At 44.1% G+C, this 144,179-nt stretch overlaps 5 protein-coding genes across 5 annotated transcripts; 4 read left to right on the forward strand and 1 right to left on the reverse strand.

Moving 5' to 3' along the window:
- The first annotated feature begins 15,588 nt into the window (after positions 1 to 15,588).
- ppip5k2 (diphosphoinositol pentakisphosphate kinase 2) lies at positions 15,589 to 50,216 on the forward strand. Its single transcript, XM_080529763.1, has 29 exons — positions 15,589 to 15,809; positions 16,551 to 16,746; positions 17,738 to 17,828; positions 19,774 to 19,859; positions 24,388 to 24,542; positions 24,715 to 24,816; positions 25,723 to 25,884; positions 26,394 to 26,515; positions 27,028 to 27,129; positions 28,447 to 28,533; positions 29,361 to 29,436; positions 29,598 to 29,707; positions 29,790 to 29,875; positions 31,078 to 31,203; positions 31,700 to 31,821; positions 32,287 to 32,469; positions 32,781 to 32,922; positions 34,164 to 34,387; positions 34,648 to 34,775; positions 35,045 to 35,159; positions 35,452 to 35,559; positions 35,741 to 35,857; positions 36,383 to 36,565; positions 39,560 to 39,739; positions 42,362 to 42,437; positions 44,663 to 44,782; positions 48,061 to 48,204; positions 48,293 to 48,388; positions 48,574 to 50,216. Exons 1-29 carry the CDS (start codon positions 15,624 to 15,626, stop codon positions 49,293 to 49,295), a joined length of 4,347 nt encoding a protein of 1,448 aa, XP_080385889.1. The 5' UTR covers positions 15,589 to 15,623; the 3' UTR covers positions 49,296 to 50,216.
- A 584-nt stretch (positions 50,217 to 50,800) lies between these two features.
- Positions 50,801 to 54,331, forward strand: macir (macrophage immunometabolism regulator). Its single transcript, XM_080528530.1, has 2 exons — positions 50,801 to 50,822; positions 53,459 to 54,331. Exon 2 carries the CDS (start codon positions 53,466 to 53,468, stop codon positions 54,180 to 54,182), a length of 717 nt encoding a protein of 238 aa, XP_080384656.1. The 5' UTR covers positions 50,801 to 50,822; positions 53,459 to 53,465; the 3' UTR covers positions 54,183 to 54,331.
- Positions 54,332 to 59,567: 5,236 nt separating this feature from the next.
- On the forward strand, positions 59,568 to 61,262 carry lyz (lysozyme). The gene is made up of 4 exons (XM_080528548.1): positions 59,568 to 59,813; positions 60,207 to 60,368; positions 60,743 to 60,821; positions 61,090 to 61,262. Exons 1-4 carry the CDS (start codon positions 59,687 to 59,689, stop codon positions 61,154 to 61,156), a joined length of 435 nt encoding a protein of 144 aa, XP_080384674.1. The 5' UTR covers positions 59,568 to 59,686; the 3' UTR covers positions 61,157 to 61,262.
- Positions 61,263 to 105,166: 43,904 nt separating this feature from the next.
- LOC308156245 (putative ATP-dependent RNA helicase DDX4) lies at positions 105,167 to 111,265 on the reverse strand (the record flags this gene model as incomplete). The annotated part of the gene is made up of 15 exons (XM_080529594.1): positions 105,167 to 105,244; positions 105,672 to 105,764; positions 106,170 to 106,440; positions 106,791 to 106,890; positions 107,173 to 107,318; positions 107,499 to 107,665; positions 108,330 to 108,459; positions 108,631 to 108,785; positions 109,040 to 109,192; positions 109,386 to 109,531; positions 109,692 to 109,734; positions 109,986 to 110,021; positions 110,177 to 110,218; positions 110,496 to 110,549; positions 111,254 to 111,265. The coding sequence occupies 15 exons, from the start codon at positions 111,263 to 111,265 to the stop codon at positions 105,167 to 105,169; spliced, it is 1,626 nt and encodes a 541-aa protein (XP_080385720.1).
- Positions 111,266 to 118,861: 7,596 nt separating this feature from the next.
- Positions 118,862 to 129,758, forward strand: LOC308156246 (interleukin-6 receptor subunit beta-like; the record flags this gene model as incomplete). Its single annotated transcript, XM_080529595.1, has 20 exons — positions 118,862 to 118,873; positions 120,968 to 121,057; positions 121,310 to 121,351; positions 121,507 to 121,542; positions 121,789 to 121,831; positions 121,991 to 122,127; positions 122,316 to 122,384; positions 122,648 to 122,802; positions 122,974 to 123,080; positions 124,915 to 125,074; positions 125,384 to 125,484; positions 125,800 to 125,954; positions 126,159 to 126,318; positions 126,888 to 126,970; positions 127,420 to 127,663; positions 127,787 to 127,987; positions 128,356 to 128,457; positions 128,685 to 128,825; positions 129,083 to 129,244; positions 129,658 to 129,758. 20 exons carry the CDS (start codon positions 118,862 to 118,864, stop codon positions 129,756 to 129,758), a joined length of 2,301 nt encoding a protein of 766 aa, XP_080385721.1.
- Positions 129,759 to 144,179: the final 14,421 nt, after the last annotated feature.

Below are 144,179 nucleotides of genomic sequence, written 5' to 3' on the forward strand. Positions count from 1 at the left end.
CGAGGGCCTGGTACCTCTCCTTCTCCAGGTTGGAGTTGTCGTGGAGGAGGCTCTTCTTCTCCTGCTCCATATCATGGAGCTTTTGGTGAAGGTCGCTCTCCTTCACCTGTACCTCCTTCACCTCCTCCCTGCAAAGCTCCAGAGCCTCCTCAGCTGCTGCCTTGGCCACCAGGGCCTCACTCTCCAGGACCCTGATCTTGTCCTCTGCCTCCCTGGTGGCGTTGGCGAGGGTCGCCCTGACCTCGGCCAGGCTCCCCTCCCTTTCTCCCTGTGTAGCGAGGGCCTGGCGCCTCTCCTTCTCCAGGTTGGAGTTGTCGTGGAGGAGGCTCTTCTTCTCCTGCTCCATATCATGGAGCTTTTGGTGAAGGTCGCTCTCCTTCACCTGTACCTCCTTCACCTCCTCCCTGCAAAGCTCCAGAGCCTCCTCAGCTGCTGCCTTGGCCACCAGGGCCTCACTCTCCAGGACCCTGATCGTGTCCTCTGCCTCCCTGGTGGTGTTGGCGAGGGTCGCCCTGACCTCAGCCAGGCTCCCCTCAGTCTCTTGGAGCCCGCTCTCCTCCTTCACCTCCTCCCTGCAACGCACCAGAGCCTCCTCAGCTGCTGCCTTGTCACTCTCCAGGACCCTGATCTTGTCCACTGCCTCCCTGGTGGTGTTGGCGAGGGTCGCCCTGACCTCGGCCAGGCTCTCCTCAGTCTTTTGCTGGGCAGTGAGGGCCTGGCGCCTATCCTTCTTGTGGTCACGGAGGAGGCCTGTGGACCTGTGGACCTGTGGCGCTGCTCTCTGGGCCTGGGGCGCTGCTCTCTGTGGTGCTGCTCTCTGGGGCACTGCTCCCTGGGCCTGGCAGGCTACTTTCTGAGCCCAGGCTGCTCTCCGAGCCAGGTCGGCTGCTTTCTGAACCAAGGCTGCTCTATGGTCCTGGGGTGCTGTCTGGGCCAGGCGGGCTGCTCTCTGGGCCCGGCGGGCTGCTGTCTGAGCCCAGGCTGCTCTCTGTTCCTGGAAGGCTTCTCTCTGGACCTTTTGCTGCTTCTCTTGCTTCTTTGCCTTCCTCCTGTTCGTTGCTACAATATGAAAAACAAGGAAGCGAATGTGAAAATGACGTATATTTATATATTATTATATAATTACTTGTCCCCTATGAGTTCACGGATGACTGTGAGGCTGTTTCAGGTGCAAAAGTATTGAGATTGCGGGACAGACTTTTACTAGTCAAGGAAAAATTCTAATGCGCAAATCTCTAACTCAAGACTCTCCGGTAATTTACGCACCAGTCGTCCAGTCCTGGTCGTTGCCCCCGGGTGCGGCTGCGATGGGGGCAGCCGTGATGGGGGCAGCCGTGGCCACAGAGGCTTTGGTGGCCCTGTCACCCGAACAGGCCTGCAGGAGCAGAACAGAGGAGGTGTGGCATCATTCATGGCTACATGGTTACACAACACTGGTATAACTGCAGGAATGTGTGTGCTAATAGTGATGGTTACACTTACAGTAGGGCTGTCCTCCTTCAGCCTAGCAGGATTTGCCTGCTTAAGTACATCATTCCACATGTGTTCATTCATAGTTTTGATGCCTTCAGTGAGAATCTACAATATAAATAGTCTGAAAATAAAGGAAACACATTGAATGAGAAGGTGTGTCCAAACTTTTGGCCTGTACTGTATATATATAAGAAATAGAACATATAGAACCTATAGAAAATAAAGTACATCGTTTGTAAAAAAAAAGAAAAAAAAAGCAATTATTAATCGAACTAAACAACGCCATCTAGTGGTAATAGAAAAATACAACAGACCTCTCACACTAGCAGTTCAACACGAGGTATTACATTTTTTTTATCTCACCTGCAGGAATGTGTTCAGTACAACAAATAACATTGGTAGCAGCTACTGATAGTCTATGAAACATAAGTAAATGTACTTATACATTTTTGGTTAGACTTACCACAGCATAATCTTGAACAACTGAACAATTTATAAATCACTTCATAGATGTTCTACTACCAGTAGATGTCGCTGTTTGAACACATTCCTGAGACTAACATTCACATTTTTAGCAGGAATTTCACCCTCACCAAACTAGTTCGCCTATTTATAACCTGTTACATAATCATTATCCAAAGATATCGTACTCACGTAACCTCTTCAGTGTCTCTGTACCAACTGCTAAAACCATCTGTTGTTCTACTCTCACCTTCTAGAATATCACCTGGCAACCCCATTATGACATCATCACTCTGTCAGGACCTTCCTGCACCCAATGCACCCTTGGAACCCTCCAATGATGTCACTCTGACATGTAGCCTAATGTTACCATGACAACCCAGCAAAATGTAAACACAATTTATAATTTTCTGGGTTGTCAAAATGACATGGTTATTATTGCTAAAAGATGGAGGAAGTGTCATAACTGCAACAAGTTCCTCAAATTCATTGTAATAATAATATCTATCTACTTCATATCTAAGCACTTAGAGGACCCTACCTCCTATGTCTGACTCCTATTTGTTGATTTCAGTTCTGCTTTTAACACGATACAGCCGCACCTTTTAATTGAGAAGTTAAATGGGCTTAATGTCCCCCCCCCTCATTATAAAATGGTATCACTCCTTTTTAACTAACCGCACACAGCGGGTCAGTGTTAATGGCACTCTTTCAGAACCCAGAACCATAAGCACTGGTGCTCCACAGGGTGTAGTCAGTTCCCCTGTGCTCTTTACTTTATACACAAACGAGTGCAGAAGCACCTACCCTAGCAATCGCATCATAAAATGTTCGGATGACACTGCCATCCTTGCTTTAATTAAAAAGGACAGTGACCTAATTGACTATTATTCTGAAATCCAGAGGTTTGTTAAATGGTGTGATGTTAACTGCCTGGTTTTAAATGTTAAGAAGACTGAGGAGATGGTGTTCGACCCCAGAGGTGTTGGGAACCACAGGCCTGTGGTCATCCACAAACAATCCATCTCTCAGGTCGCCTCTTACAAGTATCTTGGGGTTTTCATTGACAACTCACTCACCTGGAGCACTCATGTAGACAGCCTTTGTAGCAGATTACAACAACGACTACACTTCCTACGCCGCCTTAGAGTTCATGGTGTTGACCAAAAATGTATGCTACTCTTCTACCAGTCTGTCTTAGAGAGTCTCATCAGATACGGCATTACATCTTGGTTTGGTAACCTATCTGTACAACTAAGGTCCAAACTGGTCCGACTGATACAGACTGCATGGAAGATCATAGGGGTGAAAGACCACTCATCCCTGCAGTCTATTTTTGAACAGGCTACTCTCAGACAGGCTAATAGAATTCTCATGAATCCCTCCCATGTCCTACATGCAGAGTATGAACTGCTGCCCTCTGGGAGGAGGTTCAGAGTCCCCCACGCTAGATTAAATAGATTTTAAAAATCTTTTATTCCCGTTTCTGTTAAACTTTTAAACTGCACCAGATGAATGTGAACATATCTTGCTTATCGTTTTATTTCCACTCTTGTTTTAATCAGGACTGCCTTCTGTTTGTGTGTTAACATTCTGTATTGTCTGTTGCTCTTTGTTGGCTGCTGTGGGGTGCAAGCCCAATACAAATTTCCCAGTGATTGGGACAATAAAGTGACTTTTGACTTGACTTGACTTGATAATAATAATAATAATACATTAGACTTAAATAGCCCTTTTCTAGACACTCAAAGACGCTTATGTAGTACAACTACAGTAGGCTTTACATACATAAACATTTTCAGTGTTGAAAAAATACTATTAGAGGCCAACAAGAGTATTCAAGTAATCAACTCATGTGTAACCAAACAATTATACAAACTTCTCCTTATCCTACCTAGTCAGCCCAAAGTAAAACTAAATGTTGCGTATGGGCCATATCAGATAATAAATAACCTGAAAACATAGCTATCCATTTGAACCTTATCAGCCACCTAAGTTAAGGAAAGTCTCATGAGAAACTCATGTTTACCAATTATTTGGTCTTGGGAATGTTAATTTACACCGACAGAACAACTTGAATATTCTCTGTTTAGTGTCAAAATAGATAGAATTGTATTTTCCCCCAAAAAACATCCAATCAATGGCTTGGTCACAGATGTTATTATATATATATATATATATATATATATATATATATATATATATATATATATATATATATATATATATATATATAAGGAAGACAAGTTGATGCAGTACTTACCAAGGTGCCATCTTTCTGCAACTGCCTGTCTTCCAGAATGTTGGCACACCCAAGACTCTAACTCCACTATGATCACCCATTATGACATCACAGCCAGCCAGCATAATGTAGTGTTACTTTTTTGTTTGTTAATATTTGTAAACTCCCAAAAAGTTTTGACTGATCTACTGAACATCTACATGATTCATGTAGTAATAAATTAAACCAATAGAGTGAGACAGGATATGTTCATGCAAGGTGCCTTTCAGGAAGTAGTGGAGATCGTGCACCTAGCCTTATAGGAGATCGGAATAGCCGCTTACTGGGACAAGATGATTGAAGTCTGACTGGTCTAGAGTTTTAGTAGATTTAACCACTAGAGGGCACAATTGTATGACATTTTGAGGAAAACACATTTTTTTCATTGCACCACAAATCTGAATGGACCAATGGTCTAGGTGTCCAAATGTCACGTTGCTAACGTTTTTATAAACAAAAAATATATAAAATATAAAATATATATATATTTAATTAATTAATATATTTAATTAATGAAAAAATAGAATATATATATTATAATATTGAAAAAAGGAAAAATATCAATCGTTATTATTTTGTGGGTGTTGAAATATATAGAGATGATAGGCAATAGAGAAGTACGGTTGTTATTTACAAAAATAAAATGCATTTTAAAACATATATAGAACCAACATCTGCTGGACATAACTTAACATAACATAACATAACATAACATAACACCTCACAAACTTTTAATTGAATTTTGCTTGTACTATCCCTTTACAGAAGCATACTATATCAGGAAAGGGATGGACTGAAATATCATATTCAGCGCTACGGTGTGAATAAACGTTTACAATTTTGAGCCACCTGTTTGGCAAAACTATATGAACGTCCTGCGTGGATCAACTAGTGTGTTATGGAGTAGAATGCGATATTTCTTGGCCAATGCCAAATGATTACATTTAATTTTCTCTGTATAAATACGTAGGCGATGCTATCTATAATTGCTATATTTATAATTGCATGCCATTTGACTACAAGCCCACATTGTTTAAATTCTATTGAATGGAATGTTCCGAGTAAAAATGGGCTAAACAAAATATGTTTATATATTGCTTAATAATACGAGAGAGAGAGAGAGAGAGAGAGAGAGAGAGAGAGAGAGAGAGAGAGAGAGAGAGAGAGAGAGAGAGAGAGAGAGAGAGAGAGAGAGAGAGATTAACGAGACTAATGAAGGCATGAATGAATTGATGAATGAATTCATGGCTGGGTGGCTGGTTGGTTGGATGCACAACTCGGAGATGTCACTGGCGGGCCTGTACTGGTTGTGTATGTTGTGATAATTATTATAATTTTTAAAAATGTTTTTATTGCAGTGAACAAAATAATGATGTGAAATACAGGTTTTGCGTTACTAAATGTTGGCAGATGAATCTGTACTTGTCAGTCCATTCCTCATTAAAGCTGCGTTTTTCCACATCAATTTTACGCTTCAGGTTCTTTGAGAGTGACATTTTGCTTGATTGATAACTGAAAATGATTACAATGAAGTGAAGCCAAAATATCTTGATCGCCCCCTGGTGGCTGGCTGCAGTATAGGTGTCAGGAGTCTGTTAACACTGATAATAAATCAATAACATACATTTAGTAAGAAAGTGAAGATATTAAACAATAATATGCTAATTATGCCTAAATAGAATAAATAAAAACAAGTCCGGTCCCCACAGTGTAAGCTTCGAAAAATTCTGGCCCTTGGACAAATGTAGTTGGTGACCCCTGCTATATAAGATGATGACCACGGGTCTTTCTGCTGCTGACCAAGGGGCTGAGTCCTGTTGATGGGGCCAATTTTTCTTTCAGAGTCTGTAGGCTACTGTATTTGTTTATTAAGATTTCATAAATATGATATTTGTCTGAATTTTTTTCTTGTTTTATAAAATGTTATTATTTATTATTTTCATTTCTTGTGCTGGTTTATTATGAACAACATGTCAAATTGCAGGAAACTAGCACAAATAATTGGGTGGGAGAGAGGGGCCGCCGCTGCCAAAACGTGCACAGTTTTGGGTCGCTCCACCGCCAAAAAATCTCACTCCAAACTTTTGGTGAAACTTGGCAGCCCTGGACTAGTGAACGATGAATGTTTAGAAATGACTTGTTGAATGGTTGGGAGAGGAATGTTTACTTGCAAAATGAGCTCCCTGTGGAGGGGCATTGTTCTAGAAACACAAAGAGTGATATCAAATCATTGTTATGTTGTTACTGTTATGTATAGTTAGGTCCATATTTGGAATTTGTGTTATTTGAGCTCTTAACCAAAACATATTCAAGTCACAGTTATATAATGAATATGGGACTCTCAACTTTAATTTGAGGGTATGCACATCCAAATTGCAGGAAGGGTTTAGGAAAAGCTTTTTTCAAGGGACCAAAAGCTGTTTCATGCACCTGTGTGGGCTATTCCTTCATTATTTCTTTATCAATTAAGCAGGTAAAAGGCCATAGTTGATTCCAAGTTTTGCATTTGCATTTGGAAGCTGTTCCTGTATACGCACAACATGCAGTCAACGGAGCTCACAATGCAAGTGAAGCAGGCCATCCTTAGGCTGCAAAAACAACCCAAAATCTATCAGAGAGATAACGGGAACAGTTTGGTACATACTGAGAAAAAAGAACGCACTGTTGACAAAAGGTCTGGACGTCCATGGAAGACAACAGTGGTGGATGATCTCAGGATCCTTTACAAACATGGTAAAGAAAAACCCCTTCAACATCCAGCCTAGTGAAGACCAGTCTCCAGGAGCCAGGTAGGCATCATTATCGTAAAGAGAAGACTTAACGCAACAAATAGAGAGAATATAATATAAATAGAATAAGAATAGAACGGCCAGATTAGATTTTGCCAAAAAAACATCTAAAAAATCCAGCCCAGTTCTGGAAGAGCATTCTTTGGACAGATGCAACTCTCTCAGTCTCTCTACCTGTATCTGAATGATGACGGCTCAACATCCGAAACATACCACCTCATCTGTAAAACACCGCATGGCTGGGTCACTGTGTTGATGTGTGACAGAAGACAGAAGCAGACGGATGAATGCTGAAGTGTTTAGGGATTGAGCATTGTATGCATGATTATGTTAATTTGAGCCTCTGAAAATATGTGTATAGAAATGATTGCAATTCCTAATCGTTTCATACACTATTTTTGCTCAACAAGCAAAAATCAAGCTGACCTTCAACCTTCAAGCTGAAAGTCTGCACTTCACTTCCATTGTGGTGGCGTATAGAGCCAAACTTATGGAAATTGTGTCACTGTCCAAATATTCCCGGACCTAACTGTGTTAGTAATGTGGTTGATGTAGTATATTTTTACTTGAAACACACATGGTGTGGGCCTGTTCTACTGAAGATGGGGGTTTTATGACGGCCCTATGCTCAGGACACTGACTGTCCTTATATGGTCATGTGAATCTGCCCTAGCCTGGAATGACTTTAGGCCAGGTGACATCATATTGGGCTCTCCCCTTTTCACATCTTGACCATCTCTACAGTGAAGGTGATAGGCCATTGTCTGTGACTGTATTTGCATACTATTGTTTATAAATAAGGGTGTGGGGCCCAAGGGGAGCTCTCTCTGATTCCAGCACCCCGCTCAGCTTGACCAAGCAGCTCCTCTCTGTCTCTTTCTTTCTCTCTCTCTCTCTCTCTCTCTCTCTCTCTCTCTCTCTCTCTCTCTCTCTCTCTCTCTCTCTCTCTCTCTCTCTCTCTCTCTCTCTCTCTCTCTCTCTCTCTCTCTTTCCTTCCTGTGACCCCCCAGCTGACCAGATCCAGACCAGACGATCGTAATCCTGTGTATGCCTTGTTTGAATAAATGGTCTTAAACTGCTCAAGAACTATTCTTCATTTTAGTAGCCAACAGGTAGCTGAATAGACTACATTGATTCAACGTTGCTTTCGTTATTCACATTTCCTCCATAGAAACTAGTGGAACGAGGAGACGTTAAATAAGAATAAGAAGAATTGAGAGAAACCTGACTAGAACAGCATTTCTACAGACAGAACCGCAGTGTTTTTTCAATGTTAAATGTTAAATCTGTACTGGACATTTTCAAGATGATAACTACTGGAGTTGGAACAGTGACGGCCTCAGGCTGTTTGAAGGGCAGGGGCGAAAAGAAAAAAAGGGCACCTACTGCACAACATGGGACCCCATCAGTGCACATGGTCAAGTTTATACCATTGGAAGGGCAGCCAATAGGGCACACCCTCTAATTTTGCCACTCAAAAGGGCACTTTAGTGCGAGGTTTTTCAACTGTGGGGGCACATGGTCAAGTTTAGACCATTGGAGGGGCACCAATAGGGCACATCCTCTAATTTTCGCCACTCAAAAGGGCATTTTTGCCACTCAAAAGGGCACTTAAGCGAGACGTTTTTCAACCGTGGGGGCACCAGGAGTTGGACCATGTTTTGGTGGTCTGGGGAGGCTGTCACTCATCCCTAACCCCGCCCCTTAGTGACGTCACAGCGTTGTGAGGTTTCTGGCGGTGGACTCCTAGCGCCAGAGGATGGTTGATGTGAGACGAACGGACACACTCAGGTAGTGTATACCCTAAAGTCACAGGGTCGGCCCTATTTCTATAACAACTCTTATAGCTACGCAGGTGTCAATATTTCGATAGCATAGTCAGTAAAGGTGTAGGTCTATGTACTGTAGCTATGTGCAAGCCGTAGCCAGCTAGCCAGTTAGCAGCACCGCACTAGCGGCTAAGCTGTGTCTCCTCGCAGGCACTGACTCAGGTTCCAGGCGACACGAATGAATTCAGGGACTACACGTTGAACACACACCACACGGACTGGTTTCAAGGTAAGAGACATTTCATACCATACATTGTCCACGTTAAGCTATGTAAATATGAACTGTAATCATTGGGACACGTGTGGTATTGGCCAGTCAAAACTAGGCATTAATTAACAGGAAGTTGGAAGGTTTGTTGCCACTGAATTGAGTTGGAGGGGAGGTGAGACGTTTTGTTTTGTAATTTTGTGATACAAAATAAATTCACCTATCAAGTCCTCCTCCTCATTGCTATAGAATTGTGTTAGTCCTAACATAGCACACACACACACACACACACACACACACACACACACACACACACACACACACACACACACACACACACGCACTTAAAAGCCCATGCTCGTGATAGTGTTTTTGTTTTCCTTCCCTACCAGCCGAAGTCTGCAGGTTTCTGTCTGAAACATGAAACATACTACAGACGCATGGAGCAAGCTTCTACTTCTGCTGCTTCTCTACTAGCGAACCTTAGCTAACCACAGGTTTATCAGTCTCAGCTAACCACAGGTTTATCACGTGACATTCCCAGTACAGTGGATCTTTGGTTTATCTGATCAGTTTGAAAAGATAGCGTTTGTTTACATTTCACAGAGGCTTGACATGAGTGTACTCTAATCAGTATTCAACAGCTCCTCTCATCACATCAGTGAGACTGATGAGCACCAGGTTCAAACCATGATACACCAGGGGAGGCTAGTGGAGGTAGACATTGGAGGATGGGCTCATTGTAATGCATGGAATGGTGTTAAACATGTATGCTTGATACCATTCCTCATTCCATTCCATGCATTACAATGAGCCCATCCTCCAATTTCTGCCTCCAACAGCCTCCCCTGTGGTACACCAGAGTAAAATCAATTAAAGAGCAGCTATGATCTAATTTAAAGTCCCCCGAAAGTGACTTTGATTTCCATATCAAAGATTATTCTTTTTATAATTTTCATCTAGGCTGGGCTGTCTCCATGCTGAAAATGTGTGTGCACTGCTACTGCTGGCTAAAATGTGAGGGATGTAAACAAATGATCTAATTGGTTTATCTGATTGAGTTTTATTACTCAGAGCATGCATTCTATTAGAGCAGGGGTCGGGAACCTTTTTGACTGGGAGAGCCATAAAAGCCAAATATTTCTAAATGTATTTCATTGAGAGCCATATAGTATTTTTAACATATAATAAATTAAATATGTCTTACTTTTAATGCGATTTCTGGTGCTGCATGGTTTTGCTGATGTCCTTGTAGTCTGGTTCATACGTGGTGAGGTTGAGCTTCATGCAGGCGTTGAGGCTTCCATCAGTTAAACGTGAGCGTAGGTTGGTCTTAATGTTCCTCATATGCGAGAATGACTGCTCACATACATATGTAGAGCCAAACATGGTCAATACGGCAATACTAACACGCTGCATTGTGTGGTATGTCACAGGAAGCTCGTTCCAAGTTTTCAGAATCAGCTGGTCTTCAGGTTGAAGTTTTTTCATTTCTGTCCACTTGTGTTCCCTCGCCAGCTCTGCTCGCTGTCGCGCAAGACTTTCCAACTCTCCATTAAGTGTCTTGAACTTACTCATCCACATGTCTGATGCCTTCAGGTCAGCAACTTCCAGCTCAAAGTCTCCCATAGAGACCCCAGGGATGCATGTCAGGTCGATTTTGTCCACTGCACACATGTGGATGAGTGATGAACTTGAAAAGACCAGTGCGCGCACGAAATTCTCCAAAACGTGCTTTGAATGACTGCAGGAGATTGGACGTAAAGCCAGCTAGCTGCTGGAGATCCAGATGTTGAGTGGAGTCACTTGCTAAGCATGCATCTCTAAATTGTTGCAGTGTTACAAAGTGCAGAAGACGACCTGTTTCAATGTCCCTGAGAAAGACTTCCAGCTTGCTTTCAAATGCAAACACTGCTTGTTGAAGGGATGAGATTGTATTTCCAATACCTTGCATTTTCACATTGAGCTGGTTCAGATGGCCTGTTATGTCCACGAGATAGTGAAACTGCAGGAGCCAGTCAGTGTTGTCTAGCTCAGGATGCTTGACGCCTTTCATTTGAAGAAAAGTCCGGATTTCACTCAGGCAAGCTGCAAAACGGCTGAGCACCTTTCCCCTTGACAACCAACGCACGTTGCTGTGTAAAAGCAGACTGGGATAATGATTCCCAACTTCTTCTAACAGAGCTTTAAACAGGCGATCATTTAAAGCTCGGGCAACAATGAAGTTGACCACTCGAATGACCAGAGACATCACCTCACCTAGCTCCTGGCCACACGTCTGAGCGCAAAGCGCCTCCTGGTGCAGGATGCAATGAAAACTTAGGATGGCTCTCTTTTCATGTTCACGGAGAAGCGCTACAAATCCTTTGTTCTTCCCCAACATACAGGGTGCACCATCAGTACAGACAGAAATAAGTTTATCCATTGGCAGTTTTTTTTCTTTAGCAAACTCCATGAAAGACGTGAATAAATCCTCTCCTCTGGTTGTCCCTTTCATTGGCAAAACAGCCAAGCTTTCCTCACGCAGTGTGTTTTGATTGATTGATTGATTGAAAACTTTATTAGAAGATTTGCAGAAGTAGGTACATGAAAGTACATATTACATACAAGGTCAACTAAAAGGATAAAAACCCACCTGCAGCATACCTGGCAAATATACTGAACTGAGATAGATGGCTAACATCTGTTGACTCATCTAACGCAAGAGAAAAGTATGTCACCGTCACCGTGACACCCACGCAGTTGCTGTTGACTCGTCTGCACTCTCCGCTGTAGCTCCTCGCATGCCTTTTTCCTGCTGTCCCCAGCTGGATATTTCGATGCAAATGAAGCATGATGCGTATCGAAGTGCCGCTTTATATTTGACCGTTCCATCGATGCAATTTTATCATTGCATATTAGACATACCGCAGATCCTGCGATCTCCACAAATGCAAATTCCTCTGTCCACGCAGCCTGGAATGCACGGTAATCATCGTCTTTTTTTCTTTTTGCCATCTTTCTCGTTACAAGGGTTGAAGCGTATAAGCTAGTTCACTATCTGATCAAATTGTTTTTTATTTATTCACCTTTACAACGACCTCTGACACTCTCGCGAGACATTGGTTCCCGACCCGACCCACGGGTCATGGGTCCCGTGAAGAGTCCAGTGAAATTTAACTTCAAAACTAATTTTTATTTTTATTTTTTATTTTTTTACTTTTCAACCCAATTGTCTGGGAGCCATATGCCGTCACCGGAAGAGCCATATATGGCTCGCGAGCCATAGGTTCCCGACCGCTGTATTAGAGTATACCATAAGCAGTTTGTGGTGACAGACGCATAACCCCGTAACACCCATTGAAAACAGAGTGTTTGAGGGAGAGTAGCAGGGCTATTATTTACTGTAGTACTGGAACATGACATAATAAACCTAATTTTTTATATTTGGGTGATGCTAATTTGATCTGGTGAAGCCAAAATTCAAACCAAAACACTGGGAATGAGGATTTTCACTTCAGTGGGCCATTAAGCTCCAATCTAACCCAGAGACCAAGGCCTTGCATTTGTAGGTTTGAGCTGTTTTAGCGGTAGTCTTGTTTACTGAGCATCTCTCTGTGTGTCCATGCTGGGACTGTCTGTATCCCTGTACAGTCAGATAAGCTGAGTACACCCAATGTCCTGATGTCTTTACTGAACAGGCTGCCTGTGTGTGTGTGTGTGTGTGTGTCTGTGTGTCAGTGTGTGTGTCGGTGGTAAAAGCTGACAGGGCTCTAGGGGATTCAGTGACATTTGAGTGGGATGACCAGGCACCCTAGCCTAGATGATGTGGCGTATCTCTGCCTAGCATCTGAGAAGGTGTGCTTCTTGCTGATGAATACTATACTAATGCTCTTTCAGTCAGTCCTGGAAGCTTCTCATTGTGACACTACAATGTGTTGATCTTCGTCTAAAAACAACTAGGCATATAGTGTTTGTTTTGAAATAGCTCTAGTGGGACATTTTGTAGGCTCTGCTCATTTCTTTACTTTTAATTTAGAAACCAACTCTGCATATTTGGGTAAATGCTTGGCTGTGCATTGGCTGTGTGCTCAAGGTTAAATCCGTCTCGTACACAGACACAGTCAGCACTGCACCCATTAATAGTTAGTTTTTAACTCTCATTTCGTAGAAAGCGTTATTCCTGACAGGGCATGGTCTTCCCATAGCTGAGTCAACAGTCAGGAATATTTATGCTTTGGGAATTGGCTCACAAAACCCTTCTGGTGGGTATTTGCACAGTAGTGTTGCGTCCAGTTCTGGCACTAACTCTTGCTCACATTTTCTCTTGAGATTTAGGCTGAGTTTGTCCATGAGAGGACAAGGGGAACATAGGCTAATGCCTTTGAACAGTATGATAATGTAGGCTATTATGCAGTGGTTTTGCTACTGTGACAGATGCAACTTTAAATCCAGCTCCTCTTCCCTCCTCTCTTATCATCTCTCTATCTCTCTATCTATCTCTCTCTCTCTCTCTCTCTCTCTCTCTCTCTCTCTCTCTCTCTCTCTCTCTCTCTCTCTCTCATACCATATGCCTCAATCTTTCATTTGTGCCTTTTACAGACAGACAGCCCTTGATTTTATTTTAACTCATTAATCTCAGCAAACACAGCCACGTTGTTGCTGCGTATCAACTCACTCCTTTTTGTAGCAACATGCCAATGAAATACTTTTATGGGTCGCGGCAACCTAATTGTCCAGCCTTTAGTCTACCTGGACATGACCGATGGGCAACATTGTCGGGGGAACGTAGAACTTATTGAACTTATGTTCTCGCCAAATATAAAACACAACTGGAGCTGAATTCATGTGAAATGTCACTAACCTTTATGCCACCACAATGCTATGTTAACAGAGGGTAGTTATTAGGTTATGTTGGCACCAACCTCGCTTCAAGGTTGCGGTTACGCTACTGTATCTGCTGGGATTGTATATCTTCTGCTGACGTGAGGATTACTCTGCCCTAGCCCATAAGTCCACCAGTGAAACCTCCACAGCCTCATCCTGATCCTGCAGAGTTAGAGAGGGCCTCTGAGAAGTCCTCACGTCATGCTCTGATTGATCTGACACTTCTGACCTTCCCTCTCTTAATCTCCGTCACACACTCTGTCATCTCTGTCTGTCTGCACTGCCGGACGGCCTCGTTTGATTAGCTCTGCTTCTTAATCAACACTAGGACAGGAATGAGTGTGTTAGGCCTCTCTCATTCAGTATGTGTGTGTGTGTGTATATATATATATACATGTGTGTGTGTATATACAATACAGGCCAAAAGTTTGGACACACCTTCTCATTCAATGCGTTTCTTTTATTTTCATGACTATTTGGTACATTGTAGATTCTCACTGAAGGCATCAAAACTATGAATGAACACATAGGAATTATGTATTTAACAATAAAGTGTGAAATAACTCTAAATATGTCTTATATTTTAGATTCCTCAAAGTAGCCACCCTTTGCTTTGTTGTTGTTAATAAAATATATAATAATAATATATAATATAATATGTGTTAATAATAATATGTTATTATATATATATATATTGAATATTATTATTATATATTTTATTAACAACAACAACACAATATTTTATTAACAACAAAAAAGCAAAGGGTGGCTACTTTGAGGAATCTAAAATATAAGACATATTTAGAGTTATTTCACACTTTTTTGTGAAGTACATCATTCCACATGTGTTCATTCATAGGATTGATGCCTTCAGTGAGAATCTACAATGTAAATAGTCATGAAAATAAAGGAAACACATTGAATAAGAAGGTGTGTCCAAACTTTTGGCCTGTACTGTATGTGTGTGTGTGTGTGTGTGTGTGTGTGTGTGTGTGTGTGTGTGTGTGCACGACGTGTGTGCGCCCGCGCGCGCGGACGGACATACTGTCTGCCTTTTTATCCTTCGGTCTCTTAGTGTATGTATAAATATATACATTGTGTGTGTTGTTTCAGGCGACAGAGAGAGTGAGGACACTATCATGCTGAGCTCTGAAGATCAGCACAGCGCAGAGGATTGATGCCGGCGGTAACCCACTGTCGCAGTGGTAACCCAGCACCAGCAGCGGCCAGCCGACTGGCGGAAGGGGACTTTGGGGTCATGCACTGGGGATAAACCCACTCCCATCCTGTTAGCACTTTGATCAACCCCCACGCTGTGCTGGGGGGGGGTCCTCTCTATCTGACCCACACCCCCTTAGAGGGGGGTCAGTGGACTGGTTTGGCCAGCAGGTAGGCCCTGGGGAAGAGGAGAGACAGGAGGGAGTTGGGGGCCCTAGCTGTGTGTGTGAGGAGTGAGGAGGGGTGTGGCGTCAGGGGGTGGCAGGCTCGGGGGTTTGGGAGAGGCAGGGGGAGGGACAGGCACAGGCCGGTCTGACGTGGAGAAGGAGCAGCCCTTGTCCCAGCTCCATCCTCAGCCCCAACCCATGTCCCAGGCCCAGCCTCAGCCCCAGCTCCAACCTGAGCTCCAGCCCCAAACCCAGTCTCAGCCCCAAACCCAGCCTCAGCCTCATAGCAGCCCCTCTCTACGCGGCCCTGCTCCTCAACACGGCTTGACCATGTCAGCTGGAGGAGAGCCTCCGGACGCCAGCGAACACCCGCGGTTCTTCGTCGGCTGTGACGATGGCGAGGGGGAGGAGCTACTGGACCCGGGCCGAGTCATGGGCTACGACTGCCTGTATGAGAATGTGGAGGAGGAGGAGGAGGAAGATGACGATGATGATGATGATGAGATGTACGACTCGGTGAGTTGACCAGGTCCAAACCTAGGTCCAGACCTATCCACTCTTGTGTGGATGAAGCATCTGATTGGTGTTTGCAGTAGTGTGCCTGTAGGGGTCCTATCATGTCAACCCAGCAGGTATTTGTTTTCACAGCAGACGATGCGACTCTCCAAAGACACTCGCCTACGTTCCCAGATGCTTTGATATTTTAGACAAAGTACTGTTTCTGTGCTCTGTTTCCCACACAAAGGTTTTTTTACATTTTTTATAAAGTACAGTTGGGGAACATCCGTTATTGGATTTGATAAGGATTTGGCACGGAAAGGCTGCATTGAAAATGTTAGGGTTAGTTAAATCTGTCATGTATTTTCATTGAGCATCTGCACCTAGCCAAACACTCAGTTTCATCATTTATATAACTCCATTCATTCATACACCCACATAGATACATTCCCTGCATTTCTGAAGCTCTGTGGGGGTTTAATATGTTGCTTTGGATCCACTGATGTGCATAGGAATATATGTTTTTATGTAACCTTACAATATGAATGTTTCAAATACTTCTACATCCATAAAGAAAGTAGGCCTACGCTTTTTGATTTCCAAAGTATTTTCCTTCACATGGGATATTCTTTGGAACAACAACATAAAATATAAAATGTGTATCTCAATAGTCTTGCATATGGCTGTGTGGGGAGAGGGGGCCCGCTCAATAGTCTTAGATAGTCTCTCCTCATCCCCCTCTTTCTCTTTCTTTCCTAGCCTCCGGAGAGACAGATTGTAGTAGGGATCTGTTCCATGTCCAAGAAGTCGGCCTCCAAGCCCATGAAGGAGATTCTGGAACGCCTGTGTCTCTTCAAGTACATCACCGTGGTAACCTTTGAAGAGGAGGTCATACTCGACGAGCCGGTGGAGAACTGGCCCCTCTGTGACTGCCTCATATCCTTCCACTCTAAAGGTGAGGTGGAGACACGCACGCACAGATGACATAGCACACACACACACACACACACACACACACACACACACACACACACACACAGATAAACATAAACACATAAATACACAACACACACACACACACACACACACACACACACACACAAACACAAACACACACTCTCTCCTGTATAAACACCCAGCCCCGCCCTCCCACACAGGGCTGGTTGTGTAGGTCCTGTAGACAGTACTGCATTCATCAGACCAGCTCTCTGCTGTTTGGCAACGTTTCCTAATCACAGTGTTTTCAACACGCTACACAGACATGGCTTTGACCAGGCATTCACTGTTGCAATCCTGTCTGATGAATCAGAGCGGACTGGAGTGCTGCTAGGACTTGACTGTGTAGCCTGCCTGCCTGCTCTCTAATGGTGACTGTCCCTCCTACACAGCTACCCCTGTCTGGTCATGTGATGCTAGCAGACATGCTGTGCTTAATTGATGGTTTGTTTACAGCTGTGTATGGTCGTTGTCTAGTGTAGTCCTCCAGGACCCGCCTCTGGCTGTGGTGTTTGGGACTGTGCAGAGTTTGATTGTTATGTTATCTAGGATGAGCCAGCTCAAACCAGCTGGTCCAGCTAGCATGGTCCCTCTCACTGCATGCCTGTTGAGCTAACATGGGACTGGACAGGGACATGATCATTTGACAAATTACATTGTTTACAAAAACTTCACTTTCATAGCATCTTCAATCATACAGTGATGCAATTTATGACAGGTTTATGATGGTATTGTCAATAACTGCTATTTTTGAATACCCAATGGTTAAACCCAATGTGTGCCACGAAAACATTCCCCACACCATTACACCACTTTCACTAGCTTGGAAGGTGTACTGATGTTCCTAATAAAGTGTTCAGTGAGTATATATGTATTATGTATATTATTTATGTATATTTCTGTTAGACAAACACATGCAGTACTCATGTGCGTCTCTGTCATCCTCCAAGGTTTTCCATTGGACAAGGCAGTAGCCTATGAGAAGCTCAGGAACCCGTTCATCATCAACAACCTGGATCTGCAGTACTACATCCAGGACAGGTGAGATGATTGACAGTTGCTATGGTCACTGCTCGACCGAGCCATGACCATATATGGTGACAGAATGTTGGCCAGCAAGCCGAGTCGTACTGCCCAGGGGGAACCAGTGGATTTATCCTCGGTTATGGCAGCATTGAGGGTGCTGTCATTCTTCACATTATTGTGTCTAATAAAAGCACTGGGTGGGTTATTAAGCAAAGGCACGATTCATAAACAATAAATGCACATATTCCCTCGGGGGGTGTATATGGCATGGTTTGTCACCCTGGTTTTGATGAAAGAGAGTTGAGGCATTGGACTATTGATTTGAGTCTCAGACGTTTTGTTTTTAGTTTTTTTTCAACAAGGTTGCTCTTCTAGCCAGAGCCGCACAGTTAGCCTTTGGTTGTCCCTGTCATTTGTTTGTAGGGATGTAACGATGCATGGTAATGCAGTTAATTATCGCTACAAATATTAGGGATGCTCCGATTTATCGGCCACCGATTTAAATCGGCCGATTTCACTCCAAATGACTCGATCGGTGATCGGCAAAAATGGCCGATCGCAAAAAACTTTTTTTTTTTTTTTTTTTTTCCTGGGGAAGACAGATAACTGAACAGAAAACATAGGAGGACGTAACAGTATGTAAACCATGAAGGCCACGTTTATGATGTCTTTTATACAGCCATATCAACTGACTTGGGCTTCAGGCCCTAACTGGGTGATAGGCCAGACCTTTACTATGCCATAAAAATGGGTCTGCGTTTGCTTGGTGCCTAATGGATCAAAACTTTTGTCTAAAAAGCAAAAAATATGTAGGCTATCCAGTCAGTAGGCCTACAGTTATGTATTTAAAAAAAAATCGGTATCGGTATCGGTTGATCTTGAGGAAAAAAATCGGTGATCGGTATCGGCCCCAAAAATCCAGATCGGAGCATCCCTAACAAATATGTGACGATTTAAATAGGTGAGGTGAAAAGATAATTGCGAGTGTTTTGAGTGTACAATTCCGAGCAAAAAATCTGAATAGTGTCACTTCGACCTGCGGTGTAAAGCCGGCCCAAGTGTCTCAACCTCTCGTGCTCCTCGGCGTGATGGAGCTGCTACTGCTGCATGTGTGCTGCATCAGAGGGCTGTGTAGCGTGTGTGGGACATTATAGGAAGCATAGCGTTAGTTTAGTCAGGGCACTCTTAAATCAACGTTGTAGCTGTCCGTCTGGAGACAGAACAGCTGGTCCACACGTATAGAAACAAAACCCACCATCACAAGTTTCCGATTCCTCCATAGCATTCAACAGTCACATGCTGTGGCTATAAGAGTATATTTTTACAACTCCCCCACCACACACACACACACACACACACACACACACACACACACACACACACACACACAAGCTTAAATATATGACCTTCTTTCAGGTTTTTTGTACAGTAACCCACTGCACCACTACTTTAACAGCTGTCATTCCAAGGACATCCACCACATACACACTGAACACACACACACACACACACACAGGTGCTGACCGGTCATACATGCCAACGGCACGCTAACACGCAGCCACCCTGTCTCAACACCCAGAGCTATTCTACTGAGGCCCACCTCAGTATGCCTCTGCGTTTGAAGCTGGATTATAGCGTGGTGTTACTGTTATGGTCGCACTACCATAGTGCTATACATGATTCACTCTGTGGGATGCTGGAATGGTGTCATTGTTGTTGAAGCACACGAGAGAGCACTAAAGAGCTAGGATTATAATACCTGACAGAATCACTGTTGACTTTACACAGCTGTTGCTGATTTGACGGGTGGAGAGAGGGCTTGTCCTGACACACACTTCAAATAGTAGAGGTAGCAACTAGCTAAAGGCTAATTGACTCAACAACTAGCTAATGATTTCAAAGATGGTCAATCCATTTTCACAAACTGTGTGTGTGTGTGTGTCTGTTTTTTCTCTTCCAGGAGAGAGGTGTATAGGATACTGAAGGCAGAGGGGATCCTGCTACCACGCTATGCTGTGCTCAACCGAGACCCGGCCAGACCTGAGGGTAAGTACCTACCTCTCTACTACACCAGTACCAGTATCTACCCCTCTACTACCACCAGTACCAGTATCTACCCCTCTACTACCACCAGTGCTCAAGCCCAGCTTACTGATTTATCTCTCTACGTTTTTCAAGATGGGTGTGGTTCGGTCATGACTGTGTCTGTGGGAGGAGTCCAGCAGCATAGGACTGGCACGCTGACAGGCTGCAGGGGGAATACTGCTGGGAGTTTAAGCCTTAGTATCAGGACTCCAGCCTGGAGTGGACGGGGAGGGTATCCCGGAGAGGGAGGGGCAAGGAGGGAGGGAGGGAGGGAGGGAGGGAGGGAGAGACAGAGAGACAGACAGACAAGAGGCCATTTTAGATGTAGAATAACTTACTGGAATGGACAGGGAGGGAATCCTGGAGAGGGAGGGAGGGAGAGAGAGCCAGCCAGCCAGCCAGCCAGCCATTTTAGATGCAGAATAACCTTGTGGAACTGGCACCATAGTGTTGTTATCCAATAGAAACGTACACTGTGGGTGGATAGACCCCATTTCACCAGGGCCCCTGTCATATACAAATAATGCTTTTCAGTCATGGCCTTGTTTCCCCCTCCAGTGATTATTTACATGTAATCTCACCATGCTGGACTCTGTCCCCTGTAGTATAGTCAGTCAGTCAGCCAGACAACCAGCCAGACAACAAGCCAGACAGCCAGACAGCCAAGCAGCAATCCATCCATCCCTTCTAACACCTCTCTCTGCCTCACGTCAACACACACTTGCCCTGGAGTGAATTTATGAGTGGATGTCATGAGTGTTTGGAAGGTTACAAGCCTGTTAGATATGGTATTACTGCCCTGGAGAGTTCAGGTGAGTTCCAACTGCATCTGGCTACGTGCACTAAATATCTACATGATACTCTCTCTCTCTCCCTTGCTCTTCCTCTCACTCTCACTCTCTGTCCCATCTCGGCACTCATCCACACACACAGACTGCTCTCTCTCATTCCTTTTTTCTTTCTCTTTCCCTCCCTCCCTCCCTCCCTCCCTCCCTCCCTCCCTCTCTCCCTCCCACCCTCCCTCCCTCCCTCCCTTCCTAGTCCAGTGGTATGGGGGCCAAGAGCAGCAGCTCACCCCTCTTCCCTCTCTCTCTCTTAAGTCAAGTGGTATGGGGGCCAAGGGCAGCAGTTCTCTCTCCCTCTCTAGTCCAGTGGTATCTCTAACAGCAGTGTGGTGTGACCTCTTTCTGCCCCCTCACTAGGCTCCCAGTCAAGAATCTCTAGAATGGAGTCTCTGTTGCAGGTTTATGATCGTACAAATGGATGTTCCTATATGCCGACAGAAGCCATAGAATAGAACAAATAAAAACCATACCCTCACCTAACTGTACTCACAAAACACAGTTGACACCTTTTTCCATACGGTATGGGAGTGCCTTGGAGTAGCTAATTTCTGGAGTACGGTTTGTGATATATTGTCCCTCATTTTATCCAAACAGATTCCACACTCACCAGCACTTTTATTACTCAACGATAGTTCAATCTTAGATTTAAATACTAAACAAAGACACCTCTGGCTGGCCGGCCTTACAGCGCCCAAAAGGCTTATAGCTTGCAGGTGGAAGTCTCCCCATTATCTGACTACACACACGGGGGGGGGGGTATTATTTATTTTATTGACCTTATGAGGTCAATTTGCCTTTGGCTTCTTTCCACCTTCTTGACTACATTCTGTTTTGCTGAGTAAATAACTATGTTAGGATGACTTCAGTAATCAGGTGACAGGCCTAGTCCCCAAAGTTAGAGAGATTTTTCTCTAGTCTAGTACACCAGGCAGAGCTGCTGCTGCTGCTAGAGACAGTGACTCCTCCCACTGAGTCATTCACCTCAGGACTCCTCCCACTGAACCATTCACCTCAGGACTCCTCCCACTGAGTCATTCACCTCAGGACTCCTCCCACTGAATCATTCACCTCAGGACTCCTCCCACTGAACCATTCACCTCAGGACTCCTCCCTCTGAACCATTCACCTCAGGACTCCTCCCACTGAACCATTCACCTCAGGACTCCTCCCACTGAGTCATTCACCTCAGGACTCCTCCCACTGAACCATTCACCTCAGGACTCCTCCCACTGAGTCATTCACCTCAGGACTCCTCCCACTGACTCATTCACCTCAGGACTCCTCCCACTGAACCATTCACCTCAGGACTCCTCCCCCTGAACCATTCACCTCAGGACTCCTCCCACTGACTCATTCACCTCAGGACTCCTCCCTCTGAACCATTCACCTCAGGACTCCTCCCACTGAGTCATTCACCTCAGGACTCCTCCCACTGAACCATTCACCTCAGGACTCCTCCCACTGAACCATTCACCTCAGGACTCCTCCCACTGAACCATTCACCTCAGGACTCCTCCCACTGGACCATTCACCTCAGGACTCCTCCCACTGGACCATTCACCTCAGGACTCACTGAGTCATTCACCTCAGGACTCCTCCCACTGGACCATTCACCTCAGGACTCCTCCCACTGGACCATTCACCTCAGGCGATCGCGGGGTTGAACCTTCCATCCCGTCTGCTGTAACTGTTACGTAGGCTTAACGTAGAATGAATGTAGGGTTAATTTAGGATTAACCTGGTCTCGTGGGCGTTGAGTTGGCCTGCCTGTGCCACTGCCATTCATAATTAATCCCGGTTCACCTAGGGTTAATCCCAGGGGCGTTGAGGTGGAATGACTGGACTGATTGTTAATGACTGACTGACTGTTATTGACTGTTAACGACTGACTGACTGACTTGTGCTGTGGAATATGTAGCATCTCCATGTGAACGGAACATCGTCCTCCGTATCCTGACCTTACCTGGCTCAGATCTCTATATGCTTTAGCCAACTTCTATAGCCTCCAGAAATGTCTGTATGACTTGCTAGTGTTGTCTAGCCATACACTGATGAATGAACAACCACTCTGTCCCTACCTGACCCCAGTTCTCTATACTTAAGCTATGATTTATGTATTGAGTTATTATGTCTATGTCTGTCTGGGGAGGCTGACGGAGGCAGAAATATGAGAACAGGCTCTTTATAAATGCATGAAATGGAGTGGAGGAATTCCTTATTCTATTCCATGCATCACAATGAGCCTGTGCTCCGATTTCTACCTCCACCAGCCTCCCCTGATGGCTGCCTAGCCTCAGACCGGTCAATGAACAGCGTCCCAGCCTGTCCCTAGCTGACCTCAGAGGCTGGGTAAGTGTCAGAGCCGATACCTCCACAGCAGCAGGCTCCCTGCCCACCTCCTTCTGTCATTAAACGTTAAAAACTTTTAAATATTAATTCATATTAATTAGACTCTCACGAAGGCGCAGTTGGAAGCCATCTTGCCTGTTTAAGCTCTGTGATTTGAATGAGAGCGATTATTATCCATTAGGCTGAAAAGAGTCCAATACATTTCTATGTTGGCTCATAGATCTACACAGCATGGGAGTGTTTCATGCAGCTTAGTCTCTGATTAATGTGTAAAAGAGCAGAAATGTGAAATGGAGGTTTGAGATCATGAATTCCTGTTGTACTGTAAGTGGCTGTATCAATCCCACACAATGGCGGCCTCTTGTTTACAGGATGGCAAGAGACTGGGCCACTAATGCAGTCGTGGCAGGACGTTATTTTGCTTATGACGACCTCATATTGCTCTAAATGGACTGAACAATATGTTTTACACCACATAAAGCTTTGTCTTGTGTTTTTCACAATGTGTTGACAAACTGTAATTCCAGAAAGCTGCCTCTCTGTAAGTATCTAAGTATTTTCTGTGTAGAGCTGCCAGGTTTTCAGCTTAATAGCATGGTATGTTGTATGGTACTAGACAGGCACCTGAAGTGTGTCTCTCTGCCTGTCTGTCTGTGCTGTAAGGGGATTAAGTCCTGTGTAAAGCTGCTGCTGGATTAAAGGAGAAAGCATGAATGTAGTGTATGCCGTAATCATTCTACTAGACCCAAGCAGACATCTGCCCTGCCAGTTTTATTTTATTTTATTTTATTATTTTATTATCTTTTAAATATTTCTCCCTTGTGCTGTATCTTAGAACTTCTGTGTCTACAGCACAAAATGTTAGCTTTCTATACCCTCAATATATCACCTGACACACACATTCAAACAACCTTTTCCACCTTGTCACCCACCCTCTGTTATGATAAGGCGATGAGATGTTTCTACCTGTAGCTGGGTGTGTGATGACCAGGTGATGAAGACACCATGTCCTGTGTCTGTGTTTACCATCGATCCAAACTGTTCTCTGTCTCCACTCTGGCCTCCTTTCCCCCTCTATAGAGAGAGAGTGAGAGTGAGAGAGAGAGAGAGTGTGTGTGTGTGTGTGTGTGTGTGTGTGTGTGTGTGTGTTACAGAGTGTAACCTGGTGAAAGAAGAGGGCCATGTGCTGGTCGATAGAAATGGGGTAGAGGCTGGCGTTAGGGACTTAGGAGGTGAAGGTGGAGTTGTCTCACCCTTCGTCTGTGTGTGTGTGCGTCCATGCGGGGTCTCTACAGAGTGTAACCTGGTGGAGGGGGAGGACCATGTGGAGGTCAACGGGGAGATCTTCCAGAAACCCTTTGTAGAGAAGCCCGTCAGTGCTGAGGACCACAACGTGTACATCTACTACCCTACCTCTGCTGGAGGAGGCAGTCAGAGGCTGTTCAGAAAGGTTAGATACCACACGCACACGCACACGCACACACACACACACTAGGACCACAACATCTACATCTACTACCCTACCTTAGATACCACACACACACACACACACACTGAGCCCTGATAATGTCACGTCCGTGTCCTTCATCTCCTCCTCTCCCTCTCCTTCTCCTCCTCTCCAGATCGGCAGCAGGAGTAGCGTTTACTCCCCTGAGAGCAATGTGAGGAAGACCGGATCGTACATCTACGAAGAGTTCATGCCAACAGACGGTACCGACGTCAAGGTACAGCCCCACTACAAACCTCACGTACACTCAGTAAGGTAGGCTCACTGCTGCTGTGTCTACCTCACTGTTCTCCACGCTGGCTGGCGTTATCGCTGTCCTCGGGCGGGGGGGTGGGGGTTGAAGTTGTTATTAAACATCAAAGGAGGAAAATGGGAGATGGGATGGGAGAGGAGAGGAGAGGAGGCAAGCTGGCTGACCCAGACTGCTCTGTCAGCTGCAGTACGAGAACTGAATATGAACATAATATTTATTTTGGAGCCCCAGCTGTAAAATGAGAGCTCAAAAGCGAATACACCCGTTGGCCCCAGTCTGAAAAAGGACAGTTTTAAATGAGCTGTGTGTTGTTGTTCTTGAGGCTAGGCTGAGGTAACACACAGTTATGTTTACCAGCTGAAATAGCAGAGCGGAAAAATTGCCGGTTGTGTAGACGTTTTGGTAACGAGGCACAGCGGAATAGCGGCCGGGGGGAGAGGAGGCATTGAGGGCAGTTTGATACCGTTCCTCATTCCATTCCACGCATTGTGATGAGCCCCCTCATCTGATTCATACCTCCACCGGGCTCCCCTGTGGTACTGTGTAACCCGAGCTCTCACTGGGCTGGCGTTGATTCATCTGCAGAGATACAGGATATGGCCCCTGATCCCAGACCACCAATACAACCAGTCAATGTGATATCATATCATCTTATTTCTTCTGAGTCCAGGGACTTGGTAGCCTAAGGAGAAGCCATTTCCAGAGACAAGAGACAAGTGCATTCAACTAGCTTTAAGACAACCTCAGGATAGTAGCTTTATACAGCTGTTCACTACCTCCACCTGCAGCTAGGGTTAAACATCTGTGACTATGTTCATTTAACCTGTGTGTGTGTGTGTGTGTGTGTGTGTGTGTGTGTGTGTGTCCCAGGTGTACACAGTGGGTCCAGACTACGCCCACGCGGAGGCCAGGAAGTCTCCGGCGCTGGACGGCAAGGTGGAGCGGGACAGCGAGGGCAAGGAGGTGCGCTACCCCGTCATCCTCAACGCCAGAGAGAAGCTCATCGCCTGGAAAGTCTGTCTGGCCTTCAAGGTAACCACTGCAACAGCCGTGTCCCGTCCCTGGCTTATGACCGCACGTCTGGCCTGATTCAGGTGGACAACTGTTGATTAGTAGGCTAAGGAGAATAATGAATACCTTAAATGGCAGGAAATACAAAGTAGAGATACCACAAGATAGGACAGAGAAATGAATGGCCTTTCAATGCAGTCATTCAAGAATTGTATGGTTTTCTCAGACAGCAAGCTAGCCATCGACCGTGGTTGAATAGCGTTTAGAGTTAACAGACTACAGTACAATCCGCCTCTCTTTCCCTCATCTTTCTAACAAGCATGTTTCTAACCACAAAGGCCTGCATTGTAACTCTAGAGCTGTTGTGTCCTCAGGAACAACTCTCTCTCATCTCTCCCCTCTCCCTCACCCCCCCCCCCCCTCTATCTCCTCCCCCCACCCCCCACATCTCTCTCCCCCCCACACACCTCTCTCTCTCTCTCTCTGTCATACACACACACACTCTCTCACGTCTCGTTCCTCTTTGACAGCAAACAGTGTGTGGTTTCGACCTGCTCCGGGCCAACGGCCAGTCGTACGTCTGCGACGTCAACGGCTTCAGCTTCGTCAAGAACTCCATGAAGTATTACGACGACTGCGCTAAAATTCTGGGGTCAGAACTTCAACATTTCCATTTTGTAAATGAAGCTTCATAGTTTCACAAAATGACCTTGCTATTTGTGACACGGTCTAGTGCTTTGGTCCGCATGTCGGCATCCGATTTAATGTTCAGACTTTTCTTTCAAAAAAGTGAAAAATTGAATACGTTATACTGATATTAGTATTCTACTATTGATACAGCGTTGTTGAAAATCAATGACACACTTGCTAGTCAACTAACACAGCTTGTTTTGTGAGCCTGCTAACAATGTGAAGTAGTGTTGTAGTTAGCTAGGTAGCAGTGGGGATTACTCACTGAATCCATTGCATTGTAGTATTTTGGCTTGACTAGCAAGTTTGTGTTGTGATTTTCAACAACGTTGAAATGTATTTCCGTGTTTCAAAATAAAATCATTCTGATCTAGATTAAACATTTAGAAACACTGGGCCCATGTCTACTTACACATTAGTCTTAGCAGCATCAGTTTATTATGGCTACTGTGACCTGTGGCTGTGTGTTTATAGGAACATCATCATGAGAGAGCTAGCACCTCAGTTCCAGATCCCCTGGTCTATTCCGCTGGAGGCTGAAGACATCCCTATCGTCCCCACCACCTCTGGGACCATGTACGTACACACATACACACACGCACTGGCATCGGTGGTTACATGTACTGCGTATGTACGTACATACATACTACGTACACATACTGGCATTTATACACGTAATACATCCCTGTCATCCAATCTGGGACCATCTACGTACACTACTCTGAAAATGTATTTAACTAGATTACCAATTACTTTACAAGGGAATAAGTTGAACTACATTAAACTTGCCCTTGAGACAAATCTAGTTTGTCAAACTAAAGCTACTTTGAAAAAGTAGGTCGCTACACAGAAACTACTTAATTCAACACACGGCAGTCAGTTACTGAAAGATGAGTCCATGTGACAGAAATGCTCTGAAAGTGCTTTGGGAGAGAAAAAAATTGTGAAGTGGAGCAACGTGAGGAGACCATAAGCAGTGAAGTAAAGCCCAATGCACACTGCGTGCGATTTCTGTTGCACGACAACATTCCATTTTGAAGTTTGAATGGAAGTCTATGAGAAAATCGCATCCCAATGCACACGGCCCCGATTTTAATCGCACGGCGAAAATTCGATTCCATTCATGACGACAATGGAATGTTGTCGTGCAACAGAAATCGCACGCTGTGTGCATTGGGCTTAAGACATACCGGTAGTGGTGACATTGTTTAATTGCTTCTTAATTCCGTCTTTTTTTATTTTTTTTTATTTTTATGTAGTTAGTGACAGTAGCTTACTTCACCACTACATGGCAGAAAAGTAGTTAACTACTGGAAACACTACCGGTACTTGGATTTGAATTTAATTGAATTACCACCAAGCTACTGCAACATGCAGTTAAACTGATAGTTGAACTACATGCAGTTGAACTGCTCCCCAACACTGACATACACACAGGGGGATTTGGAGCACAGGGCTTCTTCACGGGTCTTCTCCCTGCACCAGCACCTTGGTGGTGGGGGGCTATAATGGGTATAGCATTATCACACTTTATGCATAGGATACCCTTAAACAGTAGGTAGGTTTCTACTGTAGGTCTCCTATGAGATTGTGGTAAGAGTAGAACAATACGCACATTCATCAAATGCAAGACAGAACGAACGAATGAAAGAAAGACCGAATGTCCATAATTCTGGTCTATGCTCCCATGGTGGTTTAATTCAGACGCACAAAAACACAAACGCTTCGATACGGGGAAGTGGGAATCGGAGCTGGGCCCGACGAAGATGGTATTCAGATCCAAACGTCCGTTTCTATGTGTCTGAACTAAACCACCACGGGAGTGTCCTGAGTTGCGGACATTCCCTTTTTCTTTCCTGTGATAGTGTTCCATTCCTTCTTCTCCTCTCTCAGGATGGAGCTGCGCTGTGTCATCGCTGTGATTCGCCACGGCGACAGAACACCCAAACAGAAGATGAAGATGGAGGTTCGACACCAGAGGTAATGTAGGGCTGTAGGCCCACGGTCACACAGGCAGTGCATAGGGCTACTCAGGGTTCGACATTAACGGTTGCCCGATTGCCCGGGGCAAGTAAAACATTTGCCGGGTTTGTTTGTGCGACACCAACGATGCTGCTGGATCCTGGATCTGTGTATCGGTGTGCAGGAAGAACAACGGAAGGCGCAGGCTCCAGACCAGACTAGATGATCGCGGAGTGAAGATATTATTAAAGCGTACGCGCCTGTCCACCTGTCTGTCGATCAGCGCGTACGCTTTAATAATATCTTCACTCCGCGATCATCTAGTCTGGTCTGGCGCCTGCGCTGTCCGTTGTTCTTCCTGCACACCGATACACAGATCCAGGATCCAGCAGCGTCGTCGCTGTCGCACAAACAAACCCGGCAAATGTTTTACTTGCCCCGGGCAACCGTTAATGTCGAACCCTGCTACTACTGTACACCAGGGAGGTCAGAGGAGGTAGAAATCAGAGGACGGTGGTCCAGTGGTCTAGCACCACGGTCTGGCATGGGTTCGAATCCGGCCCAAGCCCTGCTGACATGGCCTCTCTCCTTACTTTCCTGTCTGTCCAATAAAATGAAGAATATGAGTGGGACTGCCCCACTCAGAAAAAATTACTTAAAAAGAAAATTGTAATGCACAGAACATGTGTTTTATTACCATTCCTTATTCCATTCCATGTATTACAAAGAGCCTATCCTTGGATTCCTACCTCCACCAGCCTCCCCAGGCTGTATGACATAAACCGGGACTGCACTGAATCAGCGAATGGAATGTTTGCTTGTTCCTGATGTATCATCTCTTTCAGGTTTTTTGATCTGTTTGATAAATGTGGCGGGTACAAAAGCGGAAAACTAAAGTTGAAAAAGCCAAAGCAGTTACAGGTAAACTGACTGTTTGTTCTCAGTGTAACCTTGCTATAACTTATATTACATGATGATTTATGGACTGACTATAGATATACAGACATAGATCTGATTATCAATGGGACATGCAGTGTTTGTTCCAGACCAGCACTAACACATTACTTTATTTTTCTCTACAGGAAGTGCTGGACATTGCCAGACAACTCCTGGTGGAAATCGTACAGAACAACGATTGTGAGATAGAAGAATCCCAAGCTAAACTTGAACAGCTGAAAACAGTCCTTGAAATGTAAGCATATATTGATTTCCCCAGACCATGGATTTCCAATGGCTTAAAAACTTGGGTTTTGTAACAATGTGTTTCGCTTTAGGTACGGCCATTTTTCTGGCATCAATCGCAAGGTTCAGATGACGTATCTTCCTCACGGGTGCCCCAAAACATCTAGTGAAGAAGAAGGTAGGACTTGGTATCTTCCACTAGGGTTGAGCGGTAATACCGTATACCGTGGTATTTGAAAATATCAACTGTGTTTTCTTGGGGTGTTGTCTTCCTGGGACGCCCACTTCGCTGTCTGTCTTTGACATCACCGGTTTCACGGAACAACTTGCCCTTCAGTGTGGAGATGATACCAGGGCTGTGTATACCAAATAATGCTGCAACTTGGTTTTGCGGAACACCAGTTTCAACTTGCCCTATTGCACAGGCCTTATCCAGATTAGACAAAGGTGGCATGCAGATGCTTGCAGCAGACACCAAATGATCACTTTAGTAGGGCGCAGTACCCAGCAGGCCCGATGCACACTGGTGCTGCCATTCAAGCACCTGGAGCTCAAAACAAGAGTGAATACCAACAGGAGAAATCATTGTTTAGCATTGGTAGAGAATTTTGGCAAATTTTACTTGGGCGCTACCCACATAATCAAATGTGCTAATCATCCCATAAATGCATGATCCTTACAAGTTTGACATCATTGTAAAGGTAAATAAACAGGCTTTCCAACGATATAAAATACAATGCCAATTTGCATTGTAACAACAGAGAAATAATCCACCAAACACACATTTCTCTGAGTTATAATAAACGCCTTAAGAGTGTTTGTCCAGCACCACTGTCTGTGTGGCTGAAGACACTATGAAAGTGATGACAGAACTTTTTGTAAACAATGTAATTTGTCAAATAAATAACCTGTCAAATAATACTATTTATAAGCGATCATAATCGCGTGTCATGTGACTGCTTCTCCTCAGAAGAAGGATATGCTATTCACAGACTGATTCGTCTGCTTCAACACATTTTACGCTTTGTACTTGTGAGTGTTGGCAGTGTTTCCCGTAGTATAATTTGTCCCATAGTCTCATTAGAAACCCAAAGTATTTTTAGCGCTGTTTTTTCTTTTTTCTTCCACCCTAGTTTCTACTCAATGGTTTCCATCCCAGTTCAGTTAGCGTCAGGAATTACCATGGGAATGTGAACTCTATGGCTCATCAAATTTTATTAAACTTTGACATTTATTTGGGAGCACGTGCTTGTGCGTATGGGTGAGATGATTCTGATTCTGATAGTAGTAGTGAAATGTCATTGTGCGATAATATGTGCAATAATGTCTAAAGGTGTGTGTGTGTGTGTGTGTGTGTGTGTGTGTGTGTGTCACCTCCAGATGTGCGTCAGGATGACCCCTCCCTGCTGCTGGTGTTGAAGTGGGGCGGGGAGCTGACTCCTGCAGGTAGGGTCCAGGCTGAGGAGCTGGGCCGGGCCTTCCGCTGCATGTACCCTGGAGGTCAAGGTAACACAACCTCCATCAGTCATGTACCCTGGGGGTCATTAACACACCTCCATCAGTCATGTGCCCTGGGGGTCATTAACACACCTCCATCAGTCATGTACCCTGGGGGTCATTAACACACCTCCATCAGTCATTCTCTACAGAAAGTTAACCATTTACTTTGTAATCTCTGTAAAGTATATACCGTCAGCTTCAAAATGTGTCTGTTTGCTAGCATGCTCCATTTTTACTTTGTGGCAAGAACCTCTTTTATGCATTAATGAAAGAAGAAGTAATCACAGTGACAATGTCCAGATGCCGTACCTGTCAGGGGAGGCTGGTGGAGGCAGAAATCAGAGCACAGGTTCACTGTAGTGTATGGAATGGAATGAGGAATGGTATCAAACACTGCATTCCTCGTCCCATTCCATGTATTACAATGAGCCCGTCCTCCGATTTCTACCTTTGGCCTCTACCGTGTGTGTGATGTTGCGTTGCCGTGTTGTGTGTGTTGCAGGTGACTACGCAGGGTTCCCAGGCTGTGGGCTCCTACGCCTCCACAGTACCTACAGACATGACCTGAAGATCTACGCTTCGGACGAGGGCCGGGTCCAGATGACAGCTGCTGCCTTCGCCAAGGTCAGCACTGCACACATCACATCCCCGTATCACCATGACATCACATCCTCATATCACCATGACATCACATCCTCATATCACTATGACATCACATCCTCATATCACCATGACATCACATCCTCATATCACTATGACATCACATCCTCACATCACCATGACTACATCCTTGAATCACCATGACATCACATCCTCACATCACCATGACATTATATCCTTGAATCACCATGACATCACATCTCCATGACATCACGTCCTTGTATCACCATGACATTACGTCCTTGTATCACCATGACATTACGTCCTTGTATCACCATGACATTACGTCCTTGTATCACCATGACACCTCATATCGCCAAGCATAGCTGTTGAGGTCTTATGACATCGTGAGAACTGGAACTTTTCTGATAGAAAGACAACAGTAAAATCAAGTCAGGATGTCACTCCCCGTCCCCCCGTCCCCCATAGGGTCTTCTGGCTCTGGAGGGGGAGCTGACTCCTATCCTGGTCCAGATGGTGAAGAGTGCCAACATGAACGGCCTGTTGGACAGTGACAGTGACAGCCTGAGCAGCTGCCAGCAGAAGGTCAAGGCCAGGCTCCATGACATCCTCCAGAGGGACAGGGACTTCACCCCTGAGGACTACGACAAGGTCTGTTCCCTCATACACTGTTGCTGTGTCTAGCTGTACTGATCTATAGCCTACTGTTAACCAAGGGAACCAAAGGCTCCATGATATCCTACAGATGGACAGCGACTGCTGAAGACGTTGGCTTCTAGAATTTCCCCTATTTATTGTATGAGATAGGTTGTATACTCTGCATCCTCAGACAGGCTGTCACTACTCGCAGTGGGGAACATATTCCGATGACAGTGTTCTATTCAACAGAATGTATGTGTGTGCGCGTGCATGCGTGCGTACTGCTAGTATTCAGAGTATGTGTTTGTGTGTGTGTCCCCCAGCTGGCCCCCACCTCCAGTACCTCTCTGGTCAAGTCCATGCAGATGATCAAGAACCCGGTGAAGACGTGTGACAAGGTCTACTCCCTCATCCAGAACCTCACGCTGCAGATACGTCAGAGGATGGAGGACCCAAAGTCAGCCGGTACCACAGCTCACACACACACACGCACACACGCACACACACACACACACACACACACACACACACACACACACACACACTCTAGCAGGGGAGGCTGGCGGCGGAGGACTGGCTCATTGTAATGCATGGAACGAATGAAGAATGCTATCACGTGTTTGATACTGTTCCTCATTCCATGTATTACAATGAGCCAGTCCTCCGATTTCTACCTCCACCAGCCTCACATGCATTAAGGTACACTCCAGTACTCCCTAATAGTCATTTGTGATTCATCTGGGCTTTGCCTGATGAAAGCATTGTGAGCCTAAAAGTTGGTTCCTTGCAAAGTGTAAACTTTGTCTGTCATTATGACTTTTTAAAGTCTCTCCTTTGTTAGTCACTGCCTTGCTGTCGGACGTGTAGCTCATACACTACCTAAGCCCCTTTGAAAATTACGGGAAATGTTTTGGCCATTTAAAGCCTCATTAAAACTTCACCAAGTTAGATCACAGGTTCAGGCTGTCAGGGTGAGTCTTACTGGTCTTAATATCCTGTGACTGATTTAGAGCAAACAGGGTTTATAATGAAGGCGGTAGGAGGAGGAGGAGGAGGAGGAGAGGAACGCTGGCTCAGAACTAGTTTGCATTCTGAGCTGAACCACACCGACCCAAGGCAACGTCAATCACCATGGAAACAGTTTTTTTTCTTCTAGTTTTAGTTGAAGTAATTTTATTTTGACTGCACTAAAGTGTTCGGGCTGTCCCCTACTGTATATCCTCCAGCAGCATCAATGAGGTCACATTGTTATTTTGGCCTGGTGAAATGTAATGACATTGATTACACTTAGCCAGTAGTGGCAGAAATCAGAGGAAAGGCTTATTGTAAATGCATGGAATGAAATGAATACTGGTATCAAACACGTAGGTTTGATACCGTTTCTCATTCCATTAATTACAATTAGCCTGTCCTCCGATTTCTGCTTCCACCATCCTCCCCTGTGTAACTGAGTTGAGATGGTAAACTCACTTCTCAAGATCAAATACTCCCACCCGCACTGTTGAATAGCTAGCTTTTTGATAGCGTATCTGGTTTACATCGGGTATTTGAGGAGACGGGTTATGTGTGTTGGCAAGCCAGAGGTCGCAAGATCGAGGCTCGGTCGGAGCAAGTCGATTTGTGGGGGCTACTGTTTGCAACAACTTTGACGTCGGTTTCGCCGGTAGCCTACGACCAGGATGTTAACCTTCTCTCTCCCCCCTCAGACATCCAGCTGTACCACAGCGAGACCCTGGACCTGATGCTGCGGCGCTGGGCCAAGCTGGAGAAAGACTTCAAGATGAAGAACGGACGCTACAACATCAGTAAGATCCCCGACATCTACGACTGCATCAAGTACGACGTGCAGCACAACAGCTCCCTGAAGCTGGACAACACCATGGAGATCTACCGCCTGTCCAAGTCCCTGGCCGACATCGTCATTCCACAGGTCTGTTACCGCGGCAACGCTTCTGGTTGTTTGGCTACCTCTTTGGAAAGGTTTTGTGTCTTGAGTCTAGTTTTCTCGGTGGTTAGTCAAAGTGTTGAGAGCGTGTTTCATTGTGTTAGTTATGTGTTTGAGTTTGTTTACGTTGAATATGAATATAGTCAGAATGTTGAGAGTGTTTCATTGTGTTAGTTATGTGTTTGGGTGTGTTCACGTTGAATGTAAATATAGTGTGATTTTAATGCCACCCCTCCCTTCATCAGGAGTATGGTATCTCCCAGCCGGAGAAGCTGGACATTGCCAAAGGCTACTGCACCCCTCTGATCCGCAAGATACGCTCCGACCTGCAGAGGACGCAAGATGACGACACTGTCAACAAACTACATCCTGAGTGAGATATACGCGCACACACACACACACACACACCCACACACATTCTCTCTCTCTCTCTCTCTCTCTCTCTCTCTCTCTCTCTCTCTCTCACCCTATCTTCCTCTGTCTCTCCCTGTTTCTCCCTCTATCTATTTATCTCTCTCTCTCACTCTCACACGCTGTTTACCGATACCTTGTTTATATCTCTATCATATGAAGTGTTTGTCAAAGCAGCCAATATCCAACATAGTGATCTGCATGTCATGTGTGTCCCGCTGCATCCCTCAGGTACTCCCGTGGAGTGATGTCCCCAGAGCGCCATGTGAGGACCAGACTTTACTTCACCAGCGAGAGTCACGTCCACTCCCTGCTTTCCATCCTGCGCTACGGAGCCTTCTGTGACGTGAGTACCACCCTACAGGACCGTTTAGAACACTCGGGGAACCAGGGGAGGCCGGTGGAGGTAGAAATCGGAGGACGGCTCATGGTAATGCATGGGTTGGAATGAGGACTGGTATCACGCCACCCCTGCTGTGAACACTGAGGGGTAAATGGGTACGGCTCAGAGGATTAGACATGGTACTGGGTCACAGAAGTAGCACACCAGATGAGTTGAGGTGCGGGTGAGGGGCTGTGGATGGATATGGAACTGGGCCCTGAACGGCCATGTTGTCTGCCTGCATCCTCTCTCCCAGGAGGCCAAGGACGAGCAGTGGAAGAGGGCCATGGACTACCTCAAGGTGGTCAGTGAGCTCAACTACATGACCCAGATAGTCATCATGCTTTATGAGGACCCCAACAAGGTAACCTCATCACCTCTGGTCTGTCTCTGTCTTTGTGTGTGTGTGTGTGTGTGTGTGTGTGTGTGTGTGTGTGTGTGTGTGTGTGTGTGTGTGCGCGTGTGCGTGTGCGTGTGCGTGCGTGCGTGTGTGTGCTTGCATGTGTTAAACGAGACAGTCCCTAACCCCGTCCCTGTCCCTCCAGGACCCGTCATCAGAGGAGAGGTTCCATGTGGAGCTTCATTTCAGCCCCGGAGCGAAAGGCTGTGAGGATGACAAGAACCTGCCCTCTGGGTTCGGCTACAGACCTGCGTCACGAGAGGTGAGGCTACGCTACGCTTCGCTAGCTCTTAACCAACCACCACCTGTGTGCTGAGGCTATGCCATGCTTCGCTAGCTCTTATTAAGCAAGATGTTTCTGTACACTTCAGAATATATTCTGGTGCTGCCTACAGCAATCTGGAACCTGAGTGTGCTTCTATTTCTTTCAATTGGAATTTGCTCCGTTGCCAGCACCTCGCCTAGATCTTCTGCGGTGTGCGTTCTCTACTTTTCAATTTAGCTGCCTACAACAGTAACATGGCTAGTTCACAGCTCCACTAGTATTTACAGTTCATTTGATGCAGCGTGAATTAAAACACATGATTTAGGGCCAATTTCACAGATAAGGCTTAAGCCTAATCCTAGACTAAAAAACATCTTTGGTGGAGAGTTTACATTGAAAGTGTGATTTAGTCCAGGACTAGGCTCAAGCCTCGCCTGAGAAACCGGCCCTAAATCATGCAAATGTCACATGATGAAAGCATGAAATATCTGATATTTATGTCTCCTGTCTTCCCCTCTCCAGAATGAGGGCTCTAAGAAGAAGTCTCAGGTGGACAGCGATGAGGTGGAGGAGTCAGGCGGTACGGGAACCAAGCGGGACGAACCTGACCGCGCCCTCCTCATGTTCCGCCCCCTGGTCTCTGACCCTATCTACATACACAGGAAGTCTCCAATGCCACGCTCCAAAAAGATCGGCTCTGTGGAAGTAAGTGGGTTAAGGCTGGGTACCGGTCACAGGTGATGAAGAGGCCACCTTCATACTACCCTAGGGCTGGTGTCCTGGACACAGATTAAGGCTCTCCAATGAGGATGGTTTTTAGTCTGATTTTAGGTTTAATCTGTGTCTGGGAAACCACCCCTTGCTTAGTGCATAGCAGGGATAAGTAACTCTAGTCCTCAGACCACCTGTATGCTACTTAGTGCATACTACTTAGTGTATACTACTAAGTGCATAGCGGGGATAGGTAACTCCAGTGAATGCTGTCCTGCTGGTTTTCTTCTCTTCCTGGTAGCTGAGTACTCAGACAGAGACCACACTTTTATGTTTTTAAGCAAGATGTGCTTGGTGCCACTGTTTGCAAGGCGTATTATAAAACATGTAAGTTGCATGTTCCTGTATTCTACAGTACATTCACTATGTTTAGTAGGTTTGTCTTGATATGGGAACCAATGTTTTTGCCAAATGCCAAATTCACATTTGCAGTTCCCTCTAATTCTCATATCCCTTCATCAATAATAGACAGTTAATCAATTAATCTATAATAAACACTCACTCCTCACAACCCTCACTGCATGGACAGCACAATGCAACACATGTACAGCATAACGCTACCGTACAAAGAAGGCAGTGTGTGTACCATGAGATGCACTTTTACCTGGTTGTAAAACTAGGACTTTATTCTATATCTACCTCTATACAGTACAGGTTATTATATAGTTATCTGTGTGTCTTCTAATGGCTGTTGAGGTCTCTGACAGTATCAGTTGGGGCTCTGTATTCTGGATCATGTTTGATTGAGTCTTTGTATTCAATGTTTATTTTCTGGTTGCGCTTTTCAGCACGGTGAACGTCACTGCACATACTGTGGGGTGCAAAAAATGTGGGCACCCCTAGTCAAAATGCCTTTTACAATTAATATCTAAGTGAAAAGAAGCAAACCTAACCTCTAAATGGTACAGAGTTAAACATGACACATTTCATCACATTTTAAAGCAAGATATATATATATTTTAAACTTTTTACAGTTTCAGAATAATAAAACAAGGAAAAAGGCCTTGTGCAAAAGTTTGGGAACCCTGTCAGATAGTACTTTGTAACTCCTCCTCGGGCAACTATAACAGCTTGCAAACGCTTCCTGTAGCCAGCAAGAGTCTTTCAATTCTTGTTTTGGGAATTTTTCCCCATTCTTCTTGGCAGAACACCTCTAGCTCAGAAATATTCTTCGGCCTTCTTGCATGCCACAGCATTTTTGAGATCTCTCCACAGATTTTCAATAGTATTCAAATATTCTAGAATGTCTTGATATTTGGTGGAATACATTCTTCCTTCCACCTGCACAAATTATTGCCTGTGCCCCCAGCTGCTACACAACCCCAAAGCATAATGGATCCACCTCCATGCTTAACAGTTGGCAAGATGTTCTTTTCTACAAATGCTTCACCCTTTTTTCTCCAAACATACCTTCTTTGGTTGTGGACAAAAAGTTACATTTTGGTTTCGTCAGTCCAAAGCACATTGTTCCAGTAGGCTTCAGGTTTCTCAAGGTTTTCTTTTGCATACTTCAGACGCTTACTTTTGTGTTAAGGTCGTAGGAAAGGCTTCTTTCTGGCAACTCTGCCATGTAGGTCTTTGTTGTTTAAGGTGCGCTGTATCGTTTTCCTGTGAAGAATTAGACTGGTGTCTGCTATTCTTTTTTGCAGCTCTTTTGCAGTGATGTGTGGGTTCTGAGCATTTCTCACCAGATCTCGGACCACTCTATCTGAACATTTTCTTGGTCTTCCAGATCTTGCCTTGACTTCAATTCAATCAATTGTTCCATTTATTTTCCATTTTCTGATGATGTTTCTGTCAGTGGAAATAGGTCGTTTGAAACGTTGCGAGAGTTTTTTGTAGCCTTCTCCTTGATGGTGGAAGTGAACTATCTTGATTCTGACATCCTTGGACAACTGTTTAGAGGGACCCATGTTTTTTTACTCCAGACACATCAGCCACCGCAGTCGGATACTTTAGAAGGCATGGAGTTACTTCAGAATATATAGTTCAACCCTGGAATTATATTCACCTGACTCATTGAAGCCCTAACGAATAAATCACCTTGGTCTGGGCCTTAGTACCGTAATCATCTTCTCAAAAGGTAATAAAGAATAATCCAAAAGAGTTCCCAAACTTTTGCACAGGGCCCTTTTCCTTTTTTATCATTTAAAAAATAAAAAAATAAAAAATAAACCTTGCTTTAAAATTTGCAGAAAGTTGTCATGTTTAACTTTGTAGCATTTAGTCTTCAAGGCTTGCTTTCAAGCACTTGGAGATTACGTAATTGTAACAGACATTTAAACCAGGGGTTCCCAGATTTTTGCTCCCCACTGTAGTCTAATGGCCAGAGCATGGTGATGACACAGCAGGGTTACATTTACAATCAAATGTGTCTATCAATTGTTTTTATCTGATAAAACAACATGTCAACCTGTGCCCCAAGCAAAGTATCAACCTAGAAATGTCAATAATGACCCCTTAAATGGAACTACTTAACATTGAAACTACAGTACAATGATTTATTTTTGTTCTTTTCCTTCTATTTGTTTGCTTCCTCTTAGTCCCCATTGCAGACAGACTTTATCAAGAACGCAGCTGGCAAAGTATGACCATATATACGTTTCTACACCCCAATCCGAAAACAAAGGGGCTTACTTGTGAATGGGGGTGGGGCTAATGAGACTAGCCCAGTGCCATAGACACACAGAGTTCTCCCAGCCACCATCTCGGCACCAACACTTCCATGACAGTTACTTTCAAACTAGATACACACACCAATAGAATGTAACGTGTCACAGAATGTTTGGTGTCAAAATGGCGGCCACCTACAGTAGTTTGTGGCCCTACTCATGTGTATCCCTGGCTACTGCGTGAGTCTGGCCTGTTTCTTCTTTCCTCTGTAATGTTGCATGACTGTGCTGTTTTTGCCCCCTCTCTCACATCCAGGAAGAGAGCCCCCTGAGTGTGTCTAGTCCTGACTCTAGTGGTCCCTGGCTGCATTACACCTGTGCGGGTGTGGGTTCAGGGGCGCGTAGACGACGCAGATCAGGGGACCCAATCACTTCCTCCCCTGTGTCCCCCAAATCACTGGCTTTCACTTCCACTATTTTTGGCTCATGGCAACAGGTTTTTATACACGTTTTAATTCAATGTTTTATCCTCCAAACGTACAAGACATGACTACTCGCTAATACCTTTGTTGTGTTTACTGCTGCAGTCAGCAAGGACACCTAATCAGCAGATCAATGTAAAGGCGCTGGTTCTACCCACCATTTTGTTGTTTTTTCGCCTCTGGTTTCTTTCTGTGTCCTGTGAAGAATGACCCTTCTTTTTCAGTTTAAGCTAATTCAGTTCATGGGGGGTCCATAAGATAAGTGTTTTTTGGTTTTAGTACTTTTTTCATTCCAGAGTAGTTGTTCACCTTTTATAACTTAAGTTTTATAAATGACATTGCTGCTGTCCTGACTGTGATGTCATCCATGTCTCCTCCTATGTGGTGGTGCACAGCTAAATAGAGACATGACTTTTGCAAACACATTATGGCCAGACAGCTCTAAATAGGCTACACTCCAGGGCTCTCTTTCTGGGTTTATCTTTGTTGATTTGCCCCCATTTTACCATTCCATATTAGCTATTGCACAGTGAGGAGATCATATCTTTTCTTATGTCCCCCCCCCCATCTTCTTTTCTTTATAGGTGTTTTTATTTGTTTTACAGGTATCTTTTTGTTTCATTGTTTCATATCTGCTCATGGACTCTTCAATGATGGCTATGCAACATGCTACATTGGTATAATCCAGTTAATGGAACTTCTATAATTGATTAATGTTAAAAGGTTTTTACAGTGTTGAACCTTAAATAATTACTCTGAAGACAGAAATGAAATGGAGGAAATGGTTGTGCTTGCCATGCATTAACTGTCTAGCACCTGCTGCGCAACCATTAAAGGCCATGGTTCAACCAGTCCATGGGCACAGTTTGGTATTATTGTGTTGACTTTCTACATTTAGTAACCAAGGTAAATACTCCTCTTTATATTCATCTGCTGAAACCCCATCGTTAGCTGTCCTTCGCGACTCGCTCAGTCTCGCTCATGTTGAGTGACAGAATGATAAGTGTGCGGTCCAGGGAGTGGAGTGATTCATCAATGTGATTGTTGTCATGCCGACTGTGGAGATGTGTTTTGGGGTGGGATGTCCGTCTTAAAGTCGTCTGGCTGCTTGTGTCCTCCAGAACTCTGACTAAGGCCTATCTCTGCTGCAACCTAATTAACACTGTTTCTAACGGGTCACTGCTTTGCTCCAATGAAATGTAGACAAGGCTATTTTCACTACATTTTTCACCCCATTTGCAAAAATGGAGACAAAACCAGCTTTTAATGCCAAACTGACCTGTATTGTTAACATACACTTGACCCGTTTTTACTGGAATCATTTAATGACAAGACATGGGGGGCCAATGCCAAATTAAGCTACAACTATATGTAGAGTAACAACTACACTACTCTATGAGCATTTGTAGAGCTGTTACGGTATGTCAAACCCATGGAGGACTAGGACCATTCTAGTCCCAGAGTCCAATTCCAGGTCTACAATCAACTGGGAAACCCCAATTCATAGAGGGAACCCCAGATTTCCAGTATCAGTACTCATTCTAGCACCGCTACTGTGAGGGACAATGGCGGCACTCCAGGTGGCTTACGCTGCTCATACCATCAGGTTTCACAGTGACTGGACAAGTGTTACAGTACTACACAGTTTGGTCACAATAAAGACATCCTGGAGTCCTACCATTGGCCTTCACAGAATGAGGGCTGCTTAGTCTGAGATTTCCTGTATGATTCCTGGGGGCGGGGGCGGGGGGGGGGCTGCTGCCTCTAAGGACTGCTGCCTCTAAGGACAATGTGTGCGAGGGGGGGGGGGGGGGGGTTCCCTGCCTTGACCCTCCCAGGTAAGCTCTGGCAGCTCTATGAGAGGTGAGAGTGGGCTAAGTGTGCTCTGCTCATTGTCTTGGTGCAGTCCTGCTTCCACCAACAGACATGCTCTACCTCTCATGACCTCTCCACCCCCACCCTCCACCTAGACCAGGTTCCTCCTGCTGTGACTCCCCCCCCATCCATCCCTCCCAGAGGATCCACTATGTGCTCATTTCCAGTCTGTGTGGGTTCGGTGTCCCGACCATGCACAACTCCAACAACATGATTAACATCTCTGAAGGGAACATAATACCCCTCTCCTCCTCTTCCTCCTCCTCCTCCTCCTCTTCCTTTGTTTTGGTTCTCCTCCCTTTTTTATTTTGTTGTTTATGCCATAGGTGTATGTGACGTGACGTGTTCTGTTGGTCAAAGTTGTGCCATCTTTGATTGTTGGAGAACTTGATAATTATGCCTTAACTGTCGCCATGTTTCTGTCTGTCCTCCTCCTCATTTGTTTCTCCACACCTCTCTGGCTCTGTGAGGCCGTGTCTGTCTGTCTGTCTGTGTCTGTTATGAAAACAACCTCTGATGTGGAATGACCTCCGTCTGTCCATGGGGATGTTGCATGATCCATCTTTTATTTTTCGTCATCCTTTTTTTTCCCGTTCTGTCGTTTTTGCCGTCTTCCTGCACTAACATTTTCCAGGGCTGCTTATTAACCATGTGTCTGAGTGTCTGCCCGTCCAGACAAGGCGTCCGTCCGTATGAGTATGGTTGTGGACATCCACCCTGGTGTCAGTGAGAGGTGGTGATATCTGGCCTCTCTCCTCCAGGTTCTGTCGGAGAACAACGCCCACATCCAGAGACCTGGGAGGCTGCACCCTGAACACAAACTCACCACTGGAATAGGTAGGCTTGCCTCAGACGTTTGGTCAAAAGTGTATTTTGATAAGTAAGCCTAACGTTTGTAGTCTGTTGGCCTGCACATTTCATGATGACATTGAGAAATAATTTACTATATAATAATGTGATGAAAGTTTTTTTTTTTTTTTACACAACCTCAATGTTAAGAGCCAGATTGGGAGTTGCTGACACTGTGCTAGGTGCACTGTGACTGTGTGGAGAACAACCTAAGCTTTCACCCTCCCCTCCCAGAGCCAGTTACAACATTAGCCAACTAGCTAAGATAGCTATCAATGTCAGCAAAATCACTGTGACTGTTGGCAACTACCGTATATATATTTTTCCTCATGGCTCAGTGCATCCCATAATAACAACAGGACAGCGTCGGCGACTGTCTTCCCCACGTAAGTGCTGTACCTAGCTATAGTAAGTGTATGTAGTACAGTAGCTACAGTAGCAAGCTCTCCGACAGCTTATTTAGCTAGATTTGATCATCAAGCTGTGTTTCTACTAGTGACTAGTTGCAACTGATACCAGTTTCTAGATGCTAGGTTTAGGTTTAGGTTTAGGTTTAGGTATGACATGTCTACGTTAAGTGGGCGGAATTTTGTGCAAAAATACACCTTGCCCAAAAGGCCAGCCCTCACGTTTACGTTCCACCTGCTTGTCTTCCACCCATAATACAAGCGATGGGGCGACCAATGGGGTTTCAGCAACTCCCGATCCAGCCTTTACGAAATATAATCAATTGTGTTATAATGTGATGAAATCATGTCCCCATATCCCCATAGTGTTTATTCTCCACAGTATTTTAGCCAGCACAATCTCAATGTTAAGACATGACAAGACAAGTTGAATGTTTTGATTTCATTGATGCCTTTTAGAAAAAAATGCAGATTTGTTATTGTATTTAACTTTAACTGCATTTCAAGCATTTGCTCTGTGTGGACTCGTGTGTGATTTCTCTGCGAATGCTGCTTCACTAAATCTGTCACGTGGAACTTGTTTGAGCCAGTAATACCGTCAACCAGCTCAGTTATTAAGCTGACTATTTTCTAGAGACAGATTTTTGCCACACAACTAATCCAGTGCTGCTGACTCTGTTTCCCATACATGCTGGTAATGTCCTTCATCCTTTGTGACCTAAAATGGCGCAGCCACAGCAAATTCTTACATGAATATGTTGGGGATTTGTTGATGGCTACCATTTTAGAAATGGCTATCCTACACCATTTAACTCCTTGGATCTTTTATCTGAGTCTGTTACCTTATTTTTTTCTGTCAGCTGCATAACTGCAACTGTAGCTGCAACATTGTTTATTATATTTATATTTCATTATATTTTTGACTTTATACAAGGCATTATTACCTCAGGGAATGTGTCCTGTAATCATCATGTTTGACTCCCTTGTTATCTGTATTGTCTTTTAATTTGTATCATATTACTTTTGAGTAAGTATTGTAGTTGACTTGTAGTGGGTCTGCTTCCAGGCTCGGAGTACATGCCTTGTGAATTAGTGGGAAGATGACATAATAAGTTATTGTTCTAGTTTCCTACAGATTAGTTAAGCTTAGTTCTAGATTGAAGTCCATTCTCCAGGGATAGTGCTTTCTCGCCATGGAATGGGTTTAATCTGTTTTTAGTAAATAAACCCACAGAGTACCACAGACTGTCAGTCAGGGGAGGCTAGTGGAAGCAGACATTGGTGGATTGTAATGCATGGAAGGGAACATATGTCTTTGATACCACTCCTCATTCCATGCCATGCATTTCAACGAGCCCGCCCTCCGATTTCTACCTCCACCAGCCTCCCCTGATTTTAGTATAGGTGTAACACTTATGAGAAGAGGACAGCTCATAGCCAGTTCTGTAGTGCAGTGTTGGCCCGACAGCCTAGGTTCTGATATGTAGTGTTTTGATAACAGCAAAGGGAACTGTTGTTAGGAACCTCATCTCTTCCCCCCATGGCCATCCTCCTGCGGAGGGACATTACTGTGCTTATGTGAAGGCTCTTTTGACGAGGCTGCACCAAGTCTTTCTGTGGCAACAATCTCCTAGCCATGCATGTTGCATGCATTCCAATGGTGTGTGTGTGGTGTGGTTCTTGTGACGACCCATACACACACAGACAATTGATGTGGCTGTGTCCCAATAACCATACTGCCATCTAAGTGTGTGCTGGTGTTGCGGTTGGGACAGAGGCTGTCTGTGTGTGTTCTAACCCCCCCAGGCTCTCATTGCGCGGGCCTGTTTAGTACCATGGTGCTCGGGGGTTCGTCCAGTGCTCCTAACCTCCAAGATTATGCTCGCGCGCACCGTAAAAAGCTGACCTCTTCTGGCTTCTTAGATGGTATGTGCAGACACGCACACACATCTTCAAAGAGAAAGATCAACCCCTCCCTGTTTATTATGTTGATAAGGAATCCTAGAGTTTCCTCTGTGTATTTCATCAGGAAATAGACAGTATGAGTCTATCTGTCTATTATGCTGTCACACTCATCGTAAGGCGGCCCATCTTGTGTTTTGGTCTCTCGCATTTTGTCTTGCATTTTTCATGTTCATGGTATCAGATAATGGTTAGGAAACCAGTCACCCAACTTCTGTTGTTGATGGTAAAGAATGTTGTGTTTTATGGTAAAAATGCAGTTAGTGAAACTAAACTAATTTAGTAATATCATCATTTTCATGTGATGAAATGATCTTATTACTATACCTAGTGAGTCCATCCTTTGTAGTACATCATTTAGTGTTCTTGACGCATTTTATCATGAACATTGTAGTCATTGTGGCTTTTTAAATCATTCGACACTTTAAATCATTTTAGTTGTTTCCACAGTTATATAAAAGTATTTTGAATCATGAGACAGTTGTTTTAGTGAATCTGATGAGTTTCAGTTATTGGTCTCTCACCCAATCCGAAGTGCAGTTTTCGTTTGATACAATAACCACCACAGAATACCTCTTGTCTACATAGCTGTTGATATTATTATTATTATTATTATTATTATTATTATTAAGATTTCTTTCCGTGTAAAGACATAGTCTTTTCTTCAGGGTAAGTACATTTATCAGGATCCTCGTTTTTTTATTGATAACCCCATCAAATCCATGATTCCTTGAATGTACTTTCTCGGTCATATAGATCTGATCCCATTGATGTTGTGACGTAGTGTAGACATCTCTGCATCATGTATATCAGTAGGCAGGGGAGGCTGGTGGAGGCAGAAGCATTGGACGGGAACATTGTAATGAATGGAATTAGGAATGAGCCTGTCCTCTGATCTCTAGCTCCACCAGCCTTCCCTGGACTAAGGGTAGTTATGTGTATGGATATGAATGAATAATGGGTGGAAGGCGGGTAGTGAACCAACAGTATAATGGAGGATGTGGTTTGGAGGGGATTCTGGTAGAAGGCCCAACACTGTACTAAGGTCAGCATAGGTGTCCAACAGCCTATATAGACCTTTATTGTTCTGTCCTCCAATTCCAACTGGAACCATCCCACTATCTCAAAAGCAGAAAATGAACCGCAACAAACAATTAACCTTCTTGTTTTGTGTGTCCACCCTCCTTGCCCTGGCTCTGGCTGAGAGAATCTGAACAACAACGACTTTATTAACAACACTACTGAAAACAAAACACTCCTCTCCTTTCCCCACCCTCCCTTCCTAACCCTGCATGCCTTTTTCTCTTCTAATACTTGCTTTTCGCTTTGCCTTTCTTCCTAACCCCCTTGTTTTTGTTCCGCTACTAGCAGTCGTTCGTGTTGAGGAAACCTTGTTCTTCTCTTTCCCAGAGGCCACGCGTGGGTCTGCTGTTAAACGGTTTTCTATCTCTTTTGCGCGACACCCGACCAATGGTATGTTTGCTCTCATCAATTGAGGTACTCCCTTTTGCTTCATCCCTCCTTTTATATTGGTCTGGGTAGCGTCCCCTCTTCTCTCCCTCCTTCCCCGTGTTCCCCCCCCCCCCCCCCCCCTCCCCATCAGCACCAGGAATGAGGAATGTCACCATGACGGTTGGGACCGTCTGAATGCTCATCCAACCCTCAGACCATGTGCTTCTTATGTCCCTTCCTTCTTAGACATACTATTGGCTACACACAGTTTAGGACCAAGGCCTGAATACAGGTTATTGTGACTAGGTAGTTTTCCCCCATCGCTTTTCTGTTTCCTTTCAATGGTGCTCTATTTTATATTTTTATGATGCTGTAGTTAGTAACCTAGTAGTAATATTGCTAAGACAGTGTACAATTAGGCCATAATATGTATTGCAGTTTTGATCTGCCATTGCAATTTATCTCGGTGGTTTGAATGATAATCATTCTAATATGTACCGTAGTTAATGTACATAAACAAACATAAGACTCTTTCAGTACTGTTAATTTTGAGATATCATATTTTTGTTTGTTTGTTTGTTTGTTTTTAAACTGCTTTTCTAAATGGGTCAGTGTTTTCCGGTATGTTCTGTGGTAAGTGTGGATTCTGTTTAATTTACCCATTTATATACTCCTCTTGTCTGAATGTTGTTTGGTGTTTTAATTTCATGTAGATTTCTGTTGTGTAGAGTCCAGCTTCCTTTATCTTTCTCACTTCTCAGTCCTCCACGTCTTCAGCCCCCTCGACCACCAGCGCTTGTCCCCACGTTCTACCACCTCTCCTCAGACCCTCTGCCTGTGGAACGGCCTGAGTAGCTGTCAGCTTTACTCTTACTCTTGCTTTTACTTACTTTAGTCCCCAGAACACACTTACCTATCAGTAACGCTTATTGAGAAGTGTCAATTAGACCACAGGACTACACAACAGAACATATCTGTCAGTCTAAGGTTCATGAAGGTTCATGATCTGTGACAGTTCAATTACTATCATATATTTAAAGCTTCACCGTCACTATGTGTCTTAGACAAGACCCTCACTATGGACAATGGATCTTCCCCTCTAACCTAAGTTCTGGTGTTAGGCCACTCAAGATTCCCTTTATTAACTTGTATGATCCTGTTAGTTGGGGACAAATATAGATAACCCAACCAACTCGTAACGGCTACTCTGGTAAGTAGCCTAAACATTCATTTTTACGTTTTCTTTCTTTTTTTCCTCATCCTGGCTGAATCAGTTTGTGGTCCTGTACAGCAGGTAGCGAGTGCTTCATTGGGATGTAGTTGATGTTTTTTGGCCCTGAGGCTTCCACACTGCAAACCTCCACCACCTCAATCTGATGTTTATTATCCTTTTAGTTTGGTTTTGTTTTGTTTGCTGTCATCTCTAAGATAATGGAAGCGTCATGAGTCTGTATGCCGATTTCATTCCCTGATGCGATGTCGCTCACTCTCATGAATGATTAGTGACTCATGGAGAATGTGTAGTTAGACCTCAGTCAGATATTGGTACAAATACTCTAAAGTGTTCGAGGTGTGCTTGATTTTGTTTGGAGTTCCACATTTGGAACCGTTCTATTGGTTCCACTGTGCCCGGCAAACTAAATGAAGTGCAGCTCGATTGTAACAAAGTATTTTCCACATGTATTTGACCCAGGTCTGGTATGTAGTGTAGTATTTTACCCAGGTGTGGTTATGTAGCGTTGTCAGTATGTAGTGGTCTGATCATATGGAGGTGTCCCCCCTCCCCCCAGGGTTTGAGCTGTACTCCATGGTCCCGTCCATCTGCCCCCTGGAGACGCTGCACAACTCCCTCTCTCTCAAACAGATCGACGACTTCCTCGCCTCCATCGCTAAGTCCCACGAGTCAATGCTGGACATCTCCGCCTCCAACCCAGGTGTGTGTGTGTGTGTGTTTTTTTGTATGTGCGTGCGTGTAAGTTGTTGTCTATGCTGACGTCTCATTGACTCCTTTGTGTTCAACAGCTGGGAAGAAAACTCCCTTGAACACATACACTCCAGCGAGGGTCCTGCCCTGTCCTTTCACACAGAGCAAGAGGACCCTGGAGAAGGCTGCTAGTGGTAAGACACTTCAGTTTGATAAATAACACAATCAACTTCTACAAATTCAGTTGGCCATGACTCCCATTCAACATAAGAACAACAATGGAAGATGACTTGCTGCTTATAGTCACATATAAGCGTCAAAGGACAGAACACGTTATTAATGTATGACTCATTCTACCCCTTCTCTCTCTCCCTCACAGTGAGTGGTGCGTCCCCCTCCAGGGTCCCCCGGTCCAGCAGCCCAGCTGACCCTGTCACACAAGGGGCAGCGAGGGACAAGGCAGAGGCACAGCAGCCTCTTCAACTTCAACTCTCCAGCACAGAGAGCCAAGCGGCCCTAGAGCCCTCCACCCAGGCTCAGCGGTCTCCCTCAGTACCTGCCACAGCTAGACTAGCTCCTGGGTTCACCCTCACGTCACCAGGGGGTTCAGTCTCCCTGGAGCACACTGCCCACCCTCTCACCTGTTTCTCAACCCCTGATAGGTCGGGAGACACAAGTCCCAGGCTGATGACCTCACAGCCTGATCCCCAAACTGGCCCGGAAGTGCCACCGGATACTCTGAGTGGTCAAGTCCCACCACAACTCCACCCTGCCCAAGATGCCCCCAGCGGTGCTTTGTCACTAAGCCACCACATGCAAGATACTGTGACTTGTAAAATACCCCCGCAATCACAAGCACCCTCCATGACTCAAGAAACCCCTAGTGGCAAAGTTGCGCTACAGACTTCAACCCAGGACATACACAGTGCTAAAATCCGCCCACAAGTCCCATCCCATGTCCCCCCCAAAGACACAGAGTCCAAGACGGTTTCCCCACCAGGCACGGTGCACCCCGGCCTCAGCCCTGAAGGCTCGACAGGAAAGGGAGTGGTCTCTCTCACCACCAGCCACCAGAAAGATGCCAAAGAAAGTTCCAAATAATATCCGTTCACTTCAACGTCAAAGCAGTTGGAATTGTTACACATCTAGTAGGTCAAAGTTACGATACAACCACACGTGGGACTTCTGTTACGAGGAGAACTATACATGTAATCTTAAGTTTAGACTAGACTCTATAGGTATTTGTTACACGCACCGTTAGTTACATAGTTAGTTTGTCAGTTACACTCTCTTTAAGCCGTTCTGAGACATTGGCCATCTTTACGGAGTTACATGGTTTCATGTTTCACTGTTGCACAGTGCGTGCTGTAAACTAAAGACATGCAATGTTGATCTGTGACTGTGTTTCCATTGTGTTACCGTTCGATCCGTTCCTGTTTCAGTCACCTGTTGCTACCTAGCGTGTTGTATATCTGAATGTCCAATGTTAAAGCAGTTGTACATGCGTCCTATAGAACTGAAGTGTATGTTGTTCTCCTGCTGCCACTTTGCCTGACTCCAGACCTGTAGTGGATGTGTATAGCCCACTCCTGTACGCCTAGCTAGCCTCATCCACCCACAGTGGCCATCCCTATGTGTAGGAGTTACTGTACAATGTAGACAGAGACATATTGATAGTCATACTGTAGGTGTTGGTAGCTAAACCACCTACAGGTCTGGAGTCAAGCGAACCGTCTACATCTCTTTAACAGAGAATTCCACAACTGAGACGAACTTGCTCATCTTGAACTGAAATCTCAAGGTCCAACTTAAGATATGTTGTATGTATGTTTTTAATGGGTAAGATGAAAATGTACATGCTTCTGTAGAAGATATACATAATGTACATGATGATGACATGTTTTTCATCTATATTTTCAATGCTACTCTTCTGATTGAACGTGATGAAACTGGAAAAGGAAGTCTGCCTTATGAGTACTGTAACGACAATTGTTCATCTCTCTCTTTATGACATTGTAAACAAACATGATTGTTGTATATATTCATAATAAACTTCCAGAAAGGTGTTGTTGTCTGAGTGTCATTTCCCTGTGCAATAAATGACAACTACAGTGCAATAGTGTTGTCTGCCATAAGGTTCCCTGATATAATGACTTGAGCTGTATAGGTTTGTTAGCAGCTGTGCTGATGAGGAGGAGGGATGGAGAAGGAGGAGGATTCAAGGTTTATTAGTAGCTGTGCAGTTGAGGAGGAGGAGGAGGGATGGAGGAGCTGGAGGAGGGAAGTTTCCGGTCTCCTCTATTTTAAGGACTTCCCTACAGTACAGGATGTCAACAATGACACGGGAGTCTTGAGGGGGATCAGAGAAACGTTAGATAACATCGGGGCTTTCCGTCTGCTCCAGTATCTTTCTCCCTGTACCTAACATTCACGGTGCACCACATACACACACGCATGATCATTCCCTCTAGCTAAGATAACGGTAGATCATTGAGCCCTACGCTGCTATGGACGGCCATGCCCGTGTGACGTCACAGCGTGTCACGTGATGAGAGTCGGAAGCGGAGCGGCCAGTCGCAGCGTCACATCAGATCCGGAGAGGAGAGGAGAGGCTCAGCTGTCACACAGGTCTGTTATCTTTGGGAATCTATTCCGCTGGGTTTGTCCAAACCATTAGGCGTATATAACGAGAATGATATCATATCTAAACGGTGTGTTAGTGTACTGTTGTGTAGCCTATAAACGGGACCACCACCAGACGGTAGCCATCAGTTATTAAAGGATGGGGCTTGGAATGGTGGACTCACTGCTGCATCCTGCTGCTGCACTCTTCCCACCCAGATAGAATTAGAATTAGAATTGTAATAATAATTATTATTATTATTTAGAATGTTTCAAGTTTCAATGTTTTAGTTGGAGATGTAGGATACATGACAGAATGAGTGTGTCCGGGATGTCTGTGTTGAGCGTGGTATTCCGTGGTGGTGGGGTGGACATGATGTCCCCTAGGCAGGCAGAACAGGATGGAACCGGCCTGGCGGCTTTTTGGCGAGAATCTTCCTCAATACAGCCTCTGTTTTTGTTTGTATTAAAGCTTATCATATAGTGTGTTTATTAGCACGGCTAAAAAATAATCTTTAAAAAAATGGTATTCGTCCTTCTAGTGTCTGTAGTGGCGTTGATTGTAGCCTGGGAAATCGGAACTACGACAGGTGTGTGACGCGACATCTGTTTTCATTTAGCCTATGAAGGATAGGATATTTCACAAATGAATAAGAAATGTAAAAACAATAATAATAATAATAATAATAATCTACTACATTTTACATTAATAGACTATACTTTAAGAGCGTACACGAATTGCTCGAGAGCTATTTGTTCTGCCCTCTCCGCCATGATTTTGGAATTCCATAATTGATCCAGAGGGGTGCAGCCATGGTGGCAGGAGGCTAAGCGTGACGTCACAGCGGTTCTTTTAGGACGGGCCTCTAGAGTCTAGACAGATTGAACTGGACCCGTAAACAGTGGTTCTGTTGGACTGATTGACCTGGACCCCTAGTGCATTAGTGAGATTATTAATAACTACTGTAGTAGGCTACCTGTCATTATCACCTGGTCAGCTGTATAGTAAAGATCCTGTCTAAAAGGCCTATTTTGGTTGTCTTATTTTATTTATTTCCTGGACTACATAGTTATAATAATGTTTTAAACAATTGTTCAGGAATATACAGTATGATATAATGATGATCATGTTAGTGAACAGTACTGTATTGTAAACAGTTAACCTCATCCCAGTTATGTTACAATATGATAATCTGTATGATATATTAGTATGCTTTTTCAAATTACATTTACATTTATTTTTTGTTTATTTAAGACGGTACTGCTGACTAATTCCAGGAACGATCGTGAATATTCAGTAGCGAGGTGCTAATGAATATTCATGTGCGTGCTCATCATAGGCTGTCACCTGTCAGCTCAGTGACTTCTTGGTCAATGGAGGTTTAACCGGTTCACTTGGACAAACATAATCAAGATTCAAGATGCAGTAGGCTACACTGTACTGCTTTTACCAACCAAAGTTGTTAGGAACTTGACTCAGTGTTGCTCATGATAAAAGACAGACAATTAGCCTATACAGTACATTTAGACATACATAAATACATACTGAATGCACATAAATACATACTAAACGTACATACATAGATAAATACATACTGAACATGCATATGATACTGCTAATTGTATCTTGTCTTAAATGTCACTTATGTCCTGTACTATTGTCACTTATTTTTTTATCTTGAATTATGCCTATTGCCTTATTGTCTTGTGCTGCAATATCAGGAACCAAAGCCTAATAATTTTACTCTCTTACACTTGTGTAATGTGACGTAACGATACACTTGAAACTATGTAGGCTATTCGAGACCTATTTATTATGCTCAATCATGCACCATAGCACCATACCAATTGCAGCCATTTTTAGCCTCTAAATCTAGATGTAGAACTACTGTGAGAGTCTGAGAGGTGGTGTTGATTAATAGCCCTCGGCTCCTCAACTAAAGGATGCTCAGACATTGTGTCTGTCCAGATCTTTCCTGTCCTAGTAGTGATATGTAATGTGCATGGGTGGAATTACATATGTTAGAAAATGAAGATGACATTCCGTTATCACCTTATAGTCAGTGAAATACTAGACGTATTTTTTACTACAGTATCCCGTTGGAGTAGCCTACTATGACCAGGCTCTCTCAACTCATGATTTCACAGAAACATTTAAAACAGATTAGAACAAATGAAAACAGTAGTTTTTTGCCTTCACATGCAGCATGTGATGAGGAACTAATGAAAGTACAGCTAGCATAGGCTTTGTAGAGCTTTAAGCATTCGGGGGACTATAAATAGTCCTCCAGTCATCTGTCAACTGTTTGTTGTTGTCCCTGCATTCCTGGACAGCATGCAGGCCATTGAAGGCCTGTCCTAGCCTAATGCTTCTCTGGTGTTGTGTGTTTGATGTTCAGTGGACTGCTCTCCACCAAACATATTTTGATTTGCCTCAAAGGGGGTTTAGCGTTAGCTTTAGCATAATTTAGGCCTACACTATGGCCTTCAAGCAAGAGATTCAAGCAATCGTAACTCAAGCATGTCTCTCTGTCTCTCTCCCTCTCTCTCTCTCTCTCTCTCTCTCTCTCTCTCTCTCTCTCTCTCTCTCTCTCTCTCTCTCTCTCTCTCTCTCTCCCTCCCCTCCCCCTGTTTCTCTCTAGCCAGGTCATGTCAGTAAAGATGGAAATGGATGTCAGTGGAGTGTCCAGGGCACCCATCTCTGTTCTACCTGCTGCTGCTGCTGCTGAGGACATGACACCCGCCACCACACTGAGGCCCGACACCCCTGAGCGCCCCCGCTGTGCCAGCACCCCCTGCTCCCCCAACAAAAGTACTGTCTCAGGCTACCAGATCCTCCACATGAACTCCAACTACCTGGTGGGCTTCACCACCGGGGAAGAGCTGCTCAAACTGGCCACCAAGTGGTCCGCTGGCCCAGACACGCCCCAGACCCTGGAGGCCCTGCCCAGTCCCAGCCCCGTCCTGGTCCCCAGCCCCGGCCCCAGACCCATGGACCTGGGCCTCCACCGCACCTCGCGCATCTACAAGGCCAAGACGCGCTACTACCAGCCCTACGACATCCCCTCCGCCAACGGGAGGAGACGCAGACGCATGCCCAGCTCGGGGGACCCCTACCTCAGGTCCCTGTCCCAGGGTGAGGGGGGGGGCGGGGGGGGGCTGGGCGCGGGGACCGGCAGGGCTCTCCACCACGGGCCCCTCCCTCTCTGTCTGCTCAAAGGGAAGAGGGCCCAGTCCAAGTCCCTGGACTACCTCAACCTGGACAAGATGAGCGTCAGAGAGCCCGCAGACACGGAGGTGCTCCAGTACCAGCTCCAGCACCTCACCCTGCGGGGAGAACGTCTGTTCACACGCAACAAAACATGAAGAACCACCAGCGCCCGCCGGCCGGCCCATCTGTCTGTCTGTCTCTCTGATGACGACGTCATCCATCCAATCCACTAGGGGATATGGGTGCTATTTGTGGCGGTGCGTCTCTCCCACCTCAGATCAGAGACGGGTCTTTAAGAAGGATCCCGCCAGGCCCACTCATCTCGTTCTTTTCTCCAGCGAGGGTGAATGACTACAAGCGTCTCTCTCTCTCGAGATCTGCACTCGCTGACATATAAACAGCATTAAAAAAGAAGAAAAAAAAACAATGAACAAAAATGGTCAAATTAATAAGTGTGTACACTGTAAGGGAGTTATTTAGATACAAAATGTGAAGTTCGTCAGGATTAGCAATAACTGGTACGCTTATTTATTGACGATGTTGTGTGATGGTGTGTGTGTGTGTGTGTGTGTGTGTGTGAGAGAGTGTGTGAGAGTGTGTGAGTGTGTGTGTGTGTGTGTGTGTATGTATTGTACTGTGTGTGTGTGTGTGTGTGTGTGTGTGTGTGCGCGTGTGTGTGTGTATGTACTGTCTGTGTGTGCGTGTGGCAATGTGTGTGCGCCTGTATGTGTGTCTGTGGCCCTTTTTAACAAAGGTAATGGATGTTACCAATGCCTCTACTGCAGAAAAGGTGCCAGTTCTTTTCTGCATTTGATTGCACTGTTAGCACATGTGACGTTTCTCCCCTCCTAGCATCCTATAGACAGTACACTACAGGCACTACAGGTACAGCACACACCTACGCTTAGAACCATAATAACATACATTAGCCATTAGCATTAGCCCCCCTAGCATAACTGGATGTAAAGTACTCTCTGTCTCACCTATCTGTCTTTTAGCTCACTGACCTACAGTACCCAGTGCTATTTAGCTCTTGTCTGTGGCTGGGAGGGGTGTGGGTTTTACTGTACAGCATGTAAACCTCTGCCTGACTGTTACACAATCAAGAGGTTATCTAAAACGAGTCCTTTGAGAGGATTGGCGGGAGAAAGAGGCTTATCGTGGGAGTACCCGAGGTGAGATCAGCTTCTATAGAGCGTTAACTCCCCCGTTCCTCCCTTCCCTTCCCCCCTCCCACTCCCACCATATTTACCGGTAAAGATGAATGCTGAAAAAGGATGATGAAGGGGAGGGAGGAGGCAGGGTTCCCCAGGGTTCTCTTCAAAGACGTTTCAGTCATGTCCATCATTCTGATTCTGAAACATTTCCATGTTCTTAACAGAAGAGACAACATTCTAGTTTTAAGCTTATTAAAGGTAGACTCAGTGAGATTACATCGCCCTACACAGTGGGACAGCTCCCTGCTTACACACATACAGGAAACAACTACACTATTCAAATCTACTTAGACTGTTATTATTGTCTCTCTCCAATTCGTGCCTTCCCTTGAGAGACACACACCTTGAAAAGGGGCAGATATGACAGTGCGTGTTAATGTTGATATTTATGTTGATTTCTGTAAGCAGGAAGTCCCCCTCCCCCGCTGTGTATTATAGCTGCGTCTACCTGTCACGCTGATCTCTTCAGGACACTGTTCGGTTTTAGCCACTCCCTTCACACACCCATCACTATGGAAACCAAAGGATGATATTATGGGTGTCCTGGGAAAACTTGATGACATCATTTTCACTTATTTCTAATAAGATCTATTCTGGGATGCATTGGACAATTGACAATCAATATGAGAGTTTGAGGAGTAATCTTAGGAATCACCTTACTTGAACTAGCCCTAAACAACTGTAACACCGTTGGAACAATGTTGTTTGCACAACATAACAGCATGATATTAACAACATCTGTGAATGACAATTTACCCTTACTGACTTACAGTATGAATTGGTATGAATTTTTGATGACCTTTGAAGATGTATCATTTTATCATAACAAGGTTATGCCAGTTGTCACTAACAACTCAGTTTCCACTAACAATTCTACCCTCAAACTGTTATGGCATGTTAAAGCAGGTGGAATGTTATAGCAGGTGGTATTACATGTCTTAAGACAGTATTATGAAGTCAATAACTGTATTATGTTATTATGCTCTGTCTCATCTCTCTCGTCTATTCCATTCTAAGCTTTGTATCACATGACAAGAATAAGTTCTATCCTCCCAACAGTATCATAGGATAAATTCTATTCAAAACCAGGAACTTGACTGTAGCCGTTCTCCCCTGCCACTGTCTGTTGGGGTTCCACATTACGCTCCAGACTCACCTGAGCTTGTGGGGTCCGAGATGACCTGCGTAGGGTCTGGGTCTCCTGTCACTGAGTTAGCAGAGATGGATTAATTTTTACCTTAATTTAGGAACACGTGTCCTGGACAGTACATCTTTATTCAACATGATTATATTCTGTTTCTGTTATTTCCTTTCGCTGTGTTTTGATTCGTACTTGTTGTACCCTATCTATCTGACGTCCTGGAAAGACTTGTATGTGATTTTAACATCAGTATATTTCACCTTGACGATTTGTACATGAAATATATAAATGGACACTAAAAGGCACCTTAACCGCACTGTAACATCTATCGACAGTCATGTGTAGCGTTGTCAAGGGCACAAACCTCAAAAGCAGTCATTTGCTTTTGACTAAATGTCCATATAACAACAATATAACCTGTATGTACAGTAAGGATGTATTTTCACCAAACACTTGGAAATGTTCTCTGGTAAAATATAAACTGTATTGATGTTCATAAGCGGTTTGCTCACAGGTGTGTTTGAGGTGATGTTTCGGTGACTTTTAGTTGCGATGTTTAGAATTACGGTGGAAGTCAGACTCTCTCTTGGTCTTGATTTAAGAGTTTTTACCTGAACACTGCTCAGCTCCACTACTCTCCACGTAAATGCTGAGGTATTTGTTGGAAATAAAGGACAATTGCAATTTGGGGAAAGAAAATTCACACGTTTTAATATACCTTACAATTGGTCAATAATCTATTTTTGTAAAACTGCCAAATTATTTACAGTAATGCACAGCATCCATCTGATAAGTACAAATGAAGCCTACTCTACTCCTGCAGTAGACATTTAATGGAGATTCTCTATTGAAAACGAGTCACCTTTCTGAACGTGATTGACAGTAATCTGGGTCTGAACGGTTCCCATTCAAGGATCATGTTGTTATTGTATGAAGGATATGGGTTGAAATGGTTCTCCCTGCCCTGGCATGACATCACATGAACCATGAAGGAACTGGCATCACAGGTTCCATGTCCGTTGCTCTGACCCCTACGTAGAGCTCATAGGCTTATTTTGATCCTTGCCCCCTAGCGATGCTCATACTGTAGGCTTATGTTGAATTTTGACCCCTAGCTATGTTCATAGGCTTATGTTGAACTTTTATTTGTACAATAATTGTCATTGAATTTGAACTTATCTATTCATAGCAGCTTGTAGACTATAGTTTCACAGCTTTGAAGCTTCTGTATTGTTTTTTCTACTACGTGTCTATTTATGCCCTGCAGTGCGACTGACTAAGTTTTATTATATTTCACTTGACATTGTTATTAAAACAGTATGCTATGAATTGTGTATTTGTTTCTTGATTAACCCAATGTGTTAGAAATTGTTTCCAAATACATTGGACCCATGACAATGTAGTGTGTTATGTGGTGTAGTGTTTAGTGTTTGGTGTAGTGTTTAGTGTGGTGTGTAGTGTTCTATAGTTTTTATCCTTTCTTCTTATTTGACGTGGCAGATTAAGAGTTTGTTCAGTTAAATGTTTTATAAGAAGGCTCTCTCCAGGTTTATGTAATAGCTTCATATGTCGACATATCTCTAGGTCTAGGTGTCTGTGAGGGCTGCAGCAGTCTGATGTGTTTGCCTGATACCATTCCTGATTCCATTCCATCCATTACAATGAGTCTGTCCTTTGATTCCAGCCTCCCCTGGGTTTAACTACAGATTACTTTCCACTTCTGAAACAGTTGGTTATTCTCCCCATCTTAGGATCCCCACTAGAGGAAGACAGTTGGGCTGCATTTGATTGTGTGATGGTTGGTTAGTTGCGTAACCCTAACCCTAAGTCCTAGAGGTATACTAGTGGATAGATAAATGTAATTGAAGTTTTATGCACATTAGGATTTAGCAACAACCATCTTCACTCACATTAATTAGAATGCGTGGCTGTTATGCAGTGGATCTGGAGTGTGTTGGGTTGGGTTGCTGGGTTGCAGTAACTGTTGCCATTGCTAATAGTCACTGTTTTAAGGTATTAGGAAAGAGTAAAAGATCCCAGCCATGTGAGGAAAGGAGAACTACACAGTATGTATGATCAGCAGGGGAGGCTGGTGGAGGTAGAAATCTGTGGACGGGCTCATAGTAATGCATGGGATGGAATGAGAAATGGTATCAAGAACACATATTTGATGCCATTCCTGATTCCGTTCCATGCATTACAATGAGCCTGTCCTCTCTGATTTCTACTTCCACCAGCCACCCCTGAATCAAACTGAAACTGGTTGTTTACCAGACCAATCACCTGATACAGGCGATCCCATGATAAGACACTGTCTGACACAGCATTGCTCATTATTTACCTCCTGATCTTAATTTTTATGCAATTTCAAGGTTGATTTGTTCCCTACACACCTGTTGGTTACCTGAGACTTTACCTCAGGTGTGCTGTACACCTTTTTTTATTCAAGATGAATCATTACAAATCTCAAAATACTGTTTGATGTGTCAGTGTTAAGCTGAGTGTGCACATGTGCATGTGCATTGGCAAGAGTGAAGGTGCACACTCAACATCTTAAGGCAAGGTCGTGGTGCAGAATAAAGGAAAAAGTCTAGATTAAAGATAGAGAGAGTCCAACACTCTGCTACTTCCAAAAGTTTATTTCCCAGGCTATGGTGATACACGCTTAAAGTTTCAGGTTTATTTACGTAGGTTTTTACACATGATCTCAATACAGTGTACAATAGATAAACGCACACACACACACACACACACACACACACAAAACAATACTAGGGATGTGACATACCAAACCACGCACAAAGACATTGCTGTTAGAATTCTAACATTGACATAAATAAGGTATACTGTAAATGCCTGTGATGGCAGTTTTTTTTTGCTGTTTATCATAACTTAACATAAACATGTATACACTATTGAAATCCAAATAGACTTGTTCCTTTTCAAATACAGTTCTACTGAAGCAGAAGTGATACAGTACTGTATCTAGGCTACTGCGTGGAACTGAAATTCCGGTAAACTGTATTTGGAGAAGTTGCCTGGTATTGTTCTGACAATTGTTCTGCAGTGTGTCAACAGATGTTGAAAGTTTCTGTTTCATACACAGAGCCTTTATAAGAGACGTTCCGATGGAGGGTAGACACACGTCTCCTCCAGACCAGGCACCCAGACCAGTGATCCAGACCAGTCATCCAGACCAGGCACCCAGACCAGTGATCCAGACCAGTCATCCAGACCAGGCACCCAGACCAGTGATCCAGACCAGTCATCCAGACCAGGCACCCAGACCAGTCATCCAGAGATGAGAGCTGTGGTGTTCCTCATGCTGGTGGCGGTGGCCAGTGCCAAGGTGTACGAGCGCTGTGAACTGGCCAGGGAGCTGAAGGCTTCTGGGCTGGATGGGTACCGCGGGTACGCCCTGCCAAACTGTGAGTGGTCTATAGATATGTGTGTGTGTGTGTGTGTGTGTGTGTGTGTGTGTGTGTGTGTGTTTGATTTGATTTGATTTTATTCCCCATTAGATCCCCATTAGAAGCACTTGAATGTACCTCTACTCTAATGTGTGTGTGTGTGTGTGTGTGTGTGTGTGTGTGTGTGTGTGTGTGTGTGTGTGTGTGTTTGTGTGTGCAACAGTGTGTGTGTGTGTGTGTGTGTGTATGTGTGTGTGTCCGTGTATGTGTATGTATGTAACAACATCTCACCTTTCAGTAGCTAACATTTTACAACTAAACTAGTGTTTCTATTTTTTCAATTTAAAGATGTTTCTTTTTTAATGAATGCCAACATGAACTCTCTGACTACCTGTCCTGTTGTGTCCCCAGGGGTGTGCCTGTCTAAGTGGGAGTCTGACTACAACACCAGGGCCACCAACCGCAACACAGACGGCTCCACCGACTACGGAATCTTCCAGATCAACAGTCGCTACTGGTGTGATGACGGCAAAACCCCCCAAGCCCAGAACGTTTGTGGCATCCGCTGTAGCGGTCAGTACAGGGTGGGGAGGGACAGGGCGGGTCAGAGGGGGGGACAGGGGGGGCTGGGGGGCTCAGAATGTTGGGCTGGACTGGAGTTATACAAGGGGCAGTAGCTTTTCAGGGAAAGTATTTACCCTGTCATTACCCTATCTATTATTTGGACAGATTTTTTTCACATGTTAACACAATTGTGAATTCTGATCATCTGAAACTATTACCAAAAATTCTAATTAACAGTTACTGTAACACTTGAATTTACAAACCTCTGCAATTGAGTCCTGTATATAGAAGCTTAAATGCTACTGTATCTGTAGTTGCTTGGTTCTTCCTTATCTTCCTGACAGTTCTTTCACTAAGAGTTTCCCTTCCTCTTCCTCTGACAGAGCTGTTGACTGACAACATTCAGACGGCTATCCGCTGTGCCAAGCGAGTGGTTCAGGACCCCAACGGCATCGCAGCCTGGTATGTGTCTTTTCTCAGAGAGTCCTCTGACAGTAAAAATATCAGAATCAGCTTTTACATTCCAATGCACAAGTACACAACAGTAAAATAATTTGGCTTAGGTTCCTCAACATTGGCATTGCATTAAAAAAAGTATACACGTTATATTCTGTTCTCTGGTATGAAATCATGAACTAACATCATCTGTGTGTGCGTGTGTGTGTGTGTGTGTGTGTGTGTGCATGTACGTACGTGCGCATGCATGCATGCGTGTGTGTGTGTGTTGTAGGGTGGGGTGGCGTCTTCACTGTCAGTACCAGGACCTGAGGTCCTACGTGGCAGGCTGTGGCCTGTAGAGTGACAGAGTGACATCCTGACCAGGGGAGGCTGGTGGCAGTAGAGGACAGGCTCATTGTAATAGAATGACTGGAATGAGGAATGGTATCAAACACACGTTTTTTTCTTGCCTCAGATGTATGTCATACAAACAAACTTGTTTTCCTTTCACTTCAATCAGTAAACACTGCATAAGGCATTAAAGATTAATTAAAGATTAATATGTGGAATTTGTGTTTGTTGCTACTTTAGTTTACCAGTTAATATGATTGTTTGTGTGCAAAGTTTGATGAGCAATATCAGTTAACGGAGACACATCCAGATTGAATAGTCAAGTTTATTGTTAGGCCAACATCTTCATACAGGGACTTCTGCATTGCAGAGTAAGAAAGCTTACAGTATCAAAAAGCAAATAACCAACACGTATAGTAGCAGCCATTCACCTCCTGCAGATGATTCCACATTGTTGTAAAGCATACTGTACAGTACAAACGCAGGCTACCCCAAACAATTTGAACAACGTGTATAAAAGAGTGAAAATAGCAGCGGTTGCATTCTAAAAGCAGATTACTGTGAAAGAGCCATCTACAAAAACACTTAAAAGAGCATTTGCCAACCCATTCTATTATAACATTCAATGTCGATTACAATTAAATTATTGTATCAAAGACAAGCAAAATAAATAAACACAAATAAACAGCTATAAGAAAGTGCATTTTTATACTCAAATGATGCTGTTCAGTGACAGAGCAGTGTAAACCAGAATACTCTGGTTAATCAGTGCAATGAACGTTACTGAACATACACGCTTTATAACCAGCTAGTTCTGAGGTGCCGGCTCCTGATGTCAGGATTGTTTTTGTTGACGGAGGTGGAAACAGTACCTCAGCAGGTCAGACAAGCAGGTGCTTGTCATCTCCACCTGGTACAGTAACGCTAATACAACCAAACCCATCCTAATCTACGTGCTTTATGTGTCCAAACCAAACCCCTGTAGAGAGGAGCCTCTGGGTTGGAAAAAGAGGACGCCCATAGGGCAGTCTCTTTAAAACAGTCATTGATTCATGGCCCATGAGTCTACAGAGCTGCGAGTCTCACATCCTGGTCTCTGGAGGTCTAGTCTGTCCACGAGTCTCACATCCTGGTCTCTGGAGGTCTAGTCTGTCCATGAGTCTCACATCCTGGTCTCTGGAGGTCTAGTCTGTCCATGAGTCTCACATCCTGGTCTCTGGAGGTCTAGTCTGTCCATGAGTCTCACATCCTGGTCTCTGGAGGTCTAGTCTGTCCATGAGTCTCACATCCTGGTCTCTGGAGGTCTAGTCTGTCCATGAGTCTCACATCCTGGTCTCTGGAGGTCTAGTCTGTCCATGAGTCTCACATCCTGGTCTCTGAAGGTCTAGTATGTCCATGAGTCTCACATCCTGGTCTCTGGAGGTCTAGTCTGTCCATGAGTCTCACATCCTGGTGTCTGGAGGTCTAGTCTGTCTAGTAATCTCACATCTTGGTCTCCTCTGGGGGACGGTTCATGTAGTCCTTTATGGCCTGATGGAGAGGCAGCCATTTGTTTATAGAGGACTTGATAGCCAAGATCCACCTGGAGAATCAGACAGAATCAATAGAATCATGAACTTAATACAGAGACACTTCCATGAACACACAGCTGTACAATAGACATTATAGACAGAAAGCAAGAGGGAGACTGAAAGATGAAGCGGAAATACTGTAGGAGAGAAAGTGACGGGAGAAATTCCTGGGACATAAAGGTGTAGTGTAGCATTGACAGCACTAACCACTCGACCAAACCTCTGCCTTCATTCACTCCCAAATCCCTACAATGTCAGTCATTTCTACGTTCTGTTAGCGAGGTGAGGCCTCACCGTTGGTTCTCAGTGGAGTTCTCAGCAGCCAGATAGAAGGTTTTGAACTCGTCAGACGGGGGTTTCAGTTCGATGGCCGACTTCTTGGATCCAAGAACCTGTTCCCTCACCGTGTAGCCATGGAGATAGATCCCACCTGTAGCGGTTGGTAACATGTGATTTGGATAGTCCCGAATAGGTGTTTTTTAGATGTTCAGTAGATGTTCAACTAACTGTCAACAACATTTCAACGTTTAAACCCAACCATAGCCTTAACCCTAACCTCAACCTTTATCCAAACCCTAAACTTAAACCCAAAACATAACCCCATTTTCCTAACCTTAATGGAAAGGGATTCAAGCTTTGTCATTGCACAGAGTACAACGAAATGTATTTATGCTCTAGGGCAAGGGGTCAGAGCCATTGAAGCAATTAGGGCAGGATTGTCAAACGTCCGGCCCGCGGGCCGGATCAGGCCGGTGAGCGAGTTTAATCCGGCCCATGAGATGATTTTGCAAAGCATAAAAATGAGATGCGGGGGAGATGCAATTTTTCAAAGAAAGACACTGCTGTTCTAAATGTGTCCACTAGATGTCGCACTTCTGTTAAGCAAGCGGGGCTGAGGAAGTAGGCACAGGTAGTCGGAGCTAGCTTGTCACCATTACGTGCTTTGGCACCCAGAGTCATTGCCCCAAAATGTCCCTGTCAAATGCTTTGGTCCTCATGTTGGCAACCAATCAAAATGTTTGTGTCTTTTGAAACACGGAACTACGTTTTGACGTCGTTGAGAATCACAACACAAACTCGCTAGTCAAGCCAAAATACCGCAACACAATGGATTGGGTGAGTAATGCGCACTGCTACCTAGTTAACTAGAACACTACTTTACATTGTTAGCAGGCTCACAAAACAAGCTGTGTTAGTTGACTAGTGAATGTGTCATTGATTTTCAACAACGCGGAAATTGTATTTAAAAAATGTTCGAAAAGTCTGAGCATGACATCAGATCCCGATATGCGGACCAAAGCATTAGAACACCATGACACATATCTAATCATTATTTTTCTATCAATAAATAGTGTAGCCTACAAGGCCGGGAGTAACTCAACCCTCTTGAATAGTTTCTACCTCAGTTTGTATGGTTTGTTGAGTTAGCACAGGATTAATATGTGGAAATGACAAATGAGGTTAAGTTATTATGCCATGATTTTACCGTTCCGGCCCACTTGAGATAGATTTTCCTCCATGTGGCACTGGCCCCTGAGCTAAAATTAGTTTGACATCCCTGAATTAGGGGTTCAGTGCCTCGCTCAAGGACACGTCGACACATGGCCAGCCAGGATTCAAATCGCTGCGAGCTGCCGACCTTGCGACAGCCGTCCCTAGGGTCACCTTAACCCTTACCCTAACTCCTACTCTAACCCTGAACCTAACCTTAACCCTAATCCTAGAAAGCTGTTGCATATCAACAGAATGGTAGTTGATAGTATGTTGAAGGTTTGAGCTGCTGTAGATAATCTATAGGGGACCATCCTAATAAAGTGTGACCCAGTGGTTTATAATAGGGAGTTCATAAGTAGTGAATGTAACCGACACAAAAGGTGACATGCAGAGAGTAGAAAATAAGCTAATGTATTTAGATTAAATATCTCTTATTTCCCAATGTTTCATGACTGAAGTCAAGCTGTAGATTAATCAATCTAATAGCTCATGATCTCTAGCATTCATGTTTCATTTATTGTATTGATATGACCACCAGAGACAAAAAGAAAGTCTATACACTTCCCGGACACAGATTAGCCTAATCCTGGACTAAATGGAAACTCTTCATTGGGGGAAGCCCTCTAGTCTAGTTCTAGGCTTAATCGAGGTCTAGGAAACCAGCCTTAAGTAAAGTAAGACCATAGTATCAGGCATGCGGTAATACAACCTACCCAGAGCGTGAGTGGAGCGTATGCCACCGTAGAAGTAGAGACAGCCATCCTTCAGGATGCAGTAGTGTTGGACCCACATGTCCTTGTTCCTGTCGATCTGGTGGAGCAGACCCAGACACTCTGGGGTCTTCACCGCTAGGGGGGGCAGGCTGGCGTTATGGCGGGTCACATCCACCCACACATGATGCTAACACACACACACACACACACACACACACACACACACACACACATACACACACACACACACACACATACACATGCACATACACATACACATACACATACACACACACACACACACACATACACACACACACACACACACACACACACACACACACAGGAAATATAGGGATTAGTGATAAGGTCTTAGTGCTTAACATAGAACATGACAGGATGGCTTAAATACTGTAAATAGCCACTAAACCATCTGTTTTATCCAACCCTTTTATCATACATTATCTACCATACAAACAATAGTAAAACAAATGGTATATAATAGATCATGATGATACATTACTGTAACATACAGTGTATATATATAGTTGAAGTGCCAGGTCCTACCTCTGTGATGGGGCGTACAGCACCACTCATGGCCTCCACCCACCTAGCACACCAAACACAGCAGGTTCAGCTACATGACAGGTTAATATCAGTCACACCAACCACAGATCAGCTACATCACTGACAGGTTAATATCAGTCATTCACACCATTACAATGGACCAGAGGAGGCTGGTGGAGGTAGAAATCAGAGGACGGGCTCATTGTAATGGATGCTACAGAATGAGGAAGGGTATGAGGAACGTGTTTGATACCACACATGTTTGATACCATTCCTCATTCCATTCCAATGAGCCTGTCCTCTGATTTCTACCTACACCAGCCTCCCCTGCAATGGACACAGATAACTGAAAATGTAAAACCTAAACACTTCACAACCTCTGTCACATAGCCTACCTCTTCATGTCCTGGTTGGATGTGGTACATAAGTAGTACACTCTGCTGGCAGACAGGGGGCAGCACCTGAACACAAAGGGTTTTCCCAGGCTGGTGTCTATTCCCACGTCTGCTCCCTCCAGTTTCACGGTTGACAGTGCCCGTCTCCTACCCTCATCCTGCAACACAGATGCCATTAGGGCTCAGAGGAGATTGAGGAAATGGCTTCAATGGTGTCATGGCCTCTTACTGTAAGCTTTCTTCAGCCAATATCCTTTCACTAACTAACAGTTCACATAGCCTATTAAAGTGGGATCAATACAGTATGGACTATGGCTTAACGTTAGAGACCATTTTTGAGGTATGATAACATTGATTTTGGGGGAGAACTACCGTATCTCTTCAAGATGGAAAAGTAGACGGGTTCTCCAGACTCATTATGGGTTACCAACATGTTGTGTTGTCTTCAGGGGAGGCTAGTGGAGGTAGAAATCGGAGGATGGGCACATTGTAATGCATGGGATGAAATAAGAAATGGTTTGATGCCATTTCCATACAATGAACCCATCCTCCGATTTCTGCCTCCACCAGCCTCCCCTGGTGTTATCATGGTGAGATGAAGTACCAGGATGTCTCACCCTCTTGTGTCTGTAGTAGTAGAGGCAGCAGTTGTATCGGAGGACGAACCACCTCTTCCTCCAGCCTTTGATTAGGCCAGACTGGGTCCGTTTGTGGAGGTAGCCCCGACACGCCGGTCTGGGGGTGTTAGGGCTGTGGCCGATGTCCGAACCAATGGTCAGGGTCAGAAGGTCTGGGCCTATAGCAGCACAGAGGAGGAGGGATATAGGTAATACATTCTCAAACACACACTTGAATATCTGGTGGAAATGTACTTGATTGGGTGAAGGAAAGGTATAAGTATAGCCAGGGTAAGCTTACTAGAAAAAGTGGCAGGGTGACCGGTTTGTTATTGTTTGAATCCCAGATTGACCCTTCAACATCTCATACAGGTGAAATACAGGTGAACAGAGATAGTTGCCTCCTCCTACCTTGGCGTGCCAGTTCGGCAGCTTCAGAGTGAGGTACGCTGGTGACATCAGTCCCATTCACCGCCAAGACGTAATCCCCCACATGAAGCCCCGCCTCCTCTGCTGCGCTATCTGACAGGGGAGGAGGAGCTTCAATTGGTTTACAGCTACATCCACACATCTCATCTGGGGAGGCTGGTGGAGGTAGTAACGGACGGACTCATTGTAATGCATGGAATAGAATGAGGAATGGACCATTATACCATCCTTCAGATCGTTCCATGCAGTACATGTGCCCATCCTCCGATTTCTACCTCTGTCAGCCTCTCCTGGCCCACAAAGAGTGGGCTGCCATCACCTGTGGCCAGTGATAGTGATAGTTATCAAACAATCTGTGTCTTAATCAAGCAAACATAATCAGTCACACAAACTGTGCTTCTCAACTCCAGTCTGGTCGGCACAGCTTGGGATTCCATGGAAATTATAGGGAACTATGTGTGAAAGAGGCTTAAATGTTGAAATAACAGTAATACCATGTTCATTGATAAAATGACATAAGGGATGAAAAGGGAGGATGGCAGTTTTAGAAGGGGGATGATGAAGTGCGCTGGACTGAGGAACGGTCTAGCATAGGCACAGCACATCACCATAATAGCGATTTTTTTTGTTATGCTTGTTGTAAATAAAAGTTCTATGTTGCATTGAAATGACATTAAACTAAGATAATAAGATGGTTATCATAAAAAAAATTGCAGGAAAAGTGCTATACAAATAAAAAGTTATTATTATTATTATTATAGGCAACTATGGGCATCAAAAAGGGTGGGCCAAGGCGCTCGTTCATGTGTGCAACATTTAGAGTTGATTGTGATTCATAAAGGGAAGCAGGCGTGGAACTTGCAAATTCCACTGGCGTGCTCACCGTTTTATAAATCCGAATGTTGGTGATGTAAATGTTCTTGCTTTGCGTAGGTATGCAAGCCGTTTACGGCAGTTATACGCAAAGCTTTATAAATGAGGCCCCTGGTGACTACACGTTTTCTTTGTTGCTCTGCTCTAACACACCTGATTCAAATGATCAAGGACTTGATGAGAAGTGGATTAACAGATGTTCTAGAATGACAGCAAAGCATTGATCCGTGAGTCTCTAGGACTAGACTGAAGAAGCTCTGCTATTTACTCATCTGGACTTACTGGTGTCGACCTCTGTGATGAGGATTGGTTTAGAGAACTGTATCCTGAACCCCCAGGGGTAATCTCCCATCCCCTTCCTGATCTTCACCGTCCGCTCTCGAACTGCAGAGACAAGAACCAGTAAGGTTGGAATTAAATCACTTTGTATCAGGGGAGGCTGGTGGAGGGAGAAATCAGAGGACGAGCTCATTGTAATGCATGGAATGGAATGAGGAATGGTATCAAACACGTTCATCATTCTGTTCCATGCATTACAATGAGCCTGTTCCATTCCACCTCCACCAGCCTGCCCTGCTGTGTGTATACTCTGGTTTGTATGTTTGTGTTTGAAACTGCACCAGACAGATTCTATCATTGATGGGCTGTTGTGTTCATTGTGACCATTCCCTTCATGACAAAAAGCACTAGCACTAGTGATGTACAACACATCAGGAGATGTGTTGTAGTAAAAGCAGAGAGCAGCATAGTTGTTGTAACTGGGTTTGACCCCAAGCTAGTGTGTACTGTAGACGTGACCTACTTGTGACGGGGCGAGGTCTGGGGCTGAGGCCAGGGGCGCCGTCCGTGGGACTGGCTTCATCTCCCCGGTAGAGCCATGCCGCAGAGTGGAATGTCTCTGTGTAGAAGCCCTTGTCTTCTATGCCCCTCACTGTCATATCTACAGAACGTGTGTCCTCTGAAAATACACAGTGGCAGGCGTAAGCAAGCATGCACACATACTGCACATGACATCACATGATATAATAATAATAATAATAATAATAATAATAATAATAATAATACAGATGTTTTATTTTATTTGGATAGTCCCCTATAGATGAACTACAGGTGCCCAAATGAGCAAACAATCAACTACAACTCTGTTGATTATGGTTAAGGTTAGGTTTGGGGTAAGAGTAGAGGCTAGGGTAAGGGTTAAGTTTAAGGTTAAGTTAAAAGGTAGGGTTAGGGTTAGGGTCAGGGATAGGATTAAGGTTAGTGGATAGTCAGTTGAAATGTTGTTGACAGTTAGTTCAACATCTACTGAACATCTACAAAACATATTTTTGGGACTATCCAAATCCAAGTTTTACCGGTTTTCGGATGCAATGTCTTTGTTAAGGCTGGTTATTGACATATGAGGCCACACATAATGTAAAAGAAGATTCTAGATCGCTCTCTACTGCCATCTGGGAAACGGTATAGTAGCCTCGGGGCTAAAACCCAGAGGATGTCGAACAGCTATTTCCTTCAAGCAATCAGGCTCCTGGGGAGAAAGGTTACTGGAAGAAAGCAAAAGACGGTCTCCCCCAAACCATCCCCACTGCAAAAGTATGTAGTATGACTACCTGATTACTTGAACACTACCTGACTACTACTTCAACTTCCTGTTCTGTGTCATCAGCCTGTGTCAGATCTGTACTGTATTGCATATTGTATGATATTGCATTTCATCTCATTGTAACCTGCACAGCATTTTGCACTACTGTTCTGTGTCATCAGCCTGTGTCAGATCTGTACTGTATTGCATATTGTATAATATTGCATTTCATCTCATTGTAACCTGCACAGCATTTTGCACTACTGTTCTACTGCAGTACGACTGGTCTCGCTGTAGTACAACTACCATCCCGTTATCACCCTTTATCACCGTATTCTACTTTTTAATTATTACTTACAGTGGGGGAAATAAGCATAATGATGAAAAATGAGCATATCAATATTGTGTCCAGTAAATGTATTTCCAATGAGTCTATTCAAGTGAAATTTGCACCAGACTTAGGTATTAACTTTAACTACCTTTTTCCTGTTTCATTCCACTTTTTAACTTTATTTACATATGGACTTTAATGTTTATATGTTTTGTCTGGATTGTTTGAGTTAATACCAAACTCTGGTGCAAATTTCACTCGAATAGGCTCACTGGAAATACATTTACTGGATTTTTGTGTTCAATACTTATTTCCCCCACTGTAACTTACTTATTTTACTTGTTGATTTTGTATTCTGCTGCGATGCCAATGTCGAATCTGAGCCTAAGAATTTTGCTCTTTGAGTTGCATTTCATGTACGAAAGGCGCTATATAAATAAAGCTTTGCCCCACCTGACTCCTCATTGATGGAGCTGGTGACAGAGCTCCCCCCGGCCGAGCTCCACTGCTGGCTATCCTTGAACATCTTGCGCCTCTTGGCCCAGTGGTCCGGTCCGCTGTCCTTCACATCCAGGGAGGCTGGTAAAACGCAACACAGAAAAAGTTTATGAGAACACGTTTAGGCCTCTAGGTTTAGGCCTCTAGGTTTAGGCCTCTATCATCAATCATACATTTTAGGGTTGATGAACAATAGCCCTTTGGAGAGGGAGGTATAGTATGGGGCCTAGAATGCATGTCTATGGCAATGGAAGAGGAGGTAACGAAGTAGGAAGCGGAAGGCAAGGAGTTTGATTCTAGCCTGGGGCAAGCTACTCTACCCACCCCTTTCGCTACACTTCTGTCAGAAGCGGGATGGCGAGCAAGGCCAGCGGAGAGACCTGTCATGTGAGACACTTGGTATTGTGAAGCCTGAGGGCACGCTCGAACAGAAAGGTTAGTGTAATGACTCTGTATAAGGCCTGCTAGCACCTCCGCTGAGAGATGAGGCCTGCTAGCATCTCCGCTGAGAGATGAGGCCTGTTAGCATCTCTTCTGAGTTAACTTCTCTTGGGATAGTCGCTAGTATGGCTAGTTGGGAAATGGAAGGCCATGAGTTTGATCTTCACTTGTGCGATGTTCCTTATCCCACTCAACTCCATTGTTACGCAATTAAAAAGCAGTAACTAATGTAGGATACTGTTATTATATAGTAATAACAAGTTTGTTACATGTGTAATAACAACTCAATCGAGAAACTTACATTTGGACATACTTTGTTTTGAGGCTGTGTTGGTGTGATACAGCTTATGCTTGGCCTGCGATTCTGTCTCTTGGTCGATGGAGTCATTGGTGAGACTGGCAGCTGTCATCACCTTCACTTCTGTCCTCTCTTCAGTGATCTCTGTCAACTCAGGGCTGGAGATACTGGCTACATTAGTGAGAGGTCGTGGGGTAGTCACGCTAACTTCCTCTTTGACCTCACTAGCGCTCCCTAGTGAGACCTCACTAGTCTCCTCCATGTCCAGTATGGGTGATACCAAGGGTGACTCTGAGACTGTGTTGAAGGTGTCCCTCTGGTGTTTCTCAGGAACATTGCCCACTGTTGGTCTGGAATCACTCTGCAGGAACCGCTGTTCAGACCCTCCAATGATGATGGTCATCACTGAGCCCTTCCTCTGCTTGGGTAGGTCAGATGCCACTCCCTTCTGGCTTGCCGACTTGGGTCCTTTTGAGAGGGTTCTGGTGGGACTGTTTTGGATCATGTGCTCGTCTGAGCCACTGAGTGATGGAGGGATAACCTGAATGAGCATGTCCCCCTGGGGGGGCTCCTCTGCCATGAGGCCTAGGCTGTCCATATCCTGCACCATGAGACCTACTAGGCTGGGGTTCTCTACATCCCTCATGTCCTCATCAAAACCGCTCTCAGCCACCTCCTCACTCTGCTCTACTAGGCCTTCATTATCATTATATCCCTCCTCATCCCCCAGACCCTCGTACGGACTCCCTCCAAACTCCTCCTCTGTGTCCTTGTGCGACATGGACGGGTACAACACATTATGAACAGTTTTTTGTTGCTTCTCAACATGGCTGTAAGCACTGCTAGACCTGGGTCTGTAGCTGCAGCTGCTCCGCGAGGACCTCCTGCTGTTGGCATTGGAGTGATGATGTCCCGCCATCTCCTCCTCCTGGTACAACCTTGCCAGCCTCTCGGCCTCGAGAGGGAGCGACTGCATGATGAATGAAGAGATCGTATCAGAAGAGAAGGAGTCTCTGTAAGAGGGCAGGCCCTCTGGCTGCTGGCCCCGCCCATCCGACCCTCCTGGGAACGTCCGCCGTCTCTTGGTGGGCTTCTCCAGATAGCGGGAGGAAGGGCAGGGTTTGTGTTCCACCGTGGCGATGCTGTTGTGCCTCATTTGTGTCGTCGTCTCCTGGCTGTGGACGAAGTCTTTGGTGTAGCTGGTCCTGCTCACGGAGGAAGGGAATCTCACGTGCATCGGCTCGTAGTTGTCAGACTCTGAGAAACGGTCGAAGAAAGGCATCAAATGGTCGCTCTCCTCATCGTCTAGTGAGTAAGGGCAACCAGAGTCTTTGTGGTGCCTGGTGTAGGGTGTTACATCATCGTATGGTGCCTCCTTATCAGTTGTAGAACTACAGGCCCCAATCTGGAAGGAGGCTATGCCTTTTGTGAGGTCCTCCAGGGTGGTATATTTACCGTTTGCAAACTCATGCGGTGGGGGGACATCCCATAATGCATCACTGCTGAAGCTGTCGCGTATCGAATGCTTCTTTTCCATAAGCCAGTAATCTGACAAAGGGGAGGGGCAACCGGGCCCATCAGCCACTGTGAAGTCAGTAGCATTGTTACTGTCTGATCGGTGAAATGTGAACTGGTCCTCACAGCAGCTTTTCCGACAGGTCGGCTCTCCACAACATGTGGATGGGAGACTGTTTCTCGCGGAATCTCTGGTGTTTTGTTTCTTATTTTGATTATAGAAAGTGACATTTACATTGGGATTATGAGAGTAGACCTGCTCAGATGAATCGTTGTTTGGACTGATTCTTTTCTCACTTTGACTCATTGCCTCTGATGTGACTTCTGGTTGATTATGAATAACAAATGTTGTTTTGATACCTCCTAAGTTCTGAGAATCTTCTTCAATTTTAACTTCCATACTAGAGGCCATAAACTGGAATATGAATGTTGAAGATGACTTTTTCAAGTCGTCGATGGTCACTGATGTCACAAATGTCCTTTTGTCATTGTCCTCTAATCCTTCTGCCTTTGGTTGGCTGGATCTCCGTCGGATCCTAAATGACTCCGCGTTAATGTCACTTTTGAATCTTTTCTCCTTACTCGGAATCTCACTGTATTTTTCTTCCTCTTCAGTTGACACTGAAATATTTTCCTTCCTTAGAGAGTCGTTTTGTCCCTTCTCATTCACATCCTCCTTGTAACTGACACTGTTGCTTTTGTTGTGCTTTTGACAGGGTGAGACACACTCTGTAAGAAACCAGAAAATAAATACACCTTAACATGATAGGCATTGTAGTAAGAGATTGTAATAAAAAATAATCAACCACTAAAACAACCACCCAGGCCACCGTATTGCAACAACTATCCCTTCCTCTGTCTCAATATGAAGGCATAAGACAAGCTAGTATATGCAGTGTGAATGAGATCTCTGTCATAGCATCTGTTATAGCATGTTATAGCATAACCCACCCCTTAGTGACCTGAGAATACCTACAGTACATAGTTAAAAGTGAGGATGACGTTGTCTATGATTACAGTCATATTAAGAATGATGTAGAATGATCTAATGTACCCTCGCTCTCATGCAAGTCCTGTTCTATAGAAAACTCACAATGTTTGGAACTTATTCCAAGATGGCGTCTCATAGCTACTGACTAGGGCTGCACGATTTGGGGAAAAAATCGAATTGCGATTATTTGGACAGATATCGCGATTGCGATTAATTTGCGATTATTATTTTTTAAAATAGCAAAAAAAAAAAAAAAAGGAAGTTTTTGTAAAGTGTGGCCATATCTCCGGCTAGGAAGGTCGTATCAACGTGCAGTTTGTTTGTACGTCTTCAGGGGACTTAGAGGCTCCCTCCTCTAGCACCCCCACAGCCCGAGCTACGAGTGAAAGAACTAAACTTACATTGGGTTGCTTTAAAGTTGGGTTGCTTTAAAATCAAGCTTCAGATTAAAACATGTGATGGAGCATTACTAACCTGACTCAGGTGGTTTGTTTCACACAACCATCTAGGAAAGCTTAATTGGAAGCTGTTTGGAAAAGGGCAGGTACTTTCACGTGCGATGTTGTTGGTGTGCGTTCATTGACATTGACGTTCATTGACGTTCACGTTCATTGTTGACGTTCATTGACGTTGACGTTCATTGACGTTGAATCCGACGCGCTGTATGACGTATCCCATACGGGTAGTGGTGGTCTAGTGAGTTGGACTTGTGATCGGAAGGTTGTGAGTTCAAATCCCGCCTGAAACCACACCACTACTAGTGTGCCCTTGAGTAAGGCACTTAGCCCTCAGTTACTCCAGGGGGAATGTCCCTGTAATTCGTAATTGTAAATCGCTTTGGATTAAAAGCGTCTGCTAAATAGCAAAAAAAAAAAAAAAAAAAAAATCGCAGGCAAATCGCAGGCTTTGCGATTAGCTAATCGCATCATTTCAAATCGCGATTTCGATTTAAATTCGATTAATCGTGCAGCCCTACTACTGACCTCTTGTTAAATATCTAGTCCCCAGTAATTCAGGTCTCGTCCGAGGGGGCCAAACATTGGCTGGCTGAGGGGAGGTGTGGCCAAACATTGGCAGCAAGGATGAAAACCCTCTACACCGTTGGACACCGGAGGGAGTGGAGGATGGGGGTGGCGGGAGGAGGATGGGGGACAGCAGGGGGAGGATGGGGGAAGGGTGAGGAAAGACGATGGGGTAAGGTTGGGGTAGCCTGGGGTAAGGCTAAGGGGGTTAAAGGACATGATGAGAGGAAGGCGTGGGCTAACCATGACTCAGACAGACACTACAGGATTAACCTCAATGCCTCCTTCTACCCAGGGTGCACCTGTCTAAAGCTGCACTCACGTTTGCTGCCGCTGGAACTCTTCCTCCGACTGTTCCTCCTGCTTCTCCTCCGACTCATTCTCACCCAGAGCGAATAGGGCCAGGCCTCAGCCGGATCCTCAGGCCTGCTATAGGTCGTTCTTTACGCTAATCACCACTAGGCCTCAGCATGTAGATCCCCATATGCTGTAACAGACACAAACACAATGATGGTTAATTAATACAAAATGATTATGTCAATTCACTCTCAGGAAAAAGAACCGTAAAGGGTTCTCTGGCTGCCCCTGTGGGGAGAACCCTTTTAAGAACCCTTATGAGTTCCATGTAGAACCCTTTTTGGTTCCATATAGAAACCTTTTCATAGAAAAGGTTCTAAATGTAACCCAAAGGGGATCTACATGAAACCCATAAGGGTTCTCCCACAGCGAGCCTGAAGAACTCTTTCTGAACCTTTTTCTGAAGTATTGATTGGCCCCCCTGTACGTCAGTACGTGTCCTGTGAACTTCCTATTTGACACGTGACAAGCCAATTGCAGCAGATGTCAATCTGAGTGTTTTTAGTTGGTTTTTTTACCACAATTTCCGTTAACATCCAATAACAGGCAATTAACATTACAAAACAGAATCACCTTGAGGTTGGGCTTCATTCCACATACATGTACATATAAATGAAATAACACTGCACTTTTTAAATAGGTCTTAAAAACACACTGATTGATGATTTTACAGCAGCAACTGTAGAATGTTATAGTTCAAAACTTTATACAACTTGACAACCACACAATATTTTAGGTGTGAAATTCAAGTTGTAAATTGTCCTCTAAAGGTGTAGAGAGAAATGTCCCGCCTGCGTACGTGCTGACCTGGCCAGTAGCTTCTGGAGCTGTCTTATCCCGGATTAACTTCGTCGTTCCAAAAGGACAGATTTATTCAATCTCTGAATGAGCCTGGGCTTTAAATCACTGTTGATGCACCGTTAGTGAAGGAGCCAGATGTGAATACACAATGATTTAAATAATATTCAATATTGTATGTTAATTTACACATTTATAAGATTCGATATGAGAAAGTAACTAGATTCATACACTAGTATGAATACTACGACTAGAATACTAGTCATATAGGATAATAGTCCAAGATAGACTAGGATACTGTGTAATATTACTTCATATTTCTTGAAGATCTAGATTTTAGAACAGTGGCTCACTTGGTAGAGCATGGTGCTAGCAACACTAATGTTGTGAGTTTGATTCCCGCTGGTACCATATATACTAAACAGGAATGAACTCACTGTACTGAAACTTTCTTTAGATAAAAGCGTATACTCAACGTCATATCCATATGTATGAATAAATTACAAAATCAGGATAAAGACCAATCAGTTTCAGGACTACCAGAGGTTGAATGGGCTGTACAGATTCAGCCACCATATAGACTTCATAGCTGCATTCAAGCATTGTAAACACACATACAGTCATTTGAGAGTTGATGAGTAATCACAATCTCAACCTAACCTCTAATAACTTCTAATATGTAACATTTGCCCTACTTCTACATTACAGAAGTAATCATCAAAAAAAATTCAACAACAGAACAGCATGTCATACAGGTGTGCTAGCCTATGCGTCACACTACCTATCGCACACCAAAAACCAATGACCAAAACAAGTCAATGACAGTAATTTATCCAGTAACGACTTACCTACCTATGGGTGTCCAGTACAGATAATTTATGATAAAGTGCTGCTACAGGTAGTGAAGCATCCGTCAGCGTTTTCTCAGAGGCAATCGCTCAGAGAGACTGTCACTCTGGCAGAGACTTCGCATGGTCTTGTGACTGCTCCACTTCTTACTGTCTATTCCTGCTTGATAAGCTGCTTATTACCTCTAATCTCATCAAGAGCCCCTCTGGGACGGTTTGAAGCTAGTTCACTCCTGGAGATACCTACCGTACCTACAAACCTACCAAAGACTAGGACTGTACCTGCAGTTACAGTGGTGGCTGGTGGAGGTAGAAAAGGAGGACGGGCTCATTATAATGCATGGAATGGAATGCGGAATGGCATCACACACACACACACACACACACACACACACACACACACACACACACACACCGATTTCTACCTTCATTAGCCTCCACTGCGACTACGCATCATTTAAGTGATAAATGGGCACTGTCGAAATGTTGAGGCCGGTGAAATTTAGGAGACGTTGTTTCACAGTTCATGCTCATGGTGATTATCGTTGTTGAAACTAACTTTGGGGTCAGGTTAGTGTGTTTTAGCTTATTGAGCTTGTAGGATAGTGTTTGGGTCAGGTTAGTGTGTTTAGCTTATTGAGGTTGTCGGGTAGTGTTGGGGTCAGGTTAGTGTGTTTAGCTTATTGAGGTTGTAGGGTAGTGTTGGGTCCAGTTAGTGTGTTTAGTTTGTTGAGGTTGTAGGGTAGTGTTGGGGTCAGGTTAGTGTGTTTAGCTTGTGGAGGTTGTAGGGTAGTGTTGGGTCCAGTTAGTGTGTTTAGCTTGTGGAGGTTGTAGGGTAGTGTTGGGGTCAGGTTAGTGTGTTTAGTTTGTTGAGGTTGTAGGGTAGTGTTGGGGTCAGGTTAGTGTGTTTAGTTTGTTGAGGTTGTAGGGTAGTGTTGGGGTCAGGTTAGTGTGTTTAGTATTTGATTATATATTTGGTTATATGTCACCCCTAAAATTCAATTGTGCCATTCCTAAAATCTTCTCTCTCTAGTCTAAGAAGAGAGAAAACCTGTTTAGAAGAAGTACAAGAACTTGGTCAAACAAGTCATACAAGATCAAAGACTCAGGGACATTTGTCCAGTTGTTGGAATGATCAAGATGACATCCTTGGAAACCTGTGTCAGTCCTTCATAATATGAAGAAAAGGAAGGATGCAGTTTCTCCTTTTGTCCAGCAGAAGGTGTCAGGTGTCTAGGCATTCTTCCGAACTATGTGGGTTTACACACACACACACACACACACACACACACACACACAGGCACACACATAAACAAACAAACACACGCACACACATACACACACACATGCGCGCGCGTGCGTGCGGCAAACAACAGGCCTGCGGCAGAATGCAGCGTCCTCTCTGGTTTCATCTCATTCATCTCCCACACACAGCAATGGAAACACAAACACACACTGTCTGGGTCTGGTCTAGATCTGGGTCTGGGTCGGGTCGGGTCGGGTCGGGTCTGGGTCTGTGGGAAATATTGGGACATTATACATGACTGCACACAACCATTTTCTGTTGTGGAGCATTGCATAGTTGGGTTCTTTTCAATTCTTCATATTTGTATTACTTTTGTAATTGTATACTGTATGTGTCAGGGGAGGCTAGTGGAGGTAGAAATCAGAGGATAGGCTCATTGTAATGCAAGGAACGGAATCAGGAATGGCCTCATTCCCTTCCATGCATTACAATGACCCAGTCCTCCTTATTTCTACCTCCACCAGCCTCCCTGAAAGACTCCAATGAAAGATTCTATAATGTATGAACAATCTTAATGTATGTATTGTTAATGCTGAAAGTAAAACTACTGGCATTCATTCATTCACGGTGATCTCTTTCAAATCGTCTCAGCTAATTGAGATAGCTAGTTGCATGGATTGGAATGAGGAATGGTATCAAAGGCGCTCCGTTCCATCCATTACGATGAGCCCGTCCTGTTTCCATCCATGTGTGTGTGTGTGTGTGTGTGTGTGTGTGTGTGTGTGTGTGTGTGTGTGTGTGTGTGTGTGCCGGGGAGGACAGAAGACTTTGTACTGTGTGTGTGTGTGTGTGTGTGTGTGTGAGCCGGGGAGGACAGAAGACCTTGTACTGTGTCAGGTGGGCATGTTGAGTCTCCTTAACGACAGGCTGAGTCTCTCTGCTTGAGGACAGAGCCCCTAGCAGAGAGATACAGTATGTCAAGGTCTCTATCAGCTCCATGCATGCAGTGTGTATGTTGATGTACTGTATGTATGTGTGTGTGTGTGTGTGTGTGTGTGTGTGTGTGTGTGCGCGTGCGTGTGCATGTGCATGTTTGTGTGAGAATGTGAGTGTGTCCATGTACTGTACACGTGTGTGTGTGTGTGTGTGTGTGTGTGACTGAGTGACTGAGTGACTGAGTGAGTGAGTGCGTGAGTGCGTGCGTGCGTGCGTGCGTGCGTGCGTGCGTGCGTGCGTGCGTATACCCCGACTCTACAACCGACTCTACAACCAGGCCCTGCAGGGTGGGGGAGACCTGGAGATGGAACTTTTGGAACTTTTTACTTATTGAGCCTGCACTGTTTTATGTATTTTATTGAATGTTTTTCTGTTTTCTGTACTGAATGTTTTCTGCCCTAACTGAGCTGTTTGACAACAAAATTTCCCCATTGGGGACAATAAAGGTTTTCAATCAATCAATCAATCAAAACCCGCAGTGTAAATAGCAACAGTCTGTTTGTTCAATGAACAGGCTAAATGACAAATAATTAATCATGCAGAGCATCAGTGTGTGTTTGCTTAAACTAAACCCCTGCTAAATGGGGGGGGCAACCAGCCTGACTGAGAGTGGAGGGGGCACCACCACTGACTGAACCATAGTGAGAGAGAGATTTCCTGATCATTTTTACCTGTATATCCTATGATTGTTTGTGATTCTTTGGCAATGTAAACAACTGTTTGTTCATGCCAATAAAATGAATTGAATTGAGAGGCTGAGATAAAGACACAGACAGTGTGCATCTGTCTGGAATAGAAACATACACACACACACACACACACGCACACACACACACACACACACACACAAGCACTCAGAGAGACAGAGACAGCATGCATCTGTCTGGAACAAGCTCAAACTGGGGTTATCAGCATGCCAACCAGAGAGCAGGATCCAAATGGCTGCTTCTGAAATCAATCCTAGCAGCTGGCTAAGCGTTCACACACACACACACACACACACACACACACACACACACACACACACACCTTATAGGCTTAATTCTGTCTCTCAAAGTGTAGCTGAATAAAAAATCAACTACACACACACACTCCAGCCAACCAGCACTCATACTCTCGGGCTCTCAACCTCGACATGACCAAACAGTGGCTTCCGTCTCTTTGCCATAGACAGAGCATTGTGGCACTTATCTAACTGAGGACAGTTACAATGTCAGCCATAGGGGCTTCGAGGACTCATCTTTGTTCCACTGAAGTGAACCCAACCAAAGATAAGGATACTTGTCATGCAAGAGATAGCTAGCGGCAACCATGACATCACATGCCTGGGCAGCCACAGTTAGAGAGACAGACAAATAAAAGTAGACCAGAAGATGTACCTCACACTTCCTGTTCACTGGGTCATGTGACCTTGTATCAGCGCCGTGGATTCTCACCTCGTCTGCAAACATACAGTAGACATGAGTAGACACAGACACACACACACACACACACACACACACACACACACACACACACACACACACACTGGAGAGAGGGGAGAGAGGTGCTAGACAGGAAAATAAATGGAGGAAAATGTGAATATGGTTGCAGGCAGCAGGTTTGAGAGGGAATTATACAATCAACAATTTGCATAGAGATGTGTAGGTACAATCCTATATGCTTGCAGTATGTATTTCAAATAATATTTTACATATAAATGTGTACATCTATCTCTGTTTTCACCTTGCATGTGGAACTGAATTAGAAGATGAATCGAATGTTCAGTTCATTTCAAATTTTGTGCCATTTCTCAACGACACTTTTTTTTCTCAGTGAAACAATGGGAGCGTCTAAAACCCACTGTTGCTCGCCTCACACAGTCTAACGTGCTAATTAAAAACGGCTGCTATTTCTGTGAGTTATCGTCACAATATGAATAGATAATTTCATCTACATGCAGACGATCTGATTCCATGGTACCAGGAAAATGGCTATGACAGCACGTGGTCATATATATAACCTTTATTTACACAGAGACATCACATATATAACCTTTATTTACACAGAGACATCACATATATAACCTTTATTTACACAGAGACATCACATATGTAACCTTTATTTACACAGAGACATCACATATGTAACCTTTATTTACACAGAGACATCACATATATAACCTTTATTTACACAGAGACATCACATATATAACCTTTATTTACACAGAGACATCACATATGTAACCTTTATTTACACAGAGACATCACATATATAACCTTTATTTACACAGAGACATCACATATGTAACCTTTATTTACACAGACATCACATATATAACCTTTATTTACACAGAGACATCACATATATAACCTTTATTTACACAGAGACATCACATATGTAACCTTTATTTACACAGAGACATCACATATATAACCTTTATTTACACAGAGACATCACATATGTAACCTTTATTTACACAGACATCACATATATAACCTTTATTTACACAGAGACATCACATATATAACCTTTATTTACACAGAGACATCACATATGTAACCTTTATTTACACAGAGACATCACATATATAACCTTTATTTACACAGAGACATCACATATGTAACCTTTATTTACACAGAGACATCACATATGTAACCTTTATGTACACAGAGACATCACATATATAACCTTTATTTACACAGAGACATCACATTGAGACCCAGGTCTCTTTTCCAAGTGAGCCCTGAACCATACATGTGAACCATACATGTGAACCAGACCCTGAACCGTACTCTTCTACATTCAGATTCAGAGTTTCAGATTCAGAAGCTTCATTAGCATCTGAGGAGAATGTGGAGGAACAGGATGCTACAGACTAGCCTACACCCTACATGCAGAACATGATGCTACAGCATGCAGAACAACTAGACCTGTAGGGCTTCTGTGTGCTATTTGGAGTTATTATGTAACTAATGTCTGTGGTCATATGCAAATGAATCCCCATTCTAACCTGTCCTCTGTGTTCAGCTCAGAGTATCATAATACTGGTCCAGAATAATGAAGAAATGTGATGAAAATGAGTCGATATGAATCAACATTCACATGCCGTATTTCATATGAATTGGAGCACATGTTGAATGAACAATCTTTTCCAATGCAAAGACGGAAAAAGAATCAAGATCAATTAAACTGACGTTGTGGCTTGTAAGAGAGGATGGGCGTCTAAAATACCATCTAACTCTGAAGCAGTATAAGAAACTGCTACAGGAAAAAATAAATGTCCAACCAGCTCACAAAAATGGAAAAGACAACAAACATTTTGGGAGCTATGAGGAAAACTTAATGCAAGGGCCTGAATCGGAGACAATATGCCCCAAAACTCAGCTGCCAGGATCCTCACCCGCACTAAACCCTGGGAGCACATCACCCCCACCCAACAACAACTTCACTGGCTCCCCATAAAACATAGAATCTCTTTCAAGATCCTCCTCCTCACCTTTAAGGCACTGCATGGCCTGGCTCCTGCCTACCTAACTGACTCCACCCATACACCCCTGCACGTAGTCTCTGATCCTCTGATGCTGATCTCCTCGTCATACCCTGCACTAGGCGACGCACACTTGGTGACTGTGCCTTTTCTGTTGCTGCACCCAAGCTGTGGAACACCCTTCCACCAGCCATCCGCTGCTCTGATACTCTCAATACATTCAAGACAAGACTCAAGACTTGAATACGATTTTATCTTCTGTATCTCTATTCTGTTTTTGTTTGTGGTGTTTTTTGTTTATTGTCCTGCTTCTCTTTTCTCTGTACAGTGTCCTTGAGTTTGAGAAAGGTGCTTTTAAATAAAATCTATTATTATTATAAGTATTAATGTCACAACCAAGAAAAAAGCAACCCCATTCAAAACGGCAACATCTGGAAATGCTTTTTTGAAAAGCTGAAAATCCAGAATGCCAAAAATCCTACCTCAACTCAAGTATTAAGCAATCAATTACAAGATCTAGAAAAAACCCTTAAAGACAATCAAAATCCATTGAACATCCCAATTACAATAATAGAGCTGAAATACAAATGGAAGCCCCTTAAGTGCGGTAAAGCCTTTGGGCCAGACAGTGGTGCTTAAGTACAGTACAGCAGCCCTAAGATGCAAGAAGCCATTTATTTTAAAGCTCTTTAATCTTCTGCTGAAATCTGGATACTTCCCCAAGATCTGGAACAAATAAATAATATCCCCCATATATAAAAACAGACACAAATTCCCCAATAATTACCGTGGCATCTGTGTGGACAGCAACAGTATTCTAAACTCCTTCAAATTTCCTAAATATGTAACTGAAGTAACACCCGCAATGAAAGCAAAATATAACCAAATATAGACATATTGATCACAGCCTGGCCACAGAGAGCGGTTGCAACAGACAGACCTGGCGGCTACCCAGGGAGGACAGACTGTACTCACTCTGCTCTCAGAGAGAAATTGAAACAGAAGTAGAAGATCAATTTTCTACCCTAAATTCCAAAACATATACTCTGAATTTGATAACCTACCTCCAAACCAAAAACTGTTAGCTGCAAAATATGTAACCTCCTGCCACACTATGAGAACTATGTTATTGTTGTAATAACACAGTTGTACCGGTAATTGTTATTGTTGACATATAGTAGAGAGGGAAAAAAGAGAGAGAGAGAGAGACTGCGAGACTGGGAGACTGAGAGAGAGAGACACTATCTAGTCCGCGACTCCTCCACTGCAGACAGCTATAAACAGAACACAATGTTCTCTGTTGGGGCTGGAATACACACACACACACACACAGACACACGTGCGTGCTCACAGGCACACACACACACACACACACACACACAGGGAGAACCTGGCACCTTGTAAACTAATTTAGTATTCTACCTAAAGGTCATAGCACATTCTATTACATAACCTCGGTATAGACACGTATGTACACACACACATGCACACGCACACACCTCTAGTGTGATTGGACAGAACAGAACAGCCATGTTTGCATATGATAGAAAACATGATGGATCATCCTATTACTGACATCTTGGAGCAGGTAGGTAAGCTACTGGTGGCTACAACAGGGAGGGAGGGAGAGAAGGAGGGGGAGAGAGAGAGAGATATTATGTTTTTAGTAAACACTCATTACACACTCATCTCGTAGGTTGTTTAGTTGACTCCTGTACCCACTCCACTCCAGGGATGGGATGCATGTATACACACTCTAGCTAAGGGTCCTGTTGAAATTAAAAACTAGGATTAACATTTTCAAACAGAAAAGATTTGTTGTGGGCTGAGAGACTGAGGGGTTTTGATGGAAGTCTTATTAAGTTTCCTTGCATCGTTGCATTGATTTAATAACTCTCTCTCTCTGATTGAACCCCCAAAACACATTTTCTCTCAACAGAAAACTATTGTTGTTCTTTCTCACCCAGGACATTCTAATTGTGATTGAATTGGGTCTTTACATGATCTGTTACATCATATGAAAAGAAGAAGATTTGAATGTGAATCTTGTCCAGTTCTCACGCCTTAAAACACTGTCTGTCTGTAAATGCTCATGGTATCATGGGGTTTAAATCTCTCTAATACTGTTTCGTCTTCATCAGATTATACAGCAGTTTTACCACAGCCCCTCTTAGCAGGATTAACAAACTATTGCAAAATTAGTTTTTTTTTACCACTACGACTTTTATCTACATTAAACCGTTGCTATAGCTGTAGGCAGGGGCGCCGCTAAGGGGGTGGTAAGTTAGGACGATTCTAAGGGCCCAGCACTGACAGGGGCCCATGAGAATCTTTTAAAAAAAAAAAAAAAAAAAAAATATAAATAATATTATTATTATTATTATTATTATCATCATCATAAGGACGTTAATGTAGCCGAATTCAAATTATAATTCTATGTATTAAAAAAAAGTCACAAAATAAACAAACTGGAGTTTTGTTTCTCTATGTTTAACAAAATTGAGCCTTATTATTTACCCCTCTCTTTATTCACTGCATGGTTCAGTCCACCGCGCGAGCTGCTAGACGAGAGGAACGTTACCGCAAATAGTCTGACAAGGTTTCCATGACCAACATGTCCTGCTGTAGCATGTGTGTGGGACAGATGGAGGACAGCCAGATTGGAAATGCATCAAATGTACGTGTGCGTGCGTGGACGATGTCGTGAAAGGCAAAGCCAAAGTCAGGGTCTCAAAAGAGAAAAGTAAAAAAAATCACTAAAAACAGTGGTTTAGTGATCTAATCACTGCGTGGATGATCTAGTTAGCTCGCTATAGCTAATTAACATTAACTTCAAGTAAAGTTAACTTACAGTGCACTGTCAGTATAATTTAAGTTAAATGTATGAGATGAGGGCAATTTTGGTCCAAATATAGGTTATTAGAGCTCAGTGAATTTGTATCCAGCAGTTATGCACTCTTGCTATTATAGCTAGCTAACTAGTATAATGTTACATGCTAATGACGTCATGCACAGATGCACCTCCCAGTTGAAGGAGAAGGAGGTGAGCAGTAGGAGTTTGGGGTTAACAAACAGATTTTGAATATTTTAATGTATGCTGCATTACCATGCAAGCATTGAATACAACTTTAGCTAATATTCATATTTAGTTAATAGTTCTTCCAGTAATTGCAATAACATTGACCACTGGCATCTTAATAATATTGTTAGCTAGCTAGATAACATTTAAGTTAGCTAATCTGGTGTAATGTATGTATTATTAATATGTTAATACTATTATATTATCAATTATGTACCTATGGATACTCCATGCCAGGGCCCTCTTCAAGCAAGGCAGCCAGAGAGGAGAGCAGAGGTGGGGGGGGGGGGTAGTGGTGGTCTAGTAGTGGATAGTGAGTTGGACTTGTGATCGGAAGGTTGCGAGTTCAAATCCCGCCTGAAACCACACCACTACTAGTGTGCCCTTGAGTAAGGCACTTAGCCTTCAGTTACTCCAGGGGGAATGTCCCTGTAATTCGTAATTGTTTGGATTAAAAGTGTCTGCTAAATGGCTAAATTAAATACAATTTAAACAATTAAGAGGTAAAGAGGCAGAAGAAGAAGAGCAAGAAGTAACAAAGGACAATGACAGCAGCACAGCAAGTTGGCTTCATCACTAGATTTCAAGGATCTTATTAAAGATTTTGCTACTAAGAAGGCCCAGCGTTTAGCTTTGATTTGATTTGATCTCTTTACTCCTATCTTGAATCGTTGTGCATTAGGCTAGATATCGTTTTTAGCTCTCCGTATACTATTCCACAGTACTTTACTTACTTACTTACGCCTATCGCTCCTTTTGGAGGAGCATAGGCCGTCGACAACAGTTCGCCAGGGTCCTCTGTCCTGTGCTTTGCTTTCCAGCTGTTTCCATGTTAGTCCACTCTGTGTGATGTCTGTCTCCAAGTCCCTGCGCCAGGTGTTCTTGGGCCGGCCTCTCTTCCTTTTGCCTTGGGGGTTCCATCTAAGGGCCTGTCTGGTGGTGCTGGTGTTTGGTTTGCGTAGTGTGTGGCCGATCCATCCCCACCTTCTTTTCTTGATTTGTTCTTCCACTGGTTGTTCGCCCGTTCTCTGCCAGAGATCGTTGTTACTGATGGTATCTGGCCAGTGGATGTTCAGGATCCGCCTCAGGCATCTGTTGATGAATGACTGCACTCTAGTCATTGTGATCTTGGTTGTCCTCCACGTCTCTGATCCGTATAGGAGTACTGGCTTGATGTTGGATTTGAAGAGTCTGATCTTTGTCCGCTGACTGATTACCTTGGAGCTCCAGATGTTCTTTAGTTGGATGTATGAGGCCCTTGCCTTGCTGATTCTTGCTCTGACATCTGCCTCCGTGCCACCCTTCTTGTCTATGATGCTACCTAGGTAGGTGAAGGATTCTACTTCCTCGAGTGCTGTTCCCTCCAGGTTTACTGGGTCTTCGTTGTTTGTGTTGATCTTTAGGATTTTGGTCTTTGCTTGGTGGATGTTGAGGCCTAGTTGTGTTGAGGTGTCTGCCAGTATGTTTGTCTTCTCCTGCATCTGTTGTCGACTGTGGGATAGTAGGGCAAGGTCGTCTGCGAAGTCTAGGTCGTCCAGTTGTGTTGTGAGTGTCCACTGGATCCCGTTTCTCCTCTGTGCCGTTGTGGTCTTCAATATCCAGTCAATGGCCAGGAGGAAGAGGAAGGGGGACAGTATACCGCCTTGCCTTACTCCGGTCTTCACTTGGAAGCTTCGTGTGAGCTGCCCGCTGTGTATGACTCTGCAGGTCACTCCTTCATAGGAGTTCCTCATGATGTTGACAAGCTTTTCTGGTATGCCGTAGTGTCGAAGCAATTTCCAGAGGGTGTTTCTGTGGAGACTGTCAAATGCCTTCTCGTAGTCTACAAAGTTGATGTATAATGGAGAGTTCCATTCCAATGATTGCTCAACTATGATTCGGAGGGTTGCAATCTGGTCTACACATGATCTATTGGGTCGGAAGCCTGCCTGCTGGTCTCTTAGCTGCGGATCCACCACTTTCTTTATTCGCTCGAGGAGGATTCTGTTGAAGATTTTTCCTGGCACTGATAAAAGCATGATTCCTCTGTAGTTGTGGCATTGGCTGAGGTCTCCTTTCTTAGGTATTTTGACCAAGTAGCCTTCTTTCCAGTCTGTTGGCCCTTCCTCTTCCTCCCATATCTTCTCGAACAGGGGGTGTAGCATCTCTACCGAGGTGTCTATGTCTGCCTTCAGTGCCTCGGCAGGGATGTTGTCTGGTCCTGCTGCCTTACTATTCTTTAGTTGTGCAATGGCCTGTTGGATTTCCTGCTTGCTGGGCTTTCCACAGTTGATGACTAAGTCAGTCTCCGCAGGTTGAATGTCCGGGGGGTTATGTGGTGTCGGTCTATTCAGGAGTTCTTCAAAATACTCTGCCCATCCCTCTTGCTGTTGGTCCAGTCTTGTGATGGTCTTTCCTTCCTTGTTTTTGATTGGTCGTTCTGGTCTGCTGAACTTTCCGGACAGTACTGCCGCAGTGTAAAAATAAAAATCTTCCCATTTCACATTCAATTTCGCTGGCACCATGTCTGTGTTGCTCCCTCTTGTATAAGACACGTTTGTCTTTGTGTGAAACAAGCAATGCTGAGTCAGTAAATATCTCTGCTGTAATTCTTCATTGATCTAATCCTGACAGTATTATGGCCAACTGATCTTTACAATATCTACATTTATTTAGACACAATACCACCCCATTAAAATTATATTTTTTATAATTGGGTTCCAATCTTCATTTAATTATACTTTTGTCCTTGTGTTGTTCAAGTCTTAATTTAATAAGTTAAATAATGTTGAGATTTCTTTGCTGAATTGTTGATTCCTGTATTAACTGTAATTTTAAATTACATTTACAAAAGATGTCCATCATTGGATTTCTTGCAGTGCATCAATAGTTCATCAACTTCAACTGGGTTTAGGTTGATGGGTGGTTTAGGTGGGGGGGCCCAAAATGATATTCTGTCATGGGGCCCAGAATCTCTAGCGGCGCCCCTGGCTGTAGCCCTTTGAGATATGAAAAGAGAAGAGTAATAATACTAAGTTGTATTGTTGTGTTAGCATCTTGTGCTACATTGCCGTAGCAATGCCGTAGAATGGTTCAGATAAACAGTACCTTCAGGGGAGGCTGAATGAGGTAGAAATTGGAGGACGAGGCCCCGCGGTGGTGTAGCGGTCTACGCACTGGCCGCTAGTGCATGCTGCCCACCGGGGCCGGGGTTCGTATCCCGGCTCGCCAGATCCAGATAATGGCCGAGGCACACGGGAAGCGGCATATTGGCCGGCCGCTTCCGAGGGGGGGTATAGGAGTATTTCTGGACTAGGATCCGTCGCGCAACACCGCCCCCTGGGGTGCCGGAATAACAGTACTGGGCTCGAGGAGCCAGTCAGCCTAGTCTGCCTGGCGCCCTCCTCTGGGACTGCCGGCCACGGGGTCGGGCGGCGGATCCAATGCAATAGGCAGGGGATAATTGGATGCTAAGTTGGGTTAAATTGGCTACCAAAATTGGGTGAAAAAGGGATCAAATCTGAAAAACAAATTAAAAAAGAAATTGGAGGACGGAGGGGCTCATTGTAATGCATGATATGGAATGTTAGAATAATAGTATCAAACATGTGCATTCTTCATTACATTCCTAGCATTACAATGAACCCGTCCTCCAATTTCTATCTCCACCAGCTTCCACTGAGTTCCCTCTCCACCTTTCGAATAGCCAATCAACATGTTCATTGTACCTCATCATACAGCAAGTTTCATGGCACTGTATGATGTAATGTAATCTAATTAGTCTCCGCTGTATAAAATGCATACCTGTCATGGATACCTGTCATGCATTTAAGATACACTATACAATAACCTATGCTGGGTATCTTTCCTGGGATGGGATTGGAGCGCTGCTATGACCTCACCTGAACTAGAAGAGACGAGATTGAAGCACTGCTATGTAGAAGTGATGGGGGGGGAGAATTCATTGACAGACAGGGTGTTAGAACACACACACACACACACACACACACACACACACACACACACACACATAGGTCTCGGTGACAGAGCAGCTCATTCCAGCTTCTTATTGGAAAATGTAGGCTAGGATAATAACCCTATTTCACTTGGTCAGCAGAGAGAGCTGTATTGTTGAGTTGGGCTGGAATCTATTATATTTGTGTGTGTGTGTCGGGGGGGGGGGATTGCCTGGCCTTTCTGAGGCCTGAGGGGAGTCACCGCAAGCAATTCCATTTCTGTATCGACTGCCCTACAAATACCCTCAGACGGAGGGACGGGTCCAGTCTTGGTGTCTCCGGGTCATTTCCTGATGTAAAGACATTTAGCTGATGTCCATTTGAGTGTGACTATAAACAGAGGTGTTCCAATTGGAAACCCTGATCCATAGCTCAATGCTCTCCTGCTCTGATCAATAATGATAATGACACATAATGAAAAGAAAGCTTGCTGCTGTGACACACACACACACACACACACACACACACACACCACTCACCACACACACTGACAGAGACAGAAGGAACAGAGTGTTCTCTGTAGGGGGTGACACTTACCCCCACTGAGCTCTCTACGTGTGGGCTTTGACACCCTCCATGACGCCCATGGTGCCTCACAGTCAGACTGAAGTACAGGACCGCAGGTTTGGGCCACAACCTCAGCCTAACATTACTTACAGGTACACTGAGAAGAGATGGGATTGGACACCTAAAGATAAACATAGCTAAAAGGTTGTCTAAACTAGACTAAAGGAGAGGTGCTCTGCAGTCACAATGCCAACTAGGGGGGCATTCCATTAATGTCGCTAAACAAAAATCCAGGCTTATTTTTGAGAGATTTTTTCTTGCGAAACTCAAAATAAACCTGCATTTTCTTTTAGCAATGTTAATGGAACATTTGACATCTGGTAGATATTGCTAGAGTTGGCTCGGACGCAGCGGATAGAAATTGGGTTGAGATTTGACTGTGTATTGCAGTATCCATCTGTCTGACTCATTCCTTCACTGCAGTGTGTTTAACGTTGCAGCAGCGTTGCAAGTACGTCCCAAACCCGCCATCTGTCCCTCTGTTGTTCCCTGTACTGTTGGCATCGTTGGAGTCTGACTCAACAACAACAACAACAACCCCCCCTCCCCAGATTCACACACACACACACACACACACACACAAACACACACACCTACCCCGACCCCGCATTGGCTGAAATGAAACAACATCTAGAATGGAAGGTACTGTAAACGTCAGGGGACACCAAACCTCCCCACAAAATGGCACTCCTATGTATTTCCTGCAAGTGCGTAAGATAGTCAACCATTTGCAAGAAGTAGTATACTGTTTGGAAATGAGAGCATTTCTGAGCCGGAGAAAGAAATGCTCTGCGTTCCAATTATAACCCAGCTTCAAAGCCCTGGAGACAGAGAGGCTTCTCCCTGTTACACACTCTGGCAGCCACCAGGACGTACTGTATGCCTGTGTAGCCTGTGTACTGTATGCCTGTGTAGAAGATGTAGGCCATGCTGAGGGAGGACAAGGCTGGATCAGGAGAGACCACCGTATCTACAGAGCCGGGTAGGGTACGGCCTCCTGCCTGCAGCATCACCGTTATCACCATCATCATCATCATAATCATCATCATCCGTATCGTCACCATCACACGACTGTTGTCATGGCTGTTACTGGGAGCTCAGCGTCATATCCGGCGTGATGTTACAACGGACGTCAAACTGCAGCTTGTGTGTGTGTGTGTGTGCGTGTGTCTATGTGGTCTTGGCGTGAGAGTAATCATTACTGGGGAAATGGAGAAGGCGCTGCATGGTGCCGGTAGGTACTGTAGGGGGGGTATGACAAACGTGTTGTTAGCTACCGCGGCGCTGGTTAACTCTCCTGGGGTGAGGACCACAGCTCTGACTCAAACCCTGGCTAACTGTCTTGGCAGGGGGAGATGGGCATCAGGCAGGGCTCCTGTGGGGCTAGACTCTCTGCTCTGTGTGTGTGTGTGTGTGTGTGTGTGTGTGTGTGTGTGTGTGTGTGTGTGTGTGTGTGTGTGTGTGTGTGTACTGTATGTGTGCTTGTATGTAGTATCTGTGGGAGGTGGCTTTTAAACGCTTCGTTGAACAATCCACATCCACCACTGTGCTTTTCTCCCCCTGCCGCTTTCCTCCTCTTCCCCTCCCACTCCTTCACCATGCCTCCCACCTCTCTTAATCCTATTGTGTTCCCTCCCCCTCTACCTCCTCTCTCTCTCTCTCTCTCCCCCTCCCTCTCCCTCCTCTCTCTCCCTCCCCCTTCTCTCCCTCTGCTCCCCCCCCCCTTCTCCTCTTCTCTCTGACATAGAAAGCAGCTCACATTAGAGCCCTCTACATCCTGTGCAGGGTCAGGGGTTTCCTGTTTCCTAGCAGGCCGGAACAAAGACTGAATAATGGATGGAGACATCCGTGAAGCTTCCTGTCAGAAACGTGTTCTGTCGTATGACATGTTCACACAGATCTATAATTCATAGAGCAACTCAGGGGTTCCCTTCCACATGTTAGATTATCATAACTGCCCTATTATACTCTCAACGTTCTATGTCTGGAACAACACGTGTTGAACAGTGGAATGGCATTCATATTTGTGTTTGACGATAAGATTGTTCATTTAAATATCATTCATACTATATACTGTACAGTGCATAGGAACAAGGAGGATTGGAAACTGGTCATTTGACACCAAAGAGAGAAAGATAATATTAAACTGGACACCTTTGCTTCCGACTATACCAGGAAGAGGTATTCCAGAGTGTAATTTGAGACGTGCAGGGGGAAGACCTCAATGGCTGCCTGTCAACAAGGTGTAATAGTGATGCATGGTGTGTGTGTGTGTGTGTGTGTGGTGTGTGTGTTTGTTTGTTTGTGCGTGTGCGTGTTTATGTGTGTGTGATGCCTCAGTCTGTGTCAAACACTGTACTTGTCCACTCTCCATTCACACGCTGTTGACGAGCTCCCCTGTGGCTCAAGAACTAGCAAGGCTGTGGGTTCAATTTCCTCTGTGACCAAAACAAATATATCCTCTGTACCGCCAGTGACTTTGGATAAACGTGTTAGCTAAATGGCATATAGTCTATTCTATTATATATTACAACACATTCTTACTGTAGTAGACATGAGATATACAGATGTACAGTATATGTTCAATCTACTCTATTCCATCTTTGTTACCATCCAACAACTGCTACTATTATGTAATAACATAGTAATAACTTACCTACTACTATTGTAACTGGAGATATATCTACACAATAATATTCAGTAATCTTTGATCTCTGTAGGGATCTATAATAACAACATTCTCTCGGATTAGACACTAAGAAAAGCCCAAATAACCCCACAAGCTCACTCCTGGTGAAGTAGTGTTAGCTAGCGTTAGCAGTGTCGTTAGTGGGAGCATTAGCTAGTGTTATCAGGAGTGTTAGCTAGCATTAATGGGAGCGTTAGCTTGTGTTAGTGAGAGCATTAGCTAGTGTTATCGGGAGCGTTAGCTAGCATTAGTGGGAGTGTTAGCTAGTGTTAGTGGGAGTGTTAGCGGGAGCGTTAGCTAGTGTTAGTGGGAGTATTAGCTAGTGTTAGTGGCAGTATTAGCTAGTGTTAGTGGGAGTATTAGCTAGTGTTAGTGGGAGTGTTAGCTAGTGTTAGTGGGAGTATTAGCTAGTGTTAGTGGGAGTATTAGCTAGTGTTAGTGGGAGTATTAGCTAGTGTTAGTGGGAGTGTTAGCGGGAGCGTTAGCTAGTGTTAGTGGCAGTATTAGCTAGTGTTAGTGGGAGTGTTAGCGGGAGTGTTGTATAGCGGTAGTATATGTCTCAGGGGGAGCAGTTAAGATAACCTGAAGAGATGGGTCTTCAATCTCCAACGGATGATTGGGAGTGATTCTGCAGTTCTGACAGCCGTGATCCAGGGCTGTTAGTAGACATACAGCCAGGCTTACAGTTTGTGTGTGTGTGTGTGGGGGGGGGGGGGGGGGGGGAGAACTGGCAGTGAGGTAGTACCCTGTTGGTGTCACCAATATAGTGTTGTTATTACTGTAATGGGTTTGCAGGGAGCTACCCTAGCGGAGCGACAACATTTCTCTCTCTGACACGTCTGGTCAGGCGGAGAGCTGCAGTAGAGAAATGGAGGAGAGGAGGGAGTCTGGTGATTCATTTAGATACCATCAACTCAGGACAGGAGGGAAGTGATTGCTTGAAATCTACTTAGTGTGCCACTGCCAAAGCTTCAGGGGTAATATCTATTTGGCTTTATCTGGGTAATGACTGAAAACATTGTATTACGGGGTTTATTTTAGCTTATTTTTAAAAAGCTTTGAAAAACCCAAAATCAATGCGGTTTTGAGTAAACAGGATGATTCATCTTAAGGTACAGTAATCAATCTTAAAAATGAACAGGCCATTACCCAGTGCTGCCCAAATGGTTTTCTAAACAAGATGAGGAGAATGTGGAGGTCATTCTGAACAAATACAACAGAAACACAAGCAGGTAAATACAAAGGCTAGACTCTTAACATCACGCCATTGAAGTTGAGATTTAAAACGGTTACGGTTAGGTAAAGGTTAAGGTTTAGGGTTTATTATAGGGTTAGGGTTTAGAGTACGGTTTTTGGTTGGGTTAGGGTTAGGGGTTAGGGTTTATTGTAGGATTAGTGTAGGGTTTTGGGTCGGGTCAGGGTTAAGGGTTTAGGGTGAAACCTATTAACTACTGTACCTCTCTCAACAGCCACTAGCAGTGAACCAGATGCTAAATGATGTGGATGGATAAACAGGGAGATTGATAAATCAATTTAAGTGATCGTAATGAAAAGCCAGGAGGTGCTTAGATCATCCTCAGGTTACGAGGCCTGATCTGAAACGACCTCTGCTGCTGGGTGGTCATTAAAAAGAGAAGTGTGTGTGTGTGTGTGTGTGTGTGTGTGTGTGTTTGTGTGTGTGTTTCACCAATGAAAGCCTTTTATGAACTGCCCAGGCGTTGAGATGGGAATAGCCGTCCGCTATATGCAACCTGGCCATTCCTCCTCTCTCTCTCTTTCTCCATCGTTTCCCTTTGTCTCTTCATCTCTGTCTCTTTGTGTTTCTCCATTTCTCTCTGCGCCCCTCAGGCCCTCTCTCGCCAAGTTCACCAGCCCTCCTCGCTCTCTCCTCTCTCACTCTCTCCTCTTCTCTCTGTTGCATTTCACTCATCTGTTGTGAAATATTACCCAGGGTGCACAGGGATGTCTTTCATGTCAGTACAACACCATCTCAGGAGTCCCATCAAGCTGCTAGCAGCGCTGGCAGGGTTTATAAACACACACCATCAATGTGTGTGTGTGTGTGTGTGTGTGTGTGTGTGTGTGTGTCACCTTCCCCCAGTGACACCTAGCTCGCCACATAATTAAATCAGAAATGGCCGATGTCAGGCAGGAGCAGAACCAAGTAGAACGACATATACAGTATTCTTTATTTCTCCCCATCTCTCTTTCCTTTTCTCAGCTTCTCAACCCCCTCTCACCCCCCCTCTCTTCTCTCTGCCTCTCACTCCGCTCTCTCTCTCCCCGCTCTCTCTCTGTCTCTCACCTAACCCCCTCTCTCTCTCCCTGCCTTTCACCCCCATCTCTCTCTCTCTGCCTCTCACCCACCCCTCTCTCTCTCTCTCTCTCTACCTCTCACCCCCCCTCTCTCTCAGCCTCCCCCTCCCTTCTCTCTCACTCCACTGCACCCTGGCTGGCCTTTAACAAACCACGCTGAAGATTTAGAACTAGGGCGAATCTCCACCCGACCAAAGATAATTCCATTTCAATTATACATCCCTCTGTTGTTGTGTATTTACTGGGAAACAGGTTCAATTTAGAACGGCCTTTTGTCACCAGCCTCGAGGATGAGGATGAGGGAAAGTGACAGTATGCTTGTGAAAACATGATACTCTACTGTAAACCGTCAACAGTAGTGGACCACTTTCACCTCTACAATGGTTGAATTATTTGCAGTAGACACAATGGAATGTTGGAAAAAATGAGTTGTGTTCATTCTGAATGCATCAGAATTCTCTATTCTTAGAAAGAGTCTCAAGAGTGTTCTTGGTTTGTCCTCATTTTGAAGGACTTGAGTTGATACCATTAACCCAGTTTACTTTGTTAATAATCATTTTCAAGAATATTACAGAACATGGGCCATTTTAGACAAGCTGCACTCCTTCATGTCCAATGGCTCAGGGTATTTGCTCAGGTATGCATGCATGTCCATGCATTTGTATACTGTGTGCGCATGTGTGTGTGTGTGTGTGTGTGTGTGTACCAGCCTGCCAGAGAGATGATGATGATGATAAGCCCATAAACAGCATCATCATGGGCAAACATTTGCTCAGCATCTCTAATGCAAATAACCCAACGTGTGGAAGAGGGAGAAAGCTCTCTCCTTCGATTGTGATTGTGCAATCGTCTCATGTTACATGAAACAATTATCTGATGGAGAGACGTCAGAGGTGGGTGTGTGTGTGTGTGTGTGTGTGTGTGTGTGTGTGTGTGTGTGTGTGTGTGTGTCAGAGTGCAGTCCATCATTGCTGCGGTGAGTGCCTTTGTGCCTGTCCATCACTCTCGTTTTCCACCTGCCCACACTGGTATCAGTCAGAACTAGTCAGAACCAGTACCTCTCACCCGCTGCCCAGTTCAGACCAGCCTTGAGGAGGGCAAACCACTTACAGAGTGTGGGTTGATAAAAGCGACCATGGATGGAGTGGAGGCTCTTTGATGACTACTCTGGCCTGATTATGACATCATCAAAAGGGGCCTGTGTAGTTTGCAGGTGCTTCTGTCTCTGAGAGCCTTGATGATATAAAAGCCTAGTGAGTGTAGGAAGAGCTGCACTCAGTGGATACTAACATATAATGAGCGTGAGGCCCTGAGGTGTCTGAATGGGTTCCCGTCTGTGATTGCGTATGATCCGTGTGTTGTTGTGTTCCAACTTTTCCATCCCATGAGGCTGTTTGTGCGTCAGTGTGTTTGTTGGGATGAGTCAGTACTTGTTTGCGTGTGTGTGTGTGTGTGTGTGTGTGTGTGTGTGTGTGTTCAGTATGCATGAGATCCACTATCGTGTTGGGTGTGTGTGTGTGTGTGTGTGTGTGTGTGTGTGTGTGTGTGTGTGTGTTCAGTATGCATGACATCCACATCCAGAACACAACACTGGAACAGTTTGCATCTGTTTCACTACCGTGTCACGGGGACTTACAACAGAATCATCCCAGGTGGTCCATGCAGTATCTGTGACAACACTGGCCTACTCTATATTGTAATCTTCTGCCATAGACTGAAGACCCATCTCTTCAGGCTACACCTTAACTGTCATAATAAAAAATCTTTTTATTACCTTCTTCTAGCACGATGACTTCCAATGGCCCCAGGCTTGAGCATAGATGACTTTTTCCTGCTATGACTGGTGGATAGATGATTCACTTACTTAGTCAAATGTATCTATTATAAGTCGCTTTGGATAAAGGCGTTTGCTAAATGCTAAAAATGTAAATGTAATCTCTAATATAGCGACTAAAAGAGGAACAACTCATGGTCAAAGCCTTGCTGGGCTAGAACAAAAGCATGCGTCCCTCTGGGTCACTGATACCAGGATTATAGAACACAGGATAGGAAGTAGTTCATGGTGTGCATAGACTAACCCTACAGTACATCCGCATGCTGATCTGACTGTCGGCACTGGAAGAGACAGGTCAATAAATCATTTGAGCTCATGTCCTGTCACAACAGCATGGCTAAGCTAGTTAAGACCGAGATCTTAACACTAGGGCAGACGTTACGTTACGTTAATAGAGAGATCTAAACACTAGAGCTGAGGTTAATATCTGACAGAGGAGGATATAGTTAACTCACTAACTGCCAAATAATTCTACCTAAAGTGCTTTATGTGGTATTTGGCAACAGAATGAATAGAATTATTTGGCAGTTAGTGAGTTAATGTGAATGAAGTGGGAATGAATCATTAAATCACTACATTTTAGTGATGGTGAATAAAGGCATCCGTGGCACTCTAGAATGTTGACAATTTCCACGACTTAATTCAACCTCGGCACTGAATCAGTTAATCTCTCCATGTCATCAGTCCCTGTCATCAGCTGGCCTGGTTGAGAAGAGAGGAGATCAGAGTGACGATGTTGTCACCATGACTGTGTCTCTGTTGATGCTTCAGGACTGTAGGGGAATCTCAGCCAAGCTACAGACGTCAGTTCGCTTGAAATCTTGAAATGTGTCAACTTATTTACATAACATGGGGGGGGGGGGGGGGAGGCTGGTGGAGGTAAAATCGGAGAATGGGCTCATTTTAATGCATGGAATGGAATCAGGAATGGTATCATGTGTTTGATACCATTCCTCATTCCATACCATGCATTACAATGAGCCTATCCTCCGATTTCTACCTCCACCAGCTTCCCCTGAGTTACACCAATTCAATGTTACTAAACCATGAGAGAAAGTGCTAATTTCAGGAAAATAAAAAGACAATTGGAGAGCAGAAAATATTAGAGTTATTGCAGGCTGCTCTAAGCCCCTGCGTGTATGATGAAGGCTAGATCAAACACACAGACACACACAGACACACACGCATGCACGCACGCACACACGCACATACACACACACACACACACACACACACACACACACACACACACACACACACACACACACACACACACACACTCCAATAGCCAAAACATTTTTCACAGATAAACTCCTCCAAAAAAGTTCAGAAACGTTATTTCGGTCGATTATTCCTCCCCTTTAATAATACTAATTGGTATTGTATTTGATATCGTTGGTAAGCCTGATTAGTCACCTTTACAACTTGTAAGGAGCATGCATTCGTGGAATGAGCAGCACAGCTAATCGTGTGGGTAGCGGCCCAATTTTTTTTTGCCAAAATCCCCTGCAATATTCTTCTGGTATTCACTCTCTTTTTGAGCTTCAAGTGCTGGCAGGTGTATGCCAGTCACAGGTGTGTGATCCCATATCTCCAGAATCTAGGTCTAGGACCTAACTCCATCCTCCAGGATGACAACGCTCACCCCCACAGTGCCAGGATCATCAGAGTACCTAGAGTGGAGAGGATGGAATGGCCTGCCGTGAGTCCAATTGAACACTTGTGGGATCAGCTTGGGCATGCTGTACGTGCCAGAGTGACCAACGCAACCATGTTGGCTGACTTGCGGCAAATCCTGGTTGAGGAATGGGATGCCATCCCACAGCAGTGTGTGACCAGGCTGGTGACCAGCATGAGGAGGAGGTGCCAAGTTGTTGTGACTGCGTATGGATCTTCCACAGACTACTGAGGTCCCTGACAGTGTAAAATGAATAAAGTGTAAAAATGGCCAATATGTGTTGTTTTTTCCTTATTACTGTGGGAGAGTGCAATCATCCAATCCACCAAGCAACACAAAACGAGAGTGAATACCAACAGAAGAATATTGCTGGGGATTTTGGCCTCTACCCACACGTTTAGCTGTGTTGTTCATTCCACTAATACATGATCCTTACAAGTTGTACCTCGTTGTAAAGGTGACTATTCAGGCTTTCCAACGATATAAAATACAATACCAATTGGTATTATTAAAGGGGAGGAATAATCGACCAAAATAACGTTTCCAAACTTTTCTTGAGGAGTTTATATAAACAGATAAACCTATTATGTCATCAGCCTGTACTGCAACATTGATGCAACACTGATACAGTATTTGGAAACCACGTTTAATCCTTTACACAGCCTTAGAAATAAATCAAAATGATAAGCCCAAGTGCATATTCGCTGTGAGATGTGAAAGTAAAACTAGAGAGAGCACAATGCTAGCTTCATCAGAATGAGTTTCACATCCCAACACACCCTAGTCCCTGACACACACAAGTTTTTTTGTCATATGCACAGGATTCAGTTGTATCAGCCATGCTAATTACACTGCAGTCACACTCCCTGTGTGTGTGTGTGTGTGTGTGTGTGTGTGTGTTTGTGTGTGCCTGTGTGCCTATGTGCCTGTGTGTGTGTGTGTGTGTGTGTGTGTGTGTGTGTGTGCGCGTGTGCGCATGTGAAGGTACTGATGATGAACTCAGGAACGTCTCGGTGGCAGCTGGAACAGTGCTCTCTGAGCGTCTGTGCTGCCTGCCTGGGATGCCTGATTTGATTACTGGCCTCCGTTCTGCATGTGATTGCGTTGGGATTGCATCTCAGTAATCAGATGCATAGAGTTGAGAGGGAAATTTATTCAGTTGATGGAATAGAGTTCTTCTTAGGATATTTGGAAGGGAAAAGTACATTACGGTTTTGTATTGTATTCAAACGCCTGTGGCACTATAGGCTCATGCATGAAATCAAGGACTCAAATATAGAGAGATAGCAAAAAGGATAAATTAAAGTTAGATTGTCAGTCTCAGTCATTTAGCCAAGGGTTGACAGCATACAGTACAATGTGTTAGTCAGTCATGATGTCATATAAACTGTAGGCCTATGCTTTATATTAAGTCTGCCATTTAATGTTAAATGTGGTGGAATGTCTAGGGTTACCACATACACTTAGTATTCGGTGAGACCCTGCACAAATAGGCACGTACACAATGTTCTATTTACTTTTTTTAATGGTTCCAAGCATGGCACTCTGCTTCTAACAAACAGAGCGCCTGATTCAGAGTGACAAGCATACATTTATACTTTCAATACCCGCCCAGGGTGGGTCTTCACATTATTCCTCTCTGCTTTTCAACTGTAAAACCGTTGGGTAATCTTACACAGTTGGGTCTTGTGACACGGACATCTTCCTCATATGCCTTATCAGCAATACTACATCCCCATGTCTGGCTTTCAGCACAGTTCCTACTTTGTAAGCAATAGGACATAACACTTCTACTTCTCTGTTTTATCAGTCTACTCAAGCCATAAGCAAAGGTCACATGGTTGTTATGGACACATGATTAATGTTTACGTGATGATTAATGTTTACGTGATGATTAATGTTTACGTGATGATTAATATTTACATGATTAATGCTTACTTGATTAGTATTATTAACATTATCAACACTTACCAGCATTTCATAGTACAGATACTTATTGAGCCATTACATTAAACGTTGCCATATTTCAGTTGTCATCATTTCAAGTGTAAAAACTGTGTCAGTGAAAGCATTTAAACTATTAGGGATGGTATGAGAGAGAACAGACCGCAAGAAAACACACACACACACACACACACACACACACACACACACAGACATACAATAATAATAATAATACCATGCCTGCACTCCATAGACAATTGTGCAATTGTATTACAGCTAAGAAATAAATTAAATTAGATATTGAAACATGATGGAGTATGTTCTGGCCAGTCCTCTCTTATGGGAGTTTTACTAGTCATGCTGGATTAAATCTCTCCCTCTCTCTCTCTCTCTCCCCCATCCCCTCTCCTCTCCTCTCTCTCTCTCTCTCTCTCTCTGTTTCACTCTCTCTCTCTCTCCCCCATCCCCTCCCCTCTCCTCTCCTCTCTCCCACTCTCTCTCTCTCTTTCCTCTCTTTTCTCATAGTCTTTGTGAGTGTTATTCATGGTGGAGTGAACTGTGTGAAGGTCGTAGAGACGATTGACTCCCCACAGTGGGGTGCCTGCCTGCTCTGTTTGTGTTCCGTTCAAACTTGGGAGTCTTTGTTGTAAGGACACACTGGGTTTGGATACAGCGGTTTACAAGGACATTTGCTCTGTTGAGTTGACTCAGCGGATGTGAAATACAGTTCAAGGTTGCATACAAAGTAGCTTACACTAGTCTGTGGAATAGACTTCCGATACTCTAGATTTGTATGCAACATGACTGTAATATTATTTACAGTATACATCACACCAGGTGTGGTAAGCTCATACTTACATCAGGGGAGGCTGGTGAAGGTAGGTATCGGAGGACGGGCTCATTGTAATGCATGGAATGGAATGAGGAATGGCATCATGTGTTTGATACCATTCCTCATTCCATTCCATCATCACTGTGATCTATTTCTACCTCCACCAGCCTCCCCTGACTTACATCATTGCCGTGCTTTTATAAATCCATGTGAGAGAATTGCTCATTTCAGGGAAAATGGAAAAGAGCAGCAAATGTGAGAGATGTTGCAGGCTAATTTACTGCTGCTCCAAGCGTCTGGGGGTATGGGATGAAGGCTAGATCACACACACACACACACACACACACACACACACACACACACACACACACACACACACACACACACACAGGCCTGGATATGTGATAAGGCTAAATCAAACACCCCTCCAGGGAGGACTGAATTAGCATAACATTTGCATAACATTTGCATGGGAATTTGATGATGTCAAGAGTTCAGGACATTTTATCCTCTGACATATGAGTTTTAGTCGTTAATTGACATCAGAGGGGTGTGTATTGAAAAGATAAATCAAGATCAAGATAGTGTTTCTCTGCCCTATCCAGTCCCATCTGACTCTGTTCATGCTCAAGTACGGCCTTAATGAGCAACTTTGAGAGCTTCAACTTGATCAACTGTCTCTTTGCTTTAGCTATACATTCTCTCTCTCTCTTCCCTACCTATACATTCCCTAGTCATCTGTTAGTTGTTATCTGTTAGTTCCCTAGTCAACTCTAACTGACATACAGTACATTATGCTTCTTAGAGACATTGGTAAAACGCTGTCACCTGGTTATAAATATCTCCACATCCCATATTGATTCCAGCTAATTGCAAAAAATAAGCATCCAGATGATCCTTGATAAAACTATTGAGATCGATACAGGAGGATGGATGTGTCCTCACGCTGGTGTCACTATCCGCTGCATCACAATGTTACACAACCTCAGGCAGAGACAGACGCCAGGAGGAGGGGGGGGCGTTAATGATGCCAGGAGTCATTTGGGCTGGCCTCACTGGTGTGTGTGTGTGTGTGTGTGTGTGTCCGTGCGCACGTGTGTGTGTGTGGGGCTGCAGTCTGGCTCCATCCCTCTCCTCCAGAGCTGACTGTTCAATATCTGCCTGCCTCTCTTGCCAGTGGTGCAGTGACAGCCAGGGAGGTAACGTCCATATTACCCTCAGCACTCATTTATGCTTATGCAGAGGAAAAGAGACGATCAATTCTACTCTCTGGTGGTGTGATTGCTTACTGCCCCACCCCCTTCTCTCTTTTCCCTGTCTCCCTCTTCTCGTCCCTCTTTATCTGTACCTTCTCTCTGTCCCCCCTCTGTCCCCCTTCTCTCTCCCCCCCCTTCTACCCCTCTCACCTCTCTCACACTTTTCTTCTCCTTCCTCCTTTGCCCCCCTCTCTCCCCTCCTCCCCAGCCAGCCTGAGAGTGTCAAAGTTGTTCTAAATTCTCTGTGATTTAGCTAATGAGTGCTGGGTCCCAGATCAATGCCAGCTTTCCACTGAGATGTCAAAGGACTGGGAGCTCTTCCCCCTGTGAGACCAGCATCGCAGCAATCAGATTGTGTGAGTGTGACTGTGTGTGTCTACTCTGTGGAAAGGCTTGTATGTGAGTGTGTGTGTGTTTGCATCTGCGTGTGTGTCTTCTCTGCTCACAGGCTTTTGTGTGTGTGTGTGTGTCCAAGAATATGTATTCCCATCCATACAACCAGCAAGGCAATTACTGTAACTAAAGCCCCTTTCACACATACGAGCCTTCCCAGTAGATTCCATGGAATTTACAGTGTCGGCGTATGTCTGAACGCGACTGACCAGGGAAAAAACCCTGGTCATGACCATGTATAATTCCATGGAAAGTACTGTGTCGCGGTAAGTGAATATATGCCTGAAGATTGCCTGGTCAGTCTCCTTTCACAGCTGTCCTGCATCACGCAGTCAGAAAGGCAGAGCGCATTAGAACTACGCCAGACTCCGAATATCGCTACTGCTAAATATGATTCCACAACTGGACACTACTTCATTTCCAATCATAGTGGAGGAATGATATATGGCAGATATATATATATATATGGTATATGGCAGTCTCGCATGCCTGTCCTGTTCAAATCATATCTACTACGTTCCAGTTCTGCATCCAGTTGAATGCGTGATTCAAGTAGCTTGTGTAAGCCCGGGGCAGCCAATATAATTCCACAACTGGATAGTAACTTGTTTCCAATCATAGTTAGCTAGATTACTTACTTAGCTAACTTACTTACCAAATGTACATTTTGTGATAGACGCATTACGCAGCAGTGCACACATGGTGGTGTGTATAAGACCCCCCAAAATATTGTTTATTGAAAACCCTTGGCATTTATGTTTTGTAAGACTATTTTTATTTATCTCTAAGGCCTATTAGGGATATCCAGAGATATTGGCTTACTACATCCCTTAGAAAAGTGTGCTTTTCCAATCAAAAGATCAATCAAGGCTTTTACCTGGCCTAAAATGTATCTGGATTAGTTTGGAGCTATATTAGTCTAGTATCAATGGTTTGGTGAGGTCATGGAGATAATAATAATACATTTATTTGATAAGGCGCCTTTCAAGGCACTCAAGGTCGCCGTACAACACATTTAAAAAACAGTTGCAAAATTCAAATACAGAGAAATATACAGTATAAACATAGCTAGCAGCAGAGCAACACGGGAACAGTAAATCAACGGGCATACGCCTGCGAAAACAAGTGAGTTTTGAATGTGGAGATTGAATCAATGTTCCTGATGTCGGGGGGAGGGAGTTCCAGAGGCGAGGGGCGGAGCGGCTGAAGGCTCTAAACCCCATGGTGGACAGACGGGCTGGGGGGACGGTCAGGTTGATGGAGGAGGCAGACCGGGTGGGAATGTTGATGTGGAGGAGGTTGCTAATTACCGTAATTAACAAGCTAGTCAGTGGTGGACTCAGGCTGTTTGAAGGGCAGGGGCGAAAAGAAAAAAAGGGCACCTACTGCACGACATGGGACCCCATCAGCGAGGAAAAAGCTACGATGCGTCATGTATGGATTAAGATTAACATTATGTAGTATAGGCAATCCAGATTAAAAGTATACACCTCTATGATAAAAACACATAGGGAACAATACACCTTTAAAATGTTTATTTCACAAACACCTCCCAAAATGTTTTGGGGGGATATTTTCATGTTAAACACACATTTTTACACAATGTTAAATAGGGCTGGGTTAAAAAAATCGATTTCCCGATTCTGAATCGATCTTCATTAAATGAGCGATTATCGATTCATAAATCCTGAGATCGATCTTTCATTAAAAAAAATTTGCTTGCAGCTTCAACCCGCAACGAGATCTCGTGGCCAGATCTCGCGCTACAAGAATTTATCATATCTCACGCAACGTGAGGTCTCAACACTAAAATCTAAAAACATGGCGATGGCAGGGACACTCAAGTCACCACCAGGCTTAAAGTCAGATGTCTGGGTGCATTTTGGATTTAAAAAATGTGACGATAGAGATGAGCTGGACAAAAGCAAAGTCATATGTAAATAAAAAGTACATTCATGTAACTGCTTTGGAGTCAATTAATTGATATGTTTAACAATGCTACATGTTATAGGGTTCCTTGAACCATTTATAGCATTAGTTCGGAGAATCTCTTTCATATTCAAGAAAAAAATGTATATTGTAACTAGATCGAATCGGAATCGAATCGTGAATCGAATGCTGTGAATCGGAATCGAATCGTTTTGGGAAATCAGTGGCGATACCCAGCCCTAATGCTAAACACACAACATGTTAAACACAAATGTTAAATCTAAAATGTTAAACACAGCAAAAAGTCACAACCACAGGACAGCAAAGTGCTTTCCCCTTCAAACACTATAAAAGAAAGACTAAAGGAAAAGTAAACCAAACAAGAAACAGGTAAAGAAACTAAGAAACCAAGAAACTAAAAGAATGGTTTCAGAGGTGCTGGATGCATTTGAGTTTCACTCCCATGCGTCGCCGTCATCTGCAGCGCTGGCAGCTGGCTGCTGCCTGGACTCATTATTGGCTGAAGCTCCACCCTGGAGACAAGGAAGAGATTTGAGAGTCATGAACATGTAGTCAGTTAGCCTGGTAAGTGACAGCCAGGGGAGGCAGAAATCAGGACAGGATCATGGTAATTCCAATAAAATCAGCTTGTCATGTTGATTTATGCCTCCACTGATGACAGCAAGACTGTATTCTGGCAGTTTCAAAAGAGGACCCTGTGAACATGTACAAACCTGACAGGTACTTAGCACCTCTAAGGGATAAAGTTATGCTAGTGCAACTTTTCCTGGTAACACAAACACCGCACAGGTGACTCTCTCTTCAGTGGAAAACCAGTGCTGAGTTAATGCTAAATGGGATGCTTGGAACGGCCTGACAGACGTCACCAAGTGAAGGTTTAGAGTGGTCCCAGGGATCCATTTGGGATCTCCCCCAGTGCAGAGCCTGATAGATGCTCACCATCCTTGAGTCTGTGGAGGCAAGGTTGAACCCAGAGGTCCCATGGGCACCGGAGGCCGCATCCTCCAACCATTTGGGCACTTCCTGTTGAGCCTGCCAATCGAGTTAGTCATGTTAGAAAATGCATCCTAATCTCAAAATCTGTCCGTTGTCTGAATTACTTGCTAATCCACTCTCCCAGTCCCAATTCTCCATCCTTCTCCCTCAAGTATACACCTCCTCAGCCACTTTAGACGATCGGTCCATAATCTATTGCTTTTACACCATACTGGGAAGTGAACAAGTGCACACTAAGGAGAAACGTAGAGAATTGGGATTGTGGTTGCTGGATTCTGAGTGCTTCCCTATGTCCCTATAGTTTTTCCTGTTAATTGAATCTGCTCTCATCGTTTCTTTCTCAAAATGCATCCTCCCCCTTGATATTGTCTTGGAATGTATGGGGAGAGAAGAAGAGAGGACAGACTTTTGGGTTGCTGCAGTGCTAGCTTAGTGACCTACCCCAGAGAGGATTTTGATCAGACCCGGAGCCAGCTGGCTGTCTGTGTTCGGGTCGTAGAAGGTCACAGCTCTCCCAGTGTTGCCGCAGCGACCCGTCCTCCCTATGCGGTGCACATACTCATCTAGCTGTTTTGGGAGGTCAAAGTTCACCACATGCTGAACGTGTTCGATGTCGAGGCCGCGTGCTGCCACAGAGGTGGCCACCAGGACGGGACACCTGCCCGCGCGGAAGTCTGCCAGCGCCTGCTCTCGCTCCTGCTGCTCACGGTCTCTGTTGATGGTGAGAAGACGGTAAATGCCAAGCACTACGACCAGACTGAGACCTCATTGAAGTTGAGATTTGAAACTCTATACCATATTATTTCCACCTTTGTGTAAATGTATGAAATCCTTTACCTAAGCCTAATCGCAGTTAAGATACTCTCATATTGTGACATTGCTCTTATATCAAGTCTGATACTTCTCACATGAATGAGGCTACTAGAATCTAGATCCATTGCATCGAATAAAAATCATTCAAATATGGTCATCATCACAGTTCCTTGAAGTGAAGCCTGGCTCCAGGATGAACTACCCATGAATACTAGTAGTAGAAACCTTCTCCTGACAGAGAACACCTACCCATGAATACTAGTAGTAGGCACCTTCTCCTGACAAAGGTACGTGGCGATGAAGTCAGCCCTCCTCTTCGTCTCCACAAATACCATGGTGCGCTCCGTTCCTTACAGAAACAAAACCCATTTCAGACATCACGTTCAAGTTCCCCAAACACAGATGAATTGACACTAGTCCTGGACTAGTCCTATCACACTTTCTATAGAAAATATCCATTGAAGAACCTTTTTAGTTTTTTATTACTTAATCTGTGTCTGGGAAACCTGTACCAAAGGATCAACTATTCATGAGAATTATGATTGAAATACAGGGGAGGCAGAAATTGAAGGACAGGCTCATGGTAATGCATGGAATAGAACAGGCTGTATGGTGAGGTGTGGACAGTCACCTGTAGTCTTGAGTATCTCCAGGAGCTTGTCCCTCTTGTCATACTGAGACACCTCTACGATCACCTGCTCCACGTCACTGCAGGCTGCGCCGACCATCCCCACAGCCAGGAACAGGTAATCAGTCTTCAGGAAGTCAGCAGCTATCCTATAGAACCACAAATCCTTTTCTTCATCCTCAATGCAACAATATATGCATTCTCAGACAGATCACTACATTCAATATAAATACTTCCACACAACCATCATCTCTGCTGTTCATAATAAGTTTATCTGCAGTAAACTTCAGTTATTTCCACAAACATGAGAGAGAGAGAGAAAGACCTACATCTGGATGTCAGTTGGATAGGTTGCACTAAACATCAGTGTATTGCGGTCCTCCTTGGGGGGCATGCCTGGAGACCCAACCAGCTTACGCATATCAAGCTCAAAGCCCATGTCCAACATCCTGTCTGCCTCGTCCAGGACCAGGTAACGCAGCTTACTCAGACCCACCTGGGGGAGAGAGAGAGGGTTGTATTATTCCAGAAGGAGTAACCAACTCCAATGAAGTGCTCTAGTTGTACAACTATACATAAAGGACAGTCAGTTATAGCAGTTGGTTAAATAATAATAATAACTTTTATTTGTATAGCACTTTTCCTGCAAACGTTGCAGCTCAAAGTGCTCCAATCATTATATAATCATAATTTAATTATTTAGGCAATATTAAAAAGATGGGTTTTCAGTCTTGACTTGAACATATTTGCTGAGTAACTGGCAGTGCATTCCACAATTTGGGTGCATAAAATGAGAATGCAACCTCACCAAATCTCTTCTTTTGTAGACACAGAGTAGACACAGAGAAAACAAGCATCAGCAGACCTGAGAGCTCTATTGGGCTGATATGCTAGCAAAAGGTCTTTCAGATATTCTGGTGCTGTGCCAGCAGTGAGAGCTTTATAAACAAGCAGAATGATTTTGAAATCTATTCTGAACTTAACAGGAAGCCAGTGTAGTCTCTAAAATAGGAGTTATATGAAAAAAAGCACATGATATGGTAGGATAGATAGAACTAAAGGCATATGGATCACCTGCCACCAACTGCTCTCATACGTTAAACAATACGTGTACAATAGCGTGTACTGCAGGTCAGATGAGGTACAGTAGATGAGGTTACCTTCCCTTTTCCAATGATGTCCAGCAGTCTCCCCGGGGTTCCACAGAGCACGTTGCAGCCCTTCTGCACCTCTGTTATGGCGTGTCGGGTGCTGACGCCCCCATAGACCACTACAGGGCGCACACACGTCCTGCAGAGGAGAGGGACAATGTTGTCACATCATTTTTAGTTCCTTTGGGCAAAACAACATTCACGCTTTGCTGAAAATGTGGCATTCATCCTAGAACTGGGGAATGTTCAGGACACTTTGTAAAACTCTGTAACGTTTTATAACACATTCTAGAAGGGCTGCCCTCCTTACCCGAAAGCGAACTTCCTGGCCTCAAGCCAGATCTGCACGATGAGCTCCCTCGTGGGAGCCACGATGATGGCCTCTGGTTCCTGCACCTCACTGAACCTGCTGGCTGCCACACCGTCCGCCATCAGCTTCTGCAGGATGGGCAGCAGGAACGCAGCCTGGGGAGCGGTTTACAGCAAAACAATCATTAGTCCCTTACAGATTGTTGTTGTCAATTGTATTCATTGATTTGTCTGCGCAAAGAGAGAAAATTAAGGCAATTGTGCAGGGTGCACTTGAATTCAAAACATGTTGATAAAACATGCTAGAGCCAAGAGTTAATGATAGATGACATTAATGATTAATGACATCCAAAATATTGGAACACACAATATATAGAACATTTTTGTGTAGATTGTAGAAGGCGACTCACTGTTTTTCCAGAGCCGGTCTGGGCACAGGCCATGAGGTCTCTGCCGGCTAAGATCATGGGGATGCCATGCTTCTGCACCGGGGTGGGCTTCACATAGCCAGACTTGGTGACGTTCCTGTTCAGAGAATCACACAGGGCAGCCTCTTCAAACGTCTGGGGGGACAGAGATGGGGGGACAGTGTTACGGTCTCTCAATTTACCTTCAGATCATACAACAATTCACAGACAAACAAGCAAATGTAAACCATTCAAGACAATTTGTGAAAATTGGTTAAAAAAAAATTTGCTCATCAGGTAGTGAAAGTCATCAACTGAGGCAACATGAAGACACCAGGAAGGAACTCACCAGGATGGCTTTGGGGGGGTTGCTGCCACTGACATCCACCAGGATGTTGTCATACTTGTCAAAGTTGATGCCCGTTTCAAACTGAGCGAAGACATCAGATTCCTCTTCAGAAGGGGTGGGGGGCACATAGGTCACCCTTGGAGGTGCTAAGGAGGGAGGGGAGGTACAGGTCACCCTAGAAGGTCCTAAGGGAGGCCTTAGATACTCCGAAACTCCTGCTTAGCTAGACCACCCAGGAGAGACGGTTTACAGTAGAAGAGAAAGTTTGCAATATTTAGAGCCCATGGCCATCAGGTATGAACATACTGACCATCAGCATCACCGTCTCCTCCCTCACCATCCCAGGAGCCTGATGTGGGAAACAGGTCTCAATAAGACGGCAACAAAAAACATGTTTAAGTAAGTAAGCCTTGCACACAAGTAGGGCAGGAGCCCATCTCTCCTGTCAACCAGGGAAGCAGAAATTAGAGGACAGCTCATTTCAGGGTTCTCCCCAAACAATGCAAGAGTGGCTGGGCCACCTTGTCAACAAATCATGTTATGCTTTCGACAAATCAATCATGACCATTCATTGATAAGGTAATATCTCAAAGACAGAACCTTTGGAGAACACTTCTTCGTCTCTTCCACGGTAGCCTGAGGAGAACAAAGACAAGACACACTCTAAGGAGATGGACTTGTGCGGCAAGGCAGTTTCATCCAACACTCTAACCCCATGTCCTCAGACATCAATGGAAATTCCTGGTAAAATAAAAGGTTTTAAAAAACACACAAAACGCCTACTGAATTACCTCCTCCACCGAAGCCTCCTCTTCCACCTCCATCTTCACCATCTGAAACCAGGAAATCACGTTTGAGATCACACCCATCAGCAACTCAACTAGTACATTCTTATGAGCATAGTTGGTGTTCATCTTCACAGATTAACCAAGCATCTGCGTGTGCCTGTATCAGGTGTGTGACATGTTTGTTCTTCATCAGTCATGGAGCTAACAGAACATTCTAGAAGGGGAGATCAGTGAGGGCAGAAATCAGGAGATGGAAGGAGGATGGAAGGAGGAATGGGGTGTTCCTCATTTCACTGTCACCAGCCGTGCAGAATCAATGTACCTCTAGAACGGAAGCCTCCTCTGCCCCCACGACCTCCTCTGCCACCTCCAAAACCTGAGGGGAAATAGCAGAAGTGAGGAGAATTCAATGGCTTACCGCCATTACACCCCCAGGGTTCTCCCCAAACAATGTAAGAGTGGCGCTGCGCCATGGTGTGAACTTGGCTACAGAGCACTTTATCCTACAGTATACGAAAACCATCATACCTTTTTCATTGATGTCATCACCATCCCCTGTAAAACAGAAAAGTGTTTTGCAGCAAGTCTTATCACAAAGAAGCATGTCAGACAATGGGAAATCAACACATTAAGAGACACATAGGAAAGAATGATAAACTGAATATACCACTTCTGAATCCACCTCTTCCGCCCCCTGTTAAGACAACAGGACATTACATTACATTACTTCAGGGTTTAGAAGCATTCAATTGTCAAGCAATGGTTTACTTTGGTAGTTTTATTTACTGAGAAAGGGTCTCAACCCGGGGGGTCATGTTTATGGACTTCAATCTTTTGGGAAACAGTATGACCTCTGATATTAATTTAATTTTGCCATTTAGCAGACGCTTTTATCCAAAGCGACTTACAATTACGAATTACAGGGACATTCCCCCTGGAGTAACTGAGGGCTAAGTGCCTTACCCAAGGGCACACTAGTAGTGGTGTGGCTTCAGGCGGGATTTGAACTCACAACCTTCGGATCACAAGTCCAACTCACTATCCACTAGACCACCACTACCCCTATCAGTCAACACTTACCTTTGTTCCCATTCTCATCGGTGCTCCCTGTTTAGAAGAAAACACGCATTCAGCCAGAGTAAAGCAACATCTCTCAATTATCATACTACATATAATGGAATTTTGTTGAGTCTTACTAACTACAATTGCAACTCAAGATTGGCTTGAATGTCTTTCTGTAACTAGTCTGTTTTTCTTAATATAAAAAACACAAAGTACAAAATGGCTTTATAAAAAAACACTCTTTATATTAGGTACTAAATGTAACCACCTGAAGCAAAGCATTTGAAGCCTCCGCCTCCTCCCCTAGCTCCTCTGCCTGTGGAAGAGTAGACAGGAGGTTCAGATCAGCATAACAGCCCATCTAGCGATCATTCATCCCAGATATTCAGATGCCTATTCAATTGGTAAACGTTTGATTTACCACCTGGATGGAATTTACATTACCGGTACCTTTTAATTGGCTCAGTGCAAACTCTACCCAACCAGCCACTGGCAGAGCTTAACAACCATGCCTATAGAACTTACCACTACCACCAAAGCCTCCTCCACTGTTCCTGGACACACCGTTATCTAAACACACCAATGAAATCCAATCAGCTGATCTTATACATCTTAAATTGTACCTTATAAGATGACAAACATGGTAGATGACAAGTGGAATTCACCTAATAGTTACATTTCAACTTAAATGGGGTACCATCAATCGGGCAGTCCCAAGCATCACAGTTAGCATATACCATATGAAACAGGCACCATCTTACCATTCCAGCTTCTAGTATAGTATCCAATATAATAACTGTTCTGTTTCATGAGCTTGTTCCATTGACTGGGAGAGAACACTACATGCTTAGTCTTTAAAACGAGGAAGTAATTCCTTCACTATTCTGTGTATGTCTATGACACCTGTGAACTTGTTACCTCTGCCTGTGTGATAAGGAACTAGGGGTGTAACGGATCACGGATAATCCGTGATCCGTTCGGATCGCCCTCCACGGTTCGGAACGCATGTGTACCGCGGATCAATAGCAAAATCGTTTTTTTTTTTTCTTCTTTCCTAACACCAGGGGAGCCACCCCTCCTAAATTTCGTTGTTTGGTACCTGTACTGTAGCAATGACAATAAAGACCATTCATTCATTCAAATGTAACCGGTAGAAAAACAATCATGTGCGCTTTATTCTCACTCTCTGCATGTGTACTGAGTTGACAACAACATTCATTCACTCATCTCTGTCCCAATTATATCACGTCATATCACCCGCTAAGCAGCCTGGGTGATTGTGTAAACACACACAAAAAGTACTCTGTTACTTTGCAGCAGTGATGGTATATATATGTTGTTATATATATGTTATATATATATATGTGATCTATATATATATCAGTTTTGACATCTTGAATGTTGTTTTTTTGTTTCACACATTAAAAGTGGTGTTTTTACAGAATTCAAGGAAAATGTTGTTTTTATTAAATCAAATCAAATCAAATACAAAAAATATGTTTTGTGTTGATCCGAAAAATGATCCGATCCGTGACTCAAAATCCGTGACACGATCCGATCCGTGAGTTAGGTGATCCGTTACACCCCTATAAGGAACCACCAGACTATTGATTATTAACACACATCTTAAAGATAACTTACCATTACTGGTACTGATAGTAGCACCCTGCAAATAGATAGTGTGATTGTGAGGACATTTTTCATTTTACTCATATCAAATAGTCTGTGTAACCTGATAAAGCTAATGCTCAGGTGGTAAATTACCTCGTTCCATTCGTCCATGATTGGCTTGTGAAGGGATTAGCTGTAGTAAAAGAATGAAGGTGTCAAAGCAACAAATCTTTAGGGATGAATTCTACTTATCATCTTAGGCAATTAGGCAGAGGAATACATTGATAGAGCAGTTATACATCACCTCCCTGTCATCAGAACGATCACACCCCCTTTTGTGTGGTAGAAGTGTAGAAGTTTGACTGGCGGTCAATGTAAATGTGTGGTCTTTGCTACTTTAATCTGATAAAATAAGAAAACTGTATTGCTTTTTAGATATTAGGATCTCAAATCCGCTACAGGTGTCATAACCCTAACCCATATCCTGTCATAAAAAACTACCTTATTGAATCTCCAGGTAATGTATTTCTGACACCCATCACTTTTGCTGTCGTTAACTCATTATAAATTAGTAACGTTGACTGCCAAAGACGCCATTTGAAAAACCAGATACTTTATTTTTCTGTTTTGGTAGTCTGTCCAATGTCACACTTGCCCTTCTCCACCGGCACTAGTTTTGGATCTAGCTGGCTGTTCATTATTTTGATGATAAATTGTAGATAGCTAGCTATAACATCTTCATGAGTCATCTACGTTTCTACATCTCCGTCGAATACTACACAGCAGAGTTCGACGCTTGAGTTTTTACAACGCGCAACTGCCAGAAAAACATACCGGCATATACAGTAAATCGATATTGTCGAACCCTATATATATATATACACACACACACACATACATAACCATACAGGCTAAATACTGATTAACAGTTCATCACTGTAACCCTCCCCCTCCCCCCTACGCAAAACGTGTCCACCGCGTGTTCTGATAATGGACAGCCCACAAGGGGGGTTGAATAGCTGTAGAATGTCGATTGGTTTCACGGCTACATTATTGTCATAGTGCAGCATTTGGAATATATTTTATACATAACTAGCTAGATGTGATAGCTTGGTAGCTTACAAACAATTATAGCGCGTTTTCCGAATGCGGACGATCGACCCTTACCTAGCATCTAATTGGAAAGAGTCCGAATTGTCCAACTACCGAATAAGTCCACTTGACGAACTGTTTTACCTATCAAATACATCACTAGTTATGTTTAATGACCTATATGTAATATATGACCTATATTTAATGACCGTATACCAGCCGCTAATGACGAAAGCTCTAATGAATAGCAACTAAGCTAACGAAATGCTAACGCTAACACAGCTAGCTCAATGACAGTGCACACACCGTTTAAAGCAAGATTAATTCAATAACATAATTGCAGCACGTGAGATATTAACACATTCATATGTTAAATTGATAAGATATTAAAATGTCTTCCATACATTGTGGAAGGCTTTCCGCGGTGTCTTGGGCCTGGCAGTTCAATTTAAGACTCTCGTCGGTCTGGGCGGTGAGCAGCGAACAGGTTGATGGTCGGAGAGAAAAGAAAGACTCGACGTCTGTGGAGTTGTGACCTGGAGTGTCTAGGACCGGAGCGGGAAGGAGTCACGTGAGAGGAAACAGGACCCGTGTAATTTGCACTTCTGAAAAAAACACGCAATTAACTCCGTTATCATTGAAAATGTGAGATAGTTCAACAGTTTACAACAACATTTAAGTTTTGCCCATATACATGCACCTTTAATTCATGGATACCTATATTACCGGTATATCTTGTATTTTTATTAACTGCTGTGCAACACATTGTCTCTGAATATTTATCTGAAAATAGCAGCTATGGAGTCCATAAGGAGCCTATCATTTACTGTATCTTTTAGCTCAACTTCATACTTTTATTTTTATTTTTATTCAGTAAACTGTTTCGGAACTACTTGACTGTGCTACTTAATGAGTCAATTGCGTAGTCAGTGGCAGGTGTGAGAGATGAGTAAGTGGTGGCTTGCCTCAGGCATGAATCTAACCACCCCAAATCAAACAACCAACCGAACTGATCTTGAACCAGTTTATTAAGACGCCACCAGATCATCGCTCATCAAAGACACAGTAGGCTAATTATGGACTCTATAGATGCTATTTTCAGATAACTAAATTAAGAGACAATGTGTTGCACAGCAACAGTTAACAAAATACAAGATAGAATATAGGTAGCCTATCCATAAATTAAGGTGCATGTATATGGGCAAACTTTAATTTGGTTGTAAACTGTTGAACTATCTCACGTCTTAACGGAGTGAACACGTGATTCCTTCCCTGTTATTCCTGGTCGTGGACGATTCTGTCTTTCTGACTTTCTCAGCCTGCTCGCTGCCACATCCAAGACCGTCAAGACACTGCGGAAAGTGTTGCGTAATGTATGGAAGACATTTTATCAAATTACATATAAATGTGTTAATGTCTTACACGTGCTGCAATTATGTTATTGAATTAATCTTGCTTTATGGTGTGCACTGTGCACTATCATTGAACTAGCTGGGTTACTGTTAACATTTCGTTAACCTAGTTGCTATTAATTAAAGCTTTAGTAATTAACGGTTGGTATACGGCCAGGTAATTAAACATAATTTGTTATGTATTGTATAGCTAAAACAGTTTGGTTTTTGATTGATTGAAAACTTTATTAGAAGATTTGCAGAAGTAGGTACATGAAAGTACATATTACATACAAGGTCAACTAACAGGATAAAAACCCAAGAAAGCCACTGGCTTATTTCAATTGGGGTCCTTGATTCTCAATTCATCGTTACATGTAAGACAGACAAAAAAACTAGTACTATCTACAAGATAATACAGTCAAATAACTATTACTATCTACAAGATAAACATACATCCATCATGGGAAGAACAATACAACAAAACATAAGGTATGTACAGCGGGTAGGACAGGTGGGGACATACACCACAGTTGGGGGCGGGGGACAAAACACAAAGTATGTACAGTGGGTAGTTCGGGTCTTTTAATCTGATTTTTGATTTAGAGGGTCCAGTTACGGATTGCAGCCTCCTGTAAATGTTTTTTGAGAGTGGTTTTGAAGGTGGGCAGTGTTTTGCACTCCTTTAAGATTATAGGAACATTTTTGGTAAGTGGACTAATTCGGGGATTTTGCTCAAGCGTTTGGACAATTCTGACTCTTTCCAATTAGCAGGATCGTCCGCATTCGGAAAACGCGCTATAATTGATTGTTAGCTACCAACCTATCAAACTGGAGTGGGGGGGGGGGCTGCAAATGCATTTGTCTCCCTAATTGCTGATGATGATCAATCAGTAGCATTTAAGCATAAAGATGTGTTGCCATGACACTGTAATTCTTTTACTACAGCCAATCCCAAAACCAATCATGGAAGAATGGGACGAGGTAATTTGCCACCTGCCCATTAACTTCATCAAACACATTTTGATATGAATCATACTAAAATGAAGAGGCAGTTTTTCCCCCTCACAATCACACTCTCTGTTTGCAGGATGCTACTATCAGTACCAGCAATGGTAAGTTAAAGACCCATTTTAAGTTATGAAAAGTTACATTTACATTTTTGGCATTTAGCAGATGCCTTATTCCAAATGACTTACAATCGATACATTTGACTAAGCAAGTGAATCATCAATTCACTAGTTGTAGCAGGAAGAGTTATCCAGCTCAGGCCAGGGGCCATTGGCAGTCGTGCTAGAAGAAGAAAGAATTTGACATTTACAAATAATCAATAGCCTGATGGTTCCTTATCACACTGGCAGAGCTAACAAGTTCACAGGTGACATTCAGATTCAGATTCAGATAACGTTTATTGACATTATGCTTGACACATATAGGAATTTGCTTTGGCATTACAGAAGGTGCATTTATGCTTTTTTCACATATATATGAACAAAACAAGTACAATACAAATGCAAAAACAGGACAACACAGGACAGACAGTGCATGGATAGTGCTGTATATAAAGTGCAGTGCAGAGTTATTCAAGGTCTAGTGCATGTTCAGTTCTGGGCAGACTTGGAGGCGGGGGGAGGGGGAAGCCAGAGTCATTTAGCAGCCTGGCGGCTGAGGGGAAGAAACTGAGCCTGTGGCGGGCCTTCAATGCCTTAGGCAGCCGCAACCTTCTTCCAGAGGGAAGCAGGGTGAGGAGGCCGTGGCCGGGGTGGAAGGGGTCGGCCATGATCTTTCTTGCCCTCCTCAGAGCCCTGGTGTCATGCAAGGAGTTGAGGGAGGGCAAGGGACAGCCGATCACCCTCTCTGCTGAACGTATCACCCGCTGCAACTTGGCCTTGTCCTTGGTCGTTGCAGCAGGGAACCAGGTGATGATGGAGTGGGTGAGGATGGACTCTATGATGGCCGTGTAAAACTGGACATGGCTTTGTACACAGAATACTGAAGGAATGATTTCCTTTTTTTAGGGGGTGTTGTCACTAGCACATTTGCTTCACTTGAAACGGAGTTTAGGATAAAGTTCGCTTTGCTCTGTGTTGTTTGGAGGTGTGAGAACTCGCATTCGAAGTCGCTCCCGCAGCAAAGAACCCTCGGATGCTCCGCTTGAAAAGGGTGGTTTCGCTTCGGTTAGAAACGACGCATCCATCACTTTGCTTCGCTTCGCTTTTGGTGAGAACGCTGCTCGAGGCAGTCCATAGGAAAACAACAGCGCACGCGTGTTGATCTGTATAAGAGCGGGACAACGGGCAATATTATTTTTTTCTGACCAATCAACTACCACGTCTGTTACTTCGATTGCGTATGTTACTTCGTTTACATGAAGGCTTGTGAAAACGCAAATCAGAGAAATAATTTATGCAACAATGTTGCGAAGTCATCCACTTGCTCTGGGTCTCGATTCGGACTTTCATGTGAGAACATGACCTTAAAGACTAAGCATCTCCTCTCCCAGTGGCATGACCTCATGAAACAGTGAAGGCCACAGTTAGTACACTGCTCAAATTTTTTTAAGGAAACACTTAATCACAGTATTTTCAGGTTCGCCATTGGTGCCCCGTTCTCTTCACAGATGAGAACAGGTTCACACTGAGCATGTGACAGACATGAAAGAGTGTGGAGACGCCGTTGCGAATGTCATGCTGCCTGCAACATCATCCAGCATGACCGGTTTGTCAGTGATGGTATGGGGAGGCATATCCTCGAAGTGTCCCCATTAATTTCTTTGAGCAGTGTATATTGGATACTATACTAGGAGCGAATGATGGTAGGATGGTGCCTTTTTCATATGGTATATGCTAACTGATGCTTGGGAATGCGTGACTGATGGCACCCCATTTCAGTTGAAATGTAATGATTAGGTGAATCCCACTTGGCGTCCTCCATGTTTGTCTTCTTATAAGGTAGAATATTAGATGTATAAGATCAGCTGATTCGATGTCATTGGTGTGTTTAGATAACGGTGTGTCCAGGAACAGTGGAGGAGGCTTTGGTGGTAGTGGTAAGTTCTATAGGCATGGTTGTTAAGTTCTGCCAGTGGCTGGTTGGGTAGAGTTTGCACTGAGCCAATTAAAAGGTCATGTAAATTCCACCAAGGTGGTAAATTAAATGTTTACCAATTGAATAGGCATCTGAATATCTGGGATGAATGATCGCTAGATGGGCTGTTATGCTGATCTGAACCTCCTGTCTACTCTTCCACAGGCAGAGGAGCTAGGGGAGGAGGCGGAGGCTTCAAACGCTTTGCTTCAGGTGGTTACATTTAGTACCTAATATAAAGAGTGTTTCAAGCCATTTTGTTCTTTGTGTTTTTTGAATTAAGAAAAACAGACTAGTTACAGAAAGAAATTCAAGCCAATCTTGAGTTGCAATTGTAGTTAGTAAAACTCAACAAAATTCCATTTTATGTACTATGATAATTGAGAGAAGTTGCTTTACTCCGGCTGAATGCGTGTTTTCTTCTGAACAGGGAGCACTGATGAGAATGGGAACAAAGGTAAGTGTTGACTGCATGGGCGTCAGCAGCTTTTTGAATGTGGGGGGGACACTTATTTTTCGGGGGGTCTGGGGGTCCCCCCCCCCGAAATTTTTTAAATAGTAGATTCAATTTCCTGCATTCTGGTGCGTTTTACACCCAAAATAATCTCCCTCTTTCTTTGTTTTTCCTTGGAGCTGGCATGGTCTGCAATTACTGACTACTATTATGTTTTGGTTTAACTCACAGAGGCCTGACACTGACACGTGGCACTTTTTAGGTACTTTATTAAATATGAAGATTAAAAAAGAATCAAAGAGTGAATTAGAAAAGAATGAGGTAATACTCAGAGCCTATTACAATCAAACTTAGCCCTCTTCAGTGCATTGCAGAACATACAACTATAACAAACAAACAAAATCAAAGAGTGAATTAGAGCTGTCTCCACTGCCCCTGCCTGCTGCCCCTGCCTCTGACTCACTCTCACTCTCAACCACCTATATCAGGAGAAATGGGGATGCATTGAGCACTTGTTCATATTGTTTTTCTCTAATAGAACATTTGACATAGAAATACAATCATCAATACAAAAAATACAATCACAAGCATTTTAGAAATAGAAAAATAAATGGAACAGGTGTTTTCTTCTTATTTTTTAACCCTAGCTCAAGCAATCAGATGCAAAATTGATTCTTTGGGTGGGTGCAATGGCCAAATTAAATAGTGCAAATGCTCAGGGCAATGAACACGGGCAGGAGATGCAATAATGACAGGACAGGTAAGCACTGTGAGGTGTTTGTCGCCATTCTGTGCTTTTGATGACATTTCGCCTGTGTCTGTTCTGCATTTAAACATGTCTAACCGCACTAGTAATGCCTAACAAAACTGCTAGTGCCATATAGCTGATCTAGCTCGTATTTGGTTGCTAGTAGGCTATGCTAATTATATTGCTAATACAGAGAATGTCTCATAAGGTGCTAACATTCTTATCAGAAAAGCTGGCTGTGTTTGACCTTGGGAGAACGCAATGTTGCTGTTTGGCCACTCACGGGAAAACTTGGATGACTTTGACTTACTTTTATCTTCTTAGAAAATGTTTTCCTTATATCCATCTTGGTGGATGATCTAAATATCGTCTTGCCTCAGTCTGAATGTTTTGAATCTGCGTGCGTGTCGGATGCTGCTGCTGCCGTGTTAAAAACAGAAGTAAAACGCGGAGTGGACTTCTGGATATGGGCAATCCCCTACTCATAAAGTGGAACGGATTTGATTGTGAAGCAATGAAAATAACGCTGACCAGTCATGCAACATATTTTTGATGGCAAATGTGGGGGGGTCCAAACGACCTTGTTTCAAAGGTGGGGGGGACACGTCCCCCCCCAAATATATGGTGGTGACGCCCATGGTTGACTGATATCAGAGGTCATACTGTTTCCCAAAAGATTGAAGTCCATAACATGACCCCCCGGTTTGAGACCCTTTCTCAGTAAATAGGCTTTTTTTCTTTCAGGGGGTGACGGAGGCAGCTCTTGGAATAGTGGTTGGGAGAGAGGAAGAGGTGAGAATGTCTGCTGCTGGTTGGACCTGACTGGGGTCTATTCGGTCTGACGAAACTTCTCCAATATTACTAGAGAAATTTTCTCAACCATACAATTCTTATCTGAATGTTCTGAACAGGCCTCCTGAAAGGCATTAGTTTGTATGGTGTGGATTCATTGAGCTGAGTATTTTAACCAATGCTTGACAATTGAATGCTTTTAAACCCTGAAGTAATGTAATGTCCTGTTGTCTTAACAGGGGGCGGAAGTGGTGGATTCAGAAGTGGTATATTCAGTTTATCATTTTTTCCTTCTTTGTGCCTCTTAATGTGTTGATCTTTCATTGTCTGACAAGCTTCTTTGTGACTTGCTGCAAAACATTTTTCTGTTTTACAGGGGATGGTGATAACATCAATGAAAAAGGTATGATGGTTTTCATACTGAATGCAGGATAACATGCTCTGCTGCCAAGTTCACACCATGGCGCAGCGCCACTCTTACATTGTTTGGGGAGAACCTTGGGGGTGTAATGGCGGTAAACCATTGAATTCTCCTCACTTCTGCTATTTCCCCTCAGGTTTTGGAGGTGGCAGAGGAGGTCGTGGGGGCAGAGGAGGCTTCCACTCTAGAGGTACATCTGATTCTGCACCACTGGAGGCTGGTGACGGTGAAATGAGGAACACCCCATTCCTCCTTCCATCCGAATGAGCCTGTCTCCTGATTTCTGCCTCCACTGATCTCCCCTTCTAGAATGTTCTGTTAGCTCCATGACTGATGAAGAACAAACATGTCACACACCTGATACAGGCACACGCAGATGCTTGGTTAATCTGTGAAGATGAACATCAACTATGCTCATAAGAATGTACTAGTTGAGTTGCTGATGGGTGTGATCTCAAACGTGATTTCCTGGTTTCAGATGGTGAAGATGGAGGTGGAAGAGGAGGCTTCGGTGGAGGAGGTAATTCAGTAGGCGTTTTGTGTGTTTTTTAAAACCTTTTATTTTACCAGGAATTTCCATTGATGTCTGAGGACATGGGGTTAGAGTGTTGGATGAAACTGCCTTGCCGCACAAGTCCATCTCCTTACAGTGTGTCTTGTCTTTGTTCTCCTCAGGCTACCGTGGAAGAGACGAAGAAGTGTTCTCCAAAGGTTCCATCTTTGAGATATTACCTTATCAATGAATGGTCATGATTGATTTGTGGAAAGCATAACTTGATTTGTTGACGAGGTGGCCCAGCCACTCTTGCATTGTTTGGGGAGAACCCTGAAATGAGCTGTCCTCTGATTTCTGCTTCCCTGGTTGACAGGAGAGATGGGCTCCTGCCCTACTTGTGTGCAAGGCTTACTTACTTAAACATGGTTTTTTTGCCGTCTTATACCTGTTTCCCACATCAGGCTCCCGGGATGGTGAGGGAGGAGACGGTGATGCTGATGGTCAGTATGTTCATACCTGATGGCCATGGGCTCTAAATATTGCAAACTTTCTCTTCTACTGTAAACCGTCTCTCCTGGGTGGTCTAGCTAAGCAGGAGTTTCAGAGTATCTAAGGCCTCCCTAAGACCTTCTAGGGTGACCTGTGCCTCCCCTCCCTCCTTAGCACCTCCAAGGGTAACCTATGTGCCCCCCACCCCCTCTGAAGAGGACTCTGATGTCTTCGCTCAGTTTGAAACAGGCATCAAGTATGACAACATCCTGGTGGATGTCAGTGGCAGCAACCCCCCCAAAGCCATCCTGGTGAGTTCCTTCCTGGTGTCTTCATGTTGCCTCAGTTGATGACTTTCACTACCTGATGAGCAATTTTTTTTAACCAATTTTCACAAATTGTCTTGAATGGTTTACATTTGCTTGTTTGTCTGTGAATTGTTGTATGATCTGAAGGTAAATTGAGAGACCGTAACACTGTCCCCCCATCTCTGTCCCAGCATGGCATCCCCATCATCTTAGCCGGCAGAGACCTCGTGGCCTGTGCCCAGACCGACTCTGGAAAAACAGTGAGTCACCTTCTACAATCTACACAACATTCTTCTATATATCCACCAATATTTTTGGATGCATAATACTGATCAATACACAGTTTTAATCTGTTTTCTATCAACACTTGGCTCTAGCATGTTTTATCAACATGTTTTGAATTCAAGTGCACCCTGCACAATTGCCTTTATTTTCTCTCTTTGTGCAGACAAATCAATTAATACAATTGACAACAACAATCTGTAAGGGACTAATGATTGTTTTGCTGTAAACCGCTCCCCAGGCTGCGTTCCTGCTGCCCATCCTGCAGAAGCTGATGGCGGACGGTGTGGCAGCCAGCAGGTTCAGCGAGGTGCAGGAACCAGAGGCCATCATCGTGGCTCCCACGAGGGAGCTCATCAACCAGATCTACCTGGAGGCCAGGAAGTTCGCCTTCGGGTGAGGAAGGCAGCCCTTCTAGAATGTGTTATAAAACATTAAGGAGTTTTAGAAAGTGTCCCGAACATTCCCCAGTTCTAGGATGAATGCCACATTTTCAGCAAAGTGTGAATGTTGTTTTGCCCAAAGGAACTAAACATGATGTGACAACATTGTCCCTCTCCTCTGCAGGACGTGTGGGCATCAGCACCGGCTACGCCATAAGAGAGGTGCTGAAGGGCTGCAACGTGCTCTGTGGAACCCCGGGGAGACTGCTGGACGTCATTGGAAGAGGGAAGGTAACCTCATCTACTGTACCTCATCTGACCTGCAGTACACCCAGGGTTTCCGTTAACCGGTAATTACCGGTCTTTGTCCGGTAAAATTTGTTGAAGTCCGACAAATTGAAAACTCGTCGGACATAATGTCCGGTGAAAATAATTCCCTCTAAGCACAATTTGAATACAATTCTCTTTAGCGAATTGTATTCAAATTGGCTTCGGGCCACCATTTTCAGCTGAGCACCAAACACACACACACCTATAGGCTAACTAAAGGGGGCGGGTCCTTCTCTCTCGGACAGTGTTGTGTGTGTATGAGTGTGTGTGTGTTTGGTGCTCAGAAATTAGCCTATACGCATTGCAAGTTTATTTAAAGCCTATTTATTTTCAAAGAGTTTTATTCTATTTTATTTTATCTGATAAAAGGCATATGAACGGAAATTAGGCTAGCCGTGTCACGCCAGAAGCCTACATGCTTGCACTGTTCAATAAAATGTTATACATCTAGACATTGTGGTATTTCTTTATATACGTATCCCCAGCCTGCCTATCAATTGTTTCTCAATAAACAGTTATGTTCTCCTCATTGTCATACTCCCGAGTCCGATTAAGTATGATTTGACAGGCAGCTAAACGAAATGCCTTCCCAACCAGCGAGACCTGGTTATAGAAATGACGTTGTTTTATTGATAAAAAAAGGGTAAAACTGGAAAGAGAAAATAGAAAACTCACATTAATCCCAAACAATTTAACAAACTTCTGTTAACGTAATGTGGAGTCCGTTCATTGATCGATGCTGTCTGTTCAGTTCCCAGTGAGGCGCCCGTTCAGCGCTGGACATAATGGCATAGCGCGCATGCGAATCATGTTATATTATTATATATTATATAGCTCGCATCTAATCGTATCGGATGAGAAATAGACATTACATGGCATATATAGGCCGCTACACAACAGTAATCACCGCGACAAACAGCTATATTATATTTTAATATGATGACCGGAATAATTCACGTTTGTCCGGTAAATCGAAATCTTCCCGGACAGATGTCCGGCGGCAATTTTTTCTAACGGAAACCCCAAGCTATTGTACACGTATTGTTTAACGTATGAGAGCAGTTGGTGGCAGGTGATCCATATGCTTTTAGTTCTATCTATCCTACCATATCATGTGCTTTTTTTCATATAACTCCTATTTTAGAGACTACACTGGCTTCCTGTTAAATTCAGAATAGATTTCAAAATCCTTCTGCTTGTTTATAAAGCTCTCACTGGCACAGCACCAGAATATCTGAAAGACCTTTTGCTAGCATATCAGCCCAATGTGTACCACAGATTTGGTGAGGCTGCAAATATGTTCAAGTCAAGACTGAAAGCCCATCTTTTTAATATTGCCTTTGAATGACTAAATAATGTAATAACCATCGGAGTACGGGAAACAACAAACTGCAAATCCACGGGATCATTATGAAGAACGGGTGTAAGTAGGCCTACAATGCTAGCAATGCTACAATAGGCTCCATGTCCAGGAAATTGTGTTTCCTTCACACTTTAATTTTCATAAATATCACTATTTTACTTATAGAAATGTTATGATATAATAACATATGAAAATATTTACTTTCAAGGAAACATTGTTTATTTTGTCACCCTGAAGATCCATAGCAACACAACACTTCTTTTTATATAATGACAGTCAATCAATCAAATTGATTTGGATAGGGATTTTTACAAAACTATTGTCTCCAAGGCACAAGAACAATACTAAACAATATAAACAATAAATACAAACAATATGAACACCGAACCATAGACCAGAGTTGATTGTGTTCCATCCTCTGGTCCTGGTCAGATGCTCCTGTGAAGCCGGAGCGACTGTCCTGCATGGCCGTCCAGTCCGGCTCCCAGATCTCCTCTAACGTATCCTGCTTCTGGGATGCCGGGAGGAGGCAGGAGCTGCCTGGGGGAGTAGAGGAGGTGCCCACTACCTACACTCTGTTGGCCACCATAGTGTAAGTCACTGGCTCTGTGGATACACATTGTGGTGTTTGGGTCAGGGGAGGCTGGTGGAGGTAGAAACCGGAGGAGGTGCTCATTGCGATGGATATCTCATTCCATTCCATGCATTACAACGAGCCCGTCCTCTGATTTTGACCTCCATGTATGATAATGAATAATATTACTAGGACCAGACAGTTGTCTTGCTCTGTTTTACGGATAAATGTAGGCATAAGATAATTCTGTTTTTATAACATTGTATTGATTATGAGGACATCAGCAATTTGTTGTTAACTACAGATAGTGTGCAACTGAAATCGGAAAACGTTCCCTATGTTCATGGAACTGGACGTGTGGGTGAAGGTAGAGAACAGACTGGGGCAGGTCCAGTCTGATGTCCTGAACATATCGGCAGAGGAGCTGGGTAGGTGGACACCAATGGACCTCAGTCTCATCATGATGATTTGTTAAAAATGTTTAAAGGAGAGAGGGAAGTCTAATCCTTATTACAGTCTTGACGGAATGACAGAGAGAGATATAGAGAAGAGGGATCATAGTACAATATACTGTATATAGAAAGATTCCAAAGGTTTTGGTTACACACAAAAAAAAAGATTGATAGGGGAACTATGTCTTTTCGAGTGTAGAGCCAAAAGAAGATAAAATGCTTCACTGTCCCATTACTTCCACAGAGCACTGTCTATAGTGTAATGATCTATATGTCTTTCCTGTTTTGCAGTGAAAACAAACCCCCCCTCCAAAGTCAGAATCATCTCGGAGAAGCAATTTGCCAGATCTCTCATCGTGAACTGGACCCACCCTATCCACAAAACATACGGCATACTGAAGTACAACATCCGCTACTGCAAGGCCACCGCTGGAGAGTGGACCGAGGTAAATATGAATTTTACAGGTTTATATAATACATGTACTGTATGTACTATTCTCACCGGCTATTTGGTCAATTGGGAAGCAATCTGTTCTGCCGTTTTCAAAGTCACTTTGATTGTCTCTATAGATCATTGTAATGGTGGTCTTGGATGTTCTGTTGTGCTGTGTGTCCTGGTGTCTAATGTGCTGCGACCCCCCCTCCCCCAGGTGCCCCGGGCAGATACTGAGAAGTACATGGAGACGTTCCGGCTGCAGAGCCTGAGGCCTGACACCGTGTATGTGGTTCAGGTGCGCTGCATTCACGACAAGGACTACGGCTACTGGAGCGACTGGAGCAGTAACACCACCGCCAGGACCCCTGAGGCCGGTGAGTGTAAGAGCCAGTCACCACAACCATTAAAAGGGAAGTTTGCAGACTTCCGGTGGCGAAACGTGCAAGATGGCTGCTTAATTTTGAGCTCCCAATAGCCAGATAAAACTAACCCCCTTAATTCATAAACTTTAATACAAATCGTTATAAAATATATTGGAATGAGTGGGGGAAAGAAAACTAGAGGACAAAAGAAAAGTGATGAGCAACAAATAAAGAATTCTACGGAGATGGATGACGCTCAAGGCTCAGACGAAGGCTCGGCAGAAAACGTTAGCTTAGTGCTACGTAGCATCAGTGAGGGAATACGTGATTTCAGTGCCAGTGATTCCCAGAGAGCAATGGAAGGATGTCGCCTGAGAGGAAGGGGAGTCTTGGGAGTTGTAGGAATTTACACAAATGGGCAATTTTGAACATCAGGACTGATTCAAAGGGCATTCAAAGATATCTTGATATCTTGATCAGATTAGTGTCTAGTTCATTGTATCAGTATGTGTGGTAGAACTGTACCGTGATATCTGTCATTGGTGAGATATGTGACGTCTCCTCTGTCCTCTCTCCTCTAGAGCCCTCCAGTAAGCCTGATCTGTGGAGGGTGGTCATGCCTGTCCAGGGGCAAGCTGAACGGAGAATACAACTGATGTCTAAGGTAGGGAAAGAAACACTGACACATTACATACAACACAGGTATGATAGTAGATTTTAATCCATGTTTGGTTAATAGTGAAGAATGAGAAGAATCCTCATCTACACATGATCCCCCAATTGCTTCACAACTGTTTTCAAGTCTGGGTAAAGTCTTTATTGTCTGGTTGGCAGTTGATCACTGGGTCTTGTTTCAATGTTGAATAGATTTTAACAAACAAGACACATTTCTGTAGATCATATTTGAAGTCATTGTATGTATGTTCTATGACTGTCCTCTATATTTTTATGTTAATATTTTTTGACATGTTAAGTGCTTTGAGTCCAAAGCACTATACAAATGTAACATTATTATTATTATTACTTAAAATTGTTTTCTTGAGAATCACCATATGACCCTTCATCGTAGCCTAAATGATGTGAAAAAGATGTTAAATATCTGTTCTCTGCCAGGCTCCTGTGGAGTGCAATGGAAGGATCCGGAGCTACAGGGTAAAGATCCAGGACTGGGATTGGGAGAGCGTGGTGGTGAACGGCTCTGAGGCTGACCTGGAGGCCTGGTCGCAAGAGAGGAAAATCACCGTCCTCCGCCAGATTAGCCTGTCTGAGAAGAAGAGGGTCTATGCTGAAGTGATTGCCAGCAACTCTGCCGGCCAGTCGCCTAGTGCCCTGCTAGTTATCCCTAAAGTAACACAAGGTGTGTGTGTGTGTGTGTGCGTGCGTGTGTGCGTGCTACCTTGCTAGCTGGATACCATGTATTACAATGTTTCTATAATACTTTGTGAAGTGTGTATTTATGTTAATGTTATGTGTGCTCTAGAGCCCCCTCCGGTGGAGTCGTTGGGCTGGTACACCCAGGAGGGCCAGCTGTGGGTGGAGTGGCAGCCCCCCAACATGACCGCCAATGTGGCTGGGCACCCCAGGGCGGTGACGGAGTACCTGGTGGAGTGGGTCTCTGTCAGCGACGGCCAGATGGACTGGCAGAGAGAAGGCAAACGCACCAGGACAGCAGCCATCAGAGGTCAGGATGAGGCAGCTCTTTATGGTCATGGTTGACTTAGATAACCTTAGCTAAGTTAAGGTCAACTTAGCTAATTAAGCTAAGTTATGGTTGACTTCGATAATTTAGCTAAGGTATGGTTGACTTAGATAACCTTAGCTAAATGTAGTGCTAGGCAGCACTTTATACCAGCTCCTTTCAGTATGTACGTTTTTAGTGGTGGTTTCCTGGCCACAGATTAAGCCAAGTCTTGGAATAAATTGTAATTACAAAACATGTTAGGCTTAATTTGTGCGTGGGAACACTTTTAACACCTTTTTGAGACGTGGACCATGCATACATATGGTTCTGCTGTCTAATAAATATAATTCCACGTTTTCCCCATGCAGGAAACATAGAGAAGTATAAACGTTACGACATCTCTGTGTATCTGCTGTACTCTGGAATGGTTGGGAAGCCTGTCACCACAGCAGCCTTTCTGGAACAAGGGGGTAAGACACGCACACACACATGCACACACAAGATGGATCCATCATTATGTTGTCTATGTTAACTGTCAACTGATCTTCAAAACCTTGATTAGGTAAATCAGGTGTCTCCCTGCTGTGCTGGGACAAAAGCCTGCAGTACTGCAGCTCCCCAGGACCAGGAGTGAGCAGCACTTAGTAACGTAGTTGAACTCATCGCAGTTTCTCTGTCCTCTGCTCCGCTGCTGTAGTTCCTTTGGAGGGTCCGTCAGTGAAGCTGAGGCCAGGGAAGAACGATGCAGAGCTGGAGTGGATGGAGATCCCTCTGGACAGACAACGAGGCTTCATCACCAACTACACCATCTACTACACCACAGGGGGCCACGAACTCTGTACGTACTGTACACACACACTCAAACAGACGCGACGGACACGCACGCACGCACGCACACACACACACACACACACACATATTAATTAACATGAATTAACATTAATTAAATAAAAATGTTATGTTATTAAAATGATTCTGTGTCTTGACCCAATTTACTGTCATCTCTTTCTCCATATGCAGTCCTGCTGTAATGGGAGTGTCGGGGCGGCGTGTACGAGTGTGTGTGTTCACCTCTGTGACTGTGTTGTTTTGCAGCCGTCAGTGTGCCTCCTGACACCGACTCCTACACGCTCAGGCACCTGTCCAGCAGCAGTAACTACGTGGTGCGGGTCATGGCCTCTACTGTGGTGGGACACACCAACAGCACCAACTTCTCCTTCGTTACCCACACCTACGGTGAGCGTTACCAGGAGCACAGTACTGTTCTAAAACCAAGCGCACACACACAACCAACACAAACATGTTACATGGACTGAGGTACACCCACATGGTTTTCTTTTGTATTCTGTCTGTCATGTATTTCCAAAATTGCACCATGTGAATGGACTCCATCAGCAATATTTTCACAAAATCTGCCTGAGCACAAGAATATTTCATACTACAAAAGCAACATTTTGCACTCTGTTAAACTTCTGTCCCTCTATAACTTCCCCTGGGCTGCCATCCGTTCTCCCTCTGTGGTTCTATTCGTTAGTCAAGTGAATCAACAATAATGTTGTAGATGTCATCTTAATGTTGTATCTCATCTTGATTTTCTAGATCTCATTTAAATGTTCTCTATTTGTTGTGTGTGTGTGCGTGTGCGTATGCGCGTGCACGTTGTCCATCAGCTCCGGGCCAGATAGAGGGCATCGTGGTGGGAGCGTGTTTCGCCTTCCTGTTTGTGGTGTTGATGACCATGCTGTTCTGCATGTGCAAGAAGGAGTCGTGAGTTACTCCTCTATCCTGTCTCTCCTACACTGTGACAGCCTGGAACAACATTCATCACTATGGATTATTATATTATATATTATATTTATGACTCCTGGAAAGTTACTGCAGCAGTTTTGGCTTCTCTCTGTGAAGACAGCACATAGATAGATAGATAGATAGATATATCTTTATTTATGTATCACTCCTCAACAAACAGGTATGGTATAAAGAACAGCAACAAAAGGTGCATTAAAAAGTTGTGAGACACAATACAAATCATAGCAATACAAATTAAAAACGTACATTCGAGTACTATTTCACTTGAACTATTACACAGCAAATTGGCATTGGCATTACAATAAAATACAGTATACAGTAAAGGCAATGAAATATGTAAAGAAAAGGGGGGGGGCAGTTTATTGTGCGATGCTCATGAAGGCTACTCTTCTTTGTAGGATGAGGTGGCAGGCCTTGGCACATTCATTAGTGCAGTGTTCACCAGCTAACATTTTACACAGTTTATTATGGTCATTAAAATCATTAAAAGTCTCGTAGTGTTTTGATAAAAAGATAAAAAGATCAGCGCGGATGTCGTTATAAAGTTCACAGTGTAATAGGACGTGGGCTTCGGATTCAATCGAACCACTGTTGCACAGTGTGCAGAAACGACTCTCCACTGGGGTGTTAGTGTATCTGCCGGTTTCCAGGGCTAAGGGAGCGACTCCACACCTAAACTTGGCAAGGGCACTTCTATTCTGCCTGGGCATAATGCATTGAACACAGGGGAGGCTGGTTCATTAGGGCAATTGGACAATGCCCCACCAAAGGGAGAAGAGAGAGAATTTTTTTCTATGACTTCTAGACAGTGTTGCTTCTGAATATCATAGTCCAATCAGCTAGTGTTCTGTGGAGTATATCACAGTCCAATCAGCTAGTGTTCTGTGGAGTATATTCCAATCAGCTTCAAGTCCCGCCCCTTTCAGTGCAACTTTCCCTCTACTCGAAATTGCACTAGGCTGTTCTCGTAGACTTACATGTAAAATCTATTTTGGTAACTTCAGGCCATTCGGGCATTCTCTATGGGTTTTTGGGACATGCACAAAGAATCGTACGTGCTTACGTCATGTCATACGGCTGCAGAAGAAGGACATTGACGCAGTCTTCATAAAACATGCCGTCCAAAGCTTCACAAGCAGCATGCAGGCCATAAGGTAAGATCAAAAAATATAGTTTGTACCTTCTCCGTAATATAGAACTTTGTAATAATCAAATGTATGCATGCTATGATGAATGGGAAAGGCGCCGGTAAAACTAGTAGGCTTATATAACAATGAGTTGAATTAAAATTAGGGCTTGCCCGAGTAATTGGAGTAGGATATTCCACTATTCATTTGGTAGGTTGCTATGCGAAGCTTCTTTTTTGCAACAAAACTTTGCATTTAATTTATTATGTTACATTATATTAATATGTAGTTACTTAATGTAATGTAGTATATTACATTTATCAAACTATACAATACATTTTGTCAGCGAATTACAACTAAGCATTTTTTTTAGATATATGTATTAGGCTAATATATAGAACATGTCTAAAAATGTCTGAGGTTTAATTTGTGAATAGATAGACCTACATATTTCTATTCAAGAATAAGCATATCTACCTAAATAGCTCCAAGATATCTAAGTGGTCGGGAGTGACTCATGTGCACAGCCTGTTAAAGCTAAAGTCAACTGTTATACTTAAAACAGATCCCTCTCTCCTGGAGACCTTAAATCATTGTTAGACTACATTTCAGAAATTACTGTAGATACAATTACAACTACAAGACAGCAGATTGTTCAGCTACATTTTCTTATTTGAAATCTTAACACTGTTGGTCTGTCTGCCTTCAGGGACCAAAGCTCATCTCAAGAGCAGCAGCAAGAAGCCACAGGAACCAGAACATCAAGGAGGGTCTTGGGAGAAGAAGAGAAGCAGAGGCTGTCTAAAGAGGTAGGTCCAAGTTTTGAAACACAGTGTTGGAAAATCACCACCAATCAGAGTTACATTCAGGGATGGGATGGTAGCAGTCTTTATTCAGTGTTGTACTTCCAAAGTGCTTATTTCCACATTTTCTTTCACACCCCATACTTTTGACAGATCTGCGACACAATCCTGGCCCACTCTAAAGAAAGGTTTTCTTTCACCAACCACCTTGTGAGTGCCACGCTGCTCCAAGGAGAGATGTTCCAACAGCACTGCCATGCATTCCCTGTTGAGGCTCTGAACACCACTGTCAAGGCATACCCCATGCTGAACCAGGTGAAGCTCAAGACTGAGCTGTCCCTTGTCTATGAGAGTGCTGAGTTCAAGGGCTGCTCTGGTGCACTGGCACTGTACCAGGTTCTACACAGGTACAACCTCCAGGAGACTTTCTCTGAGACTGTAGCTCTGTTGAACATCCTAATTACCACTCCCATGACAACAGCTGAAGCTGAGAGGTGTTTCTCGACCCTTAAGAGAATCAAGAACTTCCTGCGAAACACAATGGGCCAGGAGCGCCTGAATGCACTGGCCATGCTTTCAATGGAGAGGGAACTAGTCAGGAAGATGCCTGATTTTAATGAGAGGGTCATTGATTGTTTTGCTGCTTTGAAAGAGAGACGAGCTAAATTTCAATACAAGTGAGCAGTATGTATGCCGTCCATATTTTGTATTTTGTAGTATGTAAATAGTTTTATCCATCCATTGCACATTATCAGCCCCTGTGCCACTGCTCTTTATCCTGGATTTGCTGCACCTAAAATAAAATATGTGATAACTGAATACCAATGGCTGTGAGAGTCAATTTATTTAAGCCCACTGATTTAGGTGAATTTACCCTTGAACGTGTCACCTTAACCATCAACGCAACAATTGCCCCCCCTGAGAGATTTGGCAGGAGCCGCCACTGGCACACACACCGTCTCCTTTCACAGCTGTCCTGAATTGTGCAGTCAGAGCGGGGAGAGCCCGCAGTGCAGAGCGCATAGCAAGTATGTCTACACATAATGTCATCACATCAGCCAAAGTAGTGATCAATATAATTCTACATGACAGCAAACCTCATCCAATGCAGAAAATATATCCGAGGTTTGCGACCATCCACCCGATGAAACCCCCGTTTTCCCCCGGCGAGTGACCGGCCCTCCTGGGCAGCCTGCTCACACGCCGCGGCTCCACAGTTCTTTGGTAGAAAGGCATTTTTTACGAACTCCCAGTGAAGTCAATACATGAAAATCTGCGCTCACTACCTTTTCCAGTTGAACATAAACTAAACTATTTCAATGCTGCTATTGTTTGCGAAGTTACAAGATCCTTACATCCCGCCATATGTTTCAAAGGATGCAAATGTGCTGGAGACGTGACTACCATATACTATATCTGCCATATATCATACCTCCGTTTTATATGTATTTGTCATCATATTTTTAGATATAAAACGGAGGTATGGTATATATGGAAGATATATATATGGTATATGGCAGTCTCTGTGTGATTCAAGATCCTGGTCGTAGCCATGTGTGAAAGGGAGAAACCAGGCAATTGCCGGCGAATTCGGTCATATGTGAACGGTGAAAATGCCCCACTGACACGGGTCAGGATTCCATGCAATTTACAGGGAACTATGTCATGTCATCTTGAGCTCTTAACAGTCTGAACATCACACAAGGTCATTAAAGGTCAACTCTAGTCCCCCACGATCTGGCTTTTCAAAATGGCTTCCGACGCCTCTGGCCCCCAGGAAACTAGACTATGTCATCTACTGGTCATGCATAGCTATAGAACCTAGCATTCTCACAGCTCAGACTACATCACACACACAGACACACACACACACACACACACACACACACACACACACACACACACACACAGAAAGACCGACAGACATGTGTGTGCACACACACACACACACACACACACTCACACACACACACACACAGACACACTCACACACACACACTCACACACACACACACACACACACACACACACACACACACACACACACAGACTCAGATCACACCTGACTGTGGCCGTATGGTGGGCTCCCAGGACACGTCCGCTGCCATCTGTGCTTCTGCTCGCGTCCTGCCTCTCACTACAGGAGCAGACTGCTCCGTTATGTAACAGCGGACCGTGAGATGGGCCTGCTATAGTCGTTTAGACATGTATGGAAATGAATTAGCATGCTAGTGTTTTAAAGGAGATTTTATGTGACGCCATTATGTTTTTTCTTTTTTTTTACTGAAGCTTACTGAATTGATCCATTTATTCCACCTTTTTCAGCCAGGTTAGCCTCATTGCGATACAATCTCTTTTTCCAAGAGAGACCTGAGACCGTGGAAGATATTCTGTAAATCGCTGTGACCTTCTAAGATGTGTGTTTTCTGATAGAGGAGGGGTTGTTTTGTTCAGGGTATTACAGTACTGCTTCGCTGCTTCATTCCAGATTAGCTGACGGAGATGTATGAGGCTCGAATACGTGCTAACACAATGACCCTGTGTGTGTACAGTTGCTCAGTGGATGTCATTTTGTTTCTGCTAATTGTCTCTGGGGGTGAAAACACATGTTCATTCATTCCTCTTACCCTATGTTTCGCATCACCCAAAAATGTCCAGTCATTTTTCATTTTCAATTAGATTGGAATCCAACCCACTTTGTAGGCATATTCACATGTTTTATTGATTTCAGCATGTTCCCAAGGTAGACAAATGATGTTTGTATTGCACTGCAAAACCACCAACCCCCCTGCCTGCCCTCTACACACATACATACACACACACACACACACACACACACACGCATACGCATACACACACTCCTCCGCCCCTCCCCCTCTTTCACTCTCAGCCACGTCAAACAGATGGATTGAGATTAGGTGAATGTTTAAAAATAGATGTTGTGGTTTTCTGTTCAATCACTCAGCCAAGCCGTAGCAGGAATGTGGTCTTTGCTTCACAGTCACTCCCACACTCCCACTAGGAAGTCATTTCCAGTCATCCAGCACTGCCCAACACAACCCCACACAGTCATAGGATGAATCCACATGAGTGTGAGTGTTTAAGTGTGTGTGTGTGTGTGTGTGTGTGTGTGTGTGTGTGTGTGTGCGTGCGTGTGCGTGTGCACGTGTGTGTGTGTGTGTGTGTGCACACGTGCGCACATGCATGCATGTGTATGTATAATGTTTGTACTTTTAGGAGGCACATGTGGTCCTGAGAGGATGGTGTTTCATACCCATGAGTTATGGGACGTCAGTAGCCATTGGCATGGTTAGGCTGTGAGTAGCTATGAGTCATGGTAGTGGAGGCTGGTGGAGGTAGAAATCGGAGTATAGGCTCATTGTAATGCATGGAATGGAATGAGGTACGCTATCAAACAAACTCCCCCCTCGTCACCTCACATTCTCCTCCCCTGATCAGAAGAAAAAAACAGGGCAGGTCAAAGCAACATGGTGGATGCCTACTAGCTATTTGCCTCTATACCCATCTTGTTCTTTCAGGTCAATGCAGATGGAGGGAAGGAAACAAGGAGATGAGGAGAGGAAATTACAGCCTATTGAGAGCCGTAGCCATGGTCACATTCAAGCATAGTTAAATTGAGCCCTCAACCTTCTGCAGGAAATGATAGCCTATAGCTCATACACGGCCATGCTAGGCTATGGTAGCTCATACACGGCCACGGTCTCATGTGGAACTAACATGTGAATGCCTTGATAAACATGTTCCGGTTTTGTTTAGTTTTTGTCTCTTTTGCCCAAAAAACAGCACAGAAATTGATTCATAAAATCAGATTCCAGAAGTGATACATTGTATATCATAGTATATTGCTTTCATACACAATGTAGATGTATAGATGTAAAATGCAGTTGGTTGTATTAGATAGATCGATAGATCGATAGATAGATACCCTCACGATAGGGTGTCAAATACACACTCACACTAAGGTGTCAAACACACACTCACAGGATGTTGAACCCACACTCACACTAGGGTGTTCAACACACACACACACACACACACACACACACACACACACACACACACATGCACACACTAAGGTGTCAAACACACACTCACACTAGGGTGTCAGACACACAGTCACATTAGGATGTCAAACACACTCACAGCAATCAGGAGATCAAAGGAACAGCGAGAGAGAGAAGCAGAGGGGGGCGGGAGAGAGGGATGAAGGCAGGAGAGAGGGATGAGAGTAGAGGGAAGGAGGGAGAAGCTCCCACTGTCCAACTAATCCTCCAGCATGTGATCTGACATTTCAAACACACACACATACACACACACACACACACACACACACACACACACACACACACACACACACAGAAAGCCTTCCGACTGGAAACTGTAGCTTATAGAGCCTGAAGCGTCCCTACCACAGAAGCTAACGTAGCAGAAACATTATGCTTGACTTACTTCTGGATGATATTCATATTGTAGCCTGTAAGATTGTTTATACTTGAGAACTCATCCACCTTAGTTTGACATCACTTTGGTTACATGACTGTACATGACCAATACATTTTGGAACGATTGTTTTTTTTATTAATCTTTTATTTAACCAAGTAAAACCGTTGAGATTAGAAACTTATTTTGAGAGGAGGCCACCTCTCAAGACATGAGCGCCCTCAAACAGGACCCCTCTGTGTGTGTGTGTGTGTGTGTGTGTGTGTGTGTGTGCATGTGCTTGTGTATGTGTGTGCGTGTGTGCGTGCACGCACGTCTGTGTGTGTGTTAGTGACACCAGTATGCGGCCCGAGACTGCGCTAGTCTCGAGTACCTCTTACACACATTTTCCTGAACAAACACCATCTGAAATCCCATCTCGTCTCTCTCCACGCCCTGCAGGGGCCAGAAATAGCATCGCACTTCAATCGAAAACAGCCACTTACTCCGTCTGTCACTACTGTGATGTAGTTGGCTGTGCCGAGCTCGTCAAATGGAGGGAAGAGTGAGGAAGAGAGGAATAAAAATAAAACACTAAAGACAAATGAAAGACAAGATGGTATGGTGGGAGGGAAAATATCCAGGCCCGTTCAATACGTCTGTTTTCATTCTTTGGTTCAGCGGAGGTTTGTTGAAAATGGAACGAGGCGGTAATTACTACCCAGTTCACAAAGCAGATCAACTTTAACGAGGCATTAATAAAGTGCTAATTGTATTTATGTCCGCCCTATGCACAGCCCACAGGTAGGAGGCTTTTATGATTTCCAATTATGCAAACTGAACTCTGAACAGCTTGTGTTTAGGCCGAAGAGCCTAAACACAAGAGGTGAGAGACAGGCGAACAGCTGAGCTCTCCCAGGTATGACGTAACTGTCTCGTTCATCGGGTTTATATTGGGTCGACATCATTGGTCTGCAACCGTGATGTGTTATGCTGTGAGAGGGCCAGACTTGTGGTTCAGGTCACGACACATGCTGTACTCTGTGTCCCACTTCTTACCTGTCCACCACCACACATGGACTCAGGAGTGGACAGTGCACACTTCAGTGAACAGGTTGAGGAATTGGGACAACTTATCAGCTTTTCTCACCACAACAAAGGCAATGTCTACTTAGCATAAAAACACAACAACACCCATTCGCAGTCCATAGCCTCCCAACCCATCAGCCTCCCCCTCTCCATCCCAACCCCCAGCCTCCCACAATCTCCCAGCCTCCCCTCTCCCAGTCTCCCCTCTCCCAGCCTCCCTTCTCCCAGCCTTCTCTCTCCCAGTCTCCCCTCTCCCAGCCTCCCTTCTCCCAGCCTCCCCTCTCCCAGCCTCCCCTCTCCCAGTCTCCCCTCTCCCAGCCTCCCGTCTCCCAGCCTTCCCTCTCCCAGCCTTCCCTCTCCCAGCCTCCCTTCTCCCAGTCTCCCACCTAGCCACCCAGCCTCCCCTCTCCCAGCCTCCCCTCTCCCAGCCTCCCTTCTCCCAGCCTTCCCTCTCCCAGCCTCCCCTCTCCCAGCCTTCCCTCTCCCAGCCTCCCTTCTCCCAGCCTCCCCTCTCCCAGTCTCCCCTCTCCCAGCCTCCCTTCTCCCAGTCTCCCCTCTCCCAGCCTCCCCTCTCCCAGCCTCCCCTCTCCCAGCCTTCCCTCTCCCAGCCTCCCATCTCCCAGCCTTCCCTCTCCCAGTCTCCCCTCTCCCAGCCTTCCCTCTCACAGTCTCCCCTCTCCCAGCCTTCCCTCTCCCAGCCTCCCACCTAGCCACCCAGCCTCCCTCCTCCCAAACTCGCACCTAGCCACCCAGCCTCCCAACCTCCCACACAGCCACCCAGCCACCCAGCCTCCCTCCTCCCAAACTCGCACCTAGCCACCCAGCCTCCCAACCTCCCACACAGCCACCCAGCCTCCCATGTAGCTGCCCAGCCTCCCAGCCACCCGTGACTGCCTGGGAATCGACATTTGTGACTAGCGCTAAAGGCAGCAGTTGACATTATCATTTGAAAGGTCATACCCTCTCTGCCTTTTTCAGAAGATTAACGAGGCCCTAGACACATCAAGGGCAGAGCTAATTGAGCCTCAACAAGGTTCCTGTTAGCTGGCCACTGGCCGATGAGGCTTACCAAAGCAGACTGCACAAAGGGTCATCAATTGAGAAGGGGAGTCAACAGTAGGAGGAGGGCAGGAGAGGGGACGGGATAATGAATCACTCAGTGGGTGTGTTAACGAGATTGGTGTGAATTACATGCATCTCTGACTGAGCGTGTGTCACTGCTAGATCCAGAGGGTGTATTTTTCTCCGGGTAAGGAATGTTCTAAGCTGTTTGGTAGAATATTACCCTTTACCAAGTACACACCATTCTTGAAAGTACGTGTGGAGACTGTGGAACCTAAGTCTGGTGGAACAACCCAACTTTGCATTTATTCAGCCCACACAAGCAGAGGCAAGAGGGGAGAGAGAGAGAGGCAGGGAGAGAGAGAGAGAGAGAGAGAGATACAACATGTTATGAAAGACAATCCAGGTGCAGATGTGTGGTAGAGGCTTCCTCTGTAGTGAGCTGGTAGAGCAGAGAGCAGGAGAAACACAATGAGTCATGGTATATTCTCCCCCCCCCCCTCCCTCTCGATCCCACAGCAGTGCTGTCGCCTACCTGCTTCACTGACGTCCCCATGGCAACCAGCCCTCTCGCTCACAGGAGTTCCAGGATGCATCATCATCTCCACTCAGAGGAGAGAAAGGGGAGAGGGGGCGAAGGAGGAAGGGAGGGGGGAGACCGGATGGAGGGAGAAGGAGGGAGAAAGAGAGGGGGAGGGAGGGAGGGAGCGAGAGGGATGGAGGGAGAGAGAAAGAGGGAGGGAAGCTTTGCATTTGCCTTTGGAGTCTGCTATTGGTGTCTGTGAACAAGAGGACCAAAGAGACGTCAAGGAAAGTCAAGGAAACCATGAGCCATATGAGCCTGAAATATCAGAAAATTAAATCAGAAACATAGCCAAAACCTTAAACATCCTTAAAAAAAGAAATAAAGCACTGGTGAGCTCAGCATTCACAAACATAGAAGAAGAATGCTCACCATAATAAAAAACAACAACAACAACAACAACACTGTCCCACTGATCAGGAACACTCTCCAGGAGGTAGGCGTGTGTCAGAGACTACCATCCGCAGAATACATCACCAGCCAAACTAGAGGTTTCACTGCAAGATGCAAACCACTAGTTATCCTCAAAAAGGATGGTCAGATTACAGTTTGCCCCCCCCAAAAAGGTCTTGTGGACCAGAGTGATTGCAAGAGGAACGTTTGGTGAAAAAAAGGATCTGACCAAGCATACCACCTCATCTGTGAAACATGGTGGAGGGGGTGCTGTGGTTTGGGCATGTGTGGCTGCCAAAGAACTGGCTAACTTGGCTTAATTGATGATATTACAGCAGCAGCAGAATGTATTCTGAAGTTTAGAGAAACATCTTGTCTGGTGTCTTGTCAAGTACAAGCAAATGCCTCCAAATTCTGGTGGTGCATCATACAGTAGGACAATGACCCAAACATAATGCCATAGCAACTGAGGAGTTTTTCAGGGGCAAAAAGCAGAAGTTTGTTGACTAGCCAAGTCAAACATCAGATTTAAATCTAACTGAACATTTATTTTGTTAATGATACGTTTTTAGGCAAAAATACTTCAAAAGAAATAACAAATGAAGTTGGCTGCAGTACAAGCAAGGGGGTAGTGGTGGTCTAGTGGATAGTGAGTTGGACTTGTGATCGGAAGGTTGCGAGTTCAAATCCCGCCTGAAACCTCACCACTACTAGTGTGCCCTTGAGTAAGGCACTTAGCCTTCAGTTACTCCAGGGGGAATGTCCCTGTAATTTGTAATTGTAAGTCGCTTTGGATTAAAAGCGTCTGCTAAATGGCAAAATTAATTAAATTAAAATTAACAAGCCTGGCAGAGCATCACCATAGAATTTACCCAGCGTCTGGTGGGGTCGATGGGTCGCAGACTTCAAGCAATAAATGCATGCAATGGACTGTCGAACAAATACTAAACATGAGGACTTTACTTGGACATTCTATGATTTTTTAAAATACTTTTGGAACCCTGAAATAGGGGGAGGGGCTATGTTTTAAAAATGTGGTACCAAACATTGAATGTCTGTCTGTCTATATGGAGGATAACAGGTCAAACCACAAGTGGGCCTATGCTAACAAAAGCCTACTAATAGGCTACTGTAGAAATTATATTAATTGTGTATTGTGCTCCTTCAGATAGAATAGGACAAATTCATTACTATTTCTAATAATACCTACGGTACATTTCCATGGCCTGAAAGGTGATTTTTAAATGGGCGGGTGTCATCTCAATGGCTCCGTCCCTGATGTGTTGTTGCATGTACCTGGCTGGTCTGACAGGGTAGGATCAGACTTCCTGACAGCAGTCGTGTGCCTTGGGTACAGTACTGTACGCATGACCAGCATCACCATGGATAAAAATACCACCTTGCCGTCAACGTTGCTGTGGCAATGAATGAGTGATGCATGCGATACGAGGGGAGAGGGCATGAGAGAGAGGGAGAGGGGGAGAGGTGGAGAGGGGGATATCAGGGGCTCTGACAAGCCTCCTTTGTGTTTAGTCGGTGTTGTTCTGACCTCATCTTTATCAGAGCCCACCAGAGCGGCTGGGAGTAGGACAGGCTACAGGAGCAGGAGTGGTAGTGTGTGTGTGTGTGTGTGTGTGTGTGTGTGTGTGTGTGTGTGTGTGTGTGTGTGTGTGTGTGTGTGTGTGTGTGTGTGTGTGTGTGTGTGTGTGTGGTGCCCTGTGCAGCCCTGAGGCCAGAGCACAGAACTCGCTACTGTACTGTAGATGGATCTATAAATAGACCCAGTGAAGAGGAGAGAGACTTAGGTTAATACCCCATGCAAGCCCTCTGAGGTCTCCTGTGTTCAAAATGTTAAAAGGGCAAAGAGAGGATGAAACAGAGAGAGATGGAGAGAGAGAGAGAGTGAGAGAGAGACAGGGTGTGTGCATGTGAGAGAGAGAGAGAGAGAGACAGAGAGAGAGACAGAGAGAGAGACAGAGAGAGAGACAAAGAGAGAGACAGAGAGAGAGAGAGTGAGAGAGAGACAGGGTGTGTGCATGTGAGAGAGAGAGAGACAGAGAGAGAGACAGAGAGAGAGACAAAGAGAGAGACAGAGAGAGAGACAGAGAGAGAGACAGAGAGAGATCATTTCCACCCACAGAATGAAAACAAATTCCCATCCCACACAGTAGATAATGTGTGTGGGTTCGGTCCAAATGAACTTATATCTCTCATTTAAAACAATGGGTACTCTGTTTATTGACATTGAAAAACATCTTTAGACTTCAACTGAAAGTACATTTCACATAAGATTAAGGTTTATGATTACAGAGGAGAAAGATGCAAACAAAAAATCTGAAACATAATTGTTGAGCAGTGAGTGCAATTACAAAGCCATGAGGATGCAATTGCTGAATAGCTATGACACACTGTATAGCTGCTATGACAACATGTTACATTTGTATTACTTTGTTTTTTACAAATGTTGTGTAACTACAGTGTTACAAGTATATCATGTAATGTTATTCCAACAAAACATTTGGTCCCAACTCTGACCCTTGCAGGACAACAGAGCTAGAGACTCCTCAGGTCTGACCTTGCCTTGGGTGACAGGTGGAGAGATAGAGGAGAAGAAGAAGGCTGAAATATGAAGGCAGTGGTACCACTTCTCTCCTCATTTGATCGTTCAGTGACAGGTTGAATAAGGCCTGAATAAGAAGTGAGGTGAGGAAAGGAGAGGGTCCGGAGTACAACAAGTAATCATACTTTTCTTCAAGTGTCTGTAGATGTCTGTCAAAAGAGAGGGGGCTATACAACCAGTATCTCCTTAGAGAGCTTGGGGTGATATTAAGACCTACTAGTAGTACAGAGACTCGCCTGCATAGATAAAAGGTTAATAATTACTTGCATGATTTAATTGGTTGTAGAGGTAGATTTTATTTTATTTATTAGGATCCCCATTAGCTGATTCAAAACATCAGTTATTCTTCCTTGAGGTCCATACAATTTAAAAAAAATAAAAAAAATAAAAGTCAGCAATGCTCATAGCCTTAGTTTTTAGTGAGCATCACAAAATACATAACAAAGAAGAGGAACCATCCACAAACAGCAATAAATAACAGAAATAGAATTAAAATACTATAGATACTAGTATCTAATGTGTATGATGTGTTGCTTCACTTGAGATTCAACCATCGCTCTACACAGCACTGCACGTTGTTTCAAATTTGTTTTAGTTTTTGGAATTGTGTAGTTACTGGTGGCATGTCTGGTAGGGTATGTGTGTGCATCGGAGCTGAGTGTAAGCTGCCTTTCCAAACAGACAGGGGTTTTCTGAACATTAATATTTTTTACAAATGAAAGAAGTGATGCTCTCATCAACTTTTAGCCAGAAGAGTCATGCATGTTGTTTATATTTGCTCTCATTGTACACTGCAGGTCAAGCCGAGCTACTTTGTTCTGACCCCGGGCAGTAATCTAATTGTGATAATACTAGGGTCTATACTAGGGTACTACGGTCTCTTGACTACAGATATGTTTCTCCCCATCTTTTACACACGTGAATCTATATGTGACATGTTCTAGTGTTTTGGTCCGCATGTCGGCATCCGATTTAATGTTCAGTCAGTCACAGCTTGTTTTTGTCAGTCTGCTAACAATGTAAAGTAGTGTTATAGTTAACAAGGTAGCAGTGGGAATTACTCATCAAATCCATTGCATTGCAATATTTTGGCTTGGCTAGCGAGTTTGTGTTGTGATTCTCAACAACGTTGAAATGTATTTCCGTGTTTCCAAAAAGAAAATTGGAACATTTTGATTGGTTGCCGACATGAGGACCAAAAACACTAGAATGTGTCACATAAGAAAGAATGTCTATGTACTAACATCTAACTGCATGTTTAGCACATCACAACATGCTGATGGAACATCAACATGCTAAAAACACATAACTACACATAATTAATAAACACTAATTAGATGACCACACAGTCCTTGCTTTTGAACACATCCTAAAACTTAAGTTTGTTCACAAGTCATTTATCATTAACCCAGTACCCTACGACGGCAGACGATACAGTGAATCCAATTCACAAATTATAGTAGCAGTATTTGGAATGGAATGGAATGGAATGAATGGACTTTATTTGTCATTGCTACAGTACAGGTACCAAACAACGAAATTTAGGAGGGGTGGCTCCCCTGGTGTTAGGAAAGGGAAAAAAAAAAAAAAAAGAGACAGAGAGAGAGACAAAGAGAGAGACAGAGAGATCCTAAGTAGAGAGATCCTAAGTTAGTGATCCTAAAACTGTTGAGTGATATTGAGTGAGCTCTTCAACACTTAAACTTTGTTAATATGAAAAAAAAGAGACTAGAGAATTGCCGACATGCAGACCTTTTCACCAGACCTGTGATGACACATTCAAGAAGAGACAAGAGATTCTGCTTCAGCTCTAAATGCCAATCCATAGACCACCCACAATACATAGAGCTCAATAACACACTGTGCCCACCACTTCTGTTCACAGTTCACTCAAATTGTATAAGAGAATTACTTAAAAGGTATGTATTTATCCAGAATAAATCCCCTGTATCCCCTGTAGTTTTTTTGATTGATTGAAAACTTTATTAGAAGATTTGCAGAAGTAGGTACATGAAAGTACATATTACATACAAGGTCAACTAACAGGATAAAAACCCAAGAAAGCCACTGGCTTATTTCAATTGGGGTCCTTGATTTACCTTGAGTTACTGTTCAGTGTTCAGAATGTAGGATCTAATTAGATCTGGAATACGTCTAATTAACAGGATGATGTGTGAATTCCTAGACCATCTGTCGACTAGCTGCATGGCTAGCTGTTAACGTGTCCCTCTATTTCTGTGTGTGTGTGTGTGTGTGTGTGTGTGTG

This window comes from Nansenia antarctica (assembly GCF_963989245.1).
Source record: "Nansenia antarctica genome assembly, chromosome: 4".
Taxonomy (NCBI): domain Eukaryota; kingdom Metazoa; phylum Chordata; class Actinopteri; order Argentiniformes; family Microstomatidae; genus Nansenia; species Nansenia antarctica.

Coding starts and splice junctions, on each gene's coding strand:
- ppip5k2 (XM_080529763.1), top strand. CDS start 15,624: ATGTCAGCTGGAGGAGAGCCTCCGGACGCCAGCGAACACCCGCGGTTC. Junction 34,776..35,044: donor GTCAACAAACTACATCCTGA/GTGAGATATACG, acceptor TGCATCCCTCAG/GTACTCCCGTGGAGTGATGT. Junction 35,858..36,382: donor ACAGACCTGCGTCACGAGAG/GTGAGGCTACGC, acceptor TCCCCTCTCCAG/AATGAGGGCTCTAAGAAGAA.
- macir (XM_080528530.1), top strand. CDS start 53,466: ATGTCAGTAAAGATGGAAATGGATGTCAGTGGAGTGTCCAGGGCACCC.
- lyz (XM_080528548.1), top strand. CDS start 59,687: ATGAGAGCTGTGGTGTTCCTCATGCTGGTGGCGGTGGCCAGTGCCAAG. Junction 59,814..60,206: donor CGGGTACGCCCTGCCAAACT/GTGAGTGGTCTA, acceptor TTGTGTCCCCAG/GGGTGTGCCTGTCTAAGTGG. Junction 60,369..60,742: donor TTGTGGCATCCGCTGTAGCG/GTCAGTACAGGG, acceptor TTCCTCTGACAG/AGCTGTTGACTGACAACATT.